This window comes from Phyllobates terribilis, unplaced genomic scaffold, assembly GCF_046119375.1.
Source record: "Phyllobates terribilis strain yellow unplaced genomic scaffold, ASM4611937v1 Scaffold_156__1_contigs__length_4398808, whole genome shotgun sequence".
In the NCBI taxonomy this organism is placed as follows: Eukaryota; Metazoa; Chordata; class Amphibia; order Anura; family Dendrobatidae; genus Phyllobates; species Phyllobates terribilis.
Window position 1 is genome coordinate 2,768,612 of NW_027362916.1, and position 144,179 is coordinate 2,912,790.

At 44.5% G+C, this 144,179-nt stretch overlaps 1 protein-coding gene and 1 pseudogene across 1 annotated transcript; one reads left to right on the forward strand and one right to left on the reverse strand.

Annotated features, from left to right (window-relative positions):
• LOC141206993 (uncharacterized) overlaps window positions 1-4,038 on the forward strand; it is a 5,852-nt pseudogene extending 1,814 nt beyond the window's left edge.
• A 41,423-nt stretch (window positions 4,039-45,461) lies between these two features.
• Window positions 45,462-115,964, reverse strand: LOC141207005 (uncharacterized). Its single transcript, XM_073664363.1, has 10 exons — window positions 115,892-115,964; window positions 94,275-94,665; window positions 94,109-94,179; window positions 93,607-93,756; window positions 93,298-93,477; window positions 93,091-93,214; window positions 92,910-93,007; window positions 92,615-92,705; window positions 83,823-85,582; window positions 45,462-47,502 (listed from the first exon to the last, which is right to left on the reverse strand). Exons 4-10 carry the CDS (start codon window positions 93,700-93,702, stop codon window positions 46,819-46,821), a joined length of 3,033 nt encoding a protein of 1,010 aa, XP_073520464.1. The 5' UTR covers window positions 93,703-93,756; window positions 94,109-94,179; window positions 94,275-94,665; window positions 115,892-115,964; the 3' UTR covers window positions 45,462-46,818.
• Window positions 115,965-144,179: the final 28,215 nt, after the last annotated feature.

Consider the following 144,179-nt stretch of genomic DNA (forward strand, 5'->3'; position numbering starts at 1 on the left):
TTATTACTGATGAAGACTGTTGAGTTTGATCATTTCAGTCGATGTTTTATTGTGTATAGTCACAGTTTTTGACTTCAGTAATCCTCTGATTTAACCTCTTCAGGCACCCAGGTTTCTGTTCCTAATCAGGGCCATTTTTCAAATCTGACGTTTGTCACTTTACGTGGTGATAACTTTGAAATTCTTCACAAAGGATAATAGGAAACAAATGGACCTTACAAATTATTTTTCAACTTCTTTTGAATGTGACAATACCCTATATATGGTTGTACACTACTGTCTGGGCACATGGCAGGTTAAGAAGGGAAGGAGCGACATTTAGCTATTAGGAATGCAGATTTTGCTGGAATAGTTCCCAGACACAATGTATTGGGGGCACTGTTTATGGTCACCTGGAAGCTCGAAAGATGGCCACCACGAACAGGCTTGCCTTATCTACCCCATTTATAGATTTCAAAAATTACTTTGCTCATCACCCTTTAACCCCTCTACATGGATCTGGACTAACACAGAGACCCCTAGGCTTGGGCCACGGTGTTACCTGCTGTTCTGTGGAGTGAGATAGGAAGAAGAATAGTCAGATAGCCGGGTCAGAACCAGGAGGACAGAGAAAATACTAAATCAGAAGACACAAGAGTAGTCAGTAAACGGGCCGAGGTCACAACAGGAAACAAATACACAAGCCGGGAGCTGAGCACAGAGGACTGAACCAGAGGAGAACAAGGCTGTATCTGGCAGCTCCCGGCAATATGCTCCGAGCTTTAGTAGGGTGCGGTGCTTTCCAAATGGCTGAAGCAGGGAGCAGATTACTTCAGCTGGACAGCACACACACCCATACTGCCAGACTGGATGGTACTACTGGTCCCAGGCTCCCTAATCTTAGTGGCAGCGCAGAGCCTGCGCCACCCAGAGCTTCTGGTTCTAACGTCTCTTCCATCACAAGTGCCGCCTGCGGAATGAATAAGGCTTCTCCTGGTGACAGAAGGAGACGTCACACAAGTCGAAGCAGGAGGAGAAGTAGATGTCCCAGAGGAGATGGTACACACCTTTTGCAGAAGCCCTAATATAACAAAATGGCAGAAAACCAGAGCAGTAGAAATCCCCATAAAGTGACTCCATTTTGGAAATTATAACCCTCAGTGAATTAATCTATAGGAGAAGTGACTATTATGACTTCACAGTCACTTTCCAAAAATTAGCACACGGTGGATGATGGAGAGTGAAAATTGCAAATATGCCATTTTATTACCCAACACATAGTGTCTAGATTGTGCTCCAGGAGACACACACCATCAATTAAGTGGGTTCTTCTCACTATAGTAATGCCAAATACATGGATGCTAAATGTGGTTTGGGCGCACTGCAAGGCTCAGAAGCGAGGGGGAGATCTGACTTTGGGAGAGCGGATATTGCTGGATTGGTTTATGGAAGCCATGTTGATTCTCAAGAGCCTTTGAGCCACTAATAATGTGGAAACCTCTGTTTTTCCATTGACAGATGATGGACTTGAGTGGGGACTTGTTTTTTGTGAGATGAGTAGAAGTTTTTATTGGTGTCATTTTTGCCTACATAACATTTTTTGATGGCCTCTTATTCCATATTTTGGAGGCAGAATGAACAAACAGTTGGACACCACGCTCTACTGGTTCATCCTATGAGGTTTTCTATTAGACTGTGAACTGTCATTCTGTCAATAACTTGCCATTCCTACAGGCATTTTAAGTACAATTATCACAAGAATCCCATAGAAAAATAAAGATTGCATACCACTTCTAAATCAATCTAAACGAACACATCCCTGGGCTACATGCTATTCCAGGAAAATGAAGATATATATGCTCAAGTTTAAAAATCAATTTTATTAGACACAAATCGAAAAAATAGAGGAATATTGAAAATATTTTAAATATTCCTCTATTTTTTAGATTTGTGTCTAATAAAATAGATTTTTAAACTTGAGCATATATCTCTTCATTTTCCTGGAATAGCATGTAGCCCAGGGATGTGTTTGTTTAGACATTTTAAGTAGAAATCTTCAAAAATATAAATTTCAGGGACATTTTATTCAAAATTAATAATTGTGTTTTTTTTCTTGGTAGATGACTGTACCAGGAGATCAGATGGACAGGAGATTTTTAAATCTGACGATCTTGAGATCCCACAAGATACAATTGAAGTGAATGCCATTACTCCAGATATACCATCATCCCTTCACAGCAAACATCAATCATCTGATCCTATGAAACAGGTCCTATCTTCTGATTCATTACCGACTACTAAGGAAAATCAAAATAAAATAAGCATTAATAAACGAACTGCTCCTAAAGCAAAGAAATCTTTTTCACGTTCAGAAAATGGAAATAGTTTTACCCTTGAAAAGTCTATTCTTAAACATCAAAAAATACACACAGCGGACAATAGATTGTTTTGTTCCAAATGTGGAAAATGTTTTAACCAGAAATCAGTTTTTGTTGATCACCAGAGAACCCACACAGGAGAGAAGCCTTTTTCATGTTCAGAATGTGGGAAATGTTTTAAACGGAAAGCGCATCTTGATAACCACCAGAGAATTCATACAGGGGAAAAGCCCTTTTCCTGTTCAGAATGTGGGAAATGTTTTAACCAGAAATCAGCTTTGGTTAACCACCAGAGAACCCACATAAGGAAGAAGCCTTTTTCATGTTCAGAATGTGAGAAATGTTTTAACCAGAAAGCGCATCTTGATAGCCACCAGAGAACCCACACAGGGGAGAAGCCCTTTTCCTGTTCAGAATGTGGGAAATGTTTTTACCAGAAATCAGCTTTAGTTAAGCACCACAGAACCCACACAGAACCCACACAGGGAAGAAGCCTTTTTCATGTTCAGAATGTGAGAAATGTTTTAACCAGAAAGCGTATCTTAAAAACCACCAGAGAACCCACATAGGGGAGAAGCCTTTTTCATGTTCAGAATGTGGGAAATGTTTTAACCGGAAAGCGCATCTTGATAGCCACCAGAGAACCCACACAGGGGAAAAGCCCTTTTCCTGTTCAGAATGTGGGAAATGTTTTAATCGTAAAATGATTCTTGATAGACACAAGAGAACTCACACAGGGGAGAGGCCTTTTTCTTGTTCAGAATGTGGGAAATGTTTTAATCATAGAATGATTCTTGAAAGTCACAAGAGAACCCACACAGGGGAGAAGCCCTTTTCCTGTTCAAAATGTGGGAAATGTTTTACAAGGAAATCAGGTTTGATTAAGCACCAGAGAACCCACACAGGGGAGAAGCCCTTTTCCTGTTCAGAATGTGGGAAATGTTTTAATCGTAAAATGATTCTTGATAGTCACAAGAGAACCCACACAGGGGAGAAGCCCTTTTCCTGTTCAGAATGTGGGAAATGTTTTAACCAAAAATCAGTTTTGGTTGCGCACCAGAGAACCCACACAGGGGAGAAGCCTTTTTTATGTTCAGAATGTGGGAAATGTTTTAATCATAAATCACATCTTAATAAACACCAGAGAACCCACACAGGGGAGAAGCCTTTTTCATGTTCAGAATGTAGAAAGTGTTTTACAGACAAATCATCTCTTGTTACACATCAGAGAACTCGCACAGGGGAGAAGCCTTTTTCATGTTCAGAATGTGGGAAATGTTTTAACCATAAATCACATCTTACTAAACACCAGAGAACCCACACAGGGGAGAAGCCTTTTTCATGTTCAGAATGTAGAAAGTATTTTACAGACAAATCATCTCTTGTTACACATCAAAGAACTCACACAGGGGAGAAGCCTTTTTCATGTTCAGAATGTGGGAAATGTTTTAACCAGAAATCAGCTTTGATTAAGCACCAGAGAACTCACACAGGGGAGAAGCCTTTTTCCTATTCTTCTTTTTTTTAATGCAAGAAATTTTTATTGAGATTTTTTCATTAGTTTTTTTTTTTTTACAAAACAAGAAATCAGTACATAGAAATAATAAAATAACATACCATAGGGATCACATACATGCATCTCTCCTATATATCCTTTCAGCTTGCCCATTACCGTCTGATAACTTTCAGTTACTATTTCTTACAATTAATATTCCACATTCTTGATATCTTTTATATAACCTTAATATTGTAATAAACATTATAATCCTATACACATATAGGTGTGCTATATTACCCATACCACATGTTAAGGAATTCCTTAACATTACAATGAAACATTAGACCTCACCAATACCCCCCTTCTCCCATAAGTCAATGTCTCTCCAACAATAACCCCCTTGATGGCATTCCAGGTGTATCCAACCATAAGCCCCATATTTTCTCTAATTTATTCATTCAGTTTTGTTTTTTACATACCCCTTTTTGTAATCTGATAATATTATTTACCTTATTTTTGCATTCACTAATTTCTGGAGGTGAGGGGTTAATCCATTTGGATGCAATATGTTTCCTAGTTTTAAATAAAATACGTGAAATCCCTATTGAAATTGGGTCAAATTCCATATCATCCTCTAATATACCTAATAGGCATTTTTTGGGTCTGGTTGAATATCTATTTTATATACCCTCTTTATAATAGACAGAACTCCTTTCCAGTATTTACCTAACTCCCGGCATTCCCATAGCGGATGTAATAGGCCCGCAGCATCCATGTTACATCTTGGACGTTCAGCAGCAGTCCGGTATCCTATGTTACATAGGAATCTAGGCGTCTTATATTTCCTGTGTATTAATATGATCTGGGAAAATCTCTGCCCCTCATGTAAAGATAATTGGGGTACCAGTTCTAATACCGCTCTCCATTGATCCTCAGAAATTGGACCTATATCTCCATCCATTTTTGTCTAGCTGGAGAAGGAAATATTTTTAAATAATTATCAAGAAGGATTCAGTAAATATCAGAAATACGACCCTTAGTATTTCCCTTCTCTAATACCAGCTTAACAAAAGTATTATTTTCTACCCAAAAGGGAGTCCATCTTGATTGTGCATTAAATGAATGCCGAAACTGTAGATATTTATACAATTGTTTATTTGTCAACCCAAACTCCCCCTTTAATTGATCAAAGGACTTAAGTATCCCTTCAGACAATGTTTTATATCATATATACAGTACAGACCAAAAGTTTGGACACACCTTCTCATTAAAACATTTTTCTGTTTTTTCATAACTATGACAATTGTACATTCACACTGAAAGCATCAAAACTATGAATTAACACGTGGAATTATATACTTAACAAAAAAGTGTGAAACAACTGAACATATGTCTTATATTCTAGGTTCTTCAAAGTAGCCACCTTTTGCTTTGATGACTGCTTTGCACACTCTTGGCATTCTCTTGATGAGCTTCAAGAGGTAGTCACCGGAAATGGTCTTCCAACAATCTTGAAGGAGTTCCCAGAGATGCTTAGCACTTGTTGGCCCTTTTGCCTTCACTCTGCGGTCCAGCTCACCCCAAACCATCTTGATTTGGTTCAGGTCTGGTGACTGTGGAGACCAGGTCATCTGGCGTAGCCCCCCATCACTCTCCTTCTTGGTCAAATAGCCCTTACACAGCCTGGAGGTGTGTTTGGGGTCATTGTCCTGTTGAAAAATTAATGATGGTCCAACTAAACGCAAAACGGATGGAATAGCATGCCGCTGTAAGATGCTGTGGTAGCCATGCTGGTTCAGTATGCCTTCAATTTTGAATAAATCCCCAACAGTGTCACCAGCAAAGCACCAACACACCTCCTCCTCCATGCTTCACGGTGTGTTCTGGGATTTTTACTCACTGTTCTTGAGATCATTTTGACCCCACGGGGTGAGATCTCGTGTGGAGCCCCAGATTGAGGGAGATTATCAGTGGTTTTGTATGTCTTCCATTTTGTAATTATTGCTCGCACAGTTGATTTTTTTCACACCAAGCTGCTTGCCTAGTGCATATTCTGTCTTCCCAGCCTGGTGCAGGGCTACAATTTTGTTTCTGGTGTCCTTCGACAGCTCTTTGGTCTTCACCATAGTGGAGTTTGGAATGTGACTGTTTGAGGTTGCGGACAGGTGTCTTTTATACTGATAGCAAGTTCAAACATGTGCCAGTACTACAGGTAATGAGTGGAGGACAGAGGAGCCTCTTACATAAGAAGTTACAGGTATGTGAGAGCCAGAAATCTTGCTTCTTTGTAAATGACCAAATACTTATTTTCCACCAAAATTTGAAAAAAAAATTCTTTCCAAATCAGACAATGTGATTTTCAGGATTTGTTTTCTCATTTTGTCTCATAGTTGAGGTCGACCTATGATGTCAATTACAGGCCTCTCTCATCTTTTTAAGTGGGAGAACTTGCACAATTGGTGGCGGACTAAATACTTTTTTCCCCACTGTATATTAGTGCATTAGGAATCGCCAAAACACCAGATTCCTTGTCACTTTGTAGATATTCACATTTTATCCTAGCCGATTTCTTTTTCATATAAGAGAACGAAACTTGCTATGAATTTTCTGAAAATGGGAATTATGGATCCAAATAGGGGCATTATGCAGAATGTATAAGAGTTGGGGCATCAATATCATTTTTAATAAGTTCCCTCTTCCTACAGCTGATAATGGTAATCTCCACCACGCATCGATTTTCTTTTTATACTTTTCCAGAAGAAGATATAGATTCAGTGCAATGTAATCCGGAGATCTTATTGTTATATTTATACTCGGTATTAGAATTTCTCAACTGTTTGTATTCGTGTATGTTCTAATATGCTGGAATTAGGGATATCATCAAATGGTAGAATAACCGACTTATCCCAATTAATGGACAGGCCTGACCATTCACCAAACTCTCCAATAATATTCAGAATAGGATCAATAGTCTTCTGGATATCACCTACTGTACATATATAACTGTTTGTGTATTATACAATCACTGTATTTTATGTAGTGTGGGTCCCCGCTTCTGCAGTGCCACCATGTAACCAATTGCTGGTGAAATAAAGGTTTTTGACCAAACTCATGATTGGTGTTTCTGCTTTGGGTTTCTGATTATTCCCAAATGGTCTGCCATTCATATCCTAGTATAGATATGTCACCATCTTATTGGTACTAGACAATTGTCTGATACGTAGATACTTTCCTTTGGTTTGATATATATTATTTGCTTCGTTCAATTTTTGTTTTTAATGTGTTAACCCCTTTACCCCCGAACGTGGTTTGCTCGTTAATGACCAGGCCAATTTTTACAATTCTGACCACTGTCACTTTATGATGTAATAACTTTGGAACGCTTCAACGGATCCCACTGATTCTGAGATTATTTTTTGTGACATATTGTACTTCATGATAGTGGTAAAATTTCGATGTGACTTGCATTACTTTGTGAAAAAATCAGAAATTTGGCGAAATTTGAATTTTCAGGCCCTTAAATCAGAGATTTATGTCACACAAAATAGTTAATAAATAACAATTCCCACATAAAACATACGTCACCCACTATAGGCAATACTAAGGGGTGTAATGGAGTCTAGACACAATGAAATTTAAAAAATTACAGTTTTTATTAAGTCATATATTAAAAGAAAAAAGTTTTTTTCCATAGAACAAAACAATGATTAAAAAGTTAAGAAGGAAAATTTTCAGCTGTCCAGGATTATGTATATGGGACTCAATCCAAAGGCTCTTGTAGGATCGAGGGTAGGGTTAAGATATTTATTCCCTCAATGAATATATAGATATCAGCAATCCAGCTTTTAATGCTTACTGGCCAGAGGGTATAAAGTACAAATGCCCTATAAAGTGTCAGTGCCAGCAGCATGGGCATGTTACCCTAATAGATATACAGATATCAACAATCCAGTTTTTTGATACATGATGACCAGAGGGTATAAAGTACAAATGCCAAATAAAGTGTCAGTGCCAGCAGCATGGGCTTATTGCCCCAATATAGCTATATCAAAGGGACATTCAGATAATAATATTGTGGTGAGACCCAACCACTATATCCCCAGTTGTCATAATGTCAATTACTTACAGCCAGAGGAGAGAGAAAGTGACCCAGTGATCCTGGTGCTGCACCCCGACGACGCTGTTTCGCCATGCTTCTTCCAGGGGGGGTTAACCACTATAGCTTAACTGGCTCCTTAAATAGTGCCCGTGCCCTATCAAATCGCACTGATATGTACATGTGATGCTCGGTGTATTGGGCGCATGAACGCCGTCTGGCATCTCGTAACTACAGAAGAGACTTGGAACGCAAGCGTGGAACGCTTCGCCCTCCTAGGTGCGCCTGACCGGAAGTCCACGAGCGCCGCCGGCTGCGCATGCGCACCCACCGAGCGTGACACAGGAGATGGAGAATGAGCGATGCGCCCAGTAGCGGAGTACAAAAGAGGCGGGGCTAGTAAGGTCAGAAAACGAAACAGTCTTCATCCTATTCCCAATGAAAGGGAAGAGATTGGTCTCTACCCTATTTTCTCTTCTGTTTTCAGTCCATATGTTTATGTATATAAATATATATATATATATATATGTATATATGTGTGTATATATGTCTTTTAGCTACAGCAATGTAACCTATGATTAAGAACCCCTGTTTGGTTGGAAACGCGTAAGGTCTGCCTTACATATGGCGCTTTTTTAATGGAACTAATAAAATGGACGTTTTAACTTCACATCTCTTGTGATGGATACGGAGAAGGTGCTGGAGTTTACTTCTAGTATGTGATACTGTGCGGGCACCATATTGCTGCAGGCAATTTTGTTTTTCCTCCAACAATATGGCACCGCCGGCCGCGCTTGCGCAATGGCATCTATCGGCAAATGAGAGACGCTATTGCGCTTGCGCGGGCGTAGGCGCCATTTTCATGCATATAAATGTCAGACTTGGATATACCCAATTGCATATGCATTATTTAAAATAGGGGGCAGGTCACTGAACGCACAGTGACCTATCAGAAAGCAGACAAATGAATACACAAGCAGATCACCAAGATAAAGCCCCTCCCCAAATGCCCGCCCCAGAGCACGAGCATATCATTATCTCAGAAATGAATATAAAGATTAACCCCTTAAGCCCCGCGGGTGGTTTGCACGTTAATGACCGGGCCAATTTTTACAATTCTGACCACTGTCACTTTATGAGGTAATTACTCTGGAACGCTTCAACGGATCCCCCTGATTCTGAGATTGTTTTTTCGTGACATATTGTACTTCATGATTGTGGAAAAATTTCTTCGATATCACTTGCGTTTATTTGTGAAAAAAACGGAAATTTGGCGAAAATTTTGAAAATTTTGCAATTTTCAAAATTTGAATTTTTAAGCCCTGAAATCAGAGCGATATGTCACACAAAAGAGTTAATAAATAACATTTCCCACATGTCTACTTTACATCAGCACAATTTTGGAACCAAAATTTTTTTTTGTTAGGGAGCTATAAGGGTTAAAAGTTGACCAGCGATTTCTCATTTTTCCAACAAAATTTATAAAACCATTTTTTTAGGGACCACATCACATTTGAAGTCACTTTGAGAGGTCTTTATGACAGAAAATACCCAAAAGTGACACCATTCTAAAAACTGCACCCCTCAAGGTGCTCAAAACCACATTCAAGAACTTTATTAACCCTTCAGGTGCTTCACAAGAATTTTTTGAATGTGGAAGAAAAAAATGAACATTTAACTTTTTTCACAAAAATGTTACTTTAGACCCAATTTTTTTTATTTTCACAGGGGTAACAAGAAAAAATGGACCCCAAAATTTGTTGTGCAATTTCCCCTGGGCACGCAGATACCCAATATTTGGGGAAGAAACACTGTTTGGGCGCACGGCAGGGCTCGGAAGGGAAGGAGCGCCATTTGACTTTTTGATTGTAAAATTTGCTTGAATAATTAGCGGACACCATGTTCTGTTTGGAGAGCCCCTGTGTGCCCAAACTTTGGAGCTCCCCCACAAGTGACCCCATTTTGGAAACTAGACCCCCAAAGGCACCTTTCTAGATGCATAGTGAGCACTTGGAACCCCCAGGTGCTTCACAAATTGATTCGTAAAAATGAAAAAGTGAAAAAAAAAACACTTTTTCATTTTTACGAATCAATTTATGAAGCACCTAGGGGTTCCAAGTGCTCACTATGCATCTAGATAGGTGCCTTGGGGGGTCTAGTTTCCAAAATGGGGTCACTTGTGCGGGAGCTCCAATGTTTGGGCACACAGGGACTCTCTAAATGCAACATGGTATCCGCTAACAAATTGAATGGAAAATCGGCTCAAATTGTTAGCGGACACCACATTGCGTTTGGAGAGCCCCTCTGTGCCCAAACTTTGGAGCTCCCCCACAAGTGACCCCATTTTGGAAACTAGACCCCCCAAGGCACCTTTCTAGATGCATAGTGAGCACTTGGAACCCCCAGGTGCTTCACAAATTGATTCGTAATAATGAAAAAGTGAAAAAAAAATCACTTTTTCATTTTTATGAATCAATTTGTGAAGCACCTGGGGTTCCAAGTGCTCACTATGCATCTAGATAGGTGCCTTGGGGGGTCTAGTTTCCAAAATGGGGTCACTTGTGGGGGAGCTCCAATGTTTGGGCACACAGGGACTCTCCAAATGCAACATGATATCCGCTAACAATTTGAGCCGACAATTTGTTAGCGGATATCATGTTGCATTTGGAGAGTCCCTGTGTGCCCAAACATTGGAGCTCCCCCACAAGTGACCCCATTTTGGAAACTAGACCCCCCAAGGCACCTTTCTAGATGCATAGTGAGCACTTGGAACCCCAGGTGCTTCACAAATTGATTCATAAAAATGAAAAAGTGTTTTTTTTTTCACTTTTTCATTTTTACGAATCAATTTGTGAAGCACCTGGGGGTTCCAAGTGCTTACTATGCATCTAGATAGGTGCCTTGGGGGGTCTAGTTTCCAAAATGGGGTCACTTGTGGGGGAGCTCCAATGTTTGGGCACACAGGGGCTCTCCAAACGCAACATGGCGTCCGCTAACAATTTGAGCCGATTTTCCATTCAATTTGTTAGCGGACACCATGTCGCGTTTGGAGAGCCCGTGATGTGCCTAAACAGTGGAGCTCCCCCACAAGTGTCCCCATTTTGGAAACTATACCCCTCAAGGATTTTATTAAGGTGTATAGTGAACATTTTGAACCCAGAGGTACGGCACAGAATTTGTTTACATTAGGTCATCATATTGAATAAGTTGTCATTATTCTTGAGCGCAAGTGCTCGCTACTTGAGTTTGCATCGGGTACTCAGGTATGCACCATGTACAGCGTGTGCTTGAGTGACATGCTCGAGTCCCTGCTCCGCATGTTTCACGGTTATTAGGCACCCAAAAAAAAACATGCGGGGATCGCTCGTGCATGGCAGGCAATCCCCGTAAAGTTTTTTGGCCGCGAAGCATATGGGGCAGAGACTCGAGCATGTCACTCAAATACCCACGATACTCAATGCATACCAGAGCACCCGATGCAAACTCAAGTAGCGAGCACTTGCTCTCAACACTAGTCACCATATCGTCATCTTTTTTTCTTACTTTTGAAAAAAATCCCAACCCCAGCCCTAGCCCTAGCACAACCCTAGCCCTAGCACAACCCTAGCCCCAGCACAACCCTAGCCCCAGCACAACCCTAGCCCCAAACCCAGCCCTAACCCTAGCCCAATCCTAACCCAAGAGTTTATTTTTGACGCCGTTCCTTGTGCGGTATAAGTGATTAGACGACTTTATTCTTCGGGTCTGTGTGATTACAGCAATGCCAGAATCATATGGGGTTTTTATGACTGACAGCTGTCACACACTAAAAGACGCATTTTTTGTAAAATCTAGTTTTTGCATCGCCATATTTTGAGAGCTATAATTTTTCCAGATTTTGGCAGACAGTCATGTGACGGCTCGTTTTTTGCGGGATGACTTGACGTTGTTATTGGTGCCATTTTCAGGCACGTGACATTTTTTGATCGCTTTCTATTCCGATTTTTGGGAGACAGAATAAACAAAAACCAACAATTCATGAATTGTTTTTTTTTTTTTTTTTTAATTCTGTTCCGCGTGTGGTAAAATTGATGAGGTAGCTTTATTCTTCGGGTCAGTACGTTTACAGCGGTACCACATTTGTATAATTTTTCTATGTTTTGGCGCTTATACACAATAAAAGCTATTTTATAGAAAAAAATATTTTTTAGCATCGCTTTATTCTGAGAGATGAAACTTTTTTATTTTTCGGCTGATGGAGCTGTATGGCGGCTTGTTTTTTGTGGGACGAGATGACGTTTTCAGCGGTATCATTTTTATTTATATGCGTCTTTTTGATCGCGTGTTATTCCACTTTTTGTTTGGCGGTATGGTGATAAAGCATTGTTTTTTGCTGCGTTTTTTTTATTTTTTTTTTTACCGTGTTCACTGAAGGGGTTAACTAGTGGGACAGTTTTATAGGTCAGGCTGTTCCGGACGCGGCGATACCAAATATGTGTACTTTTATTGTTTTTTTTTTATTTTTTTTATAATAATATTTATTGATGGGTACATTATATTTTTATTTTTGGTGTATTATTTTTTTTATTTTTTTATAATATTTTTGCACATTTTTTTTTTTTTTTCCACTTTCAGACAGTTTGTACACCTTATTACTTTGTCCCACTCTGGGACTTTCACTTTTTTTTTTCTGATCGCCTGCATGGCATAGGAATGGAGCACCATCCCTATGCCATGCAGGCTGTCAGAAGTGCACAGTGTTAAGATTGCTTGGAGATGCACTGCGCATGTCCAAGCAATCTTCCTGCTCTCTGGTGACCCGGATGTTGTCATGACGACATCGGGTCGTCATGGCAACACCCGGGAAGCCGCTGCAGTCTGCGCTGGAAGCCGGAAGAGGAGGTGAGTATCGCCGATCACCTCCCCTTGCCCCCGCAATGCCGCGATCGATTTCGATCGACTTCGATCGCAGCATAGCGGGGGTTAATGTGCTGGGAGCGGTGCAGGACCGCTCCCTGCACATAGTACCGGGTGTCAGCTGTGACAATCAGCTGACACCCGGCGGCGATCGCGCCCGCACAGCCTGTGTGCGCGCGCGATCGCCATGACGTACTAATACGGGTCTGGCTCTTAAGTCCCAGGGCACAGACGCGTATTAGTACGTCAGATGTTATTAAGGGGTTAAACAAGAACCACTGGATGGATTTCATCAACAAAGGTGTCATGTCAATCAGTGTAATGTCGCCCACCTGACAGTGTATGTACTTTAGTTTGCACAATCCTGCGCTTTAAGTGAGGCAGCCACACATAGAACTAATCATATATAAATACAGACGTATAAACCTGCTGCCAATCTATTGTGAGTATATGTGATCTCATATTAGCTATGGAGCGATGATAAACCCTTATGTACAATATGTGACTCCATATTATTGTACATTAGCTTAAATAATTTCAATTTCAGCTAAATAAAATGCCAAATTTGGTATTGATTTATTATTTTTAATGCATGCTACATCAATTTGATTGAAATACTCAGTGACTGTGTGTAGAAGCATAAGGAGGAGCACAATTACGATAATATAGTACATTTTTATATATTTTCAGTTTTTTTTGTGTTTTATAAGAATTCTTAGTGACGACATTTACTCACTATATGGCATCAAAATACACAAGACCGGTAATCTAACAATAGACCGCAATGCATACAGAACAGAGGTTTAGACAATGATTCAAAATCAGCGAGATAAGAAAAACCTATTAGAAGAACATGTGTGGAAGCCGCACGCTAACAATCGCTGGGTATCTAAGGTGGAGACAAGCTGGCGTGTCAGCCATATGCTGCGGAAGGAGAACAGATCATTCGGGGGGAGACAGACTTTTCAGTAAACTTGCATACAGCCCCCATAAAGAACTTTTCCATAGGTGAAGACCCGAGGCCGCAGTGTCTCAAGGCAGGTGGAGAGACTAATGGAGGCTCTAATCCTGGTTATCAAGAGATGGAGAAACAGCAAATGCTGATAAGAAGTGTGAGAGGAAGAGGAGGGTGCAGATGGAGATGTAATAGAAAAGCATGGTGTCCCTTCTCAGATTTACACCATGCGGTACCCCGGTGTTTCGCTGACAGACCACCATCCTCTCTGGTTCTCAGTATCTTCTCCGTATCACCACCTCTAAGGAGTTTATGTGTTTTATCAATTGCATAAATGATTAATGTGCCGAGATGACTTTGATGTTCCTGTATAAAATGTTTGGAGATTTGTGATATGTTTCTCTTTGCACCTTTGTTCTCGATATCATTAATATGTTCTCTGATTCCAGCCTGTAACCGGCGTTTTGTGCTGCCGACATATTGTAGATTGCCGGCCGTGCGTCCATCTTGTATATTACACTGCTCATGTTGCAATTAAGAAACGTTTTGATCTAATCGGTGTTTTTGTTACTTGAGTCAGTAACATTCTGACATTTGTGGGAGTATTTGCATGTTTTGCCGGATGTTGTTCCACACTTGAAAAAACCCTTTAAGTGTAGAAAACTAGAGGAAGCAGCTTGTGTAGTTGTCAAAAAACTAAGAGGCTCGATCCAAACATGGTGCTTTTCTGGATACTACTCTGCACCCACCTTTGATTATTTTAGCTATATCTGGGTCCTCCTTCAAAATGGATAAATTATTATAATTGATTCTTTTAATTGTGAAAACTGACTGCTGTACACTGTGTGCAGAATTATTAGGCAAATTAGTATTTTGATCACTTCGATACTTTTTATACATGTTGTCCTACTCGAAGCTGCATAGGCTTGAGAGCCAACTAACAATTAAGTAAATCTGGTGATGTGCATCTCTGTAATGAGGAGGGGTGTTGACTAATGACATCAACACCCTATATAAGGTGTGCTTAATTATTAGGCAACTTCTTTTCCTTTGGCAAAATGGGTCAGAAGAGAGATTTGACAGGCTCTGAAAAGTCCAAAATTGTGAGATGTCTTGCAGAGGGATGCAGCAGTCTTGAAATTTCCAAATTTTTGAAGCGTGATCACTGAACAATCAAGCGTTTCATGGCAAATATCCCACAGGGTCGCAAGAAGTGTGTTGGCCAAAAAAGGCGCAAAATAACTGCCCATGAATTGAGGAAGCTGCCAAGATGCCATTCGCCCCCAGTTTTGCCATATTTCAGAGCTGCAATGTTACTGGAGTATCAAAAAGCACAAGGTGTGCGATACTCAGGGACATGGACAAGGTAAGGAAGGCTGAAAAACTACCACCTTTGAACAAGAAACATAAGATAAAACGTCAAGAATGGGCCAAGAAATATTTTAAGACTGATTTTTCAAAGGTTTTATGGACTGATGAAATGAGAGTGACTCTTGATGGGCCAGATGTATGGGCCAGAGGCTGGATCAGTAAAGGGCAGAGAGCTCCACTCCGACTCAGACGCCAGCAAGGTGGAGGTGGGGTACTGGTATGGGCTGGTATCATCAAAGATGAACTTGTGGGACCTTTTCGGGTTGAGGATGGAGGGAAGCTCAACTCCCAGACCTACTGCCAGTTTCTGGAAGACAACTTCTTCAAGCAATGGTACAGGAAGAAGTTGGTATCGTTCAAGAAAAACATGATTTTCATGCAGGACAATGCTCCATCACATGCATCCAACTACTCCACAGTGTGGCTGGCCAGTAAAGGTCTAAAAGAAGAAAAAATAATGACATGGGCCCCCTTGTTCACCTGATCTGAACCCCATAGAGAACCTGTGGTCCATCATAAAATGTGAGATCTACAGGGAGGGAAAACAGTACACCTCTGGGAACAGTGTCTGGGAGGCTGTGGTGGCTGCTGTACGCAATGTTGATCGAAAACAGATCAAGCAACTGACAATCTATGGATGGAGGCTGCTGAGTGTCATCATAAAGAAAGGTGGCTATACTGATCACTATTTTTTTTGGTTTTTGTTTTTGCATGTCAGAAATGTTTATTTCTAAATTTTGTGCACTGATATTGGTTTACCTGGTGAAAATAAAGAAGTGAGATGGGATTATATTTGGTTTTTATTAAGTTGCCTAATAATTCTGCACAGTAATAGTTACCTGCACAAACAGATATCCTCCTAAGGTAGCCAAATCTTAAAAAAAAAACACTCCAACTTCCAAAAATATTAAGCTTTGATATTTATGAGTCTTTTGGGTTGATTGAGAACATAGTTTTTGATCAATAATAAAAATAATCCTCTAAAATACAACTTACCTAATAATTCTGCACACAGTGTATTGCAGGACAAGTGTAGCGGGGACGTCCTTTTGATCGAATTGATTAGATTTGTGTTTGAACCGGGTTTTGTCCTCAACTATTTTTTCGGCTCTATTTAGCCTCCAATTGCTATAACCTCTCGGATTGTATATTTCTGATATTTCTTCTCTTATATAGCCACTTTCCATGCTACAATTACGTTTTGCCCGGATCATCTCCCCTACAGGTATACCTCTAGTTGTATGTTTTGGTTGATGACTCTTTGCATGCAGGATTGTATTACCTGCTATACTTTTTCTGAAAGTTGAGGTGATCATAGTTTTAGAGGGAATGCCAACCAGATTTACTTTCCAATCATTTTTATTGAATTTTATCATAATACGAACACGAACGCAAACAAGGTTCGGAAAGGGGAAAGGGAATGAGGAAGGAGGGTGAACAAGTGATTTAGCACAATTTATCCAAAACAAAACAAATTAAAGGAAAGATACAACTTACAATGACACAATGGAGGAATGTAAGTCAATTTGTGTTTTCTATAACAATAACAAAGCATAAACTCTGAAAAAGACAGAAGAAACCTCTGCAGGAAGCTTTTAAGTATGAAGAAATATATGATTTCTGTGAACTTCTCTTAGTCAGGGAATTTTTTAGACCATAAGGACCGTTTTTTTGAATTCCTTGTTGAACCATTAATGCTTGATGCGTATCTTATCTCGTATGATTTGTGAAGTGAAATCCTGCCTAATATTTCAAAGAAACGGGGGAGTTCTGTTTTTTTCCAATTAAATGCAATGGAGTTTTTAATTACCAAACAAATATGAATGATGAGAAATCTGGTTTGTGAAGTCAAAGATTCCAATTCTAGAGATAGAAGGGCTTTTTGGGGTGTAGACTGTTAATTAATTTTGACGTTTGTGCCCAGATTTTCCTGATTTTTGGGCATTCCCAGAAAATATGAAGCAGATCTCCATGCTGTCCACAGTTCCTCCAGCATAGAGGAGAGTTGTTAGGGTCAATATGTGAGAGTCTTGAGGGAGTATAATACCAATGTGATAAGATTTTATTAAAATCCCTCATGCAGCGCCATGCAAATATTTGAGGCGTATGATGAGCATAGGGCATTTTCCCACATTTCTAGTGTAAAAGATACGCTGAGGTCTGCTTCCCACCTTTTCATAAATGTAGTTTTAGTTGACAGGTCATCCTTGTTGAAGCAACTATAAATGTACTTCAAACTTCAAAAAATGTTGTGGTTTATGTTGCAGAGTAGATTCGTTGAAGCTTCTGATAATGATCTTTTATTAGAGAGAAATAGCATAATCAGATCTTTTGTCATTGAGTAATAAAGGAAATCACTTGATGCCAATTTAAATTTAGATTTAAGTTCTATGAAGGGGATAAAGTTAGTACCGTCATAAATGTCTTTAATTTTGTTTATACCGATGGATGACCAATGTGGGGGGAACGGGTGTTTATATATTGCTGCGATAAGCGAAAGAGGGAAGTTCGTAGAGTTGTTAGAATTATTTTTATTTCTTTTAAGATTAGAAAGCTTTTCCCAGGCGAACAAAGCTGCTTGGAAAATAGGGTGAGATGAAACGATTGAGATTTCTTAATGCCAACCAGATTTAAATCTAAAAAATCTGTGTGTGTCCATTCTTGATGGAAAGTAAACCTTAAGTTAAATGGGTTGCAATTGAAATAATCAAATTTTGTACAGCAGATACATCAGAATTCCATATGATGATCATATCATCGATGTATCTGCCGCACCACCATATATAGTCTCTATATGGATTGTCCACGCTGTACACATACGCCTCCTCCCACCAGCTCATAACTAAGTTTGCTAAATAGGGGGAGTATTTTGCCCCCATTGAAACTCCATTGATTTACATGAAATATGTTTCATTAAACAAAAAATATTTTTTTTTATGAGCAAATGTACAACATCCAAAACAAATAATTGTAAATCTGCTGAGAAATTACTGTGTTTTTTCATGTGAAAAGTGAAAATTTAGAGCATGAAGAGCTATTTTGTGGGGGATCGATGTATACAGTGAGACCACATCTGAGACTATCCAAGAAAAATTTGTTTGTCGTGTGATTCCACTCATGGCCTGCAACATGTCATTACTATCCTGAAGGAAACCAGGTGCCCTCTGGACGAGGGGCTGGAAGAGCCGGTCAACCCACTCCCCCAGAGAGCCAATGCCAGACACGATTGGTCTCATGGGGGTGGATATATTTCTTTGTGGGTTTTGGGCAGAGCATACAATATTGGCATGACAGGATTTTCTATTTTGAGATACTCCATTTCTTTCTTTGAAAAAAGCCCTAAACTGAAACCTTGTTCCAACAAAGTAAAAAGTTTAGTTTTAACAGACTGAGTTGGATTACCTGATAAACGCCTGTACACATTATTGTCAAACAGCATATCTTCAACCCAGTTCACATAATCCTTTTATCCGTGACAACCACTGATCCTCCTCTCTGAGGTTTTGATAAGTTGTTCTTGGTTCTGAGTTGTTGTAAGGCGCACTGTAAACTGGGTTGGATATTGCTGGTATAAATTCATCCATCTTGGAATTTTTCAGAAAGCGTCTTCAGCTCTGATTCTTTTGTTTTGTAATTGATCCATAGCTGGTTTTGCGTTTTTGTACTGGATATAAATTTGGATTTGGTACATTGATGACATCTTGATGAGATCATCAGCAGTTCTGTTATGAGTATTTTCTTTTTCCAAATCCTGCAAGCAGAACAGTGAAAGTTGCTCCGTTAAGCGTAGTGACCTGAAGGCGTTTTCTGGATTCAATTCACCACAATGTGCATTAATTCGATCATTGTCAGAATGCTTTCTAAGAGGGATATTCCTGATGAATTTGTTGACATCACAATTGTGTACAAAAAAGATTGAAATTGTAAGTGGGTACAAAGTTCTCACCATATGACGAGTCTGTGTCGGTCGTCAGTTGAGGCTGTAGTAGATAAGTTACAGGGAATCTGTCACCCCTGGCACTTATCTGACCTCTAATATGGGCATACAGGTGATATAAGTGTAAATCTACACCTACCTGTATATCCCATATAGAGGTCTTGTTGCTATGAAATGTTTTTTTTTTATTCCTACAAGTTTGATGCGTTCCTGTCCCCAGGCCCGCAAGAAATCCCGCCTCCTGCGTGAATTACAATGTTTCCCCCCTCCCCTGCACGTCAGTGCCTTGTGACGTGCTGTTGCCGCGGCCAAATCCCGCGCCTGCGCACTTCTCCTTTTACCCAAGGCGCACTTCTTCCTGCAGTCTATGTTCATTGGACTGGAAGAATCTTGTGCGCAGGCGCCAGGAAGTCAGAGCGATACCAAATATGTGTCGTTTATTTTATTTTTTTTTCATAATATTAATTTATAAGTACAATATATATTTTTATTTTTTAAAAAAATATTTTTTAAACTTTTTTTTTAACTTCTTTACTTTGTCCCACTGTAGGACTTTCACTTTCTACAGTCTGATCGCAGTTACCTATAATATAACCGGGGATGCATGTCTCTGTCTGAAGCCTCGATAGACTGCGCATGCGTGACGCGCAGTCTGGCTCCAGACAGAAGCATGCATGGAGCCGTTACAGGTAAGAGTATATGGCGCCGGAGATCGCGGTATGCGTAGAAACTGAATGCGTACCGCGATCTCAGACGCTATACTTACATACTTACCTGACCGTGAGGAGCGTTGCCGTGGCGCCTCTCTTTGCCGTAGACCGGGGCAGGAGTGAGGCGTCGGATAAGCGCATGCGCATAGCGTTATCCGGCGCCATTTTACTGAAGACACATTTGCAGTGTGTCTTCATAAAAATGACGCCAGACAGTGCGGTGCTCCGGCGCCGCACTCCTCCCCCGGCCTCCAGCAGAACAGGACGCAGCAGCGCTGAAGCACAGAGAAGAAAGGTGAGTAGAACTGTTTATTTTTTTTGTATGTGTGTACAGTGTGAAAGGGATGAGGTGGCCACACATACCAGGATTGTGGGGTGAGGGGACCAAGCATACCAAGATTGGGGGGTGAGGGGACCATGCATACCAGGATTGGGGGGTGAGGGGTACCACACATACCAGGATTGGGGATGAGGGGTGCCACGCATACCAGGATTGGGGATGAGGGGTGCCACGCATACCAGGATTGGGGATGAGGGGTGCCAAGCATATCAGGATTGGGGATGAGGGGTTCCATGCATACCAGGATTGGGGATGAGGGGTGCCATGCATACCGGGATTGGGCATGAGGGGTGCCATGCATACCGGGATTGGGCATGAGGGGTGCCATGCATACTGGGATTGGGCATGAGGGGTGCCATGCATACCGGGATTGGGGATGAGGGGTGCCATGCATACCGGGATTGGGGATGAGAGGGGCCATGCATACCAGGATAGGGATGAGGAGTGCCATGCATACCAGGATTTGGATGAGGGGCCATGCATACCAGGTTTGGGATGAGGGGTGCCATGCATACCAGGATGTGGGTGAGGGGTGCCATGCATACCAGGATAGGGATGAGGGATGGGGTACCATGCATACCAGGATAGGGATGAGAAGTACCACACATACCAGGATTGGGGATGAGAGGTGCCACGCATACCAGGATTGGGGATGAAGGGTGCCACGTATACCAGGATTGGGGGTGAGGGATGCCATGCATACCAGGATTGGGGGTGAGGGATGCCATGCATACCAGGATTGGGGGTGAGAGGTGCCATGTATACCAGGATTGGGGGTGAGGGGTGCCATGCATACCAGGATTGGGGGTGAGGGGTGCCATGCATCCCAGGATTGGGGGTGAGGGGTGCCATGCAACCCAGGATGGGGATGAGGGGTGCCATTCATACCAGGATTGGGGGTGAGGGGTGCCATGCATCCCAGGATGGGATGAGGGGTGCCATGCATACCAGGATAGGATGGTGGGGACAGGATGGGGGCAGCACAAATACCAGGAGGGGAGCAGCACATACCAGCATGGGAGACCATATACCAATAAAAATGCTCGCCACCTGGGCGTAGAATGGGTTCAATAGCTAGTAAGATATAGCAGTGCAGGATCACTGTTATACCTTGTAACCTGTCAGCCCTGCAGACACAAGCTAGTTTGACCATGCACTATGCATGATCAAACTAGCTTGCAAGTATCTGATCACCTGGATGTTGTCATGACGAAATCGGGTCACCATGGCAACGATCGAGACCCCGCGATGACATCACGGTGTCTCCAATCCAAGGTAAGAAGGGCTGTTTTTCCTCTCCCTTCTCCCGAAGTGCTACGATCTACTTCAGTCACAGCATTTCGTGGTTTAATGTGCTGGGAACAGTGCGGGACAACTCTTGGCACTGAGTACCAGGTGTCAGCTGTCAGAATCAGTTGACACCCGACGGCAATGATGTCCGCACAGCCTCTGTGCGGGTGCAATCGCCTGTACAGAATAGTATGTATCTGGTCCATAAGGCCCAGGGCACAGGGACGTATTATTACTGACCACGTCATAAAGGGTTTGATGACATCACAGTGTCCTATTGAAGGTTCCTGAGATGGTATTTCTGTGCCTTTTTGTTTCGGTTGGTGTTTCCTTTCCTCCTGTGCTGTTTTTTCTTGTTTGTTTCTCTTGTAATAGGATTTTTTTGGCTCCTGAATAGACTCCAGGTCGGAGTCCTCTGTTGCTCCAGCTGAGGTATCTGGCTCAGAGGAACTAAAGGTGACCTTGTTAGTTGTACGATGCATATTGGGACTATATTTATGGTTTCTGAGGATGGATCTAGGGGATTTGCCGGTTTTGTCCCACATTCCCCACTCATAAACTTGATCTGTGGATTAATTATGGGAATCATGTTATAGTTTTCGTTGTATAATTTCCATGATTTTCTCTTCTGCTTTGCTAATTTTAGCATTGCTTTTATTAATGAAATCTTCAAAGTGGTATTTTATCCCAAAGTCTTTCTTCCAGTGATAATCCCAATAAATTCTTTCAGCAATCATGGCTTGATCTGACCGGCTGTTATAAATGTTGAGCGCACCGCTGCAAGGCTTGTGAATGCGCCCAGAAGTCTAAATCATTTATCCTCTTAGCGCCCGAGACAGTTTTCACCTTAATGACCAGGCAGAGTTTTTGAAATCTGAACAGCGTCACTTTATGTGGTAATAACTCTGGAACCTCTCAGCGGATCCCAGTGAATCTGAGTTTTTCGTGACACATTTTACTTTATGTTAATGGTAAATTTAAGTCCATATTTTTTGCATTTATTTGTGAAAATATCCGAATTTGAGACAATTTTGAAAATGTTACAACTTTCAATTTTTATATCCTTAAACCACTTAGTCCTGCTGTACTAAATAATTAATAGACAACATTTCCCATATGTCTACTTTACATCTGCATCATTTTTCAAATGTCATTTTATTTTGTTGGGATATTAGAAGGGTTAAAGGTTTAGCAGCAATTTCTAATATTTTCAAGAAATTTCCAAAACCTGTATCTTTAAGGATCTATTTAGATATAAATGGACTTTGAGGGGCTTATTTATCTGAAACTCCCCGAAAGTGACACCATTTTAAAAACCGCACCCCTCAAATGCTTCAAAATTGCTGTCAGGAAACTTTTTTAACCCTTCAGGTGCTACACAGGATTTAATGCAAAGTGGAATTAAAAACTATAAATTTAAATCTTGCTTCTAAAATGTTGCTTTAGCCCCACTTTTTCACTTTACAAGGGATAGCATGACAAAATGTACCCCAAAGTTTGTTATTCAGTTTCTTCTAAACACACTGATACCCCCATATGTGGTCAGAAACCTCTGTTTGGAAGGGAAGGAGCCCTATTTGAATTTTGGAACACAAATTTGGGTGAAATAAATTGTGGGCATCATGTCGAATTTGCAGGGCGCCCAAAGAGCAGAAACCCCCCACAAGCACAAGTTACTCCATTTTGGAGACTACACACCTCAAGGATTTTATCCAGGGGTATAGTGAGAATTTTGAACCCACAGGTACTACACAGAATTTGATAACATTAGGTCGTCATATTGAAAATTTTCATTTCTTTCACAAAAATGTTATTTTAGCCCCAAATTTATAAATTTCACAATGGATATTAGGAGAAAACGGACCCCATAATTTGTAACTCGATTTCTACTGAACACGATGATACCCTATATGGGGTAAAAAACGTCTGTTTGGGCACATGGCTGGGCTAGAACAGGAAAGCAAACTATTTGTCTGGAATAAATTGAGAATGCCATGTCGCATTTGTAGAGACCCCGACATGCGAGAACAACAGAAATCCCCCCACAAGAGACCCCTCAAAGAATTCATCTACGAGTGTACTGACCATTTTTAACCTGCAAGTGATATATGAAACTTTACAACATTTAGATGTGAGAACAAAAAACAAAAATGTTTCCACTAAAATACTGTTTTAGCACCAAATTTATAACTTACATGAGGCGTAATGGGGGAAACTGGACCCTACAATTTCTCCCGAATGTGGCAGTACCCCATATGTGGTTGTACACTTCTGTTTGAGCACACAGCAGGGATCGGATGGGAAGGAGTGCTACTTGGCTTTTAACCCCTTTCTGACATTGTCAATAGTGTTGATCAAACATGTATTGTTAACCCTTTTGGCGAGCAGGCTCGGGTACTCGCCAAGTATTTGCGGTGTGTTCTGCATCTTTGTAAGTGGCGCCGCAGCTGCATGTGTCTCGGTTGTTAAACAGCTGTGACACATGCAGAGATTTCCTGTTTGTTCGGCAATCCCTGCATGTGTCACAGCTGTTTATCAGCCGAGACACATGCAGCCACGTGTGTAATAATACGTCCGTGTGCCCTGAGCCTTATGGACCAGGTACGTATTATTACGACATGGCGATCACGCCCACACATAGGCTGTGAGGGAGCGATCGCAGCCAGGTGTCAGCTGATTCTGCCCACACTGCTCCTGGCACTTTAACCCCCTAAATGCTGTGATCGGTGCCCGTCTGCTCTTGGATCGGAGATCCCGCACCATCAGCGCAGGGTCCCGATAGTTGCCATGGTGACCCGATGTCATGATGACATCCGGGTCACCAGACACCAGCAAGTTAGTTTGATCATGCGCAGTGCATGATCAAAGTAACGTGTCTGCGGAGCTGACAGGTTATAATATATAACAGTGATCCTGCACTGCTATACATTATAGCTGCGATCAGACAGCAGAAAGTGAAAGTCCCATAGTGGGACTAAGTAAAAAAGTGAAAAAAAAGGTAAAAAAAAAAAAAAAAGAAAAAAAAAGTTGTAAAAATTATAAAAAAAAATATATTTTTATATATGTATATGTGTGATACATACACACTGTACCCATAAATAAATATTATTATGAAAAACATAAACAAAGATAAAACAATAAAAGTTCACATATTTGGTATCGCCACGTCCAGAATGACCTGACCTACAAAACTGTCTCACTAGTTAATCCTTTTAGTAAACACGGTAAAAATAAAAAACAAAGCAAAAAACGGTGCTTTATCATCATACCGCCGACCAAAAGGTGGGATAAAACGCAAAGAAAAAGACGAATGTAAATAAAAATGGTACCGCTGAAAACTTCATATTGTCCCACCAAAATCAAGCCACCATACAGCTCCATCAGCTGAAAAATAAAAAAGTTATAGCTCTCAGAATAAAGCGATGCAAAAAAATTATTTTTTTTATAAAATAGTTTTTATTGTGTAAACGAGCCAAAACATTAAAAAAACTATATAAATGTGGTACCGCTGTAAATTTACTGACCCGAAGAATAAAGCTGCCTTATCAATTTTACCACACGCGGAAAGGCATTAAGAAAAACTAAAAAAAAATTCCTGAATTGTTGGTTTTTGTTTATTCTGCCTCCAAAAAATCGGAATAGAAAGCGATAAAAAAATGTCACGTGCCCGAATATGATACCAATAAAGACGTCAACTCGTCCCGCAAAAAAAAAGTCCTTACATGACTGTCGGCCAAAATATAGAAAAATTATAGCTATCAAAATATGGCGATTCAAAAACTAATCATAGAATCATAGAATGGTAGAGTTGGAAGGGACCTCCTGGGTCATCTGGTCCTACTCCCTGCTCAAAGCAGGATTCACTAAATCATCTCAGATAGATGTCTGTCCAGCCTCTGTTTGAAGACGTCCATTGAAGGGGAACTCACCACCTCTCGTGGCAGCCTGTTCCACTCATTAATCACCCTAACTGTCAAAAAGTTTTTTCTAATATCTAATCTGTGTCTCCTCCCATTTAGTTTCATCCCATTGCTTCTAGTCTTTCCTTGTGAAAATGAGAATAAAGATGATCCTTCTACAATGTGACAGCCCTTGACATATTTGTAGACAGCTATTAAGTCTCCTCTCAGTCTTCTTTTTTGCAAGCTAAACATTCCCAAATCCTGCAACCCTCCTTCATAGGACATGGTTTGCAGACCGGTCACCATTCTGGTCGCTCTTCTCTGAACTTGTTCCAGTTTGTCTATGTCTTTTTTAAAATGTGGTGCCCAAAACTGTACGCAGTATTCCAGATGAGGTCTGACCAAAGAGGAGTAAAGACCGATAATGACTTCACGTGATCTAGACTGTATGCTTCTGTTAATACATCCCAGAATTGTATTTGCCTTTTTTGCTGCTGCATCACACTGTTGACTCATGTTCAGTCTATGATCTATTAGTATACCTAAGTCTTTTTCACATGTACTGTTGCTTAACTCTATTCCTCCCATTCTCTATATGCTTTTTTAATTTTTATTGCCCAGATGTAACCATTCTGTTGGTTGCTGCCCACTGCTCCAGTTTATTTAGGTCTTTTTGAATCCTCTCTCTCTCTTCTCTAGTATTAGCTATCCCTCCTAGCTTTGTGTCATCAGCAAATTTAATCAGTTTACCCTCAATTCCTTCATCTAAATCATTGATGAAGATGTTGAACAATACAGGTCCCAGGACGGAGCCCTGTGGTACCCCACTTGAGACATTCATCCAGCTGGATGTGAAGCCATTTACAACCACCCTTTGAGTCCGATCACTAAGCCAGTTATGAATCCACCTAACAGTTGCCTGGTCCATTGCATACTTGGTCATTTTTTCAATAAGGATGGTGTGAGATACTTTGTCAAATGCTTTGCTGAAGTCAAGATATACTATATCTACAGCATTTCCCTGATCCACCCAGTCAGTGATTCTGTCATAGAAGGAAATTAAGTTAGTCTGACATGACTTGTTAGTTACAAATCCATGCTGACTCTGGTTAATCACTTCATTCTTATCCATGTACTTACATACATGTTGTTTAATAATTTGTTCAAAGATCTTTCCTGGTATAGAAGTCAGACTCACCGGCCTATAGTTCCCTGGGTCCACCTTCTTCCCCTTTTTGAAGATAGGAACAACATTTGCTCTTCTCCAGTCTTCTGGGACTTCTCCTGTTCTCCAAGAGTTTTCAAAGATTATGGAGAGTGGTTCTAAAATTTCTTCTGCGATCTCCTTCAGTACTCTGGGGTGTAATTCATCTGGACCTGGAGACTTGAACTCATTTATGTTAGCTAAATATTCCCTCACAATCTTTCTGTTTACAGATAACTTGGATTCTTCTATTCCTTTAAAAGGACAGTGAAGATCAGTTGATGTTACATTTTCTTTCTGAGAGAAAACAGATGCAATCTTTAAGCGTATTTTAGTGAGTGACAGCTGTCAATCATAAAAACCCGATATGAATCTGGTATAGCTGAAATCGCACCGACCCGAAGAATAAAGTCGTCTAATCACTTATACCGCATGAGGAACAGCGTAAAAAAAAAAATCAATTCTTCACCTGCTGCTGATTTGTTCATTCTGCCTCCCAAAGATTGCAGTAAGGCTCGTCTCACATTTATCCTGCTCTCTGCGCTGAGCGCTTACACCAGGGTTTCTGTGTAAATCTCTGAAATACGTGATTCAGACAGAACCCCCTGCGGAAGACTCCCTGTAATGAGGCAGATGGAGGCAGCATGGACGCCTTCCGGCCTGTGATCCCACGGTGTCACTCTTTTAATTAGATGTGCATAAAAGTGGCTGTAGCCACAGTTTTGTGAACCTCTGAAAAAAAGGACACCGCTAAACAAGGTCAGAGTAACTCTGCTGCCTCATTTTAGTGAATGGATCCCTCGGAGTAGGGTTAGGGTTGTGTTAGGGTTAGGATTATGGTTAGGGTTAGGTTTGTGTTAGGTTTGGAATTTTTTCAAAAGTAAAGAAAAAAAATGACGACGATATGGTGATTAGTGTTGAGCACAAGTGCTCGCTACTTGAGTTTGGATCGGGTGCTCGGGCATGCTCTGAGTATCGCGGGTGCTCGGGTGACATGCTCAAGTCTCCGCCCTGCATGTTTCGCGGCTGCTATACAGCCAAAAATAACACGTGGGGATTGCTTGCCATACACATTCCCTTCCGAACCCTGCTGTGCGCCCAAACAGTGGTTTCCCCCCACATATGGGGTATCGGTGTGCTCAGAAGAAAGTGCACAAAGTTTGTGGTCCATTTTTTCCTGTTACCCTTGCGAAAATAAAAAAAATTGGGTCTAAAGTATTTTCTGTCATAAAGGTTCCTCAAAGTCACGTCAAATGTGATGTGGTCCCTAAGAAAAAAGGTTTTGCAAATTATGTTGGAAAAATGGGAAATCGCTGGTCAACTTTTAACTAGAGATGAGCGTTGTTCTACTCAAACTGTTCGCCAATCTCAAATTCGAGCTGTTTTGGGCGGTGTTCGAGCCGTTCGGCGAACACGAACAATTTGAGAAAAATTCGGCTGTTCGAGGTTATGTTCGATAACTGTTCGTGCACCAAAATCATAACTGGATTTTTTCTCAGTAATGATGAAAATTAATGTTAATACGCAGTTTGAGTGTACAGCGGGGTGGGGGGAGGGGCAGGGGATGGATCTCTGCAGGAACAATGAAGATCTCCATTTTTTTTTCTCTTTCCCGCATTTACAGTGGGGAGGTGCAATCTGTCAGCCTATCAGCAGCGCACACACGGAGCGAAGTGCTTTTTTTCACACAAGCAAGGGCATGTGTCATTGGCAGTGTATGTCACATGTCCTTGCCCTATAAGACCAAGCCATTTTCCCCGTCGCCACCATTTTCTCACTGCTGCAGCTGCGTGTTAGACGGCACCGCTGTTGCTGTGTGCGCTATACCTTGTTAATTTCAAGCCAATTTTCGCACAAATATACAGATAGCTTGGGAGTAGGGAATAGTTGTGATTGCAGTCCTTTTAAGGACTAGGTTACAGCATTTCCTACGACTTTTATCAGGCAGGTCTGTGCTCTTAAATAGATAGGTTGTGGGAGTAAAGACTAATTGTAATTGGAGTCCTTTTCAGGACTAGGTTACATCAGTTCCTATCAGTTTTTGCCAGGCAGGTCTGTGCCAGTGCTGTGCAAGTTTTTTTCACAGCATTTGGCTGAATCTAGCAAAGCTAATCCTTTTTGGCCTATTGCAGAGTGTGTTAGTCAGTGGAGTAGCCTATCTGTGTTGCAAGATATACCACCTGTGTATAGAATACCAATTTTTTTACTGCACCTAGTGAAGTAAAATCTTTTGGGCATAGCATCATTCTATTAGTCCATCTATACTGACCTCCATCAGGTTGCAAACTGAATCTAATTTTTTTCTGCATCTAGCTCTGAAAAAATATTGGGCTTCTAGCTGTGTGTGGGTCTTGTTCTATTAATCCATCTATACTGACCTCCATCAGGTTGCAAACTGAATATATATTTTTTCTGCATCTAGCTCTGAAAAAATATTTGGCCTTCTAGCAGTGTGTGGGACTTGTTCTATTAGTCCACCTATACTGACCTCCATCAGGTTGCAAACTGAATATATTTTTTTCTGCATCTACCTCTGAAAAAATATTGGGCTTCTAGCTGTGTGTGGGACTTGTTGTATTAGTCCATCTATACTGACCTCCATCAGGTTGCAAACTGAATATAATTTTTTTCTGCATCTAGCTCTGAAAAAATATTGGGCTTCTAGCTGTGTGTGGGTCTTGTTCTATTAATCCATCTATACTGACCTCCATCAGGTTGCAAACTGAATATAATTTTTTTCTGCATCTAGCTCTGAAAAAATATTGGGCTTCTAGCTGTGTGTGGGTCTTGTTCTATTAATCCATCTATACTGACCTCCATCAGGTTGCAAACTGAATATAATTTTTTTCTGCATCTAGCTCTGAAAAAATATTTGGCCTTCTAGCAGTGTGTGGGACTTGTTCTATTAGTCCACCTATACTGACCTCCATCAGGTTGCAAACTGAATATATTTTTTTCTGCATCTACCTCTGAAAAAATATTGGGCTTCTAGCTGTGTGTGGGACTTGTTGTATTAGTCCATCTATACTGACCTCCATCAGGTTGCAAACTGAATATAATTTTTTTCTGCATCTAGCTCTGAAAAAATATTGGGCTTCTAGCTGTGTGTGGGTCTTGTTCTATTAATCCATCTATACTGACCTCCATCAGGTTGCAAACTGAATATAATTTTTTTCTGCATCTAGCTCTGAAAAAATATTGGGCTTCTAGCTGTGTGTGGGTCTTGTTCTATTAATCCATCTATACTGACCTCCATCAGGTTGCAAACTGAATATAATTTTTTTCTGCATCTAGCTCTGAAAAAATATTTGGCCTTCTAGCAGTGTGTGGGACTTGTTCTATTAGTCCACCTATACTGACCTCCATCAGGTTGCAAACTGAATATATTTTTTTCTGCATCTACCTCTGAAAAAATATTGGGCTTCTAGCTGTGTGTGGGACTTGTTGTATTAGTCCATCTATACTGACCTCCATCAGGTTGCAAATTGAATATAATTTTTTTCTGCATCTAACCCAGCCAATAGTTTTGGCCTAATACCACAGTTTGGCCACTCAGCTCTGCTCGGTTACCATCCATTGTTTTTTTGTGCAAACAACTCCAGAGTTGTGAATTAGTTAACCACCAAAATGAGTGGAAAAAGGCCTGCTGCTGATGGAAAGGGGAATAGGCGTGTTGGGAAGGGGAAAAAAGGTTGTGTCCGTGGGGTAGGTGTTAAAGCAACAGTAACATCTGCAGAAGAAAGACCATCTTCCAGCCAAACTAAAATGTCTACTTCTTTTAGCGGACAATGTGATAAGATCCCTTTCTTACGGCCACGCCAATCGCTACAAATTCCAGATGAGGCACAAAAACAGCAGGTGCTTCAACGGATATCAAGTGCTCCTTTAAGTGGGCTCTCCTCCACATCAACTTCAACATCACAAATACTCCAGTCCTCAAAGGTGTCACCCAAATCGCACTTGCTTCCTCACAGCTCCCAAATCTCCAGCTGCCCGTCTGAGTATGAGGTAGAACAGATGGTTGAGTCTGCAGAGCTGTTTACTCATACTATAGCCTGGGAATCAGAGGTCGACTCCAGCGCTTCTGTGAATCCAGACGAGGAAATGATCTGCACTGATGCCCAGAATCTTTATGAGTCGGATCCAGGACCAGACGCAGAAGGTTCTGACCATAATGTAGACCCTCATTCCCAAACTGTAACTCCTGTTGGTGGAGACAATGAGGAAGACGATGATAAGACTCAAATACCTGATTGGAGCGACAACTTTAGTTTTTTGTCAGGGCAGGAACAGGTTGGCTCTGAGGACGACGGGTGTGATAACACACAGGGTGATGATGATGAGGTTGGAGATCCCACTTACTGTCAACCCACAGTCAGCCAAGAGATGAGGTCAGCAGAGGAGGTGGAGGAAGATGCTAGTGACGACGAGGTCAGGTTGCGCCTTCCTGGACAGAGACGTAGTACTGGAAGCACGTCAACAACTGCATCCTCAAACACAACTCTGCCTCTCACCACAAGTCGTGGTGGCTCTTCAGGTCGCATGGGTGCTAAGCCTTGCATAGCCTGGGCATTTTTTCAGATCGATAAAGATGACCCAACTCGTGTTATCTGTAACATTTGTCAGCAAAAGCTAAGTAGAGGCCAAAAAATACATAGTTTGAGTACTTCATGCATGAACCGGCACATGGACATGAAGCATAAGTTGCAGTGGGAAGCTCAGTGTGCTACAATGCGGCCTAGCCGGCCGGGCCAACCACCGTCTGCCATATCTTGTGCATCCGCGGCCTCTTCATCCTCTGTGACTGGGGGGACAGCAGTCACACCTGTTTTGGGGCGCAGACCTGCCACCTCTTTACCCGCAACAGCCAGCGTGATTGGCAGGTCATCATTTTTTTTGGAGGTGGGAACACAAGCTGGTGTTGAGCGCTGTCCGACATCGATAGCACCACCTTTGGATCAAGGCAACCTAACATGTCCGCCTGCATCTTCCTCACAGACCGGCAGTTTGCCGGGGACACCCTTATCAACCCCGTCTAAGCACAATAGCCAGCCCTCAGTCCCTCAGATGTGGACAAGTAAAAGACCATTTCCTCCTAGCCATGAGAAAGCTAAGAGGTTGAATTTCACCATCTGCAAGCTCTTGGCTACAGAAATGCTGCCTTTCCGCCTGGTGGACACAGAGGATTTTCGAGACCTTATGTCCGTCGCAGTGCCCCAGTACCAGATGCCCAGTCGGCACTATTTCTCAAAGAAAGGTGTGCCTGCGCTCCACCAGCATGTCGCACACAACATCACCGCTTCTTTGAGAAACTCTGTGTGTGACAGGGTGCATTTCACCACAGACACTTGGACGAGTAGGCATGGACAGGGGCGTTACATGTCGCTGACTGGGCACTGGGTAACTATGGAGACAGCAGGACAAGGGGCTGCTGTCCAAGTCTTGCCGTCCCCACGAGTTGTGCGTCAATCCTCTTTATGTCAAAGTTCCTCCACTGCTTCTGCCTCCTCAACCTCCTCTCGGTCTTCCACCTGCACCCAAAGCCTGTCTGGTCATGCCACAAGCTTTCTAACTGCGCAGAAGGGATCCTGCACACCTCCTTACTATGCTGGCAGTAGGGCTCAACGTCATCAGGCGGTTTTTACATTGAAATGTCTGGGAAATGTGAGTCACACAGCTGAGGAGTTGTGGTCAGCTCTGGAGAACCAATTTCATGAATGGTTGTCTCCACTGGACCTGAAACCAGGGAAGGCCGTGTGCGACAATGCTGCAAACCTGGGTGCGGCCCTTCGCCGGGGCAATGTCACACACGTGCCTTGTATGGCTCACGTGTTGAACCTGGTTGTCCAGCAATTTTTAGCCCACTATCCCAGACTAGATGGCCTTCTGCAGAGGGCACGGTCGCTGTGTGCTCACTTCCGCCGTTCGCATCCCGCAGCTCAGCGACTTACATCTCTACAGAAGTCGTTGGGCCTGCCACTTCACCGGCTAAAATGCGATGTGCCTACCCGGTGGAATTCAACTCTGCACATGTTGCAGCGACTGTGGCAGCACCGACAAGCCCTGGTGCAATACGTTCTGACGTATAGCCTGGGCCAACGAGATCCAGAGGTGGGGCAAATCACGCTGGAGGAGTGGTCTCAGATCAGGGACCTATGCACCCTTCTGCACAGTTTTGAAATGGCGACGAAGATGTTTAGTGCTGACGATGCCATTATCAGCATGACTATTCCGGTGATTTACATGCTGGAGCACATGTTAAACAGAATTCGGAGTCAGGTGGTGGCACAAGAGGAGGTGGAGGAAGTAGAGGAGGAGGAGTTGTATGCGGAAGGGCTAACATCTGCAAGGTCCAGACGGTCGGCAGCACCAAGGCGGCAGGCATGTGAGGGTGGGGGAGATGGTTTTACCAGGGCGCATGGTAGCAGCCAAACTAGTGAGGAAGGTGCAGGAGCCCAGGAAGAAGTGGAGGACGAACTGATGGAAGACTCATCAGATGAGGGAGACCTTGATCACATTTCTGTTGTGCGAGGTTGGGGGGAGAGGACAGAGGAAGGAAGCATGATTGTTACCTCGCCACCAACACAACAGGGACTTGGTGCTCCTGGATGCGCAACACACATGAGTGCCTTCTTGCTGCACTACCTGCAACATGACCCTCGAATTGTGAGAATTAGAAATAATCCTGACTACTGGGTTGCCACACTGTTAGATCCCCGGTACAAAAGTAAATTTGCAGAAATTATTCCTGCCATAGAAAGGGATGCACGCATGCAGGAGTATCAGCAGAGACTGTTGCAGAATCTTACATGTGCTTTTCCACAAAATACCAGTGGTGCACGTAGTGAATCTCACAGTTCCAACTTGCCAACCGTGGGACCGTCAAGTGTTCAGCACTCAAACCGTAACAGAACCACAGTATCTGCTGGTAACATCAATTTTGCGGAATCATTTCACCACTTTTTTAGCCCATCCTTTGCAAGGCCACAGGAGACAAGAAGTCTGACACATAGTCAACGCCTAGAGACGATGGTACAGGAGTATCTCCAAGTAAACATTGAAGCCATGACTGTGTCACTGGACCCTTGCTCTTTTTGGGCTTCCAATCTGGATAAATGCCCGGAGCTAGCCACTTACGCCTTGGAGATCTTGTCATGCCCCGCAGCCAGAGTTCTGTCTGAATGTGTGTTCAGCGCTGCTGGTGGTGTGCTGACAGATAAGCGCACGCGGCTCTCCACTGATAATGTAGACAGACTCACGTTCATAAAGATGAACAAATCATGGATCCGAAACGACTTTTCTACCCCTGTGTCATCCTGGGGAGAGTAAAAGCTTGATGATTGGTTAAAATCACCCTACCAACCGTTTTAAGCTTTCAAATTACTAATCATGTTTATCTGTATCTTGACTGGAAAATAATTTGGGCTTTGTAGCAGTGTGCAGCACTGATCCTATTAGGCCATCTATACTAAAGCTTCACCAGATTTAAAATTAAAAATAATTTTTAGCTGCATCTAGCCCAGAAAATAATTTTGGGGCTCCGAGATGCGCAAGACACATAAGTGCCTTCTTGCTGCACTACCTGCAGCATGACCCTCATATTGTCAGAATTCGAAGTAATCATGACTACTGGGTTGCCACACTCTTAGATCCCCCAAACTTTTCGATCAACCTTTTCATTTTAATAAAGACCAAAAAAATGGTCATTTTTGAAATTATAAGCATTAGCAGGTTGTTAGAAACTGAAATCAAACAGTTTTCAACTCAAAACTTTATTCTAGGTGATGTTACATTTTCACATAGGACCCCTTGTTCGAAAGGAGCTTCTGAACTCTCTCGTCCATTGAATTTGTCAGGTTTTGGATGGTTTCTGCTTCAATTGTTTTGCATGAGGACAGAATACCCTCCCAGAGCTGTTGCTTAGATGTGAACTGCCTCCCGCCATCATAGACACTCCTTTTAATGATGCTCCAAAGGTTCTGAATGGGGTAGAGGTCAGGGGAGCATGGGGGTCACACCATAAGTTTGTCCCCTTTTATGCCCATATCAGCCAGAGATGCAGATGTTTTATGTGCAGCATGAGATGGTGCATTATCATGCAGAAAAATGATCTTGCTGTGAAATACACGGTTCTTCTTCTTGAACCATGGCAGGAAGTGCTGTTTGAGAAAATCCACATACATTATGGAGTTCATCTTTAGCGCCTTCAGGGATCCTAAAGGGGCCGACAATCTCTCTCCCCATGATTCCAGCCCAAAACATTACTCCACCTCCTCCTTGTTGGCGCTGTAGCCGTGTTTGCGTGGGGTGTCCATCAACCAGCCATCCTCCACTCCATCCATCTGGACCATCAAGCGCTGCACGGCACTCATCCGTGAACAAAACTGTTTTGAAATCAGTCTTCATGTAATGTTTGGCCCACTGGAGCCGTTTCTGCTTGTGTGAAGTGGATAGAGGAGGTCGACAGGATGGCGTATGCACAGCTGCAAACCTCTGAAGGACCCTGCATCTTGTTGTTCGGGGGACGTTGGAGGCACAAGCAGCTTCAAAAACTTGTCTGCTGCTATGACAAGGCTTTTTGGCCGCTGCTCTTTCAACCTGACGTAATTGCCTGTAGGAAAGAGTCCTCAATTTGCCCTTATCAGCACGCACACGTGTGTACTGTGAATCAGCTACATACTTCTTGATTGCCAAGACACTTCATCCTGATCATCGCACAATGTTGATTGTAGTCATGCCTTGACCTAAACACTCCACAATTTGTTGCTTCTCAGCAGCCGACACATCCTTTTTCTTTCCCATTTTGGCAGAAAATGTAGGCTGCTTAATAATGTGAGAGAGCCTTCTTAAGTAGTCTTGCCTTTCATTGGACACACCTGCCAAACTAATTAGCACAGGTGTCTGCAATTGCTTACAGTGATATAAAGAGCCCTGACACACATCACCATCAATGAGTTTAACTGACAAACAAATTCTTCTCTTATCACTCCTAAACACTTTTTGCATAATAATTTGGAACGCAGTGTACATGTGCTTTTCCACAAAACACCAGCGGTTCACGTAGTGAATCTTACAGTTCTAACTTGCCAACCGTGGTCTGTATGGAGTTGTTCAATAAAGGGCCCAAAATTAAGATAACATAGATGGGAGAGGTCTCTATGAATAGGAATTCCTAAGTATTTGATACCCTGTGAGGGACAGGCAAAGGGAAAGTTGGACTGGATGGAATCCTATATGGATTTGGGGAGGGAGACATCGAGGGCCTCAGACTTCGCTGCATTGATTTTAAAATTTGACCATGTAACAAAGTGATATATTTCAGCCATAACAGCATGGATGGATATATGTGATTGAGTGATATATACTAGGACATCATCAGCAAATAGAGAGCACTTGTACTCGGTGCCTCCCACCTCAATCCACCTAATATTGGGGTTATGGCGAATTGATGAGAGCAGGTGCTCCGTCACTAGGATGTATAAGAGAGGGGACAGAGAACATCCCTGCCTTGTCCCATTGGTGATTGTGAAAGGTGATGAAAATGTTCTGACGCGCCCCCTGGGCCTTGGGACACCCGGAGCCGGACCCTTTTTGGTGGATGCTGGTGGTTGTAGTCTCCGTGGCGGCAACCCGGTTCCGTGGCTCAGGGCGGTCAAACCAGTGGCGGAACTATTTATGTGGTTTTGATGTTTAAATGTCCGACTATGCCACCCGTGGATTGCGGTCAGAGTGAACCGCCGCTCCAGGGCAGACCGCTGAGGCTGGTGTTGTGGGTGCAGCAGAGCGTAGCATAACTCCCCACGGGAGGAGTATAGCCTCAGGGCAGTGTATGCGGAGGATGGGGGTGATGGTGCAGGGCAGCAGCAGTAACGACACGGAGTCAGTGATGCAGTCCAGGGCCTTTACTCACAGTTCTTATTATCCAGACCACGTCTGCAGGTAACGGCTGCCCACGTCGTACTGTGCTCACCAGGTGAGGGGCTCAGACAACTCCCAGATAACTTTGGAGCACTTCACAGGACCCCCTTTGTGTGTCCTTTGTCTGGCCTTTCTTACCAACACTTCTGTCCGGCTGCCTCGGGCCTCCTCTTGGTAAACTTGGCGCCAGTTTCCCTGACCCTATGTGGTGCCTTCCTAGCGGGTGTAGCGAGGGGCTGCGCCACATAAAATGTCAGAGCCTCCGGTTTCTAGCTGAGGGTCGTTTCCTGCCTCCACTAGTTCGGGGACCGGTCTCCCCCTTTGGCCTGACCCCTCCACGCAGGTGGATTCGGGCGTGCGGTGGCGACTCGCCCGTCCGCACCCCTGGGATCCCTTCTTTCCTCGTTCCTGGAGCCTTCTCCGCTCCTCTTCCTTCCTTCTCCCTCTTCCAGGCCTGGGCCTCTGTTACTAGGCCCGCCTCCGGAGCAGAGCTCATGCAGAGCCCCTGCTCCCTGCCACTTCTGCTCAGACTTCTCTGCACTGAACTAAGATGGTGCCCACCTTTTATACTCCCTTCTCAATGCACCCAGGAACTGCTTCCTCCCTGCTCCTGCACTACAGGGTTCCCCTTCCTCAGTGTTCCCTCCCCCCACTCCAGCCAGGGACAGGGACTGTCGTGCCCATCTCAGGGGCATATTGGTCGCCCTGCCCCACGGCAATGTGGTGTAATGCATGCAGGTGTCGGGTCCTGATCCACACTCCATCCTTACCTGAGAGTGAGATATCACACCTCTGGGTGAGGTGCAATACGTCTGTAGCAACCGAGCCCTCAGGGTGCTACAGTTCCATTTATCTTCAGCCTAGGTGACGTATTGCGATACAGGGCCGTGATTTTGGCTATAAAAGGGTCCCCTAGACCCCTACCCCAAGCTTTTTAAGAGAATCATATATGGCGTGCTTTCTCAGCATCCAACGAGAGTATCTAATTACAAATTTTTAACTGCATCTAGCCCAGGAAATACTTTGTGCCTAGTAGCAGTGTCTGCTAGTCAGCGGATTATCCCGGCTGTTAAGCAAGCTACACCACCTGTAGTTTAGACACTTAATTTTTTCAAAGGAAATGATTCGGGACCATGGGATACTTAGTGAAGAGCATCAGGAGGCACCCCAAGGCATAGGGGCTGGGACTGGCAGTAGGATGCCTTGCGGTGGACAGCCGAGCTCGATCCTTATAAAAGCTTTTTAACTGCAGCAGCTTTAGTGGACGCTACTGGAGCTGGAATTACGCGGCTGCTGGCATGAGACTTGCCCTCCAATAGATCCTTGTAAATGGATTTAAAGTGTATTCATTCAAATTAGAGAGACAATTTAAATTAAAAAGCTTAGAGCTGCCTCCACCACAGGGGGGCTCGCTCGACCCACCAGCGGACAGGCACCAGTATTGGGAGAGGGGGGCTGGCCGTCAGGGTTCACCGCGGCTCTGGCACAAACCCGGCGACACGGAGGTGGCACGGGCAGGAGCGGACTGGCCGTGTCGGCTTCTCACTTTTTGGATTTTAGAAGGGCATGACATGCCTATATCTGTGTCTCCCCCTCCTTTTACTCCTCCACCTCTTTTATTTTCGCATGACTATATGTACTTGTCACTTTTCCATGTGTTAGTTATGTCTTCTGAGCAGTTTGTCAGCTTTTGGACACCTTTGAAGGTGTTTTCTATGTGTTTCTATGTGTTTTTGTTTGCCTGCCATTGTTTTTAACGGTGTTCGAAGGTGTTCGACGAACAGTTCGGCGAACACACGGGTGTTCGACGAACCGAACCGAACTCGAACACTACGGGGGTGGCTCAACACTACTTTTAACCCTTATAACTTTTTAAAAAAAAAAAATTTTGGTTCAAAAATTGTGCTGATGTAAAGTAGACATGTGGGAAATGTTATTTATTAACTATTTTGTGTGACATATCTCTCTGATTTAAGGGCATGAAAATTAAAATTTCTGATTTTTTCACAAAGTAATTCAAGTCATATCGAAGAAATTATAACACCATCATGAAATACAATATGTCATGAAAAAATAATCTCAGAATCAGTGGGATCCGTTGAAGCGTTCCAGAGGTATTACATAATAAAGTGACAGCGGTCAGAATTGTAAAAATTGGCCTGGTCATTAACGTGCAAACCACGTTCGGGGGTAAAGGGGTTAACATAACAAAAATTGAACGGAGCAAATAATATATATCAAACCAAAGGAAAGTATCTACGTATCTGACAATTGTCTAGTACCAATAATATGGTGACATATCTATGCTAGGATATGAATGGCAGATCATTTGGGAATAATCAGAAACACCAAAGCAGAAACACCAAACATGAGTTTGGTCAAAAACCTTTATTTCACAAGCAATTGGTTACATGGTGGCACCTCAGAAGCGGGAGACCACACTACATAAAATACAGTGATTGTATAATACACAAACAGTTATATATGTACAGTAGGTGATATCCAGAAGACTATTGTTCCTATTCTGAACATTATTGGAGAGTTTGGTGAATGGTCAGGCCTGTCCATTAATTGGGATAAGTCGGTTATTCTACCATATGATGATATCCCTAATTCCAGCATATTAGAACATACACAAATACAAACGGTTGAGAAATTCTAATACCGAGTATAAGTATAACAAAAAGATCTCCGGATTACATTGCACTGAATCTATATCTTCTTCTGGAAAAGTTTAACCCCTTTCCAAACTTCTGTTTAATAGTACGCACAAGGTAGTGACCCCCGGTTCAGCACGGGCTCCGGGCACATGTCAGCTGATTTATACAGCTGACGTGCCCACAACAGCCGCGGGTAGAATCACGTTCTATTCGCGGCTGTCAACTAGTTAAATGTCGCTGTCAGTCTCTGACACCGGCATTTAACTCGCACTTCCAGGAAGCGCGTTATTAGCGCTGCCCATCGGTGACCCCGTCTCATGATTGTGGGTCACCGATGGGTTGGCATGAAAACCCGGGGTCTTCAGGAGACCCCTGTGGTTGTCATTTCTAGATTGCTATGAGCGCCGCCCAGTGGTCGGTGCTCATAGCAAGAGAGCATTTCTGCTGCATACAGGGGATCTGCTCGTCCTCTGTATGCAGCAGAGCCGATCAGGCAAGTGCTGCTTCTAGAAAACACTTTGGCCAGCATTTTGAAAACAACGGATAGGTGGTGTGGAGGGGATACCACTCACACCCCATAACCACAAAACAGCGCCTACTCAAAAAATCTATGAAAAAACGAAGAGGGCAAATGAGCATAAATAAGCTTTATTATTAAAAATTATTTTAAACAGTATCAAAAATATAAAGACAATGTGTAGACTTGCGGATCATAAATCCCACCATATCCTTAGACCCATGGAAAAGTAAAGGACTAGGTACCTAAACAGTACATCACAGATTGAGATGAAAAAATATAGGCACAAAAGTAAATAACTATAAATAGGCATGGGTCCCCTAAGGAATGGAGTCCTAGGGGGAACCATGAAGATACGCTAACATCACAGGATGGGCTCAGGTCAGTGACTGAGGTATGACACTTCACCTAGAGATACCATCCAAAAAAATTTAGATAGAGAGTAGGTAAAAGGAAGGAGATGGGAAAAAGGAGAAGGCGGGAAAGGTGGTACAAGCAAACATTGAAAGTACTAAACAGTAAAATGGGGGTCAGGTCAATTAGGTAAGAAATGTATCTTTGAATTCATCATATAATATATCACCAACATGACCAAAATGACTCACCCACGAAGGTACAGAATGGTGCTTGTAAGGGGGACAGAGGAGGGCTGGTTGCTCCCGTCAGAACAGGCCTCGACGCGCGTTTCGCGACTGCTTTCTCAAGAGGCATATGCTGCTTCTAGTCTCCCATGGAGACTATTGAAGTAAGCAAAAAGTTTAAAAAAATGTTTTTAAAAATATTAAAAAAAATAAAAAAATATATAAAAGTTTAAATCACCCCCCTTTCGCCCCATTCAAAATAAAATAAAAAAAACCCCACATACACATATTTGGTATCGCCACGTTCAGAATCGCCTGATCTATCAATATAAAAAAAGAATTAATCCAATCGGTAAACGGCGTAACGAGAAAAAAATTCTAAACGCCAGAATTAAGTTTTTTTGGTTGCCGCAACATTGCAATAAAATGCAATTAACGGACGATCAAAACATCGGATCTACCCCAAAATAGTATCAATAAAAACATCAGCTCAGTGTGCAAAAAATCAGCCCTTACCCGGCCTCATATCCCAAAAAATGGAGACGCTAAGGTTCTTGGAAAATAGCGCCTTTTTTTTATTATTATTTATTTATTTTTAGCAAACTTTGGATTTTTTTCACCACTTAAATAAAAAAGAACCTATTCATGTTTGGTGTCTACAAACTCGTAATGACCTGGAGAATAATAATGGCAGCTCAGTTTTAGCATTCAGCGAACGTGGTAAAAAAAACAAACAAAAATAAAAACAACTGTGGAATTGCACTTTTTTTGCAATTTCACCACACTTGGAATTTTTTTTCCCGTTTACCAGTACACGATATGGTAAAACCAATGGCGTTATTCAAAAGTACAACTTGTCCCCCCAAAAAAAGCCCTCACATGGCCATATTGCCCGAAACATAAAAAAGTTATGGCTCTGGGAACAAGGAGGGCAAAAAACAAAAATGCAAAAACAGAAAATCCCATGGTCGTTAAGGTAGAAAATCGATGCGCGGTGGAGATTATCATTATTGGCTGTAGGAAGAGGGAACTTATCAAAAATTACATTGATGCCCCAACTCTTATACATTCTGCATAATGCCCCTATTTGGATCCATAATTCCCATTTTCAGAAAATTCATAGCACGTTTCATTGTCTTATCTGGAAAAAGAAATCGGCTAGGATAAAATGTGAATAACTACAAAGTGACAAGGAATCTGGTGGATTGGCGATTCCTAATGCACTAATATATTATATTGCAACATTTGGGTGGGTGGCAAAGCGCTGCAAACCCAAATAGTATTAAGGGGTTAATTACCTCAGGAACACCGTGGAATATTCCTATTCATATAGTGTAACTGAATGACCTCGCACACAAGAAATCACTATACCCTACACTTGCTCTACTCTACAAGGTCCGGGATAGGGGTAAAGATATAATGGAAATAGGAGACTGCAATGAATCTACACCTATATGGTTTAATAATAAATATGCAGAGGTCTATAAATTAGAGGGATTCCGGGGTTGGGTGGATAAAGGAATATATACGATATAAAACATATTGTCTGAAGGGATACTTAAGTCCATTGATCAATTAAAGGGGGAATTTGGGGTGACAAATAAACAATTCTATAAATATCTACAGTTTCGGCATTCATTTAATGCACAATCAAGATGGACGCCCTTTTGGGTAGAAAATAATACTTTTGTTAAGTTGGTATTAGAGAAGGGAAATACTAAGGGTCGTATTTCTGATATTTACTGAATCCTTCTTGATAATTATTTAACAAAATTTCCTTCTCCAGCTAGAAAAAAATGGATGGAGATATAGGTCCAATTTCTGAGGATCATTGGGGAGCGGTATTAGAACTGGTACCCCAATTATCTTTACATGAGGTTCAGAGATTTCCCCAGATCATATTAATACATAGGAAATATAAGACGCCTAGATTCCTATGTAACATAGGATACCGGACTGCTGCTGAATGTCCAAGATGTAAAATGGATGCTGCGGGCCTATTACATCTGCTATGGGAATGCCGGGAGTTAGGTGAATACTGGGAAGGAGTTCTGTCTATTATAAAGAGGGTATATAAAATAGATAACCAGACCCCAAAAATGCCTATTCGGTATATTAGAGGATGATATGGAATTTGACCCCATTTCAATAGGGATTTCACATATTTTATTTCAAGCTAGGAAACATATTGCATCCAAATGGATTAACCCCTTAATAACATCTGACGTACTAATACGCTTCTGTGCCCTGGGACTTAAGAGCCAGACCCGTATTAGTACGTCATGGCGATCGCGCGCGCACACAGGCTGTGCGGGCGCGATCGCCGCCGGGTGTCAGCTGATTGTCACAGCTGACACCCAGTACTATGTGCAGGTCCTGCACCGCTCCCAGCACATTAACCCCCGCGATGCTGCGATCAAAGTCGATCGCGGCATTGCGGGGGCAAGGGGAGGTGATCGGCGATACTCACCTCCTCTTCCGGCTTCCAGCACAGTCTGCAAAGGCTTCCCGGGTGTTGCCATGATGACCCGATGTCGTCATGACAACATCCGGGTCACCAGAGAGCAGGAAGATTGCTTGGGCATGCGCAGTGCATCTCCAAGCAATCTTCACACTGTGCACTTCTGACAGCCTTCATGGCATAGGGATGGTGCTTCATTCCTGTTGCCATGCAGGCGATCAGAAAAAAAAAAGTGAAAAAGTGAAAGTCCCAGAGTGGGACAAAGTAATAAAGTGTATAAACTGTGTGAAAGTGGAAAAAAAAAAATGTGCAAAAATATTATAAAAAAATAAAAAAATAATACACCAAAAATAAAAATATAATGTACCCATCAATAAATATTATTATAAAAAAACAACAACAAAAAAAAAAACAATAAAAGTACACATATTTGGTATCGCCGCGTCCGGAACAACCTGACCTATAAAACTGTCCCACTAGTTAACCCCTTCAGTGAACACGGTAAAAAAAAAAAAAACGAAGCAAAAAACAATGCTTTATCACCATACCGCCAAACAAAAAGTGGAATAACACACGATCAAAAAGACGCATATAAATAAAAATGATAAAAATGATATCGCTGAAAACGTCATCTCGTCCCGCAAAAAACAAGCCGCCATACAGCTCCATCAGCCGAAAAATAAAAAAGTTATAGCTCTCAGAATAAAGCGATGCTAAAAAATATTTTTTTCTATAAAATAGCTTTTATTGTGTATAAGCGCCAAAACATAGAAAAATAGATACAAATAGAACATAGAAAAATGATACAAATGTGGTACCGCTGTAAAAGTACTGACCCAAAGAATAAAGCTACCTCATCAATTTTACCACACGCGGAACAGAATAAAAAAAAAAAAAAAAACAATTCCTGAATTGTTGGTTTTTGTTTATTCTGCCTCCCAAAAATCGGAATAGAAAGCGATCAAAAAATGTCACGTGCCTGAAAATGGCACCAATAACAACGTCAAGTCATCCCGCAAAAAACAAGCCTTCACATGACTGTCTGCCAAAATCTGGAAAAATTATAGCTCACAAAATATGGCGATGCAAAAACTAGATTTTACAAAAAATGCGTCTTTTAGTGTGTGACAGCTGTCAGTCATAAAAACCCCATATGATTCTGGCATTGCTGTAATCACACCGACCCGAAGAATAAAGTCGTCTAATCACTTATACCGCACAAGGAACGGCGTCAAAAATAAACTCTTGGGTTAGGATTGGGCTAGGGTTAGGGCTGGGTTTAGGGCTAGGGTTGTGCTGGGGCTAGGGTTGTGCTGGGGCTAGGGTTGTGCTGGGGCTAGGGTTGTGCTGGGGCTAGGGTTGTGCTGGGGCTAGGGTTGTGCTGGGGCTAGGGTTGTGCTAGGGCTAGGGTTGTGCTAAGGCTAGGGTTGTGCTAGGGCTAGGGTTGTGCTAGGGTTAGGGCTGGGGTTGGGATTTTTTTCAAAAGTAAGAAAAAAAGATGACGATATGGCGACTAGTGTTGAGAGCAAGTGCTCGCTACTTGAGTTTGCATCGGGTGCTCTGGTATGCATTGAGTATCGTGGGTATTTGAGTGACATGCTCGAGTCTCTGCCCCATATGCTTCGCGGCCAAAAAACTTTACGGGGATTGCCTGCCATGCACGAGCGATCCCCGCATGTTTTTTTTTGGGTGTCTAATAACCGTGAAACATGCGGAGCAGGGACTCGAGCATGTCACTCGAGCACACGCTGTACATGGTGCATACCTGAGTACCCGATGCAAACTCAAGTAGCGAGCACTTGCGCTCAAGAATAATGACAACTTATTCAATATGATGACCTAATGTAAACAAATTCTGTGCCGTACCTCTGGGTCCAAAATGTTCACTATACACCTTAATAAAATCCTTGAGGGGTATAGTTTCCAAAATGGGGACACTTGTGGGGGAGCTCCACTGTTTAGGCACATCACGGGCTCTCCAAACGCGACATGGTGTCCGCTAACAAATTGAATGGAAAATCGGCTCAAATTGTTAGCAGACGCCATGTTGCGTTTGGAGAGCCCCTGTGTGCCCAAACATTGGAGCTCCCCCACAAGTGACCCCATTTTGGAAACTAGACCCCCCAAGGCACCTATCTAGATGCATAGTGAGCACTTGGAACCCCAGGTGTTTCACAAATTGATTCATAAAAATGAAAAAGTGTTTTTTTTTTTCACTTTTTCATTTTTACGAATCAATTTGTGAAGCACCTGGGGGTTCCAAGTGCTCACTATGCATCTAGAAAGGTGCCTTGGGGGGTCTAGTTTCCAAAATGGGGTCACTTGTGGGGGAGCTCCAAAGTTTGGGCACAGAGGGGCTCTCCAAACGCAATGTGGTGTCCGCTAACAATTTGAGCCGATTTTCCATTCAATTTGTTAGCGGATACCATGTTGCATTTAGAGAGTCCCTGTGTGCCCAAACATTGGAGCTCCCCCACAAGTGACCCCATTTTGGAAACTAGACCCCCCCAAGGCACCTATCTAGATGCATAGTGAGCACTTGGAACCCCCAGGTGCTTCACAAATTGATTCGTAAAAATGAAAAAGTGAAAAAAAAAAACACTTTTTCATTTTTATGAATCAATTTGTGAAGCACCTGGGGTTCCAAGTGCTCACTATGAATCTAGATAGGTGCCTTGGGGGGTCTAGTTTCCAAAATGGGGTCACTTGTGGGGGAGCTCCAAAGTTTGGGCACACAGGGGCTCTCCAAACACAACATGGCGTCCGCTAATTATTCAAGCAAATTTTACAATCAAAAAGTCAAATGGCGCTCCTTCCCTTCCGAGCCCTGCCGTGCGCCCAAACAGTGTTTTTTCCCCAAATATTGGGTATCTGCGTGCCCAAGGGAAATTACACAACAAATTTTGGGGTCCATTTTTTCTTGTTACCCCTGTGAAAATAAAAAAAATTGGGTCTAAAGTAACATTTTTGTGAAAAAAGTTAAATGTTCATTTTTTTCTTCCACATTCAAAAAATTCCTGTGAAGCACCTGAAGGGTTAATAAAGTTCTTGAATGTGGTTTTGAGCACCTAGAGGGGTGCAGTTTTTAGAATGGTGTCACTTTTGGGTATTTTCTGTCAAAAAGACGTCTCCAAGTGACTTCAAATGTGGTCCCTAAAAAAATGGTTTTGTAAATTTTGTTGGAAAAATGAGAAATCGCTGGTCAACTTTTAACCCTTATAGCTCCCTAACAAAAAAAAATTTGGGTTCCAAAATTGTGCTGATGTAAAGTAGACATGTGGGAAATGTTATTTATTAACTCTTTTGTGTGACATATCTCTCTGATTTCAGGGCTTAAAAATTCAAATTTTGAAAATTGCAAAATTTTCAAAATTTTCGCCAAATTTCCGTTTTTTTCACAAATAAACGCAAGTGATATCGAAGAAATTTTTCCACAATCATGAAGTACAATATGTCATGAAAAAATATTCTCAGAACCAGGGGGATCCGTTGAAGCGTTCCAGAGTAATTACCTCATAAAGTGACAGTGGTCAGAATTGTAAAAATTGGCCCGGTCATTAACGTGCAAACCACCTGCGGGGCTTAAGGGGTTAACCCCTCACCTCCAGAAATGAGTGAACTCAAAAATAGGATAAATAATATTATCAGATTAGAAAAGGGGGTATGTAAAAAACGAAACTCAATGAATAAATTTGAGAAAATATGGAGCTTATGGTTGGATAGACCTGGAATGCCATCAAGGGGGTTATTGTAGGAGAGACAATGACTTATGGGAGAAGGAGGCTAATGGCGAGGTCTAATGTTTCATAGTAATGTGTATTGGAATTCCTTAACATGTGGTATGGGTAATATAGCACACCTATATGTGTATAGGATTATAATGTTTATTACAATATTATGGTTATATAAGAGATTTCAAGAATGTGGAATGTTAATTGTAAGATATAGTAACTGCAAGTTATCAGACAGTAATGGGCAAGCTGAAGGGATATATAGGAGAGATGCATGTATGTCATCCCTATGGTATGTTATCTTATTATTATATGTACTGGTTTCTTGTTTTGTCAAAAAAAAACTAAGAAAGAAAATCTCAATAAAAATATATTGGATTAAAAAAAAAAAAGATTAGGAAAAAGGCTTCTCCCCTGTGTGGGTTTTCTGATGCCTAATCAAATGGGATGTCTGGTTAAAACATTTCCCACAATCTGAACATGAAAAAGGCTTCTCCCCTGTGTGAGTTCTCTGGTGCTTAACCAAAGCTGATTTATCGTTAAAACATTTCTCACATTCTGAACATGAAAAGGGCTTCTCCCCTGTGTGGGTTCTCTGGTGTGTAACCAAAGCTGATTTTTGTTTAAAACATTTCCCACATTCTGAACAGGAAAAGGGCTTCTCCCCTGTGTGGGTTCTCTTGTGACTATCAAGAATCATTTTACAATTAAAACATTTCCCACAATCTGAACATGAAAAAGGCTTCTCCCCTGTGTGAGTTCTCTGGTGCTTAACCAAAGTTGATTTATGGTTAAAACATTTCCCACATTCTGAACATGAAAAGGGCTTCTCCCCTGTGTGGGTTCTCTGGTGTGTAACCAAAGCTGATTTTTGGTTAAAACATTTCCCACATTCTGAACAGGAGAAAGGCTTCTCCCCTGTGTGGGTTCTCTTGTGACTATCAAGAATCATTTTACAATTAAAACATTTCCCACATTCTGAACAGGAAAAGGGCTTCTCCCCTGTGTGGGTTCTCTGGTGCCTATCAAGATGGTCTTTCCGGTTAAAACATTTCCCACATTCTGAACAAGAAAAAGGCTTCTCCCCTGTGTGGGTTCTCTGGTGATCAACAAAAACTGATTTCTGGTTAAAATATTTTCGACATTTGGAACAAAAAAATCTATTGTCCACTGTGTGTATTTTTTGATGTTTAAGAATAGACTTTTCGAGGGTAAAACTATTTCCATTTTCTGAATGTGAAAATGATTTCTTTGCTTTAGGAGCAGTTCGTTTTCTTATTTTATTTTGATTTTCCTTAGTAGTTGGTAATGAATCAGAAGACAGGACCTGTTTCATAGGATGAGATGATTGAGGTTTGCTGTGAAGGGATGATGGTATATCTGGAGTAATGGCATTCCCTTCAATTGTATCCTGTGGGATCTCAAGAACGTCAGATTTAAAAATCTCTTGTCCATCTGATCTTCTGGTACAGTCATCTGCCAAGAAAAAAAACAATTATTAATTTTGAATAAAATGTCCTTGAAATTTATATTTTTGAACATTTCTACTTAAAATGTCTAAACAAACACATCCCTGGGCTACATGCTAATCCAGGGAAATGAAGAGATATATGCTCAAGTTTAAATATTCCTCTATTTTTTAGATTTGTGTCTAATAAAATAGATTTTTAAACTTGAGCATATATCTCTTCATTTTCCTGGACTAGCATGTAGCCCAGGGATCTGCTTGTTTAGATTGATTTAGAAGTGGTATGCAATCTTTATTTATTTTTCTATGGGATTCTTGTGTTAATTGTACTTAAAATGTCTGTAGAAATGAGAAGTTATTGACAGAATGAAAGTTCACAGTCTAATAGAAAACCTCATAGGATGAACCAGTAGAGCGTGGTGTCCAACTGTTTTTTCATTCTGCCTCCAAAATATGGAATAAGAAGCCATCAAACAATGTTATGCAGGCAAATATGATACCAATAAAAACTTCTACTCATTTCACAAAAAACAAGTCTCCACTCAGGTCCATCATCAGTCAATGGAAAAACAGAGGTTTCCACATTATTAGTGGCTCGTAGGCTCTTAAAAAGAAACATGGCTTCCACAAACCAATCCAGCAATATCCGCTCTCCCAAAGTCAGATCGCCCCCTCGCTTCTGAGCCTTGCAGTGCGCCCAAACCACATTTAGCATCCATGTATTCAGCATTACTATAATGAGAAGAACCCACTTAATTGGTGGCGTGTGTCTCCTGGAGCACAATATGGGCGCTATGTGTTGGGCAATAAAATAGTATATTTGCAATTTTCATTCTCCAACATCCACTGCGGGCTAATTTCCGGAAAGTGATAGTGGAGTCAAAATAGTCACTACTCCTATAGATTAATTCACTAAGGGTTATAATTTCCAAAATGGAGTCACTTTATGGGGATTTCTACTGCTCTGGTTTTCTGCCATTTTGTCATATTAGGGTTTCTGCAAAAGGTGTGTCTCATCACTTCTGGGACATCTACTTCTCCTCCTGCTTCGACTTGTGTGACATCTGCTTCTGTCACCAGGAGCCGCCTTATTCATTCTGCAGGCGGCGCTGGTGATGGAGGAGACGTTAGAACCAGAAGCTCTGGGTGGCACAGGCTCTGTCCAGCCACTAAGTTTAGGTAGCCTGGGACCTGTAGTACCATCCAGTCTGGCAGTATGGGTGTGTGCGCTGTCCAGCTGGAGTAATCTGCTCCCTGCTTCAGCCAACTGGAAAGCACCGCACCCTACTAAAGCTGGAAGCATATTGCCGGAAGCTGCCAGATACAGCCTTGTTCTCCTCTGGTTCAGTCCTCTGTGCTCAGCTCCCGGCTTGTGTATTTGTTTCCTGTTGTGACCCCGGCCCGTTTACTGATTACTCTTGTGTCTTCTGATTTTGTATTTTCTCTATCCTCTTGGTTCTGACCCGGCTACCTGACTAGTCTTCTCCCCATCTCACTCCATAGAACAGCAGGTAACACCATGGCCCAAGCCTAGGGGTCTCTGTGTTAGTCCAGATCCATGTAGAGGGTTTAAATGGTGATGAGCAAAGTAATTTGTGAAATCTATAAATGGGGTAGATAAGACAAGCCTGTTCGTGGTAGCCATCTTTTGAGCTTCCAGGTAACCGTAAACAGCGCCCCCAATACATTGTGTTGGCGAACTATTCCAGCAAGATCTGTATTCAAATAGCTAAATGTCGCTCCTTCCCTTCTTAACCTGCCATGTGCCCAGACAGTAGTGTACAACCGTATATAGGGGATTGTCAGATTCAAAAGAAGTTGGAAAATAATTTGTAAGGTCCATGTGTTTTCTATTATCCTTTGTGAAGAATTTCAAAGTGTTACGGGTCCGGGTGGTGGAACCTCTGTGCTGCGGTGGAAGGAGGGACCAGAGGGGCGTAAATAGGTATCAACTCGGAGCGACTAAGGTCGTACGGCGGCTCAATTGACTCCGTGACCAGGGAGGAACCGAGCAGAGGGACCAGGTGCTACTCTGGGACCGACCTTGTATGAGAGCAGGTGACTCCCACGGGTCAGAAGTCAGGGACTGACCGGTATTGCAGATCGGCACAGCAGGCAGGCTGACGAGTGATCCGGGTAGATGGACTGGCAGACACGGCAGGTAACAAGCAGGAACCTCCAGGTAGGTACGACAGGTAACAAGCAGAAGCTTCCAGGTAGGCTGGCTGGTAGGCACGGCAGGTAACAGGCAGGAGCCTCCAGGTAGGCTAGCTGGTAGGCATGGCAGGTAACAGGCAGGTGCTTCCAGGTGAGCAGGTGGGCAGAGCCCCTAGACAGACTGGCGGACTGGACCTAGTAGTCAGGCTGGCGGGCTGGAACTGGTAGTCAAACTGGCGGGCCGAACCTGGTAGTCAGGCTGGCGCGCCGAACCTGGTAGTCAGGCTGGCGCGCCGAACCTGGTAGTCAGGCTGGCGCGCCGAACCTGGTAGTCAGGCTGGCGCGCCGAACCTGGTAGTCAGGCTGGCGCGCCGAACCTGGTAGTCAGGCTGGCGGGCCGGACCTGGTAGTCAGGCTGGCGGGCCGGACCTGGTAGTCAGGCTGGCGGGCAGGACTGATAGGCAGGCAGGCAGCGGAAACTGAGGGCTGAAGCAGACGTAAGTACACTGTGCTACAACTTTGCTCGGGCACCTCCATTTTGTAGAAGGTGCCTTATATATATGGGAGGACCTCAGGCCATTGGCCGGGGACTCCTTAGGACGGCGCGCGCAGCCACTTTAAGAGGGAGGGAGAGCGCGCGCGCCGTAAGCACAGTGCCCGGGAAGCTGCGCTCGCCGGCAGCTGCAGGAACAGGACGCCGCCGGGCGGGGAGCGCGGCGGTAAGAGGGACGGCGTTTCTGCCTGTCGGGGCAGAGACGCCGATGCTACACAAAGTTATCACCACATAAAGTGACACACGTCAGATTTGAAAAATGGGGCCTGATTAGGAACAGACAACTGGCTGCAGGAAGGGGTTAAATCAGAGGATTACTGAAGTCAAAAACTGTGACTATACACAATAAAACATCTACTGAAATGATCAAACTCAACAGTCTTCATCAGAGAAAAATGAGTAACTAGTGGTGAAACCTCTCTGGGGTAATTAGAGTAGGGGGCTCAGTGGCTGTTGGCAATCTAAACTATCGTAAGGGATAATATTTTCTATCAGATGAGTGTCAAGAAGAAATATTAGACATTTAAAGTGAACCTTTTTATAATACTACAGAGCTGAGGTGTCTTAAATTTAGATCTCGGGCATTTGGAAGAGGCAATGGAGATCTTTTTGAAAGACTACCAGGGAGTTACAGACTCACATAAGTGAGGCAGACTGATCCAACCACAATGAAACTACATACATTTATGGTGGACCATTGGAGCTACTATGAGTCCTGACCAGAGTAGGGAAAGTATTAGCGCCCCCATTTCAGGAGAGATTGTGCAGTAATCTGAATTCCTTAGGATGAAAACATAATGGAATTTATGACGTGGAGTGAATCCATGAAACCAGGGCTGGAGCCAACACATCTCCTGCAGGCGAGAATAAATGTATATTACAACCATCAGCCACGCACAGCTTAGAGATATATCATGGCACAGGTGTAATGTTTTCTGTATAGTTTATCACAATCCTGTTTGAAGCTCTTTAGTTTTAAAATAAATTGAAAAATCAGGATAAAAGGAAACTCTGCTGTTATTGTACAGAAATTCACATTTGTCCCTCACTGGACATTTAATGTTGTCGATCATAAAAGTGAAGGTCGGCCAGAAAAACTGGACCAGGTCTTGTAGGGACCATATGAGCACATTCAGCAGCACAGAAGGGAGAGAAGGTAGATTCATCCAATAAGATATCAGGGATCTAGGAAGCCAACAGCATCATTACCCTCCGCTTTCTCTTACAGGCCCATCATAATATTTTTCTTCAAGTGATTTTCTAATTTGTCAGCACATTCTACGTACACTGTCATTTGGCTTTATAGTTTACAGATCTGGACAGGTAACGGTAAGCGTCTCCTAATCACAGGGTGTAGGTGGATCTTCCAGGTTGTAAGTTCTACAGAAAAGGGTTTTCACAATTTCCCAAAGTAATTTGAACATTTTCAGACGGAGGAGAATGTTGTGGTCTAGCGGCAAAACGGTTATCACACGATTGTGATACGGCCGGACTACACCACCGATAAAGCAGCCACAGCCGGTGACTGAGAAGAATCTGTGACTTCTCAGCATTTAGTGGTTACTACTCACCTGGGTAGTCATATGTAGGAATCTCCTCTTTACACCACTCATCACCCCTCACATATGTCTCTGTAGTATTAATATATGTCAGATCTTCACCCTGAAACAAATTTTGTAAAAGATACAGACAGATGGAGAAGTCTCATCTATGATCAGCTCTAATCCTGCCATCTCCACCGTTCTCATTACACAAGTATAAAACATATAATACTGGTGGATAAAACAAGACTGAACACAAGACCTTCACAGCCGTCTACACATCATAGGGGAGATCTCATGACACCTTCTCTCCATCTACCTGATGATCCTGAGGAACATTGGGATCTTCTTGTTTACAGTCCTGTGGAAGAAGAGGACGGGGACATCTCTCTGGTGTTGTCCTCTTACTGGATAGATCTGGAGAAAACACATACAAGGACTGAATTCATTCTTTACATACAGATAATTATAGGCCGTGTGTATTTAGAACTGTCTATTACCTGGTGATGTGAGGGGCTGTGGAACCTCCATCATGACGTCCTTGTACAGATCTTTGTGTCTTTCTAAATACTCCCACTCCTCCATGGAAAAGTAGACGGCGACATCCTGACACCTTATAGGAACCTGACACATACAATGATACAGTCATCCCCCCGATCCTTTCATAGCGTTACTGTATAATGTCCCAGCATTCCCAGCAGTGTCACCTGTCCAGTCAGAAGCTCAATCATCATGTAGGTAAGTTCTAGGATCTGGTCATTGATGTCCTTATGTATCAGGGGGTGAGGTGGAGGCCCAGTGATTAATCTCTGGTTATGGAGAGACACATTAATAAATCTCACTCCAGACATTTCCAGAGTCCTCACCTCTCCAGTTCTGTCCATCTGTTATTCCCATAGATAAGAATGATGTAATGTGACGTCATCAGAATCTCTCACCTCTCCAGTCAGCCGGAAGAGGATCTCTAGGGTGAGGTGTAATATCCTCTCCGCCATCTTGTCTCTATCCATATCCATCTTTGATGGGTAATTCAGGAAAATTCTCTTATATAGAAGATCTTCTCTGAGAGGATCCGATATTGTAGAGACCTGAATGAGAAGAAGATAAGTTGATAGAACATCATAAAAATCCTGTTTAATAATACATCTATTGGAGATAATGAGGGGAAACATATAAGGAGATTTATTATTTTACAGTATTTAGCTTTTTTTCTTTACATCTAGTAATAAAACCTATATATTTTAGGACACATACAACAAGCAATTTCTTCCTCGGAGTCTGCAGCTGAATACGTTTCTCATAGACTCACCTTCCATAAAGCTAATTCTCGTCTAATTTTCTGACACTGGAATTGACATTAAGAATAACCTCGGCACTCAGTGGTTCTTATAGAAATTTTTTTTTTAATGCAGTCCCTATTAAGGCCTTTCGGCTGTAAGGACTGTAATTCATGAATCCAGTAGGCTTCTATACGTTTGAGAAGGCTCACTCAGTCGCCCCCCCCACCCCCCCACGTGGTGTCAAAACTTTTTCCAATACCTGGTATTTGACTTGAGAAATACTATGTCCTGCCGTGATAAAGTGTCGGGGAATGGGTAACATTAGGTTTTTGCACCAAATTGTGGACTTGTGCTTTGAAATCCTATCCCTTATGGGCTGTATCGTCTCCCCCACATAGATTCGGCTGCATGGACATTTAATAAGATATACCACATATGACCTGTCACATTTAAAGTACCCTTTGATGTTGTATAGCTTGCCAGTTTGTGGGTGGTGAACAATGCTACCCCTGAGGAGATTGTTGCATTGACGACATTGGAGACATGGGAATGTGCCCATTTTGGGATTCTGCAAAAAAACGTTGTTTAGGACCTTGGTGCGCTGCGCCCAAATCGGAACGTACCAGAGAGTCTCTAATATTGGTTGCTCTCTTAAAACACGGTAGGAAGGGTTGTTGCAACGCAGAGATCGTGGGATAGCCGGTTTGTAAGATGTTCCTGTGTTTCCTAATGGTTTTATGTAAGATGTAGGTGAAGGGGTGGAACGTGTGAATGAAAGGGATTCTGTCCTCAGTGTTTGGATGATCAGTTCTGGTATTCGACGCATGGGGATGCAAGAAGCTAGGTGGATTGCCTCATTCAGTGAATTCGGTCGTCATTTCTTGTAACATCTGATTGTGGATAGTTTCACTGGACACTATTTGTTTGACCCTCTGAAATTGTGATATAGGTATAGATTTCTTCATCATCATCTTGGATGATTGCTAGAAAAGTGTAATAGGCCATTGCGATCGGTGGGCTTGGAATAGAGGTCAGTTAGGTGGCCCTGTGTATCCTTGATCACCATAGTATCAAGGAAATTAACACGGCTTGAATCATATGTCATGGTGAAGCTAAAATCTGGCCATGCGGAGTTCAGTGTGGAGAAAAACCTCTAAGGATTCCAAGGGACCCCCCACCATATGCAAAAGATGTCATCTATGAAACGTTTCCAGAGAATGGAATGTTCTTGAATAAGTGGATTAGAGTAGACCACCTGACTCTCGAAGGCTGACATGTAGCAATATGGGGGGGGCCACATTGGTGCCCATCACGGTGCCCTTCGCCGAAAGGCCTTAATAGGGACTATGACCTACTGGCCTTTATATAAGTTTTTTTTTATTTTTTTATGTTTGGAGTTTGGTTCTCATTGAACAATTGGTATAGAGAAACTTGTCACCCAGGGATCTTACGTGACCTTTTGTTGAAATGTATTTTACGTTTGGAAATGTGGTCTTCAATTTGAATAGGTGAATAATATACATGTTTTGATCTCCATATCCTACTCATGTATTGTCTCCTTTATTGCAGATTATTCCTCTCTGGCACACTCTTGTCTCCTCTCCTGGATCCTTCTCCATTCCATCAAAGGCTCTGGCTCATGACCATGGGGTCTTATGCTCTATACTGGAGGAAAGCACGTTCTCTCTCCCTGGCACTCAAACTTCCGGCTCACTGGAATGCATTTACACCGGCCTGTGGAACGCACAGCTTCCTGGGAGCAGCGCATCACTTCCGGTGACGTCACATGTGCACTTCCGGAGTTCACACTACACAGCACTGCGGGATTGGCGGCGATTGGTCAGCCGCCCTCACTATTCCCGCCGCCCGCCTTTAGATACCATCCTGCCCCTGAAAATGCGCACAGCACCAGGAACTAGAGGTAGACACAATGTTCCTCTAAGCCACTACGTGCAGCACCACTTTATAACCAGGAACTAGGGGTCACAGGTATGTTACATCCAGCTCTATTCTAATAAACACTTCGGCCAGCGTAATAGAGGTCACGAGTATGGAGTGCGGAAGAGCCGCAACTCACACCCCATAGTCGCAGGAAAAACCTGGCTACTCAAAATGAGTGTAAAAACACAAGAAAAAACTGAGTGTAAGGCATATATGAAAAACTTTATTAGTAAAAGTTTAAATACATAATATTACATGTATAATAGATAAATGCAGATGGGGAGGCGATACGGATACAAAAAAGCACGTAACAAGTATCCACAGCTAACAAGTGTAGCAGGATAGTAAAAAGAGGGGGAGAAGAAAGAGCGACCCAAGGGTAACATGTGTTAATTGATGACAGAGTAGGAGAGGTATATGTAGAAGGATATCAATAATTCAAATAATGCTGGATAAATATCACATTTTTCCCACAGTGGGGCAAGAGTAGGTATAATCCATAATAGAGGATACACTCACCAGTATAATCGCCAGGGGACGCTCAAAGGGGGGGCAAGGGGACAAGGCAGGAGCAGACCAGTGTGGGACCTGCAGGCCTCGATGCGCGTTTCGCAAGTTCGCTTTGTCAAGAGGCGTGACAAAGCGAACTTGCGAAACGCGCGTCGAGGCCTGAAGGTCCCACACTGGTCTGCTCCTGCCTTGTCCCCCTGCCCCCCCTTTGAGCGTCCCCTGGCGATTATACTGGTGAGTGTATCCTCTATTATGGATTATACCTACTCTTGCCCCACTGTGGGAAAAATGTGATATTTATCCAGCATTATTTGAATTATTGATATCCTTCTACATATACCTCTCCTACTCTGTCATCAATTAACACATGTTACCCTTGGGTCGCTCTTTCTTCTCCACCTCTTTTTACTATCCTGCTACACTTGTTAGCTGTGGATACTTGTTACGTGCTTTTTTGTATCCGTATCGCCTCCCCATCTGCATTTATCTATTATACATGTAATATTATGTATTTATATTTTTACTAATAAAGTTTTTCATATATGCCGTACACTCAGTTTTTTCTTGTGTTTTTACATCCAGCTCTATTCTGTCTATCTCTGCCTCCACAGTCCCTCTCAGCTGTTAACTCCTGAGTCTGCCACTCTCTGCTCCTTTCTGCGGACCCAAGCACCAGTGTCCCCATATCTCCACACTTTTGAATTCCTACCTTTGAATACCATCCAGCAGTCTAATAGATCTCATCGCTCTTCAATTTGTATATATACTTGCTCTATACTATGATGTATCCGCATTAATGGGGTTTGATGAAATATTATTTACTGTTTGACAGCATGTTTATTGTTTAGGTTAAACAAGAGATATTATCATGTCATTTCGCTATGATCCATTTGTATATGCTTTTTTATTTTATTATTTATTATTATTCTTTTATTTATTGTTTTGTTCTTTGTGCTATTTCCAACAGTTACTGATGAAGGTCAGATCGACTGAAACGTTTATTTTGTTTTTGGACTGCATTAACCCCTTCGCAACCCTGGGATTTTCTGTTTTTGCATTTTCGCTTTTTGCTCCCCTTGTTCCCAGAGCCATAGAGTTTTTATTTTTTGGTCAATATGGCCGTGTGAGGGCTTATTTTTTGCGGGACGAGTTGTACTTTTCAACGCCATTACTAGTTTTACCATATCCTGTACGAGAAAACGGGAAAAAAATTCCAAGTGCGGTAAAATTGCAAAAAAAAGTGCAATACCACAGATGTTTTTTTTTTTTTTTTTTTTTTTACTACGTTCACTGAATGCTAAAACTGACCTGCCATTATTATTCTCCAGGTCATTATGAGTTCTTAGACACCAAACATGTGTAGGTTCTTTTTTATTTAAGGGGTGAAAAAAAATTCCAAAGTTTGGTAAAAAAGAAAAAAAAAATGGCGCCATTTTCCAACACCTGTAGCGTCTCCATTTTTTGGGATCTGGGGCTGGTGAGGGCTTATTTTTTGCACATCGAGCTGAAGTTTTTATTGATACCATTTTGGGGTAGATCCGATGTTTTGATCGCCCGTTATTGCATTTTATTGCAATTTTGCAGCGACCAAAAAACGTAATTCTGGCACTTCGAATTTTTTTCTTGTTACGCTGTTTACCAATCGGATTAATTCTTTTTTTATATTGATAGGTCGGGCAATTCTGAACGTGGTGATACCAAATATGTGTATGTGGTTTTTTTTGTTTTTTTTATTTTGAATGGGGCGAAAGGGGGGTGATTTAAACTTTTATATTTTTTAAAAAACATTTTTTTTTACACTTTTTGCTTGCTTCTATAGTCTCCATAGGAGACTAGAAGCAGCACTTGTCTGATCGCCAGTAGATCCCCTGCATGCAGCAGAAATGCTCCTATGCTATGAGCGCCGACCACTAGGTGGCGCTTATAGCGACCAGCTCATGACAACCACTGGTGTCTGCTGCAGACCCAGGGTTGTCATGACCACCCATCGGCGACATGCGATCATGTGACGGGATCGCCAATGGGCGGGGTAAGTGACGCGCTTATGGCGAGTCGCTGTTAAATGCCGCTGTCGGTGATTGACAGCGGCATTTAACATGTTAACAGCCGCAGGTGGATCACAATTCCACTCGCGGCTGTTGCGGGCACATGTCTGCTGTAATAATCAGCTGACATGTGCTTGGTTCAGTGCGGGCTCAGCGCCGGAGCCCTCACTGAACTGGGGGATTACAGCCTGTGCATACTATTACGGCACAGGCTGTAAAGGGGTTTAAAAAAAAATTCTATAAGAACCATTGAGTGTTGAGGTTATTCTCAGTTACAGTACAGGTTTGAACCCACCTGGAGCACCTCTGTCCGGTAGTGCAGCAGTTATTATCTTATACTGGAATTGACATTAGGAATTCTGCAGGAGATATTTATGTCACGTGACATGAGAAATAACTTCATGATGAGGCAACATCTTCTACTACGGCTTTAAAATTATATTTGGCCACAGTCGGTCACTTACTACATCACCACCGGTCGTCTATATGAATGTTTCCCGTCTTCCCCAGACTGTAATCTTCTATCACGTTAGATCTCATGTCTGATTCACACACAGAAGTTTGAGGATTTTATAAAAGCTATTTTGTTTGCACAAACACCTCAGACAGAAATTATTTGATACTAAAGTCTACATGTATAGTGTATAATGGGGTTTATTTCTGGCCTTAGGCTTTCCTATATTACAAGAAAAAAAAAACAGAAAAAAAGCAGATATTAAAATGTTTCAAAAGAAAATTGTCACCAACAATTCTTGTAAAAAGAAAAAAAAATGCAAAAATCAGAAGACACATTTTATTATTTTTTAACAAGTTAAACATTTGTTTTTGGTTTTATATGAACTCTTTTGGGCACCAGAACACAGATGTACACCGCAGGGATGGCACAGGTGCAGCAGCAATAAAATCCCTGGCAGTTTAACCAATTGCTGCTGCAAAAAGCAAACATGGCATCTAAGAAGGTGTGACAGAGTTCGGCTGAATGCCCCTCCTCCTCCAAGTACTCGATAGTAGGGGGCTGCCTAGTTACTACAATAATTAAATGCCTAACAATGGTGACTGGGCCAGCAATATACAAAAGTCTATTAGGCCGGGCCAGAGGCAGCGTCCAATAAGTTACCTTTTAAAGCCCCGATAAACATTAGACTACAGTTGCATGGAAGCACTGATTTTTGGGGTTTTGGTTGACTATATAATGTATTTGGGGGCCTCCATACAGTTGCAGTCAGTCATACAAACCACAGGAAAGCTGTAATATTTGTGTGTGTATGGGGGAGTCTGGAGAGATAGCCGTCTGCCAAATGACCGCTAAGCCAACAATTATCTCATATTTATGGGGCAGTTAGTATTACACTGACAGGCAGGGATAATACACGGCACTACAGTAGTACAGTGCATCACCGGAGCGATCAGAGGCTTCTGTGTTGTATGATAGCACTAATGAGTGTTTAAAAAAGTTTAAAAAAAGTTTTAAAGTGAAAATATCACAGTTTTAGCAAAAATAAATATTCATCACTATAGGGAAAACATGCATATAATGGGAAAATGGAGAGGGAGGTCAGCTCACTGTTTATTCAATGCACCTTGTCTGAAGATCACCGCATGGAGCCGCCCTGGTCAGGGACATTTCAAGGTTCAAGTAGAGAAAGGAGGAGAGATGGATTCTCCAGCATTGTCTATATTGTTAAAACCTCACATTTATTGTGAATTCATAAAAACTGTTGTGATGGCATACCACCAAGTGCCCACATACCAAACCAATGCTTATTCCTGATTTACAACATGTGAGTCTCTGTGATACTTTTATATCCTTCCATTTGGAACGCCTGGGTGTCCATTGATTACTGAGCACGACAATTTAACCCTGTATTGTATGGAAGTAAAAGATAATACACAAATACAACTCATGCATGAGACATTCAATAAAATCACTGGAAATCAAAGACAAATACAATTAATTGCACTGTAATATTAATCCGGTCTGATGTTTATTCCCTGTGGGGCTCTAGTTTGTAATATAAATATCCAATATGACTTTCTATTTAAGATTTTTCTTTTCATATCTCCACCTCTTAATGGTTTATAAGACTTTTCTATTCCTAATATCTGAAGGATCGGATATCCCCTTCATGTTTTTGTGAAAAGTGTCTTGAAACCACAGACAGGTTTAATGTTGTGGGATTGATTGCATCAGATAAATGTCTTCTAATATATGTTTATAGCAGATCTGACGTCCATCCCACATATTGCAGGTAGCTCTATACACTCTATTAAATAGATGACCCCTATAGTGTTACAATTGATGAAATTGTGTATTGCAAATTGTTGTCCCGTTAGGTTTTCTTCAAATGTGTCGGTTTTATTAACATAGTTGCATGCTTTACAGGGTGCATGTCCACATGTAAAAAACCCTTATAGGATAACCAAGTCGCCAAATACTGGCCCATAAAGACACACTTTGTCACTCTCGTATTCCCTACTGATTGAACCCCTGGACCAGTCTAAAACATGCTTCCAATCTCAATGGGAGAGACATCTGGGTTGCACCTTAACCCCATTACCCCTGAGGGTGGTTTGCACGTTAATGACCAGGCCAATTTTTACAATTCTGACCACTGTCACTTTATGAGGTAATTACTCTGGAACGCTTCAACGGATCCCCCTGATTCTCAGATTGTTTTTTCATGACATATTGTACTTCATGATAGTTGTAAAATTTCTTCGATATCACTTGCGTTTATTTGTGAAAAAAAAGGAAATTTGGCGAAAATTTTGAAAATGTTGCAATTTTCAAAATTTTTAATTTTTATGCCCTTAAATCAGAGAGATATGTCACACAAAATAGTTAATAAATAACATTTCCCACATGTCTACTTTACATCAGCACAATTTTGGAACCAAAAATTTTTTTCAGTAGGGAGCTATAAGGGTTAAAAGTTGACCAGCGATTTCTCATTTTTCCAACAAAATTTACAAAACCATTTTTTTAGAGACCACATCACATTTGATGTGACTTTGATAGGCCTTTATGACAGAAAATACCAAAAAGTGATGCCATTCTAAAAACTGCACCCCTCAAGGTCCTCAAAACCACATTCAAGAAATTTATTAACCTTTCAGGTGCTTCACAGAAATTTTTGGAATGTGGAAAAAAAAAATCAACATTTAACTTTTTTCACAAAAATGTTAAGTAAGACTCAAATTTTTTTATTTTCGCAGGAGTAACAGAAAAAAATGGGCCCCAAAATTTGTTGTGCAATTTCTCCTGAGCACACAGATACCCCATATGTGAGGAAAAACCACTGTTTGGGTGCACGGCAGGGCTCGGAAGGGAAGGAGCGCCATTTGACTTTTTGAATGTAAAATTTGCTTGAATAATTAGCGGACACCATGTTGCGTTTGGGGAGCCCCTGATGTGCCTAAACAGTGGAAACCCCCCACAAGTGACCCCCATTTGGGAAACTAGACCCCTTAGGAAACTTATCTAGATGTGTGGTGAGAACCCTGAACCCCCAGGTGCTTTACAGAAGTTTATAACATTGAGCAGTAAAAATAAAATTTTCACATTTTTCCAACAAAAATGTTTTTCAGCCCCCAATTTTGCATTTTCATAAGGGTAACAGAAGAAATTGCACCATGCAATTTGTTGTGCAATTTCTCCTGAGTAAGCCGATACCCCATATGTGGGGGAAAACCACTGTTTGGGTGCACGGCAGGGCTCGGAAGGGAAGGAGCGCCATTTGACTTTTTGATTTGTAAAATTTGCTTGAATAATTAGGGGACACCATGTTGCGTTTGGGGAGTCCCTGATGTGCCTAAATAGTGGAAACCACCTCCTCCCTTTCCCCAGTGATCCATTTTGGAAACTACACCCCTCCAGGATTTTATAAAGGGGTATAGTGAACATTTTGAACCCAGAGGTACGACACAGAATTTGATAACATTAGGTCATCATATTGAATAAGTTGTCATTAGTCTTGAGTGCAAGTGCTTGCTACTTGAGTTTGCATCAGGTACTCGGGTATGCACCAAGTATCGCGGGTGCTCAAGTGACATGCTAGAGTCCCTGCCCCTCATGTTTCACGGTTATTAGACACCCAAAAGAAAACATGCGAGGATAGCTCGTGCATAGCAGGCAATCCCCGCAAGGTTTTTTTGGCTGTATAACAGCTGCAAAACATTTGGGCCAGAGACTCGAGCATGTCACTCGAGCACCCGCCATACTCAGTGCATACCCAAGCACCTGATGCAAACTCAAGTAGCGAGCACTTGCGCTCACTAGTCGTCATATCGTCATCATGTTTTTTTCTTTATTTCTGAAAAAATCCCAACCCGAACCCTAGCCCAACCCTTGCCCAACTCTAACCCTAGCCCAACCCTAACCCTAGCACAACCCTAACCCTAAAGTTTATTTTTTACACCGTTCCTCGTGTGGTGTAAGCGATTAGACGGCTTTATTCTTCGGGTCGGTGCGATTACAGCGATGCCAGATTCATATCGGGTTTTTATGATTGACAGCTGTCACACACTAAAAGATGCATTTTTTTGCAAAGACTAGTTTTTGCATCGCCATATTTTGAGAGCTATAATTTTTCCATATTTCAGCCGACAGAGTCATGTGACGGCTTGCTTTTTTGCGGGACAAGTTGACGTTTTTATTGGTACCATTTTCGGGCACGTGACATTTTTTGATCGCTTTCTGATTTTTAGAAGGCAGAATAAACAAAAAACAACAATTCAGGAATTGTTTTTTGGCATTCTTTTTTATGTCGTTCTGCGTCTGGTAAAATTGATAAAGTATATTTATTCTTCGGGTCAGTACGTTTACAGCGGTACCGCATTTATATATTTTTTTTTATATTTTGGCGCTTTTACACAATAAAAGCTATTTTATAGAAAAAAATAATTGTTTTTGCATCGCTTTATTCTGAGAGTATAACTTTTTTTATTTTTCGACTGATGGAGCAGTATGGCGGCTTGTTTTTTGTGGAACAAGATGACATTTTCAGCGGTATCATTTTTATTTACATTCGTCTATTTGATCGGCGGTATGATGATAAAACATCGCTTTATGTTTCGTTTTTTTTTTTTACTGTGTTCACCAAAGGGGTTAACAAGCAGGACAGTTTTATAGGTCAGGTCGTTCCGGACGCAGCGATACCAAATATGTGTACTTTATTGTTTTTTTTCATAAGATTATTTATTTATGGGTACAATATATTTTTATTTTATTATTTTTTTAAAAAATATTTTTACAATTTTTTTTTTCACTTTCTGACATTTTTATTATTTGTTCACATTGTCCCACTATGGGACTTTCACTTTTTGCAGCCTGATTGCCTGCATGGCATAGAGAGAAGCAGCTCCCTATGCCATGCAGCCTGTCAACGCTGCACAGGGAGAAGTTACTTTGGTCGTGCACTGCACATGACCAAAGTAACTTCCTGCTTCCTGGTGACCCGGATGTTGTCATGATGACGTCGGGTCACCATGACAACAGCCGGGACCGGACTCAGACGCCGGCAGAGAAGGTAAGTATTGCGCTTACCTCCTCTTGCCCCCGGAATGCTGCGATCGATTTCAATCGCAGCATTTCGGGGGTTGGCTCATGGCACATAGCACTGGGTGTCAGCTGTAACAATCAGCTGACACCCGGCGGCGATCTCGCCTGCACCGCTTGTGTGCGGGCGAAATCGCCAGGGCGTATTAATAAGTATCAGGCCCATAAGGCCCAGATACGTACTAATACGCCCTGGGCCAGAAATGGGTTAAAGAGGGATCAGTGGAAGCGAATCTTCACCTTGACACACAAATGATCAATCAGCTCACGATTTCAGGAGGCCAGCTATAAACTGCTTTCTCGGTGGTACTTTATAGGGTCCCAACTCGCCTACACTCTATATTCCCAGATGCTAGTCCCATGTGTTGGAGATGTGGGGAGGAGGAGAGTGACCTACAACATATTTTCTGGACCTGTAAACTTTTTTCCTTTCTGGAGGAAAGTTCTACTAGTGATTAGTAAATTCACTGATCTTATTTCAGACCTTGACCCAGCTTTCGTCCTTCTCCATCACAGCAACATCCCTTTAAAAACATATAAGAAACTCGACACTGAGACTCTTGATCACGTCTGCTAGAGCATGTATTCCCTTGCTATGGAAAAGTAACACTATCAAGACAATCTCATTATGGTTCACCAAAATAAATGAGATTATGCTAACGGACGAACTCCCCTCCATGATCAATAACTCCCATGATAAATTTTATAAAACATGGTTCTACTGGAGTTTAAATCTTCCGCTGATTACCTTGACCTCATAGGGGAAAGCTAAGTCTATACTTCAGGAGCCTATCTGACAGTACCCTAACCCTCTTACCCATACATCCCTTCCCCCACTTCCCTTTGTCTTTGTGTGTATTTGTGTTTTTAGTTTTAACTACTCGTTTTTTTCTTTTATAGCCCTTATTTGTTAATCCACATGAATATGTAATGACTTAATGTTTAAGTCTGAGTCACCACGCTGGTATATCCTAAAACACATTGAACCAATGTTCTACCAGCGACTCTACTTTGGATTGTGTTTACTTATTTCATTTTCAAATGTTTTGGAAATACTGGTTATTGTTATGGTTATGGGGTCATATTTGACCTACTACTTGTTGCACAACTAGTACCCGGTGTTTGTATTTGTATTTCCTTTTCAAAACTTAATAAAGATAAATTTATAAAGGATAATCAAGTCACATTGCGTTTGATATTTGTTTCTTGAAAATAACTAGGTGAAAGTTTTCCGCCCAGTGTAGAAGCCTTTTTGGATACAAAACTCAAACAAAATATGCAGAAGAATTTACAAAGTCTGGAGGATGGATCTCAGACATCAAAAAACTAAGTTTGAAAGAGATATCAAAGACTACGAGTCAAATTCAATTTACACATGGAAATGGAACAAACCAAGAGCTACTGTTCTGAAATACAGGTCACACAATAAATTCAAAGGAAATAGAGAGCGGAGGTCAGCTTCACAAATCCTAATGTGTCCATGGGTTCCTCTAATTATAATTCTATGAGGACTAATCTGATGCATCAGTGGGATCAACTAAAGACAGAACAAAAATAAATTCTCAAGTATTCCCCACAATTCAGCACAAAACAACAGGCCGGAAGGAAGCTCAAACGTGCCGGACATGTGCGTTCCATGATGGAGTGCATCACGGTCTCCTATCTGCGAATGTGCATGTCAGGAAGCATGGGTTCCACACCGGAGCGCATATGGTATTGGATTGCATACCACCAACATAGAAAAATCCTATCTGTGAGATCAGCATCATGGGAGACTAAAAACAAGTATTGCACATCCTTGCATCATGCAATAGGCATCTAGATCTATTTTATCACTACAGAAAATATGGGATGATGGCCCACAGTATACTCCTAAATGGTCAAATTTGACCCCTATTGCATAGAGATACACAAGGAACACCACACTTCTTAATTATGAAATAGTAGATGTAGGATATAACTGATAAATAATTCTGATATAGAAGCTCAGATATCTCGATGAAGTACAATATGTGAACCCCATTCACTGGGAACTGAGTAGCAATAGGTAGAGTATAAAATCCAAAAATGTAATCCCGAATGGGGCTGCATTAACACGAAACAGGCATAAGAAATTTTCTCATTCAGTCCCTTAGGGGCTCGTGAATCCAGTCTAAAAATCCACTCACTTTCTTTTTTGAGGACACATCTATTGTGATCACCTCCTCTCACATTGGGTTTAACCACCTCAATGATACAAAAGGAGATGTCTCCGGTTTCACCTCGATGTACACTGTTCATGTGTCTCGCTAATGGGGTGTCCCGACCATGGCATATATCACCCAAATGCTCCCCCACCCTCCTCCTAGACTCCCTCTTGGTCTTGCCTACATAATCTAGGGGGCAGATGCATGTGGCCATATATACAAGTTCTGAGGTTTTACAGTTGGAATAATCCCTCTGAAAAAAGTTTTTACTCGTGGAGGAACTCAAGAAAGATTTACATGGTCTCATCCAACAAAATGTACAACATTTTCCACATCTAAAGAAACCGCAGATTCTTTTATCTAGCCAAGTCCCCTTGGGTGCAGTTTTTTTTGTAGAAACTATGCAATAAATGATCCCTAATTGACTGACCCTTTCTGAAAGTTATTGTGGGTGTAGATCCCACAGGACCTCCAGGTCAGGGTCAGCCACAAGTATATCCCAGTGTTTTCTGAGGATATGAAAGATACAGTCACTCTGATTGTTGTAAGTTTTTCTTACTCGTGTCGTCCAATCTTTTTCTTGGTCACTTGGGTAGGCATGGAGGAGTGTCTGTCTCTCCAATTTTTCTGCAAACGATGCGGAATCCAAAATGTACCAGGAGTACCCTTTTTCCCTGAATCTGATGTTCAAGTCTATTGCCTGTATATTAAAATCCGTGACATTATGGCAGTACCTTCTCAACTATAAAAATTGGCCCTTGGGTATTCCTCTTTTTATGGAGATGGGGTGGTGGCTATTCCACTTCAATAGTTTATTAGTGCTTGAAGGTTTATGGTAGATGAGTGTCCCTAGGGTCCCATTCCAATCTTTCTTAATTAGAACATCCAGGAAAGGCAACTGGTAATAATTAAATTCAGATGTAAATCTCAGGCCCACTCTATGGATGTTGAGTTCCCTGACAAATTCAAAAGATTGTTCACTCGTCCCTGACCAGATGATAAAAATGTAGTCAATATATTTGTACCATACCCCAATATATGAATGCCACCACTTATGATCATCCCTGAATATTGTGGTTTTCTCCACCAGTCCAGGGATAAGTTAGCATACGAGGGGGCACAGAGGCTCCCCATCGCAGTACCCCTGAGCTGGTGGAAGTACTTCCTGTCAAAAAGAAAGAAGTTATGAGTAAGAGTGAATTTTAGAAGATCCTCCATGAAGTCATTATGTCTGCTACACTCTACTGACCTCGATTTCAAGAAATGTCTTACTCCTCTGATATCATCCTCATGCGGTATATTACTGTACAAAGCCTCGATATCTAGTAAGGCCTGCACCCCTACATGCCTGTATACAAGCTCGAGGGTATACATGTAGGGGAGCAGGCAAAGGGAAAAACATTTTACAGAGGGCTTATTCCAACTGCAAGACCTCAGGCGGTACTGTGAGAACATTATACTGTGTGGGGGCATCATACATACTGCATAAGGGGCATAATGGGGGCATTGCACTGTGTGGGGGCATCATACATCCTGCATAAGGGGCATAATGGGGGCATTACACTGTGTGGGGGCATCATACATCCTGCATAAGGGGCATAATGGGGGCATTGCACTGTGTGGGGGCATCATACATCCTGCATAAGGGGCATAATGGGGGCATTACACTGTGGGGGCATCATACATACTGCATAATGGGCATAATGGGGGCATTACACTGTGGGGGGGCATCATACATACTGCATAAGGGGCATAATGGGGGCATTACACTGTGTGGGGGCATCATACATCCAGCATAAGGGGCATAATGGGGGCATTACACTGTGGGGGCATCATACATCCAGCATAAGGGGCATAATGGGGGCATTACACTGTGTGGGGGGCATCACACATACTGTATAAGGGGTATCATGGGGGCATCATACATACTACATAAGGGGCATAATGGGGCATTACACTGTGGGGGGCATCATACATCCTGTATAAGGGGCATAATGGGGGCATTACACTGTGGGGGGCAGTAAAGGGGTCCTGTACTATGAGAACAATACGTTTCCTCCCTTCCTGTCTCCATAGTTGGGTCGTATGTATCTATTACAGGAAACAGAACAAAAACCTTATGATTCTTATAAAGGGGCAACACAAGACCCCAAAAGAGTCTCCGTGCTGAAGGGGTTAATGCCCCCTGCGCCCAATAATGGGGGTCTCCACATACCTCCACCTGCAGAGCCGCCACCACATATATGGCTGCTCTGTGCGCACAGGAGCTGTGATGAGGTCACAGGAGGGGAGGAGTCAGGGGTCACATGATCAGGGGCCTCAGTGGATGCAGGACTCTGCTGTGCTGGTTGTCATGGTGCTGGATGAGCTGAAGTTTATGTGTGGGGTCAGGAGGGGTTTACAGTGTGGATGTAGCTGAGCCGCGTGTGTACGAGGTGTACGGAGCAGAGCCGCGTGTGTACGAGGTGTACGGAGCAGAGCCGTGTGTGTACGAGGTGTACGGAGCGGAGCCGCGCGTGTACGAGGTGTACGGAGCGGAGCCGCGCGTGTACGAGGTGTACGGAGCGGAGCCGCGCGGGTACGAGGTGTACGGAGCGGAGCCGCGTGGGTACGAGGTGTACGGAGCGGAGCCGGGTGTGTACGAGGTGTACGGAGCGGAGCCGCGTGTGTACGAGGTGTACGGAGCGGAGCCGCGTGTGTACGAGGTGTACGGAGCGGAGCCGCGTGTGTACGAGGTGTACGGAGCGGAGCCGCGTGTGTACGAGGTGTACGGAGCGGAGCCGCGTGTGTACGGAGCGGAGCCGCGTGTGTACGAGGTGTACGGAGCGGAGCCGCGTGTGTACGAGGTGTACGGAGCGGAGCCGCGCGTGTACGAGGTGTACGGAGCGGAGCCGCGCGTGTACGAGGTGTACGGAGCGGAGCCGCGCGTGTACGAGGTGTACGGAGCGGAGCCGCGCGTGTACGAGGTGTACGGAGCGGAGCCGCGCGTGTACGAGGTGTACGGAGCGGAGCCGCGCGTGTACGAGGTGTACGGAGCGGAGCCGCGCGTGTACGAGGTGTACGGAGCGGAGCCGCGCGTGTACGAGGTGTACGGAGCGGAGCCGCGCGTGTACGAGGTGTACGGAGCGGAGCCGCGCGTGTACGAGGTGTACGGAGCGGAGCCGCGCGTGTACGAGGTGTACGGAGCGGAGCCGCGCGTGTACGAGGTGTACGGAGCGGAGCCGGGCGTGTACGAGGTGTACGGAGCGGAGCCGGGCGTGTACGAGGTGTACGGAGCGGAGCCGGGCGTGTACGGGGTGTACGGAGCGGAGCCGCGCGTGTACGAGGTGTACGGAGCGGAGCCGCGCGTGTACGAGGTGTACGGAGCGGAGCCGCGCGTGTACGAGGTGTACGGAGCGGAGCCGCGCGTGTACGAGGTGAGCGGAGCGGCGCGTGTACGAGGTGTACGGAGCGGAGCCGTGTGTGTACGAGGTGTACGGAGCGGAGCGGCGCGTGTACGAGGTGTACGGAGCGGAGCGGCGCGTGTTCGAGGTGTACGGAGCGGAGCCGTGTGTGTACGAGGTGTACGGAGCGGAGCCGTGTGTGTACGAGGTGAGCGGAGCCGCGCATGTACGAGGCGTACGGAGCGGAGCCGCGCGTGTATGAGGTGTACGGAGCAGAGCCGCGTGTGTACGAGGTGTACGGAGCGGAGCCGCGTGTGTACGAGGTGTACGGAGCGGAGCCGCGTGTGTACGAGGTGTACGGAGCGGAGCCACGCGTGTACGAGGTGTACGGAGCGGAGCCGCGCGTGTACGAGGTGTACGGAGCGGAGCCGCGTGTGTACGAGGTGTACGGAGCGGAGCCGCGTGTGTACGAGGTGTACGGAGCGGAGCCACGCGTGTACGAGGTGTACGGAGCGGAGCCGCGCGTGTACGAGGTGTACGGAGCGGAGCCGCGCGTGTACGAGGTGTACGGAGCGGAGCCGCGCGTGTACGAGGTGTACGGAGCAGAGCCGCGCGTGTACGAGGTGTACGGAGCAGAGCCGCGCGTGTACGAGGTGTACGGAGCAGAGCCGCGCGTGGACGAGGTGTACGGAGCAGAGCCGCGCGTGTACGAGGTGTACGGAGCAGAGCGCGCGTGTACGAGGTGTACGGAGCAGAGCCGCGCGTGTACGGAGCAGAGCCGCGCGTGTACGAGGTGTACGGAGCAGAGCCGCGTGTGTACGAGGTGTACGGAGCAGAGTCGTGTGTACGAGGTGTACGGAGCAAAGTCGTGTGTACGAGGTGTACGGAGCGGAGCAACGCGGAGGTGTACGGGGCGGAGCCGCGCGTGTACGAGGTGTACGAAGCGGAGCCGCGCGTGTACAAAGTGTACGGAGCGGAGCCGCGCGTGTACGAGGTGTACGGAGCGGAACCGCGCATGTACGAGGTGTACGGAGCGAAGCCGTGTGTACGAGGTGTACGGAGCGGAGCCGCATGTGTACGAGGTGTACGGAGCGGAGCCGCGTGTGTACGAGGTGTACGGAGCGGAGCCGCGTGTTGACGAGGTGTACGGAGCGGAGCCGCGTGTTTACGAGGTGTACGGAGCGAAGCCGAGCGTGTACGAGGCGTACGGAGCGGAGCCACGTGTGTACGAGGCGTACGGAGCGGAGCCGCGCGTGTACGAGACGTACGGAGCGGAGCCGCGCGTGGACGAGGTGTATGGAGCGAAGCCGTATGTGTACGAGGTCTATGGAGCGGAGCCTCCTGGCGGGCAGAGATGCCGTTTCCCTCACCGCCACAGTCCCGGTCCGGCATCCTCCAGCTCCCCTGCACCTGCTGCTGCTGTTCCACGCACCACGTACAGCTTCCCGGGCACTGTGCTTAGGCCGCGAGCGCCGTCCTAAAGAGTCCCCGGCCATTTGCCGAAGGACCATTCCTATATAAAGCACCTCCTCCAAAATGGAGGTGCCTGTGCAAGGTTGTTGTTTGTGTGCTAACACTGTCCTCAGCCCTCAGGTCCCGCTGCCTGTCAGTCCTGCACGCCAGCCTGTCTGTCAACCGTGCCCGCCAGCCTGTCTGTCAGCCGTGCCCGCCAGCCTGTCTACCCGGATCACCTGTCAGGCCACCTGCCGTGCCCGCCTGCTTGCCAACCCGGATCACCTGTCAGGTTACCTGCCGTGCTCTCCCGCTGTACCTGTCAGCTTCAGCCATCTGACCCGTGGGAGTCGCCTGCTCTCACACAAGGTCGGTCCCAGTGTGGCACCTGGTCCACCTACCCGGTCCCTCCTTGGTTCACGGAGTCGACTAGGCCGCCGTGCGACCAGTAGGCACTTAGTTACGCCCCTTTGGTCCCTCCTTGCATCCCAGCATAGAGGTTTCACCACCCGGATCCGTAACAGTTTGCACAGGCCATGAAACCCGGTGGCTCCCAGGCTCCTTTGCTCTCTGACCTGTACCAACAGGATACTATCCTGTCCTATCTGCGGACAGTCAACTCCCATCTGGACGCGCTGTCCACCCCTACTGTGTCCACCTCTATCCAAGCGGCACCCGCTCCAGCGGCACCTCAACCCTGGGCGCTGTGGACCCTGGCTCTCTGCGCCTCCACGTTTTGGTGGTGATCCCGTACTATGTCAGGGCTTCATAAATCAGTGCACGCTGCACTTTGAACTCCTGACACACCAGTTCACCTCCGACAGGGCCAAGGTGGCGTTCATCATGTCTCACCTCACTGGAGAGGCGTTGGTGTGGCTTAACCCTTTGTGGGAGAGAGGGGATCCTCTGGTGTCCGATCTTCAGGCTTTCCTCGCGGCCTTCTGGAAGGTGTTCGATGAGCCTGGACGAAAATCTCCTACTGCCTCCTCACTTCTCCGACTCTGCCAAGGGAGTCTCACTGTGGGCCAGTATGCCGTACATTTCCGAACCCTCGCATCTGAACTTGCCTGGAGTAATGAGGCCCTGGTGTCCACCTTTTGGGAGGGCCTTTCCGGACGGATCAAGGATGAGCTAGCCGGTCGTGACATATCTCCCTCCCTGGACGACCCGGTGTTATTAGCTACCCAGATTGACATTCTTTTCCTGGAACGCGCTAAGGAGATGAACCGTGAGAGGAAACCTCCGCGCCTCGCTCCCGTCATCCAAAGTCCAGTCTCGCAACCTGCACTCCCCCGGGTGTCTTCTCCAGAGCCGATGCAAATTGACCAAGTCAAGATGGTCAAGTCTCACCAGGAGACCCGTCGTGCTGAGGGGAGTTGCTTCTATTGTGGCAATAATGAGCATCTTATCCGCTCTTGCCCAGTGAGACCGGGAAACTCCAGTGTCTAGAACTGCTCGGAGAGGTCGTCTTAGGCAAGAATTTTTCCTCTCTGCCCTTGACTCTGTCCGTTTCCGTTACCAGTGGTGAGACCCACTTTTTTGAGACTACCCATCTTGATTCCGGAGCTGCTGGGAATCTCATCCAACAGGCCGTTGCGGAGCATTTTCAGATTCCTACCATACGTCTGGCGGACACTTTAGCAGTCTCCTCTGTGGATGGAAACCTTCTCCCTGAAACCATCTTGCTGGTCACTGAGCCGGTAACTCTTCAGGTGGGAATGCTGCACTCTGAGAAGAGCTCCTTTTACGTACTGTCCGGTCTCTCTCATCCCATCTTGCTTGGCCTGCCTTGGTTACAAAGACATGAGCCCGTCCTGAACTGGAGCTCGGGAGAGGTGCTCCGTTGGGGTCAGGAACGCCATAAGACCTGTCTGGTTCCAGTTCGTCCTGCTCAACCCCTGTCTACTCCGGCTAACCTACCTGGCCTGCCAGCACCCTACTGGTCCTATGCGGATGTTTTTAATAAAAAGGAGGCAGAGACACTACAACCTCATAGGCCGTATGATTGCCCCATCGATCTAATACCTGGTGCTTCACCTCCTCGCGGGCGAATCTACCCCTTGTCACTGGCCGAGACCCGTGCCATGTCTGAATATATCGAAGAAAATCTTGCTAGGGGATTTATCCAGAAATCCACCTCTCCGGCTGGAGCAGGATTATTCTTCGTCAAGAAGAAGAACGGCTCTCTTCGTCCTTGTATCGACTATAGGGGCCTCAACCAGATTACCTTCAAGAATAAGTACCCCCTGCCACTCATCTTGGAGCTGTTTGACCGCCTAAAGGGCGCAAACTCGACCTGCGTGGGGCGTACAATCTGGTCCGGATACGCCAGGGAGACAAGTGGAAGACTGCATTCAACACCCGGGATCGTCACTACGAGTACCGCGTGATGCCCTTCGGTCTCTGTAATGCTCCAGCCATCTTCCAGGAGTTAGTAAACTATATCTTTCGAGATCTCCTGTATTCCTGCGTGGTGGTGTACCTGGACGATATCTTGGTGTTCTCCCCTAATCTGCCCTCTCACCGGAGGGATGTTCGTCAGGTACTGCTGAGGCTCGGGAAGAATCGACTGTATGCTAAGTATGAGAAATGCCTCTTTGAGCAGACCTCCCAGCCATTTCTGGGGTATATCAACTCGGAGACCAGACTGTGGATGGATCCCGAGAACATGTCTGCTGTCTTAAAGTGGCCCCGACCAGAGGGGTTGAAGGTTATTCAGCAGTTTCTGGGATTCACTAATTATTACCCCCTCTCCATTCCTCATTTCTCCTCCCAGACAGCTCCGATCTCTGCTCTTACCCGTAAGGGAGCAAATCCCAGGGAGTGGTCTCCTGAGTCAGAGAATGCCTTTATCTCTCTTAAGCAAGCCTTCTCCTCAGCTCCTGTGCTACACCGTCCTGATGGCCATAAACAGTTCTTCCTGGAGGTTGATGCCTCTTCCTCCCGATCCGGAGCAGTGCTCACCCAGAAATCCTCGTCCGGGCGAATGGTGACCTGCGGCTTCTCCAAACTCTTCTCTCCGGCCGAGCGTAATTACTCCATAGGAGATCGAGAACTGCTGGCCATCAAATTAGCTGTGGAGGAGTGGCGCTACTTGCTTGAGGGGGCTCTGCACCCGGTGGTCATCTACACTAACCATAAAAACCTCACGTATTTGCAGACCGCCCAGAGACTTAACCTTCGTCAGGCCAGATGGTTTTTGTTCTTTGCTCGATTCTGCTTCAATCTCCATTACCGCCCGGCAGACAAGAACATTAAAGCCGATGCTCTATCCCGCTCTTTTTTGTCTTCCGAACTGGAGGAGGAGCCTCTACACATCATTGATCCCTCCATCTACCTACTGGTAAGACCTTTGTAGCGGCTCAAGATCGGAAGAGGGTCTTACTCTGGGGCCATTCATCCAAACTGGCTGGCCATGCCGGCCAGAGGAAGACACTTCTGCTCATTGCCCATCACTATTGGTGGCCCACCCTGCGCAAGGATGTTGCGGATTTTGTCACGACTTGTTCCTCTTGTGCCCGTAACAAGATACCTAGGCACCTTACAGCCGGTCACCTCCTTCCTCTTCCCGTGCCTTCCGCTCCGTGGCAACATATTGCAATGGATTTCATCACGGATCTCCCTGTATCGGCCAGTTGTACAGTCATTTGGGTGGTCGCCAACCGCTTCTCCAAGATGGCTCACTTCATCCCTCTGCCTGGTCTTCCGTCTGCACCTGTGCTGGCTAAGGACTTCATCCGTCAAATCTTCCGTCTCCATGGCTTACCCCTCCACATTGTCTCGGACCGAGGAGTTCAGTTCACTTCTCGCTTTTGGAGAGCCACGTGCAAGCTGCTGGATGTCTCTTTGGATTTCTCTTCTGCCTATCATCCTCAGTCAAGTGGAAAGTATCAATCAGATCCTTACCAGCTTTCTTCGGCACTTTGTCAACGCTCACAATAGCGATTGGGTTGAGCTCCTGCCCTGGTCCGAGTTTTCCTATAACAACCATGTGAGTGAGTCCTCTGCTAAGTCTCCATTTTTTGTGGTCTACAGTCAACACCCCCGGATTCCGTTTCCCATCTCCACTGCAGTGGACAATCCTGCCACGGAGTCTCTCGTCAGTGAATTTTCTGTTATTTGGGAAGACACTAGATCTGCGCTTCTTCAGTCCTCCGAGCGGATGAAGAAGCATGCTGATAAGAGACGTCTGGATCCGCCTCAATTCCGTCTGGGAGACAAGGTCTGGCTTTTCTCCAAATATGTCCGTCTCAAGATACCATTATATAAGTTGGGTCCACGGTTCATCGGTCCGGTCGAGATTCAGAACCAAATAAATCCAGTGGCTTACAAGCTGAAACTCCCGGCCTCCTTACGGATTCCCAACTCATTTCATGTGTCTATCCTCAAACCTGTTGTCCTTAATTCTTTCTCTGATGATCCAGGTACCGCTCCAGCTCCAGTCTCCGCTGAGGACGTCTTTGAGGTAGAGAACATTTTGGCCATCAAGAGGGTAAGAGGAAAGACTTTCTTTCTTGTGGATTGGAAGGGGTTTGGAGGTGCCTGTGCAAGTTTGTTGTTTGTGTGCTAACACTCTCCTCAGCCCTCAGGTTCCAGTGCCCGCCAACCTGTCTGTTAGCCGTGCATGCCAGCCTGTCTGTCAACCGTGTCCCGCCAGCCTGTCAGCCGTGCCCGCCAGCCTGTCTGTCAGCCGTGTCCCGCCAACCTGTCTACCCGGATCACCCGTCTGGCTACCTGCCGTGCCCGCCTTTTTGCCAACCCGGATCACCCGTCAGGCTACCTGCCGTGCTCTCCCGCTGTACCTGTCAGCTTCAGCCATCTGACCCGTGGGAGTCGCCTGTTCTCACACAAGGTCGGTCCCAGTGTGGTACCTGGTCCACCTGCCTGGTCCCTCCTTGGTTCACGGAGTCAACTAAGCCGCCGTGCGACCAGGGTCGGTCAGAGTAGGCACTTAGTTACGCCCCTCTGGTCCCTTCTTGCATCCCAGCACAGAGGTTCCACCACCCGGATCCGTAACAATGTCATGTGTTTGGAAGCTTCTCAGACACACCTGTGGATGTATTTTAATGCACACCTGAAACACACTGCTTCTTTGTGCAGCATCATGGGAAAGTCTAAAGAAATCAGCCAAGATACCAGAAAGAGAATTGTGGACTTGCACTTGTCTGGCTCATCCTTGGGTACAATTTCAAGATACCTGAAGGTGCCTCGTTCATCTGTACAAACAATTATACGCAAGTATAAACAAGATGGGAATGTCCAGCCATCATACCGCTCAGAAAGGAGATGGGTTCTGTGTCCCAGAGATGAACGTGCTTTAGTCCGACATGTACATATCAACCCAAGGACCAAAGCAAAAGACCTTGTGAAGATGATGGCGGAAGCTGGTAAGATTGTGTCAATATCCACAGTGAAACGAGTACTATATCAACATGGGCTGAAAGGCCACTCTGCCAGGAAGAAGCCATTACTCCAAATGAAACATAAAAAGCCAGATTAATGTTTGCAAATGCACACAGGAACAAAGACCTTAATTTTTGGAGACGTCCTGTGGTCTGATGAAACTAAAATTCGACTTTTTTGGCATAATGACTATTGTTACGTTGGGAGGAAAAAGGGAGAAGCTTGGAAGCTTAAGAACGCCATGCCAACTGTGAAACATAGGGGGGCTGCATCATGTTGTGGGGTTGTTTTGCTGCGGGAGGGACTAGTGCACTTCACAAAATAGATGGCATCATTAACAAAGAAGATTATGTGGCAATACTGAAGCAACATCTCAAAACATCAGCCAGGAAGTTAAAACTTGGGCGGAAATGGGTCTTCCAAATGGACAATGACACGAAGCATACTGCCAAAATGGTAACAAAGTGGCTTAAGGATAACAAATTCAATGTTTTGGAGTGGCCATCACAAAGTCCTGATCTCAATCCTATTAAAAATTTATGGGCAAAGCTGAAAAGGCAGGTGCAAGTAAGGTAACCTACAAACCTGGATCAGTTACACCAGTTTTGTTAGGAGAAATGGGCCAAATTCTGACCAACTATTGTGAGAAGCTTGTGGAAGGATATCCCAAACGTTTGACCCAAGTCATTCAGTTTAAGGGCAATGGCAACAAATACTAATGAAATGTATGGAAACTTTTGACTTTGCATTAAGTAATAAAAATGCCTTAAAAACATTCTCTCTCTCTCATTATTCTGGCATTTGGCAAATATAAAAAATTATGATAATCCTAATTGACCTAAAATGGGAAAGGTTTATTTTTATTTCATGCCAGATATTGAGAAAAACATGCATATGTGTCTTTTTATATAGTGTATATAAACTTCTGATTTCAACTGTATATATTGTATCATGTGCCCCCCAAAAATCTGCACTTTATTCCTCGTTTTTGAGTTAGTTACTCAAATCTATACTGCTGATGTCAATACAATGCAGTTTTTTATTTTAAGGCCCCGGTAAGGCCCCGGTCCCACTATCAGTATTCAGTCAGTATTTTTTCTCAGCAATGGGGGATAAATGCAGGAATTGGTGACTTGTTTCTATTATACCTTTTCTCTGATTGTTCCTCACCTCATTTTGTCTCACTCCTGAGAAAAAATACTGACAGAATACTGATAGTGGGACCATGGCCTAAGATCACTAGTGTTTCTAGTTAGGTAAGGATGAGGTTGCTTTATTATTTAACTTTCATTGCAGGGGACATTGGCTTCATCTGGAATGGGCATTATGGTAAGTAGGGTTTACTTTAGAACAATAAAAGGTCTCTGTGTTTATTTCAAATAAAATATTTTATTCATGGTGTTGTTGTACACTGCTCAAAAAAATAAAGGGAACACTTAAACAACACAATTTAACTCCAAGTCAATAACACTTCTGTGAAATCTACCTGTCCATTTATGAAGCAACACTGAATCAATTTCTCCTGCTGTTGTGCAAATTGAACAGACAACTGGTAGAAATGATAGGCAATTAGCAAGATACCCCCTATAAAGGGGTGGTTCTGTAGGTGGTGACCACAGACCATTTCTCTGTTCTCATCCTTTTGGGCTGTTGTTTTGGTCACTTTTTCATTTTGCCATTGCTCTCACCCCTACAGGTACAGTAGCATGAGGCGGTGTCTACAGTACAACCCACAGAAGTTGCTCAGGTAGTGCAGTTCACCCAGGATGGCACATCAGTGCGAGCTGTGGCAAGAAGGGTAGCTGTGTCTGTCAGCACAGTGTCCAGAGCATGGAGCAGATACCAGGAGATGTGGAGGAAGCTATAGGAGTGCAACAACCCAGCAGTAGGACCGTTTCCTCCTCCTTTGTGCCAGGAGGAACAGAAGGAGCACTGCCAGAGTCCTGCAAAATGACCTCCAGCAGGCCACAAATGTTAGAAACCGACTCCATGAGGGTGGTATAAGGCCCGATGTCCACAGATGGGGGTTGTGCTCACAGCCCAACACCGTGCAGGACGCTTGGCATTTGCCACAGAACACCAGGATTGGCAAAGTCGCCACTCGCGCCCTGTGCTCTTCACAGATGAAAGCAGGTTCACACTGAGCACATGTGACAGAGTCTGGAGACGCCGTGGAGAGCGATCTGCTGCCTGCAACATCCTTCAGCATGACCGGTTTGTCAGTGGGTCAGTAATGGTGTGGTGTGGCATTTCTTTGGAGGGCCACACAGCCCTCTATGTGCTCGCCAGAGGTAGCCTGACTGTCATTAGGTACCGAGATGAGATCCTCGGACCCCTTGTGAGACCATATGCTGGTGCAGTTGTCCCTGGGTTCCTCCTAATGCAGGACAATGCCAGACCTCATGTGGCTGAAGTGTGTCAACAGTTCATGCAAGATAAAGGCATTGAAGCTATGGACTGCCCCGCCCATTCCCCAGACCTGAATCCGATTGAGCACATCTGGGACATCATGTCTCGCTCCATCCACCAACGTGCACGTTGCACTACAGACTGTCCAGGAGTTGGCGGATGCTTTAGTCCAGGTCTGGGAGGAGATCCAACAGGAGACCATCCACAACCTCATCAGGAGCATGCCCAGGCGTTGTAGGGAGGTCATACAGGCACGTGGAGGCCACACACAATACTGAGCCTCATTTTGACTTGTTTTAAGGACATTACATCAAAGCTGGCTCAGCCTGTAGTGTGTTTTTCCACTTTAAATTTGGGGGTGACTCCAAATCCAGGCCTCCATTGGTTAATAAATTTGATTTCCATTGATGATTTTTGTGTGATTTTGTTGTCAGCACATTCAACTTTGTACAGAACAAAGTATTCAATGAGACTATTTCATTCATTCAGATCTAGGATGTGTTATTGGAGTGTTCCCTTTATTTTTTTGAGCAGTGTAGTTATTTCACATATCACTTTCACTATGGTGTTAGTAATGGGGGCGTCTTATAGACGCCTCTCCATTACTAAGCTGGGCTTGATGTCAGCTGGCCTTATAAGCTGACATCAACCCCAGCCCTATAACCCCACTGCCACCGCTACAGGGCAGTGGGCAGAGCGGAGGCTAAGTGGCAGAATTGGTGCATCCTATGGATGCGCCACTTCTGGGATGGCTGAGGGCTGCTGTTTTTAGCCTCGGAGGGGACCAATATTCATGATCCCTTCCTAGGCTATTAATATCAGTCCCCAACTGTCTGCATAGCCTGTGCTAGCTGGTAAAATAGGGGGACCCCACACAAAGGCTTCAAGACCCCACAAAAAGCCCTTCCCAGGTTTCAAAAATCTGCTCCAGCTGTCTGCTTAACCTCTGCTAGACTATAAAATTACGGGGGGCCCCACACCAATTTTTTTTAATAAATCCTTTAATTTAACAATAAATGACAAGTACAGTAACCAACAGTCACTGTACTAATTATATACATGACTGACACCTTTCTATCTATTCTATGTGTATAGCTATTCTTTCTATTCTAAATTGTTGGGCACCGATGTATTGTTAACTGTATGCGGCTGATGAATTGCCGGCTTTTAAAGAGACGGGTGAGTGAGAATCGGACGGCACTCGCATGGTCTGAGTGCTGTGCGATTTTTTTCACACACCCATTGACTTGCATTGGCGAGTCTCGTCCGAGATATGTGGCAAATCGCAGCATGCTCTGAATTTTTTCTCAGCCCGATTTCAGCTGATTAAAAAAAATTGCAGATGAGATGTCATTCATTCATTAACATTGGTCCGAGTGCAATTCAATTTTTTATTGCTCTTTCCTAACTAAAGCAGAGAGGGAAAGCGCGAGGTGGATGCTGAGCTGTGATGTGCGATGAAACCACGACCGCAGCCCATCACTCAAGGGGGAGTGCGTCACTTGCTCACGCCTGACTGCAGCCGGAACTTGACGTGACATCAGTGGATGTCGGAGCCGGCTGCAGCCGGGGTCACATGATACCTGGTGAGCGGCCAGCAATAGCGCCGCTCACAGGCAATAAAGAACAAGCAAGGTATTTACAAAAAGACTTGTTGGCACAATTTAAATCCATGGGGGCATTGTTAATAGTAGTGGACAACCTCTTTAAGATCTGGAGGGAGGTCGAAATGTATCTTTTGGTAGATAGTGACTGGACCAAAAGAGTTGCTAACCGCAGACATAGGAAGGCTCCTGTCTTTAGGGTGGGGGATTTTGTGTGGTTGTCCTCAAAAAATCTGCGCTTAAAGATAATATCTAGAAAGTTTGCACCTAAATTTGTAGGTCCTTATAAAATTATTAAAATTTTAAATCCTGTGACAGTTAAGTTGCAACTTCCTATTGCCTGGAAAATCAATAATCATTTCCATTCTTCTCTTTTAAAAAAAATTGAGGGGACCTCAAGACATAATTGAGGTGGATTTGGAAGGGTATCGGGAGGATGAGGTAAGGCGAATTCTTGGTTCCAGGTGGGTCAGGTACCGTCTGCATTATCTCTTCAAGTGGAAAGATTATGGTCCTTAAGATAATTCCTAAGTTAATTTGGGGTGTTATGGATAAATAAATGTATGATTATGGAAGTTATATGAAAATAGTATGTATTAAGAATTGCAGACAATCCAAAATTCCCTCCTCCTGCCCGTACCACATTGTACCAATAACCTCATATTGATCAAAGATCCACATACTACGTGGAACATGAAATTATGGAAAATCCCTAATAATTATTGACTAACATATTAATCTGATAATAAGAGCTTGCTAATGATCTCTATTACTTTTAGGGAAATTACAGAATAATAAAAGATAAGTGACTATACTGATTGACCTTTGAACCTTACATGCAAGACGGACTTAACTGATTTAATTGAGAGTCAGCTTGACTTAATTGTTTACACATTAAAATAATGACCCATTAGCGACAGATGTCAGCCATAATTATGAGATAAGGCAATGAGGTAATGTGTGGAAAGGGACCTGATTTTTCCTATAAAAAGCCTATTTGAGACACTACTCAGTGTTCATTTGTGATTTCTCCGACCGTATAGATCCTATATACAATTTGGCGGCAGACAACTCAGACGAGAACACACGCATTATGTGTGCACCTAACAGGGGGATCTTCATAAGATCAGATAGACAGATTATTGGGTGGGACTGGGGAAAACCCAGTAGTCATGGTACACGTTGGTACCAATTACAAAGTTAGAGGGAGGTGAAAGGTCTTTAAAAATGATTACAGGGAATTAGGAGAGAAGCTGAAGTACAGGTGGTGTCTTCAGAAATACTGCTGATTCCACTACGTCACTAGAAAGTCAGCGGGAACTTAAGGAGATAATTGTCAGGAAGAAAGGGTTTGGGTTCATGGAGAACTGGGATGACTTCTCTGTCGGCTACAGGCTGCACCTCAATGGGGAGAATGCAGATGTGCTGGGGAAAAAAATGGTCAGATGGATGGAGGAGCTTTCAAACTAGAATCTGGGGGAGAGAGGTTAGCCGTGCAAATAAGGAGGTAGAATAGACAGAGAGTGAGACATTCAAGGAAAGTAAGGAGGAGAGTAACAGTAATAAATGTGCTAATAGTATTAAATGTCTGCAGGCAAATGAAAGAAGTCTTGAAAACAAAATGAATGAATCAGAGACTCTTAGGTCAGCCACAGATTACAGAAACCTGGTTGGATGAAAGCCATGACTTGGAGTCAAACATAGAGGGTTACACTACATTCAAACGGATAGGAAAGAAAAATAGGTAGACGGGTGTGTATTTTCGTTACAACCAACTTAAGACCTCAAGCTCAATGACGACATGGGGGGCAGCTTCGACAATGTACAGCACACATGCCCAACTCTTGGTGATTATATTTGACCCACGACACCAGAACCACCACACCTATGTGGGGCTATTATTGTGAATGGAGGACTTTGTGGGGCCCATTATTCTGTATGGAGGACTATGTGGGGCCCATTATACTGTATACTGGTTGGTCCACAACTTTATCCAAGTTTTTCATTTTGGCCCTCTGCATGTTTTGACCTTTACATCCCTGATGTAAAATCAGTATGGGTAATGTACATGGAATGGCAATAATGGAAAGCTGCTAATTGGACTTTGCTAGAAGCCTCCTAATATAGCTGAACACGTAGAGGATGATATGCTGCAACAAATTAAAAAAGCAACAAAAACAAGTCATGGTCAAAAGTGTTGGCTCTCTTGAAATTGTTCCAGAAAATGAAGTAATTCCCCCAGAAAATTATTGCAATTACATGTTTTATTATACACGTTTATTTCCTTAGCGTGTATTGAAACAGCACAAGAAAACAGAGAAAAAAAAGGCAAATTGAACATAATTTCACACAAAACCACATAAAATAGGTCGGACAAAATTATTGACACCTTGCCAAAATTGTGGGTAAACAACTTTGTTTCAAGCATGTGAAGCTTGTTCAAACGCAATTGTGGCAAGTAACAGGTGTGGGCAATATGAAAATAACAACTAAAACCAGATAAAAAAGGGAGAAGTTGATTCAATCTTTGCATTGTGTGCATATGTGTGGCACACTAAGCATGGAGAAAACAGAAAAAGAAGAAGAGAAGTGTCTGAGGACTTGAGAACCAAAATTGTTGAAAAATATCAATAATTTCAAGGTTATAAGCCCATCTTTTGAGATCCGGATGTTCCTCTGTCCAATGTGCAACATAATCAATAAATTTACAACACATACAGTCAAATATGGTGGAGCTTCAAAGAGGTTTTGGGGTTGTTTTGCTGCCTCTGGTCAGGTACCTTGACTGTGTGCAAGGAATCATGAAATCTGAAGATTAGCAAAGGATTTTGGGGAACAATGTAGTGCCTAGTGTCAGAAAGTTGGGTTTGCGTGCTAGGTCATGGGTCTTCCAGCATGACAATGACCCCAAACATACTTCAAGAAGCACCCAGAAAATGGATGGAAACAAAGTGCTGGACAGTTCTGATTAGCAATGAATCCGGATCTAAATCCCATTGAACACCTGTGGAGAGATCTTAAAATTGCTGTTTGGAGAAAAACATTAAAATTTGAGAGTCCTCAGTGGTTGATACAATCTTTTCAGTTAGCCATTAGTCAGTAAGCTTTCGAGACTACTCAGATCTCTTCAGCAGACATAGTATAACACAAAATCTGAAGAGTCACATATTTATACACAAGAGGGCACAGCAATAATGCAATAAATAAGACAAGTGACGTGAAGCAGAACTATCAGTTTCGGAAAGGGATAAGCAGTTGTGGCCGTAAATATGTGTGGACACAAGTAGATCTATTCTTTTTTTTCTTTTTTTGGGTGGCGATGAGAATTCATCCTTGTTTTAATTTTTTGCCCTGTCTTCCCTACATACAGACCCCCAGTTGGACATTTGCTACATATAATTAAGTACATTACATTAGTTGTGATGCAGCTGAAAGTAGCTGGGATCTTGTGGTCATGATGTGAGTTGGGAATCTTTATCTTGTCCGTGGTCATTATAAATGGACGGGTTTTACATATACAGTTGGTGAGAACAAATTTTGTAAGCTTCACCACAAAGGTGAAACTATCCTCCCGGTCAGTTTGCTTTCCCTCCCAGTACCTTTTCATTCTAACAGTGATAGGTTTCTGGGAGATTATACTTGTTCCTTTTATTTTTGGTTCTCCTTAGCCTGCCTTCTTTGCCCTATATGAATGTATTTTTGTTTCTCATTCAGAGATTTCGTATTTTACTTCATACTTTCCTTTTCCCTCGTTGAGAGTGTGTTGCAGCCTCCTCTCTAGTTCCTCAGGAGGTATGAGAAACTCCTCAACGGCTTATTAGTTAGTTAGGTGTGTGGTGGCATTTTTAGCTGTGCTGCTACGTTTTTTTTTTCTAGTTTCTACAGAGACTAGTTGGGTGTAGTTGCGGCATTCTCCCCTGTGTGGGATCTCTGGTGGCTATCAAGATGCGCTTTCTGGTTAAAACATTTCCCACATTTTGAACATGAAAAAGGCTTCTCCCCTGTGTGAGTTCTCTGGTGCTTATCAATATCCGATTTCTGGTTAAAACATTTCCCACATTCTGAACATGAAAAAGGCTTCTCCCCTGTGTGAGTTCTCTGATGTTTGAGAAGACTTGATTTCTCTGTAAAACATTTCTCACATTCTGAACATGAAAAAGGCTTCTCCCCGGTGTGAGTTTTGTGATGTTTGGTAAGAGTTGATTTCTCTGTAAAACATTTCCCACATTCTGAACAGGAAAATGGCTTTTCTCCTGTGTGAGTTCTCTGATGGTTGATAAGAGTTGATTTCTCTGTAAAATATTTCCCACATTCTGAACAGGAAAATGGCTTCTCCCCTGTGTGAGTTCTCTGATGTTTATTAAGATATGATTTGTGTCCAAAACATTTTCCACAATCTGAACATGAAAATGGCTTCTCCTCTGTGTGGGTTCTCTGGTGCTTAAGAAAACTACATTTATGGTTAAAACATTTTCCACATTCTGAACATGGAAAAGGCTTCTCTCCTGTGTGAGTTCTCTGATGTTTGATAAGATTTGATTTCTTTGCAAAAGATTTCCCACATTCTGAACATGAAAATGGCTTCTCCTCTGTGTGAGTTCTCTGATGTACAATAAGATTTGATTTCTCTGAAAAACATTTCTCACATTCTGAACAGGAAAATGGCTTCTCTCCTGTGTGAGTTCTCTGATGGTTGATAAGAGTTGATTTCTCTGTAAAATATTTCCCACATTCTGAACAGGAAAATGGCTTCTCCCCTGTGTGAGTTCTCAGATGTATATTAAGATATGATTTCTGTACAAAACATTTCCCACAATCTGAACATGAAAAAGGCTTCTCCATTGTGTGGGTTCTTTGGTGCTTAAGAAAACTAGATTTCTGGTTAAAACATTTTCCACATTCTGAACATGGAAAAGGCTTCTCCCCCGTGTGAGTTCTCTGATGTATATTAAGATATGATTTCTGGTTAAAACATTTTCCACATTCTGAACATGGGAAAGGCTTCTCCCCTGTGTGAGTTCTCTGATGTATATTAAGATATGATTTCTGGTTAAAACATTTTCCACATTCTGAACAGGAAAATGGCTTCTCCCCTGTGTGAGTTCTCTGATGTGCGATAAGATTTGATTTCTCTGTAAAACATTTACCACATTCTGAACAGGAAAATGGCTTCTCTCCTGTGTGAGTTCTCTCATGTGCGATAAGATTTGATTTATCTGTAAAACATTTACCACATTCTGAACAGGAAAATGGCTTCTCTCCTGTGTGAGTTCTCTGGTGCCTAACAAGACTTGTTTTCTGATTAAAACATCTCCCACACTTGGAGCAAGAAAATCTATTCTTCGCTGTGTGAATTTTTTGAGGTTTAAGAAAAGACTTTTTGAGAGGAAAACTATTTCTATATTCTGAATGTGAAAATGGCTTCTTTGCATTAGGAGCAGTTTGTTTTTTAATGCTTATTTTGTGACTTTGATTTTCCTTAGTAGTTGGTAATGGATCAGAAGACAGGACCTGTTTCAAAGGATCAGATGACAGATCTTGGCTGTGAAGGGATGATTGTAAATCTGGAGAAATGTCATTCATTTGAATTGTATCCTGTTGGATCTGAAAATTATCTGATTTAAAAATTGAAGATGTCAGCTGTCCCTCTGATCTCCTGGTACAGACATCTGCCAAGAATAAAACCAATTATTATTTTTAATAAAAAATCCTTGAATTTTATATTTTTGAGCATTTCTACATAAACTGTCCGTAAAAAAGGCAAGTTATATAAAAAAATTCACTTATTCACCAGGACAATGACTGTCTAATAAAAAACCTCATAGGATGGACCAGTAGAGCGTAGTGTTCAACTGTTTGTTCATTCTGCCTCCAAAATATGGAATAAAAAGCCACCAAACAATGTTATGTAGGCGAAAATAATACCAATAAAAACTTCTACTTATTTGACAAAAAACAAGTCCCCACTCAGATCCATCATCTGTCAATGGAAAAGCCTTAGTTACTTACCGGTAACGGGATTTTTCGGAGCCCATGACAGCACCACAAGAGAGAGGATCCGCCCATCAAGGACAGGAAACCTACAGGTTAAAAAGGGCAGCACCTCTCTCTCGCCTCAGTTTAGTTAACAGAGCATGAGAGGACCGCCAAGGTTAGTTACAATAAACACATCATTACATTAAGTACATTACTTTCACCAACTTCTCCCAAAGGTGCACAAAACAAAGGAAAGCCAACTCTACGGGAGTGCAAAACACCAGTGAAGGGAGGGAATATACGGGTGCTGTCATGGGCTCCGAAAAATCCCGTTACCGGTAAGTAACTAAGGCTTTATTCGTTCTCCCATGACAGCACCACGAGAGAATTACAGAGACGAAAGGAAATTAGGGAGGGACCACTGCTTGAAGCACCCTTCTCCCAAAGGTGAGATCGGCAGAGACACCCAGGTCCAATCTATAATGCTTATAAAAGGTAGAAGGAGAAGACCAAGTGGCAGCCTTACATATCTCTTCGATGGAAAGCCCTGTTTTCTCCACCCAGGAGGTTGCTATCGCTCTAGTGGAATGAGCTCTCAACCCCTCCGGAACCTCCTTATTCCATGAGGAGTAGGCGAGGGATATGGCCTCTAATCCATCTTGCAATCGTAGACTTTGAGGCCTTACAACCCTTTCTAGCCCCCTGATGGCATATAAATAGGGAATTATCCTTCCTAAAACTGCGTGAAATCTGTAGGTATTTGAGTACGCACCTCCTCACGTCGAAAGTGTGTAGCCTCTCCTCTTTTTGATTTTTTGGGGGAAAGCAAAAGGTTGGGAGAACTACCTCCTGAGTTCTATGGAACCGAGTGACTACTTTTGGAAGAAAGGCTGGGTCAGGTTTTAATACAATCCTATCATCCTGAGTAAATGGCGGACATATGGAAAGAGCCTGTATGTCACTCACTCTTCTGGCGGAAGTCAGGGCCACTAACAGGGCTGTTTTAAGGAAAATAATTTTTGGGGAGGCTAAATCTAGGGGCTCGAAGGGAGGATTAGTTAAGGCATCTAGGACCAAATTCAAATCCCAGGGAGAGGATTTTGCTTTGATAATGGGTCTACACCTAAAGGAAGCTTTCATAAATCGTGCTATCCAATAATTAGCTGCAATATCGGAAGAAAACAAAGCTCCCAAAGCCGACACCTGTACTTTTAAGGTACTAGTGGTAAGCCCCAATTCTAAGCCCCGCTGCAGAAACTCTAGTATTTTCCCAATAGGGGGCCCCTCCTCTGGTTTAAATTCCGTAAATGATAAAAACTTCCTCCAGGTCGGTTGTATTTTGTCGCAAAGAAGTCCACTGTCGGAAGACCCCACATTGCCACAATTCTGGAGAAGATTTGAGGATTCAACGACCATTCTCCCTCTTTTATGGAAGTACGGCTTAGGAAATCAGCTGTGACGTTTTCTTTCCCTTTTAGATGAATAACTGAAAGGGAGAGACAATGATCTTCTGCCTTCTGAAGAAGTCTGTCCGCTACCCTCATTAAGTCTCTTGAGCGGGTTCCCCCTTGGTGATTTATATAAGCTACCGAGACTTGATTGTCCGAGAGTATATGGACATGCTGGCCCTGTAAATATATAAGGAACTTGTTGAATGCATAATCCACCGCCAAAAGCTCCTTAACATTTGATGACAACTGTATCTCACTCCTTGACCAGGTCCCCTGAACTAAGTTTCCTTTGAAGTGAGCTCCCCAACCTGCAGCACTCGCATCCGTAGTTAAGACTGCCATCGGCTTACACTCCCAGGGGACCCCCCTAGAAAGATTATCGTGTCGTAACCACCAATGAAGGGAATGTATGGCCCGAGGACACAGGGTAAACTCACGGTCTAAATGTCCCTCTAGGACTGAGTTGTTATACAATACATCCCACTGAAGAGCCCTTGAATGAAATTGTGACCAACGAACTGCGGAAAAACTCGAGGTTAAGGTCCCTAATAGCGACATGGCTTTACGGAGTGACATAGAGGGTTTATCCATACACTGTCTTACCAAACCCTGGATTCTTGTAATTTTTTCTTCAGATAAATAACATAACTGTTCTTTTAGAATCTAAAATGGCCCCCACATACTGCGGAGCTTTGAGTGGAGTTAATCTAGATTTTTCTAAATTTAGAAACCACCCCAAGCCCTCCAAGACAGACATGGTCACCCGAAGGTGGGCCTCGCATTGAACAAAAGAGAAAAGAGTTTCCCACTATCAGGAGATCATCTAGGTAAGGGATTATTAGAATGTCTCTTTCTCTTATATGGGCCATAACCTCTGCCATTAATTTGGTGAAAATTCACGGGGCTATTGCTAACCCAAAGGGAAGTGAAGTACTGAAAGTGTTTAACCACCCCCTCAATTTCAATGGCCAGCCTCAGGTATTTCTGATAGTAACTATGAATGGGAATATGGTAATACGCATCCTTGAGATCGAGAACTACCATATAACAGTGGGGAAAAAGCAACTTTATTACTGTTTTCAAGGATTCCATTTTGAAAGTGTCTACTTTAAGGAAGCTATTTAAAGATTTTAGATTTATAATTGTCCTGAAACTCCCATGCGTTTTTGGGACCAAGAAGAGCGAGGAGTAGAATCCGAGACCCTTTTCTGAATCTGGAACCTCAATCAGGACGTTTTTCCTTATTAAGACTTGAATTTCCGATACGAGGGCAGTCTGGCGTTCTGGGGAGGAACTAGAGGGAACAATCATGAATCTCTTGTGAGGAAAAGCTTGAAATTGAAATTTTAGACCATACTTAATCAGGCTCAAAATCCAATTACTATGAGAAATCTGTTCCCAAGCTGGGAAAAATAATGACAATCTCCCTCCCACCTGGGCTGATTGTGCATTCCCTGGCTTCTGCTCATTTTTTGGAGATGAACCAAAGAGAAGGCCTCTACCTTTTCGACCTCTTTCTTCGGACTTGTCCGGTTCCCTGAAGAATCTTCTTCGGATGAATTTTCTTTTCCGAAACGATCTCTTAAAGGAGGGTAGAGGTACCGATGGAAAACCCTTCTTAGGATCTCCGGCCTTCTCCAATAATTCGTCCATAGTCTGGCCAAAGAGATATTCCCCTTCACAAGGGATTGTACACAGCCTGGACTTTGTCTGTACATCCCCAGGCCAGCATTTAATCCATAACGCTCGTCGAGCCGCATTTGACAGAGCTGATGACTTTGCTGCCAATCTGACTAAGTCCGCAGACGCATCAGCAAGAAAGGCCGCTGCACCCTAAACCAGTGGAAGGGAAGAAATAATCTCCTTCCTAGAGACACCATCCCTTAGCTGACTGGAACAGTTAAACAGTCAAACCATCAGGGCTCTAAATGTGCAGGTGGCTGCTACTGCTGGTCTCAGTGCTCCTGCAGCTGTCTCCCATGCACCTTTTAAGAAGGTATCAGCTCGTCTGTCCAGGGGGTCTTTTAATGCTCCCATGTCATCAAACGGGAGGGAAGTCTTTTTTGCCGCTTTAGCGACAGCAACGTCCAGCTTTGGTGCTTTTGACCAAGAGGAACATATGGCATCCTCAAATGGGTACCTCCTCTTGAAATATGGAGGAACACTGCCCTTCCTGTCGGGTTTTTTCCACGCTCTATCAATGAGGTCTTTAACTCTTGTATTCACGGGAAAACGTTTTCTCTTTTTCTGACCTAATCCACCAAACATTACGTCCTCCACAAATTTTTCTGCCCTCATGTCTACAATGCCCATGGTAGGCTGGACAGCTTTTACCAAGGCATCAACTTCCTGCAGAGGAAAACACTGTCTATCCGATTCACTATCACAAGAAGAGAGAGCAGAGGAGGAAATGTCAGATATGTCAGAGTCTGAACCCGGCTGAGGTTCCTGAGAAATATGAGTAGATTCTGAGCCTTGCAAAGCCTTGCCTATTTCCTCTCTAATTAAAGTTTTTAGGCCCAGGGAAAACCCCGGGGTTTCCTCCGCCATTACTTTGTTAATACACAGCTGGCACAATTTCTTATTATATGCATCTGGGAGCAGATTGCTGCATAAGGCACATTCTTTATGTTTCGATTTAGCTGAACATTTCTTGCTCTGAAAGAGGAGTTTATAGAAAGAAAAAAGGAGGAGGAAACTATTAGTAGAACTTCCACGAAGATTCCACTTACCCCACAGAATATCTGGTACCGCAGAAGAATCCATCATAACCGGCGGGGAATCACGCTGAACCGGACCATTTTTTCTGCTCTTAGTGGTGAACTTCCTAGCTGAACGACTAGACCCAGACCGGGAATGACGTTGCACCACCAGTTGTGAGGGCTCCCCAGAGGGCTGCTCCTGCAGCAGTTGTTCTTGCTGAGGTGAAAGCTGCTCCTGTGAATCTCCCATGTCTACCAAGGTAACAATGGGCTGGGAAGCACCTCTGTATGTTGCCAGGACTCTTTTATACTGGCTATACCAGGTACCATGTGTGGGCTGATTTATTTATTTATTTTTATTTTTTTTACGAACCCAGGAGGGAGTTAATTGTTCCCACGTGGTTCCCCTCCCCCAGGTTGGCTCACCGCCGCCTGCCCAGCTGACGTTGTCTTCCTCATGGCTTCGGCGTCCTCATGCTCGCGCGCACTTCCCGGTTGCGCGCGCGAGCTCCGCCCACTTCCGGTGACGTCCCCGACGCACCGGAAATACGCCCGGTTCTCCTGCCTCGCACAGCGGGGGGGGACGTCCGCTAGCGGCTCCACACATGGCAGATATCTACCTCCCGTGAGGGGATGTCACGCCTGCCGCAACGCACACGGAGGTGCCCCAATGAGCCCTGCCGTGGCGTCTCCAGAGGCCCAGAACTGACAGCTCCATCCAGCGCCCTGTGGCTCCCTCTGGGGCAAGAGACCATCTCCTGCAGGTAAGCCTGCGAGGTCTCCCATCATGGACAGGAAACCTAAACTGAGGCGAGAGAGAGGTGCCGCCCTTTTTAACCTGTAGGTTTCCTGTCCTTGATGGGCGGATCCTCTCTCTCGTGGTGCTGTCATGGGAGAACGAATAGAACAGAGGTTTCCATATTATTAGTGGCTCAAAGGCTCTTGAAAAGCAACATGGCTTCCATAAACCAATACAGCAATATCCACTCTCCCAATGTCAGATCTCCCCCTCGCTTCTGAGCCTTGCAGTAGTTTATGTGCCTAAGTAAGTTACATTTAGCATCCATGTATTTGGTATTACTATAATGAGAACAACCCACTTAATTTACGGTGTGTGTCTCCTGGAGCACAATCTGGACACTATGTGTTGGGTAATAAAACAGCATATTTGCAATTTTCACTCTCCAACATCCACTGTGTGCTAATTTCTGGAGAGTGACTGTGGAGTCAAAATAGTCACTTCTCCTATAAATTAATTCACTGAAGGTTATAATTTCCAAAATGGAGTCACTTTATGGGGATTTCTACTGCTCCGGTTTTCTGCCATTTTGTCATATTAAGGCTTCTGCAAAAGGTGTGTCCCATCTCGTCTGGGACGTCGGCTTCTCCTCCTGCTTCAACTTGTGTGACGTTTGCTTTTGTCACCAGGCGCCGCCTTATTCATCCTGCAGGCAGCGCTGGTGATGGAGGAGACGTCAGAACCAGAAGCTCTGGGTGGCTCATGCTCTGTCCAGCCACTAAGATTAGGGAGCCTGGGACCAGTAGTACCATCCAGTCTGGCAGTATGGGTGTGTCTGCTGTCCAGCTGGAATAATCTGCTCCCGGCTTCAGCCATTTGGAGAGCACCACACCCTACTAAAGCTGGAAGCATATTGCCGGAAGCTGCCAGATACAGCCTTGTTCTCCTCTGGTTCAGTCCTCTGTGCTCAGCTCCCGGCTTGTGTATTTGTTTCCTGTTGTGACCCCGGCCCGTTTACTGACTACTCTTGTGTCTTCTGATTTTGTATTTTCTCTGCCCTCCTGTTCTGACCCGGCTACCAGACTATTCTTCTTCCCATCTCACACCACAGAACAGCAGGTAATACCGTGGCCCAAGCCTAGGGGTCTGTGTGTAAGTCCAGATCCATGTAGAGGGGTTAAAGGGTGATGAGCAAGGCAAACCCTGGGATCTGGAAAATGGAGTAGATAGTGCCAAGCCTGTTTGTGGTAGCCATATGTTGAGCTGCCAGGTGACAGTGAACAGTGTCCCCAATACATTGTGTCTGCAAACTATTCCAGCAAAATCTGCATTCCTAATAGCTAAATTGCGCTTCTTCCCTTCTTAACCTGCCATGTACCCAGACAGTAGTGTACAACCATATATAGGGGATTGTCAAATTCAAAAGAAGTTGGAAAATAATTTGTAAGGTCCATTTGTTTCTTAATATCCTTTGTGAAAAATTTCAAAGTTATCACCACATAAAGTGACATCTGTCAGATTTGAAAAATGGGGCCTGATCATCTGCACATTCTACGTACGCTGTCATTTGGCTTTGTAGTTTACAGACCTGGGCAGGTAACGGTCAGCGTCTCCTAATCCCAGGGGTAGGTGGATCCTCCAGGTTGTAAGTTCTATAGAAAAGGGCTTTCACAATTTCCCAAAGTAATTTGAACGGAGGAGAATGTTGTGGTCTAGAGGCAAAATGGTGATCACACGATTGTGATACAGCTGGACTACACCACCGATAAAGCAGCCACAGCCGGTGACTGAGAAGAATCTGTGACTTCTCTGTATTTAGTGATTACTACTCACCTGGGTAGTCATATGTAGGAATCTCCTCTTTAACCCGCTCATCACCCCTCACATATGTCTCTGTAGTATTAATATGGGTCTGATCTTCACCCTGAAACAAATATGATAAAAGTCAAAGACAGATGGAGAAGTCACATCTATGATCGGCTCTAATCCTGCCATCTCCACCGTTCTCATTACACAAGTATAAAACATAATAATGGTGGATAAAACAAGACTGAATCCAAAAATACAAAACCTTTTCAGCCGTCTACACATCATAGGTGAGATCTCATGACTCCTTCTCTCCATCTACCTGATGATCCTGAGGAACATTGGGACCTTCTTGTTTACAGTCCTGTGGAAGAAGAGGACGGGGACATCTATCTGGTGTTGTCCTCTTACTGGATAGATCTGAAGGAAACACATACAGGGACTGAATTCATTCTTTACATACAGATAATTATAGGCCGTGTGTATTTAGTCCTGTCTAATACCTGGTGATGTGAGGGGCTGGGGAACCTCCATCATGACGTCCTTGTACAGATCTTTGCGTCCTTCTAAATACTCCCACTCCTCCATGGAGAAATAGACAGCGACATCCTGACATCTTATAGGAACCTGACACATACAATGATATCGTCATCTCCCCGATCCCTTCATAGCGTTACTGTATAATGTTCCAGCATTCCCAGCAGTGTCACCTCTCCAGTCAGCAGCTCAATCATCTTGTAGGCGAGTTCTAGAATCTTCTGGTCATTGATGTCCTCATGTATCAGGGGGTGAGGTGGAGGCCCTGTGATTGGGCTCAGGGGTCTTTCCCATCCCTCAGACACAGGGTCCTGACAGCGCTTATTAGAGGTCTTCTTCACTACTGTGTAATCCTGGTTATGGAGAGACACATTAATAAATCTCACTCCAGACATTTCCAGAGTCCTCACCTCTCCAGTTCTGTCCATCTGTTATTCCCATAGATAAGAATGATGTAATGTGACGTCATCAGAATCTCTCACCTCTCCAGTAAGCCGGAAGAGGATCTCTATGGTGAGATGTAATATCCTCTCCGCCATCTTGTCTCTGTCCATATCCATCTTTGATGGGTAAATCATAAAAATTTTCTCATATAGAAGATCTTCACTGAGAGGATCCGATATTGTAGAGACCTGGAGGAGAAAAAGATAAGTTGATGGAACATCATAAAAATCCTGTGTAATAACACAACTATTGGAGATAATGAGGGGAAACATATGAGGAGATTTATTATTTTACAGTATTTCGTTTTTTTCTTTACATCTAGTAATAAAACCTATATATTTTAGGACACATACAACAAGCAGTTTCTTCCTTGGAGTCTGCAGCTGAATACGTTTCTCATAGACGCACTGTCAGGGAAATATTGAGAAAATATTAACAATTTCTTAAAACAGTGTATAATATTTTGTTAAACCCCATTAATGCGGATACATCATAGTATAGAGCAAGTATATATACAAATTGAAGAGAGGTGACACCTACTAGACTCCTGGATGGTGTTCAAAGGTAGAAATTCAAAAGTGTGGAGATATGTTGACTCTGGTTACTTGGGTCTGCAGAAAAGAGCAGAGAGTGGCAGACACAGAGTTATCAGCTGAGAGGGACTGTGGAGTCAGAGATACACAGAATAGAGCTGGACGTAGCATACCTGTGACCCCTAGTTCCGGGTTATAAGGTGGTACTGCACGTAGTGGCTTAGAGGAACACTGTGTCCACCGCTAGTTCCTGGTGCTGTGAGCGTTGTCAGGGGCAGGATGGTATCAGCTGACCAATCGCCACCAATCCCGCAGTGCTGTGTAGTGTGAACTCCGGAAGTGCACGTGTGACGTCACCGGAAGTGATGCAATGCTCCCAGGAAGCTGTGCGTTCCGCAGGCTGGTGTAAATGCGTTCCAGTGAGCCGGAAGTTTGAGTGCCAGGGAGAGAGAATGTGCGTTCCACTAGTATAGAGCATAAGACCCAATGGGCATGAGCCAGAGCCTTTGTTGGAGTGGAGAAGGATCCAGGAGAGGGGACAAGAGTGTACCATAGAGGAATAATCTGCAATAAAGGAGACAATATATGAGTAGGATATGGAGATCAAAACATGTATATTATTGACCTATTCAAATTGAAGACCACATTTCCAAATGTCAAATACATTTCAACATAGGGTCACATAAGATCCCTGGGTGACAAGTTTCTCTATACCAATTGTTCAATGAGAACCAAACTCCAAACATAAAAAAAACTTATATAAAAAGCCAGCAGGTCATAGTCCCTATTAAGGCCTTTCGGCTCTAAGGACTGTAATTCATGAATCCAGTAGGCTTCTCTACGTTTGAGAAGACTCACTCAGTCGCTCCCCCGACGTGGTGTCAAAACTTGTTCCAATACCTGGTACTTGAATTGAGAAATACTATGTCCTGCCGTGATAAACTGTTGGCGAATGGGTAACATTAGGTTTTTGCACCAAATTGTGGACTTGTGCTTTGAAATCCTATCCTTTATGGGCTGTGCCGTCTCCCCTACATAGATTCGGCCGAATGGACATTTAATAAGATATACCACATATGAACTGTCACATGTAAAGTACCCTTTGATGTTGCATATTTTGCCAGTTTGTGGGTGATGAACAATGCTACCCCTGAGGACATTGTTGCATTGACGACATTGGAGACATGGGAATGTGCCCATTTTGGGATTCTGCAAAAACCATTGTTTAGGATCTTGGTGCGCTGTGCCCAAATCGGCACGTACCAGAGAGTCTCTAATATTGGTTGCTCTCTTAAAACAAGGTAGGAAAGGTTGTTGGAATGCAGGGATCGTGGGATAGCCGGTTTGTAAGATGTTCCTGTGTTTCCTAATGGTTTTATGTAAGATGTAGATGAAGGGGTGTAACATGTGAACGAAGGGGATTCAGTCCTTAGTGTTTGGACGAACAGCTCTGGAATTCGACGCCTGGGGATGCAAGAAGCTAGGTGGATAGCCTCGTTCAGTGAATTTGGTCGACATTTCTTGTAACCTCTGATTGTGGATAGTTTCACTGGACACAGTCCGTTTGACCCTCTGAAATCGTGATGTAGGTATAGATTTCTTCATCGACCTTGGATAAATGCTAGAAAAGTGTAAGGCTGTGTGCCCACGATGCGTTTTTAATGTGTTTCTGCAGCGTTTTTTGCAACTGCGGAAACGCATTAAAAACGCATGGTAGAAGGGCAGCAATGCTCCCCAATGATAATCCGCATGTGCTGTGCACATGCTGCGGAAATTTCCGCTGCGGATTATCATTGCGGAAAAAAACGCAGCACTACCAATTATTTTAGGGAAGTGTTGCGTCTTCGCCGCCATTGACTTGCATTAGACCGCATGGATTACGCATCACTGTATATGTAGATGCGTAATCCATGCGTTCTAATGTGCGGATGGTACCCGGGTGTAGATGAGAGGAGAGTCTCATCCACACCCAGGTACCATTAAAAAATCTGTAAAAAAAGAATAAAATAAAAAATAAATATATATTTACCTTCTGGCGGCCCACGCTGCGCTCCTGCTTGCTTCCCGGCACTTTTAAGTGGATTGAAGGCCCTGCGCTGGCGTCAGAGTCATGTGATGGGTCACGCGACGCCGACGTCAGCAGGTCTTTCAATCCACTGCTGCCAGCAGCCGGGACTGATCGAAACAAGACAGTGCAGGCCATCGGAGGGCAAGTATATATATATTTTTTTATTTTTACCACTCTCTCGGTTCACACTATATAAATCCATGCTGTTTGCATGGATTTATATAGTGTGACCTAGTTGTCACAAGCACTTTCCAAGTGATGCTAATCGCTTGGAAAGCGCTTGTCAATCCACATGCGGAAATGTCAGTGAATAACGCTCCATTTCTGCAAGTCCCTGGCAGGAAAAAGCATGTACAATCCGCATGCACAATCCGCATGTACAATCCGCATGTACAATCCGCATGCATTTTTTTCTGCCAGGGAGATGCAGAAACACTCAGGAAAAAATCCGGAGCATTTCTGCATCGTGGGCGCATAGCCTAATAGGCCATTGCGATCGGTGAGCTTGGAATAGAGGTCAGTTGTTAGGTGGCCCTGTGTATCCTTGATCACCACGGTATCAAGGAAACTAACACGGCTTGAATCATATGTCATGGTGAAGCGTCTTGAAACCACAAACGTTTAATGTTGTGGGATTGATTGTGTCAGATAAATGTCTTCTAATACATTTTTTTAGCGACTCTGACGTGCATCCCACATATTGTAGTTTACTCTCTATACATTCTATTAAATGCACTGCTCAAAAAATACAGGGAACACTCAAATAACACATCCTAGATCTGAATGAATGAAATATTCTCATTGAATACTTTGTTCTGTACAAAGTTGAATGTGCTGACTACAAAATCACACAAAAATTATCAATGGAAATTAAATTTATTAACCAATGGAGGCCTGGATTTGGAGTCACCCCCAAAATTAAAGTGGAAAAACACACTACAGGCTGATCAAACTTTGATGTAATGTCCTTAAAACAAGTCAAAATCAGGATGAGTATTGTGTGTGGCCTCTAAGTGCCTGTATGACCTCCCTACAACGCCTGGGCATGCTCCTAATAAGGTTCCGTAAACTCCTGGACAGTCTGTGTTGTAACGTGACGTTGGTGGATAGAGCAAGACATGACCCAGCTTTCGTCCTTCTCCATCACAGCAACATCCCTTTAAAAACATATAAAAACTCGATACTGAGACTCTTGATCACGTCTGCTAGAGCATGTATTCCCTCGCTATGGAAAAGTAACACTATCCTGACAATCTCACTATGGTTCTCCAAAATAAATGAGATTATGTTAGCTCACCTACACGATCAATAACTTCCATGATAAATTTTATAAAACATGGTTCTACTGGAGTTTAAATCTTCCGTTGATTACCTTGACCTCATAGGGGAAAGCTAAGTCTATACTTAAGGAGCCTCTCCGAAGTTACCCTAACCCTCTTACCCATACATTACTTCCCTTTGTCTTTGTGTGCACTTGTGTTTTTGGTTTTAACTACTCGTTTTTTCTTTTATAGCCCTTATTTGTTAATCAACATGAATATGTAATGACTTAATGTTTAAGTCTGAGTCACCACGCTGGTATATCCTAAAACACATTGAACCAATGTTCTACCAGCGACTCTACTTTGTATTGTGTTTAATTATTTCATTTTCAAATGTTTTGGAAATACTGGTTATTGTTGTGGTTATGGGGTCATGTTTGACCTACTACTTGTTGCACAACTAGTACCCGGTGTTTGTATTTGTATTTCCTTTTCAAAACTTAATAAAGATAAATTTATAAAGGATAATCAAGTCACATTGCGTTTGATATTTGTTTCTTGAAAAAAACTCGGTGAAAGTTTTCCGCCCAGTGTAGAAGCCTTTATGGATACAAAACTCAAACAAAATATGCAGAAGAATTTACAAAGTCTGGAGGATGGATCTCAGACATCAAAAAAACTAAGTTTGAAAGAGATATCAAAGACAACGAGTCAAATTCAATTTACGCATGGAAATGAAACAAACCAAGAGCTACTGTTCTGAAATACAGGTCACACAATAAATTCAAAGGAAACAGAGGAGAGCGGAGGTCAGCTTCACAAAACCTTATGTGTCCATGGGTTCCTCTAATTATAATTCTCTGAGGACTTATCTGATGCATCAGTGGGACCAACTAAAGACAGATGGAACAAAAATAAATTCTCAAGTATTCCCCAAAATTCAGCACAAAACAACGGGCGGGCAGAAAGCAAAAACGTGCCCGGACATGTGCGTTCCATGCCGGAGTGCATCACGGTCTCCTATCTGCGAATGCGCATGTTCGGAAGCATGCGTTCCACACATATGGTATTGGATTGCATCCCACCAATATAGAAAAATCCTATCTCTGAGATCAGCGTCATGGGAGACTAAAAACAAGTATTGCACATCATCCCATAATGCAATAGGCATGTAGATCTACTTTATCACTACATAAAATATGGGATGTTGGCCCACAGTAAATTCCTAAATGGTCATATTTGACCCCTATTGCATAATTAGAGATACAGAAGGATCACCACACTTGTTAGTTACTAAATAGTATATATGGGATATAACTGATAAGAAATAATTCTGATATAGAAGCTCAGATATCTCGATGAAGTACAACAATATGTGATCCCCATTCACAGGGAACTGAGTAGCAATGGGTAGAGTATAAAATCCAAAAATGTAATCCGGAATGGGTCTGTATTCATACAAAACAGGCATAGGAAATTTGCTCATTCAGTCCCTTAGGGGCTCGTGAATCCAGTCTAAAAATCCACTTACTTTCTTTTTTGAGGATACATCTATTGTGATCACCTCCTCTCACATTGGGTTTAACCACCTCAATGATACAAAAGGAGATGTCTCCGGTTTCACTTCAATGTGCACTGTTAATGTGTCTCGCTAATGGGGTGTACTGACCATGGCATATATCACCCAACTGCCCCCCACCCTCCTCCTAGACTCTGTTTTGGTCTTGCCTACATAATCTAGGGGGCAGGTACATGTGGCCATATACACAAGTACTGAGGTTTTACAGTTGGAATAATCTCTCTGAAAATTTTTTTTAGTCGTGGAGGAACTCGAGAAAGATTTACATGGTCTCATCCAATTACATGTACAACATTCTCCAGATCTAAATAAACCGCAGAGATTCTTCTATCTAGCCAAGTCCCCTTGGGTGCAGTTTTTTTGTAGAAACTATGCACTAAATGGTCTCTAATTGACTGATCCTTTCTGAAAGTTATTGTGGGAGTAGATCCCACAGCACCCTCAGGTCTGGGTCAGTCACAAGTATATCCCAGTGTTTTCTGAGGATATTAAAGATGCAGTCACTCTGACTGTCGCAAGTTTTTCTTACTTTTGTTATCTCATCTTTTTCTTGGTCTCTTGGATAGGTATGTAGGAGTGTCTGTCTCTCCCATTTTTCTGCAAACAATAATGCGGAATCCAAAATGTACCAGGAGTACCCTTTTTCCCTGAATCTGTTGTTCAGGTCTATTGCCTGTATATTAAAATCTGTGACATTATGGCTGTACCTTTTCAACCATAAAAATTAGCTCTTGGGTATTCCTCTTTTTATGGGGATGGGGTGGTGGCTATCCCACTTCAATAGTTTATTAGTGCTTGACGGTTTATGGTAGATGAATGTCCCTAGGGTCCCATCCGTTTCTTTCTTGATTAGTACATCCAGGAAAGGCAACTGGTAATCATTAAACTCAGATGTAAATCTCAGGCCGACTCTGTTGAAGTTGAGTTCCCTGACACATTCAAAAGATTATTCACTCGTCCCTGACCAGATGATTAAAATGTAGCCAATATATCTATACCATACCCCAATAAATGGATGCCACCACTTATGATCATCCCTGAATATTGTGGTTTCCTCCCACCAGCCCAGGAATAGGTTAGCATACGAGAGAGCCCAGGGGCTCCCCATCACAGTACCCCTGAGATGGTGGAAGTACTTCCTATCAAAAAGAAAGAAGTTATGAGTAAGAGTGAATTTTAGAAGATCCTCTATGAAGTCATTATGTCTGCTACACTCTATTGATCTCGATTTCAAGAAATGTCTTACTCCTCTGATACCATCCTCATGCGGTATATTACTGTACAAAGCCTCGATATCTAGTAAGGACTGCTCCCCTACATGCATGTATACATGCTCGAGGGTATACATGTAGGGGAGCAGGCAAAGGCAAAACCATTTTACAGAGGGATTATTCCAACTGCAAGACCTCAGGCGGTACTGGGGGAACATTACACTGTGTGGGGGCATCATACATCCTGCATAAGGGGCATTACACGGTGGGGGGGCATCATACATGCTGCATAAGGGGCATAATGGGGGCATTACACTGTGTGGGGGCATCATACATCCCACATAAGGGGCATAATGGGGGCATTATACATCCTGCATAAGGGGCATAATGGGGGCATTACACTGTGGGGGATCATACATCCTGCATAAGGGGCATTACGCTGTGTGGGGGCATTATACATCCTACATAAGGGGCATAATAGGGGTATTACACTGTGTGGGGGCATCATACATACTGCATAAGGGGCATAATGGGGGCATTACACTGTGTGGGGGCATCATACATCCTACATAAGGGGCATAATAGGGGTATTACACTGTGTGGGGGCATCATACATACTGCATAAGGGGCATAATGGGGGCATTACACTGTGTGGGGGCATCATACATCCTGCATAAGGGGCATAATGGGAGCATTACATTGTGTGGGGGCATCATACATCCTGTATAAGGGGCATAATGGGGGTATTACACTGTGTGGGGGCATCATACATACTGCATAAGGGGCATAATGGGGGCATTACACTGTGTGGGGGTATCATACATCCTGCATAAGGGACATAATGGGGGCATTACACTGTGGGGGGCATCACACATCCTGCATAAGGAGCATAATGGGGGCATTACACTGTGTGGGGGCATCATACATCCTGCATAAGGGGCATAATGGGGGCATTACACTGTGGGGGGCATCATACATCCTGCATAAGGAGCATAATGGGGGCATTACACTGTGTGGGGGCATCATACATCCTGCATAAGGGGCATAATGGGGGCATTACACTGTGTGGGGGCATCATACATCCTGTATAAGGGGTATAATGGGGGCATTACACTGTGGGGGCAGTAAAGGGGTCCTGTCCTATGAGAACAATACGTTTCCTCCCTTCCTGTTTCCATAGTTGGGTCGTATGTATGTATTACAGGAAACAGAACAAAAACCTTATGATTCCTATAAAGGGGCAACACAAGACCCCAAAAGAGTCTCCGTGCTGAAGGGGTTAATGCCCCCTGCGCCCAGTAATGGGGGTCTCCACATACCTCCACCCGCAGAGCCGCCACCACATATATGGCTGCTCTGTGCGCACAGGTGCTGTGATGAGGTCACAGGAGGGGAGGAGTCAGGGGTCACATGATCAGGGGCCTCAGTGGATGCAGGACTCTGCTGTGCTGGTTGTCATGGTGCTGGATGAGCTGAAGTTTATGTGTGGGGTCAGGAGGGGTTTACAGTGTGGATGTAGCAGAGCCGCGTGTGTACGAGGTGTACGGAGCGGAGCCGGGCGTGTACGAGGTGTACAGAGCAGAGCCGTGTGTGTACGAGGTGTACGGAGCGAAACTGCGTGTGTACGAGGTGTACGGAGCAGAGCCGCGTGTGTACGAGGTGTACGGAGCAGAGCCGCGTGTGTACGAGGTGTACGGAGCAGAGCCGCGTGTGTACGAGGTGTACGGAGCAGAGCCGCGTGTGTACGAGGTGTACGGAGCAGAGCCGCGTGTGTACGAGGTGTACGGAGCAGAGCCGCGTGTGTACGAGGTGTACGGAGCAGAGCCGCGTGTGTACGAGGTGTACGGAGCAGAGCCGCGTGTGTACGAGGTGTACGGAGCAGAGCCGCGTGTGTACGAGGTGTACGGAGCAGAGCCGCGTGTGTACGAGGTGTACGGAGCAGAGCCGCGTGTGTACGAGGTGTACGGAGCTGAGCCGTGTGTGTATGAGGTGTACGGAGCGGAGCCACGTGTGTCCCCGCTTTCCCCCACATCTCCCAGAATAATGCAAAGTCACATCCAATTATTATGGGATGCAATAGGTCCTTAACGACCGCCACTTCATGAGATGTGGTGCCACAGTCCGTGTTTACATCCACCGGGGCCACTGGATAGTTCTTAGCGTCCCCATGGATACACCGGACACGCACCACCTTCCCAGGAATCAGTCCATGAGGGAGTGTGGCCCTTATCAGGGTCTCCAAACTTCCTGAGTCCAATAGTCCAGAGACTCGTGCCCCGTTTACTGACACTGAGCATGCCTGAGGACCCTCGCCATGTTGAGAAACTGCGCTGCAGGCGGGGTAGGCAAAATAAGAGCAACGTCGGCCCATGTTGCAGTCCATTGGCTCAGAGTTTACGGAACACCGGGCGGCAGTATGGCCAGGGGTATGACATCTTCAACACACTATATTATGGGGTGGAACCTTGGGCACCAACTCAGACCCCTCCTGAACTCTATGACGCCCCCCAGGTGTGGCGCTAGCTCCATCCTTTTGGTTGTCCGCTGCCTTTTGAGAACCCCAGTATTGAGAGGCTACGACCCATTGTTTTCCCAACGGACTCTCAACCGCCTGGTATCTTTCCACCAACCCCACCAAGTCATCGGCATTATGGGGATCTCCCTGGGCAACCAAGGATTTCACCAACTTCGGAAGAGAATGTATAAACCTGTCTATAATGACCTTCTCCACCATCTGTGCTGGGGAAGAAGATTCTGGTTGCAACCACTTTTGGACCAGGTGTAGGAGGTCGAACATCTGGGACTGGGGAGGTTTGTCACTGCAATAGGCCCAGTGGTGCACCCGTTGCGCCCTGACAGTCAGAGTCACTCCTAAGTGTGCCAAAATCTCAGTTTTCAACATAGCGTACTCTTTCGCATCCTGCAAGGCCAAGTCATAATAGGCTTTCTGCGGCTCGCCTGTCAAATATGGCGCCAGCACCTCCGCCTACTGCTCCGGAGACAATTTTTCCCGCTCTGCCACCCTCTCAAAGACAGTCAGGAACGCCTCAACGTCATCACCCAGGGTCTTCTTTTGTAATGCTCTTCTTACCGTCTTCCTGACGTATGAGTCATCACCTGGATCTGAGGATGTGGCGGTCGTCCTGCCACGGTTCTGCTCTGCCAAGATTTCATTTGTCTTTGCTGCTGTTGGATCTGCTGCATCAGAAGTTTGTTTCCTGCTGCAGCATGCTCTGCTGGTACTGCTGCTGGTGTTGCGCTTGTTGCTCCTGCTGTGCTTGCAACAAATGTTTAAGCAGGTACTCCATTTTGTCCGGCGACACTTGCTGGCTTATGGTGGACTTCACCCAGGACATATATGTCTTCTTGCAGTAGTCACACTGCAGCTTGGGATCTGTGCCCGTGCTTCTAGCACCAATTGTAGGGATTTGTACTCACTGAGCCGCGTTGGAGGTAGGCACAGATTCACACAGTGATGCAATCCGCGAGTTCAAACAAACTGGTGGTTTATTTAGTGTCCATACACCAGTGAGGAAACAAAAGTAACAGCCTTTTCCTGGCACAAAAAGGAATAACAGAACAAAGCTCAAAATAATAAGTCCATGCGACCAAAAGTTTGGACACACCTTCTCATTTAACGATTTTTCTGTATTTTCATGACTTTGAAAATTGTACATTCACACTGAAGGCATCGAAACTATGAATTAACACATGTGGAATTATATACTTAACAAAAAAGTGTGAAACAACTGAAAATATGTCTTATATTCTTGGTTCTTCAAAGTAGCCGCCTTTTGCTTTGATGACCGCTTTGCACACTCTTGGCATTCTCTTGATGAGCTTCAAGGGGTAGTCACCGGAAATGTTTTTCACTTCACAGGTGTGCCCTGTCAGGTTTAATAAGTGGGATTTTTTGGGCTTATAAATGGGGTTGGGACCATCAGTTGTGTTGTGCAGAAGTCAGGTGGATACACAGCTGATAGTCCTACTGAATAGACTGTTACAATTTGTATTATTGCAAGAAAAAAGCAGCTAAGTAAAGAAAAACGAGTGGCCATCATTACTTTAAGAAATGAAGGTCAGTCAGTCCGAAAAATTGGGCAAACTTTGAAAGTGTCCCAAGTGCAGTTGCAAAAACCATCAAGCGCTACAAAGAAACTGGCTCACATGAGGACCGCCCCAGGAAAGGAAGACCAAGAGTCACCTCTGTTTCTAAGGATAAGTGTATCCGAGTCACCAGCCTCAGAAATCGCAGGTTAACAGCAGCTCAGATTAGAGACCAGGTCAATGCCACACAGAGTTCAAGCAGCAGACACATCTCTACAACAACTGTTAAGAGGAGACTTTGTGCAGCAGGCCTTGATGGTAAAATAGCTGCTAGGAAACCACTGCTAAGGACAGGCAACAAGCAGAAGAGACTTGTTTGGGCTAAAGAACACAAGGAATGGACATTAGACCAGTGGAAATCTGTGCTTTGGTCTGATGAGTCCAAATTTGAGATCTTTGGTTCCAACCACCGTGTCTTTGTGCGACGCAGAAAAGGTGAACGGATGGACTCTACATGCCTGGTTCCCACTGTGAAGCATGGAGGAGGAGGTGTGATGGTGTGGGGGTGCTTTGCTGGTGAAACTGTTGGGGATTTATTCAAAATTGAAGGCATACTGAACCTGCATGGCTACCACAGCATCTTGCAGCAGCATGCTATTCCATCCGGTTTGCGTTTAGTTGGACCTTCATTTATTTTTCAGCAGAGTGATGGGGTGCTACGCCAGATGACCTGGCCTCCACAGTCACCAGACCTGAACCCAATCGAGATGGTTTGGGGTGAGCTGGACCGCAGAGTGAAGGCAAAAAGGCCAACAAGTGCTATGCATCTCTGGGAACTCCTTCAAGATTGTTGGAAGACCATTTCCGGTGACTACCTCTTGAAGCTCAGCAAGAGAATGCCAAGAGTGTGCAAAGCAGTCATCAAAACAAAAAGTGGCTACTTTGAAGAACCTAAAATATAAGACATATTTTCAGTTGTTTCACACTTTTTTGTTAAGTATATAATTCCACATGTGTTAATTCATAGTTTTGATACCTTCAGTGTGAATGTACAATTTTCATAGTCATGAAAATACAGAAAAATCTTTAAATGAGAAGGTGTGTCCAAACTTTTGGTCTGTACTGTATATAATCTGTACTGTATGTACATAGGGTCAGTATGTATATATTCTGTACTGTATGTATGTATATATTCTGTACTGTACGTGTATAGGGTCAGTATGTATATATACTGTACTGTATGTATATAGGGTCAGTATGTATATATTCTGCACTGTATGTACAGTACAGACCAAAAGTTCGGACACACCTTCTCATTTAAAGATTTTTCTGTATTTTCATAACTATGAAAATTGTACATTCACACTGAAGGCATCAAAACTATGAATTAACACATGTGGAATTATATACTTAACAAAAAAGTGTGAAACAACTGAAAATATGTCTTATATTCTAGGTTCTTCAGAGTAGCCACCTTTTGCTTTGATGACTGCTTTGCATACTCTTGGCATTCTCGTGATGAGCTTCAAGATGTAGTCACCGGAAATGGTTTTCACTTCACAGGTGTGCCCTGTCAGGTTTAATAAGTGGGATTTCTTGCCTTATAAATGGGGTTGGGAGCATCAGTTGTGTTGTGCAGAAGTCTGGTGGATACACAGCTGATAGTCCTACTGAATAGACTGTTAGAATTTGTATTATGGCAAGAAAAAAGCAGCTAAGTAAAGAAAAACGAGTGGCCATCATTACTTTAAGAAATGAAGGTCAGTCAGTGTGAAAAATTGGGAGAACTTTGAAAGTGTCCCCAAGTGCAGTTGCAAAAACAATCAAGCGCTACAAAGAAAATGGCACGCATGAGGACCGCCCCAGGAAAGGAAGACCAAGAGTCACCTCTGCTTCTGAGGATAAGTTTATCCGAGTCACCAGCCTCAGAAATCTCAGGTTAACAGCAGCTCAGATTAGAGACCAGGTCAATGCCACACACAGCTCTAGCAGCAGACACATCTCTTCAACAACTGTTAAGAGGAGACTTTGTGCAGCAGGCCTTCATGGTAAAATAGCTGCTAGGAAACCACTGCTAAGGACAGGAAACAAGCAGAAGAGACTTGTTTGGGCTAAAGAACACAAGGTATGGACATTAGACCAGTGGAAATCTGTGCTTTGGTCTGATGAGTCCAAATTTGAGATCTTTGGTTCCAACCACCGTGTCTTTCTGCAATGCAGAAAAGGTGAACAGATTGACTCTACATGCCTGGTTCCCACCGTGAAGCATGGAGGAGGAGGTGTGATGGTGTGCTGGTGCTTTGCTGGTGACACTGTTGGGGATTTATTCAAAATTGAAGGCATACTGAACCAGCATGGCTACCACAGCATCTTGCAGCGGCATGCTATTCCATCCGGTTTGCGTTTAGTTGGACCATCATTTATTTTTCAACAGGACAATGATCCCAAGCACACCGCCAGGCTGTGTAAGGGCTATTTGACCAAGAAGGAGAGTGATGGGGTGCTACGCCAGATGACCTGGCCTCCACAGTCACCAGACCTGAACCCAATCGAGATGGTTTGGGGTGAGCAGGGACCGCAGAGTGAAGGCAAAAGGGCCAACAAGTGCTAAGCATCTCTGGGAACTCCTTCAAGATTGTTGGAAGACCATTTCCGGTGACTACCTCTTGAAGCTCAGCAAGAGAATGCCAAGAGTGTGCAAAGCAGTCATCAAAACAAAAAGTGGCTACTTTGAAGAACCTAAAATATAAGACATATTTTCAGTTGTTTCACACTTTTTTGTTAGGTATATAATTCCACATGTGTTAATTCATAGTTTTGATGCCTTCAGTGTGACTGTACAATTTTCATAGTCATGAAAATACAGAAAAATCTTTAAATGAGAAGGTGTGTCCAAACTTTTGGTCTGTACTGTATATATTCTGTACTGTATGTATAAAGGGTCAGTATGTATATATTCTGTACTGTATGTATATATGGTCAGTATGTATATATTCTGTACTGTATGTGTATAGGGTCAGTATGCATATATTCTGTTCTGTATGTATATAGGGTCAGTATGTATATATTCTGTACTGTATGTGTATAGGGTCAGTATGTATATATTCTGTTCTGTATGTGGCTACTTTGAAGAACCTAGAATATAAGACATATTTTCAGTTGTTTCCCACTTTTTTGTTAAGTATATAATTCCACATGTGTTAATTCATAGTTTTGATGCCTTCAGTGTGAATGTACAATTTTCATAGTCAAGAAAATACAGAAAAATCTTTAAATGAAAAGGTGTGTCCAAACTTTTGGTCGGTACTGTATATAGGGTCAGTATGTATATATTCTGTACTGTATGTGTATAGGGTCAGTATGTATATATTCTGTACTGTATGTATATATTCTGTACTGTATGTGTATAGGGTCAGTATGTATATATTCTGTACTGTATGTGTATAGGGTCAGTATGTATATATTCTGTACTGTATGTATATATTCTGTACTGTATGTGTACATTTATAAAGATAAGTGATCTAGTGATCGTACACACACACGGCTCCACTCCGTACACCTCGTACACGTGCGGCTCCGCTCGGTACGCCTCGTACACACGCGGCTCCGCCCCGTACACACGCGGCTCCTCCCCGTACACACGCGGCTCCGTACGCCTCGTACACACACGCGGCTCCGCTCCGTACGCCTCGTACACACACGCGGCTCCGCTCCGTACGCCTCGTACACACGCGCGGCTCCGCCCCGTACGCTTCGTACACGCGCGGCTCCGCCCCGTACGCCTCGTACACGCGCGGCTCCTCCCCCGTACGCCTCGTACACACGCGGCTCTGCCCCCGTACACCTCGTACACACGCGGCTCCGCCCCCGTACACCTCGTCCACACGCGGCTCCGCCCCGTACACCTCGTCCACACGCGGCTCCGCCCCGTACACCTCGTCCACACGCGGCTCCGCCCCGTACACCTCGTCCACACGCGGCTCCGCCCCGTCCAAATGCGGCTCCGCTCCGTACACCTCGTACACGCGCGGCTCCGCTCCGTACACCTCGTACACGCGCAGCTCCGCTCCGTACACCTCGTACACGCGCGGCTCCGCTCCGTACACCTCGTACATGCGCGGCTCCGCTCCGTACACCTCGTACACGCGCGGCTCCGCTCCGTACACCTCGTACACGCGCGGCTCCGCTCCGTACACCTCGTACACACGCGGCTCCGCCCCGTCCACATGCGGCTCCGCTCCGTACACCTCGTACACGCGCGGCTCCGCTCCGTACACCTCGTACACGCGCGGCTCCGCTCCGTACACCTCGTACACGCGCGGCTCCGCTCCGTACACCTCGTACACGCGCGGCTCTGCTCCGTACACCTCGTACACACACAGCTCTGCTACATCCACACTGTAAACCCCTCCTGACCCCACACATAAACTTCAGCTCATCCAGCACCATGACAACCAGCACAGCAGAGTCCTGCATCCACTGAGGCCCCTGATCATGTGACCCCTGACTCCTCCCCTCCTGTGACCTCATCACAGCTCCTGTGCGCACAGAGCAGCCATATATGTGGTGGCAGCTCTGCAGGTGGAAGTATGTGGAGACCCCATTACTGGGCGCAGGGGGCAGTAACCCCTTCAGCACGGAGACTCTTTTGGGGTCTTGTGTTGCCCCTTTATAAGAATCATAAGGTTTTTGTTCTGTTTCCTGTAATAGATACATACGACCCAACTATGTAGACAGGAAGGGAGGAAACGTATTGTTCTCATAGTACAGGACCCCTTTACTGGCCCCACAGTGTAATGCCCCCATTATGCCCCTTATGCAGGATGTATGATGCCCCCACACAGTGTAATGCCCCCATTATGCCCCTTATGCAGGATGTATGATGCCCCCACACAGTGTAATGCCCCCATTATGCCCCTTACACAGTATGTATGATGCCCCCCACAGTGTAATGCCCCTTATGCAGGATTTATGATGCCCCCACACAGTGTAATGCTCCCATTATGCCCCTTATGCAGGATGTATGATGCCCCCACACAGTGTAATGCCCCCATTATGCCCCTTATGCAGGATGTATGATGCCCCCACACAGTGTAATGCCCCCATTATGCCCCTTATACAGGATGTATGATGCCCCCACACAGTGTAATGCCCCCATTATGCCCCTTATGCAGGATGTATGATGCCCCCACACAGTGTAATGCCCCCATTATGCCCCTTATACAGGATGTATGATGCCCCCACACAGTGTAATGCCCCTTATACAGGATGTATGATGCCCCCATTATGCCCCTTATACAGGATGTATGATGCCCCCACACAGTGTAATGCCCCCATTATGCCCCTTATACAGGATGTATGATGCCCCCACACAGTGTAATGCCCCCATTATTCCCCTTATGCAGTATGTATGATGCCCCCCACACAGTGTAATGCCCCCATTATGCCCCTTATAAAGTATAAACCTGAAGGTGTGAACTGGAACATAAATTGATGTGCATGCAAAATGTAAATGCATGTTCACACAAGGCCATTAGACAAAGAGAAACCAAAGACAAGAAAAATACCCAAATGATTAAAAGTAAATATAAATCGCACAGTGCAAAAATAATAATAAATAATAAAGGGTATTTAGTTAACATAATTTTGATCAAAATAATGTAAAAGCTGTCCCGCCACGTCACGGCATCCCTTGTGGGACAGTCCTAACTCTAATATTAAAAACCTTACCATTTGTCAAGTGACATACATATGGACAAGGACAGAGAGACTGGATCCCTGGTGCAAGCATAAAACCGAGGCAGGATCAGCGTCCCAGCCCAGACAAAGGGTGGCCACACCCTTTTATATGCACTCAAGCATACTAACTGCAAAGAAAAAACCTGAAGGTGTGAACTGGAACATAAATTGATGTGCATGCAAAATGTAAATGCATGTTCACACAAGGTTTCCCTTATAAAGTATGTATGATCCCCCCCACACAGTGTAATGCCCCCCTTATGCAGTATATATGATGCCCCCACACAGTGTAATGCCCCCATTATGCCCCTTATGCAGTATGTATGATGCCCCACACTGTGTAATGTTCCCCCAGTATCGCCTGAGGTCCTGCTGTTGGAATAATCCCTCTGGAAAATGGTTTTCCCTCTGCCTGCTCCCCTCCATGTATACCCTCGAGCATGTATACATGCATGTAGGGGAGCAGGCCTTACTAGATATCGAGGCTTTGTACAGTAATATACCGCATGAGGATGATATCAGAGGAGTAAGACATTTCTTGAAATCGAGGTCAATAGAGTGTAGCAGACATAATGACTTCATGGAGGATCTTCTAAAATTCATTCTTACTCATAACTTCTTTCTTTTTGACAGGAAGTACTTCCACCAGCTCAGGGGTACTGCGATGGGGAGCCTCTGTGCCCCCTCATATGCTAACTTATCCCTGGACTAGTGGGAGGAATCCACAATATTCAGGGATGATCATAAGTGATGGCATCCATATATTGGGGTATGGTACAAATATATTGACTACATTTTTATCACCTGGTCAGGGACGAGTGAACAATCTTTTTAATTTGTCGGGGAACTCAACATCAATAGAGTGGGCCTTAGATTTACATCTGAATTTATTATAATAATAATTTTTATTTTTAAAGCGACAACATATTCTGCAGCACTTTACAATTTAGGGGGGGACTTATACAGACTTTACAGAATAAGCCTAACTCAGATATTAGAAGGAGTGAGGGCCCTGCTCGCAAGCTTACAGTCTATAAGGAAATAGGGGAGACACAAAAGGTAAAATGTACATATATTGTATAATACAGCCTTAATATACTAAATAGGGTAAGTACATAACACTACATGAACTGGTCGCCAGCCAGTATGTGTACAGTACAGGCAGAGGCTATTCAGTGCATGGATGGTATGAGCATGATTTTGAAGAAAATTTAAATATGGGCCAAACTGGGACAGTTAGATAAGTGTGTTGAGGTGATAGGCCAATCTAAAGAAATGGGTTTTTACAGCACGCTTAAAACTGTGAGTATTGGGAATTAATCAAATTGTCCTGGGTAGTGCATTCCAAAGAATTGGTGCAGCATGCGAGAAATCTTGGAGACGGGAGTGAGAGGTTCGGAGGAGGATTTTAGTTTTAAGTCATTAGCAGAACGGAGTGCACGGGTAGAGTGGTAGACTTAGACGAGGGAGGAGATGTAGAGTGGTGCTGAATCGTGGATAGCTTTGTGGGTAAGAGCGATAAGTTTATATTGAACTCTGTATTGGATGGGCAATCAGTGCAATGACTGGCACAGGGAAGAGGCATTGTTGTATCGGTTGGTGAGGAATATGACCCTGACTGCTGCGTTCAGGACGGATTGGAGAGGGGAAAGTTTAGAAAGAGGGAGACCGATAAGTAAAGAGTTGCAATAGTCCAGACGAGAATGAGTAAGAGTTTTTACAGAGTCAAAAGTAAGAAAATTTCTGATTCTAGAGATGTTTTGGAGGTGTAGATGACACGAGCGAGCGAGTGATTTGATGTGAGGAGTGAAGGAAAGATCTGAATCAAGTATGACCCCAAGACAGCGGGCATTTTGCTGGGGAGTAATGATGGAGCCACAAACAGAAATGGCAATATCAGGCATAGATAGGTTAGTGGAGGGAGGAAATATGAGTAGTTCAGTTTTTGACAGATTCAATTTTAGATAGAGGGAGGAAATAGTGTTAGAGACAGCTGAAAGACAATCACTGGTATTTTGTAATAATGCAGGGGTGATGTCCGGAGAAGAGGTGTATAATTGGGTGTCATCAGCATAGAGATGGTACTAAAAACCGAATCTACCGATTGTTTGTCCAATAGGAGCGGTGTATAAGTAGAAAAGAAGGGGGCCTAGTACTGATCATTGAGGAACCCTGACAATAAGGGGAAGGGGAGAGGAAGAGGAGCCAGCAAAAGACAGTGAAGGAGCAGGCAGAGAGGTAGATCCACAGTGTTGAATGCTGCAGAGACATTCAGGAGAATCACCAGTGACTAGTGACCATTAGATTTGGCTGTTAGATCATTAGACATTTTAGTGAGTGCAGTTTCAGTAGAATGTAAAGAGCGGAAACCAGATTGTAAAGGGTCAAGAAGGGAGTTATCTGAGAGATTGTGTATTAGACAGGAGTGGACCAGTCATTCCAGGAGTTTAGAGATAAAGGGAAGATTGGAAACAGGTCTGTAGTTAGCAGCACAGTTCTGGTCGAGGGATGTTTTTTTAAGTAATGGATGTATGCTGGCGTGTTTAACCCCTTTATGACCCAGGGCGTATTAGTACGTATCTGTACCCTGGGCCTTATGGGCCTGATACGTATTAATACACCCTGGCGATTTCGCCCGCACACAAGCGGTGCGGGCGAGATCGCCGCCGAGTGTCAGCTGATTGTTACAGCTGTCACCCAGTGCTATGTGCAGGGAGCAGTCCCGCACCGCTCCCGGCACATTAACCACTGAAATGCGATCGAAATCAATCGCAGCATTCCGGTGGCAAGAGGAGGTAAGCGCGATACTTACCTTCTCTGCCGGCGTCCAGCGGCATCTGAGTCCGGTCCCGGATGTTGCCATGGTGACCTGACGTCATCATGACAACATCCGGGACACCAGGAGGCAGGAAGTTGCTTTGGTCATGCACAGTGCACGAGCAAAGTAACTTTTCCCTGTGCAGCGCTGACAGGCTGCATGGCATGGGGAGCTGCTGCTCTCTATGTCATGCAGCCGATCAGGCTGCAAAAAGTGAAAGTCCCATAGTGGGACAATGTGTAAAAGTAATAAAAATGGCAGAAAAAAAAATGAAAAAAAAAAAATAAAAATATATTGTACCCATAAATAAATAATCTTATGGAAAAAAAAAAATAAACCAATAAAAGTACACATATTTGGTATCGCCGCGTCCGGAATGACCTGACCTATAAAACTGTCCTGCTAGTTAACCCCTTTAGTGAACACGATAAAAAAAAAAACGATGCTTTATCATCATACCGCCAAACAAAAAATGGAATAAAACGCGATCAAAAAGACGAATGTAAATAACAATGGTGCCGCTGAAAACGTCATCTTATCCCTCAAAAAACAAGCCACCATGCAACTCCAACGGCCGAAAAATAAAAAAGTTATAGCTCTCAGAATAAAGCGATGCAAAAACTATTTTTTTTTTAATAAAATAGTTTTTCTTGTGTAAAAGCGCCAAAATATAAAAAAATATATAAATGTAGTACTGCTGTAAACGTACTGACCCAAAGAATAAAGCTACCTTATCAATTTTACCACATGCAGAACGGCATTAAAAAAAACTCTAAAAACCAATTCCTGAATTGTTGGTTTTTGTTCATTCTGCCTTCTAAAAATCAGAATAGAAAGCAATCAAAAAATGTCACGTGTCCGAAAATGGTACCAATAAAAATGTCAACTTGTCCCGCAAAAAACAAGCCATCACATGACTGTCGGCCAAAATATGGAAAAATTATAGCTCTCAAAATATGGCGATGTAAAAACTAGTCTGCAAAAAAATGTGTCTTTTAGTGTGTGACAGCTGTCAGTCATAAAAACCCGATATGAATCTGGCATCACTGTAATTGCACCGACCTGAAGAATAAAGTCGTCTAATCACTTATACCGCACGAGGAACGGCGTAAAAAATAAACTTTATGGTTAGGGTTGTGCTAGGGTTAGGGTTGGGGTTGGGCTAGGGTTAGGCTAGAGTTAGGGTTGGGCTATCGTTAGGGTTGGGGTTGGGATTTTTTCAGAAGTAGAGAAAAAAAAATGACGATATGGTGACTAATGTTGAACGCAAGTGCTCGCTACTTGAGTTTGCATCGGGTGCTCGGGTATGCACTGAGTATAGCGGTTGCTCGAGTGACATGCTCGAGTCTCCGCCCCAAATGTTTTGCAGCTGTTATACAGCCAAAAAAACCTTGCGGTGATTGCCTGCCATGCACCAGCGATCCCCGCATGGTTTTTTTTTGGGTGTCTAATAACCGTGAAGCATGCGGGTCGGGGACACGAGCATGTCACTCGAGCACCCGCGATACATGGTGCATATCTGAGCACCCGATGCAAACTCAAATAGCGAGCACTTGCACTCAAGACTAATGACAACTTATTGAATATGATGACCTAATGTTATCAAATTCTGTGTCGTTCCTCTGGGTTCAAAATGTTCACTATACCCCTTGATAAAATCTTTGAGGTGTGTAGTTTCCAAAATGGGGTCACTTGTGGGGGGTTTCCACTACGTAGGCACATCAGGGGCTCTCCAAACGCGACATGGCATCCGCTCTCGATTCCAGCCAATTTTGCGTTCAAAAAGTCACACAGTGCTCCTTCTCTTCTGAACTCTGCCTTGTGCCCAAACACTGTATTTTCTCCACATATGGGGTATTGGCGTACTCAGGAAAAATTGCACAACAGTTTTTGGGGTCCATTTTCCCTCTTACCCTTGTGAAAATAAAAAATTGGGGCTAAAACATAATTTTTGTGGTAAAAGTTTGATTTTTTTATTTTCACAGCTCCATGTTATAAACTTCTGTAAAACACTTGGGGGTTCAGGGTGCTCACCACACATCTAGATAAGTTCCCTGAGGGGTCTAGTTTCCAAAATGGTGTCACTTGTGGGGGGTTTCCACTGTTTAGGCACATCAGGGGCTCTCCAAACACAACATGGCGTCCGCTAATTATTCAAGCAAATTTTACATTCAAAAAGTCAAATAGCGCTCCTCTCCTTCTGAATCCTGCCGCATGCCCAAACAGTGGTTTTCCCGCATATATGGGGTATCTGCTTACTCAGGAGAAATTGCACAACAAATTGCATAGTGCAATTTCTCCTGTTACACTTATGAAAATGCAAAATTGGGAGCTGAAAAACATTTTTGCTGAAAAAATGTGAACATTTTATTTTTACGGTTCAATGTTATAAACTTCTGTGAAGCACCTGGGTGTTCAAGTTGATCACCATACATCTAGATAGGTTCCCTAAGGGGTCTAGTTTCCAAAATGATTCTCATTAACATATTGCCTGTTGGCAAATAGAACCCCCAACTAAAGCTCTATAAAACTTAACTTTTAATAATTAAATCCATATTATAGTAGTAATTTATATTAAAATTCCAATATAGGCGCAGGTAGTGAGGACTATCAGGATTATTCAATTGGCATAACTGTGTATCCAATAGCCATCCTATCTATTTCCATTATCATATGCCTGTGGCCGCGGACCACTTATTGCACTATTCCCTACCTGTCCTATTGTAATCTAAAATTATAGCCTCCCCGACATGTTTCGCCTAACCGGCGTCTTCAGGGGATAGAGGCTAAATGACACCCAAAATGGCCGCCAGGTAGCTTTTATCACCTCTGTTTGGGCTCTAAGCCAATGTGTATTGTTGTAGCCATGTGCCAATAGAATAGACTCTCCTATTTCCAATCATGAAGATCATATCATTATAATGTTACCTACCATTTAAATGATTGGAGGATAAAGCTGTCATTCAGGCCAGAAGGAACCACATTGGTGGAGATTAAAGCGATATATCAGCATTCTCATAATAGCCTGAATGCCTCAGTTTCAGGAACCAATCTGCATTAACTTACCTACATCCAATCCACAAGTGGAAGGAAGTGTTAAACGATTGCTGCACTTGCGTGATCAGCTGACTCAAAATAGGAGGGATTCATGTCATGGCCGTCACATGCTCCAATCGAAACACGCCACATAAGCAAGGTCCTTTTCTTGATACGTATCATTTACTACGTCTGCACAATTTGTCCAAATCAATAGAGGAGATGCATAACAGGACCTTTGCTTACTCCAATCTGATTAGGCCACATAGGCAAGGTCCTTTTCTTTATGCACATCAGTTATGAAGCCTGCACCATTGGTCCAAATCAATAGAAGGCATATATAGCAGCACCTTTGCTTACTCCAATCAGATTATGCCACATAGGCAAAGTTATTTCCCTTAGCATATTCATTTCTGCGGTTACTAAGGTAACAAAAAAAAACAAAAACATACATATATATATATATATATAAAGGTCCTGACACATATGGTTTCTATATCTTTTTTTTTTTTTTTTTCCCCTTTCTCCTTTTCCCTTCCCTTTTTCTTTTTCTCCTTTTCCTTTCTTTTTTTCTTTTGTACATTTTGTTTAAAGGAGCAGACCAACACCAATTATTACCAGTTGCCTTTCCTGTATGTACTGATCAAGAAGGATTGTAATGGGACCATAGGGACACTCATCTACCATAAACCTTCAAGCACTAATAAACTATTGAAGTGGGATAACCACCACCCCTATCCCCATAAAAAGAGGAAAACCCAAGGGCCAAATATTACGGTTGAGAAGGTACTGCTCGAATGTCACAGATTTTAATATACAGGCAATAGACCTGAACACCAGATTAAGGGATGAAGGGTACTCGTGGTACATTTTGGATTCCGCATCATCGTTTACAGAAAAATGGTCTTATCCATCAGCTTATCTTTTTCTCATTCAGATCTCTAAAATACCGGATCCTCTCAGTGAAAGTCGTCTACATAAGAACATTTTCCTGATTTATCCAGGAAAATGATGGACAAGATGGTGGAGAGGATATTACACCTCACCCTAGAGATCCTCTTCCGGCTTACTGGAGAGGTGAGAGATTCTGATGGCATCACATTACATCATTCTTATCTATGGGAATAACGGATGGACAGAACTGAAGAGGTGAGGACTCTGGAAATGTCTGTAGTGAGATTTATTAATGTGTCTCTCCATAACCAGAGATTAATCACGGGGCCTCCACCTCACCCCCTGATACATGAGGACATCAATGACCAGAAGATCCTAGAACTCGCCTACAAGATGATTGAGCTGCTGACTGGAGAGGTGACACTGCTGGGAATGCTGGGACATTATACAGTAACGCTATGAAGGGATCTGGGGGATGACTGTATCATTATATGTGTCAGGTCCCTATAAGATGTCAGGATGTCGCTGTCTATTTCTCCATGGAGGAGTGGGAGTATTTAGAAGGACACAAAGATCTGTACAAGGATGTCATGATGGAGGTTCCCCAGCCCCTCACATCACCAGGTAATAGACAGGACTAAATACACACGGCCTATAATTATCTGTATGTAAAGAATGAATTCAGTCCCTGTATGTGTTTCCTCCAGATCTATCCAGTAAGAGGACACCAGAGAGATGTCCCTGTCCTCTTCTTCCACAGGACTGTAAACAAGAAGATCCCAATGTTCCTCAGGATCATCAGGTAGATGGAGAGAAGGAGTCATGAGATCTCTCCTATGATGTGTACACGGCTGTAAAGGTTTTGTATTTTTGGATTCAGTCTTGTTTTATCCACCATTATTATGTTTTATACTTGTGTAATGAGAACGGTGGAGATGGCAGGATTAGAGCTGATCATAGATGTGACTTCTCCATCTGTCTGTGACTTTTACAATATTTGTTTCAGGGTGAAGATCTGACCCATATTAACCCCTTAAGAACCAGAGCATTTTCCGTTTTTTCCTTTTTTGCTCCCCTTGTTCCCAGAGCCATAGCTTTTTTATTTTTTGGTCAATATGGCCATGTGAGGGCTTATTTTTTGCGGGACGAGTTGTACTTTTCAACGCCATTACTAGTTTTACCATATCGTGTACGGACAAAAGGGAAAAAAAATCCAAGTGCGGTAAAATTGCAAAATAAGTGCAATACCACAGTTGTTTTTTATTTTTATTTTTTACCACGTTCACTGAATGCTAAAACTGACCTGTCGTTCTTATTCTCCAGGTCATTACGAGTTCGTAGACACCAAACATGTATAGGTTATTTTATATTTAAGTGGTGAAAAAAAAATCCAAAATTTGGTAAAAAATAAATAAATAAATAAAAAAAAATAGCGCCGTTTTCTAAGACCTGTAGCGTCTCCATTTTTCGGGATCTGGGGCTGGGTGAGGGCTTATTTTTTGTGCGCCGGGCTGACGTTTTTATTGATAACATTTTGGGGTAGATCCGATGTTTTGATCGCCCGTTATTGCATTTTATTGCAATTTTGCGGCGACCAAAAAACTTAATTCTGGCATTTAGAATTTTTTTCTCGTTACGCCATTTACCGATCGAATTAATTCTTTTTTTAGATTGATAGATCGGGCGATTCTGAACGCGGCGATACCAAATATGTCTATGTAGGGTTTTTTTTTTAATATTTTATTTTGAATGGGGCGAAAGGGGGGTGATTTAAACTTTTATATTTTTTTAATTTTTTTTATATTTTTAAAAACTTTTTTTTTTCACTTTTTGCTTGCTTCAATAGTCTCCATAGGAGACTAGAAGCAGCAACTATCCGATCGCCTCTGCTACATACAGGGATCAGGAGATCCCCTGCATATAGCAGAATTGGTCCTGTGCTATGAGCGCCGGCCACTAGGTGGCGCTCATAGCGACCAGCTCATGACAACCACAGGCGTCTGCTGCAGACCCTGGGTTGTCATGCGCACCCATCGGTGACCCGCAGTCACGTGACGGGGTCGCCGATGGGCGGGGCTTAGGACGCGCTTCCCGGAAGCGCGCGTTAAATGCCGCTGTCGGAGATTGACAGCGGCAGTTAACATGTTAACAGCCGCGGGTGGATCGCGATTCCACCCGCGGCTGTTGTGGGCACATGTCAGCTGTAAGAATCAGCTGACATGTGCTCGGTTCAGTGCGGGCTCAGTGCAGCAGCCCTCACTGAACGGGGGGATGCAATTTGTGCATACTAATACAGCATGGGTTGCAAAGGGGTTAATACTACAGAGACATATGTGAGGGGTGATGAGCGGTGTAAAGAGGAGATTCCTACATATGACTAATCCTCTTCACCCTCGTCCATAGTTTATGGACTAGGCCACAGGTCGGGTATGACCTGCCTTTCTTCCCAAAAAATCCCGACTCTAGGCCCACCACCAATGGACTTTTTTTAAGATGAGCGTCCAAAACCGCCTGAATAGTCCCTTTCACTGCCCTCAGCGCCCACCCTCTAATATGTTGGGACTGTGCTGCCAAAAAGTATATCCACGGGGTTGGTAAGGCGAGACCCCCCTCTTCTTTCGGCCTCTGGAGAGTCTCCAGCTTAATCCTGGGTTTTCCTCCACTCCAAAGCAGATCCCTAAATATTGAATTAATACGCTGGAACACCGACCAAGGAATCCACACAGGGGAGTTATGTAAAACATATAGCAATTTTGGCATCATCACCATTTTAAGAAGATGGTGCGTCTCACCACCGAGAGGCGCATTTTGCTCCACGTAGATGCTTTATCTTTTAATTTCCCAATTATTGGGTATGCATTCAACTGAAAGTACTCCTTTACTGGTAGTGTTATTGTAATTCCAAGATATGTAAACTCTCGTACTAATCTAAGTTGTGTACGTTCTACGTGTTCAACATCTAAGCCATCCAAAGTATCTATTTCCATAATATGAGATTTATCCCAATTAATTTGTAACCCAGATAACAGACCAAATCTAGTGATGATAGCTATTGCACCATGTAATGATGCCTGAGGGTCCTGTAAGAATAATAAAATATCATCTGCGTACAGCGCTATCTTCTCCTCAACTATTCTATACCAAAATCCCTTTACCACGTCTGACTGTCTTATTACAGAAGCAAGCATGGCTCGGGGGGGCTGTTCCTGGAGGCTGGGGTCTCAGTGGGACTCTATGAGCTCGCTCTACAACAAAGACCTTCGACAGTTTATCAGCTCAAAATTTTTCCAACAGCAAATTCTCAAAAAATTCTGTACGGTTTGATCCTTCTGCTTTTTCCGGGACCCCCACTATCCTGACATTATTATGTCTCGACCTGTTTTCCAAGTCGTCATTTTTAGCAATAACATCAGTTAACAGCTTGTCCTGCTTTTTTTGAGCAGCTTGTACACATATTATAGTGTCCTCAGCCGTGCTCACTCTTTCCTCCACCTCTCCTGTGTGGACATCGGCTTTCTGCATGACAGCTTAAGGCTGTGTGCCCACGAAGCATTTTTCAAGCGTATATGCTGCGGAATTTCCGCAGCGTAAACGCTTGAAAAACGCATGTATATCCGCACCCCATGGTCCCCAATGGGATTCCGCAAGTTCTATGCACATGCTGCGGATTTTTCCGCAGCATTTATGCCGCGTTCAAAAATCCGCAGCATGTCATTTAATTTTGCGTTTCCGCAAGCGGAATTGCCTTTGTCCAATGCATAAAAAACGCAAGGCAATTCCGCATGTGGAAAACGCGTGATAAACGCGCGAAAAATGCGCGATAAACGCGTGCGGAATTCCGCATGTGTTTTTCCGGGAGAGGACTTGCATTTATGCAGCAGAAATTTTCTGCTTCATAAATGCAACGTGGGCACATAGCCTTAATATTAGTAATTTCTGCTTGCACACCAGTAACCTGCTTTGACAGCTTAGTAAGCGTTTGTTTGCAATACGACACCACAGTAAACACATCTTTCAGGCTATGTGCCCACGATGCAGAAAATTTCTGCAGCATTTCTGCATCTCCCTGGCAGAAAAAACGCATGCAGATTGTGCATGCGTTTTTCCTGCAGAATACATGCGGATTCACTTGCGTACCCACATGCGTTAACACATGTGTTTCCGCATGCGGACTGACAAGCACTTTCCAGGCGATAGCATCACTTGGAAAGTGCTTGACAACTAGGTCACACTGTATAAATCCATGCAAAAGGCATGGATTTATACAGTGTGACCGTAAAAATAAAAAAATAAAGCTATACTTACCCCCGATCCCACGCCGCGTGTGCTGTCGCGCTCGTCCTGGCTTCTTCCGGGTTGCCGGCATCTCGCGAGACAGCCTGCGGTCACATGACCGCGACGTCATCTCAGGTCCTGGAAGGAGAAGCGCTGCAGGGGCCGGCGGACAAGTGAATATAAACTTTATTTATTATTTTATTCTTTTTTTTACAGGTACAATGGTACCCAGGTCTGGATGAGAGTCTTCTCTCCTCCAGAACTGGGTACCATCCGCACATAGAGACGCATATAATCCGCTTGTACAAATGTACAGACGCGCATTATATGCGTCTCAATGCAAGTCAATGGCGGTGCTTCCGCTGCGCTTCCGCAAAATTAATGAACATGCTGCGGATTTATTTGCGCTGCAGAATCGCTGCGGAAAAATCTGCAGCATGTGCATTGACATTGCGGAATGCCATTGGGGACCATGGGGTGCGGATTACCATGCGTTTTTGATGCGTTTCCGCTGCGGAAATTCCGCAGCGGAAATGCATGAAAAACGCATCGTGGGCACGCAGCCTCAAAGTGGGTTCTCCCACATCAGGATCAACATCAGACTCCACATTTTTGTCCTGCCCATCATCTCCAGAGCCATCAGCCTCACAGTTCACTGTACCTATTGTACTCTGCTAATCCTCCATGTCATTATCTGCCCCAGCCTCCCACTCTGAGAGTCCAGCTTTATTGTCACTTGCTTCCTCCCTCGCAAACTTCTCCAGGCGTGCAGCAGCCGACATCCTCCTGGAGCATGCTGTGTTCGCTCTGGACGCCTCCTCCTGAGCTACGGCACCATCTTGGCCCCTACCTCCTCTTCCAGGGTCGGGATCCCGCTGCCTGGTGCGGGTCATTGCGGCAGTCTTGCTTTCCAGGAACGCTCCCCGGGACGTCAGGAGACTTTCCCCCAGGATCCGGCGGTATTTGAAAGGTTTTGCGGTGCCCTGGCTCAGCGCATACAGCTACGGTCGGCGGGAGAGTTCCAGACCTTTAGATGTGGAGAAAGTTGTACATGTAATTGGATGAGACCATGTAAATCTTTCTCGAGTTCCTCTACAGGTAAAAAATTTTTCCAGAGGGATTATTCCAACTGTAAAACCTCAGGACTTTTATATATGGCCACATGCACCTGTCCCCTAGATTATGTATGCATGACCAAGAGGGAGTATAGGAGGAGGATGGAGTGCATTTGGGCGAAATACTCCATGTTCGGGATACCCCATTAATGAGACACATGAACAGTGTACATTGAGGTGAAACCGGAGACATCTCCTTTTGTATCATTGAGATAGTTAAACCCAATGTGAGAGGAGGTGATCTCAATAGATGTATCCTCAAAAAGGAAAGTACCGTATTTTTCGGACTATAAGACGCACCGGACCATAAGGCTGAGTTCACACGATGCGTATTTCATGCATTTCCGCGGCGTTTTTGCAGTTGCGTAAACGCCGCGGAAACGCATGAAAAACGCATGGTAGAAGGGAAGCAATGTTCTCCAATTGAAATCCGCATGTGCTGTGCCCATGATGCGGATTTTTCCGCAGCGTAAACGCTGCGCTCAAAAATCCGCAGCATGTCATTTAATTTTGCGGAAACGTGGCGTTTTCGCCGCCATTGACTTGCATTAGAACGCGCCAATTCCGCAAGACTGCATCTGTACTTGCGTAATTGGTGCGTTCTAATGTGCGGATGGTACCCGGGTGTGGAGGAGAGGAGAGTCTCATCCACATCCAGGTACCATTAAAAAAGCTGTAAAACAAGAATAAAATAAAAAATATATATATACTTACCATCTGTCGGCCCGCGCACCGCTCCTGCTTGCTTCCCGGCACTTGAAGTGAGTTGTAGGACCTGCGGTGACGTCAGTCATGTGACGGGTCACGTGACGCTGACGTCGGCAGGTCTTTCAATTCAAAGTTGCCGGCAGCCGGGAGAACGGAGTGAGCAGGACAGCGCGGGCCATCGGAGGTAAGTATATACACTCTCTCGGGTCACACTATATAAATCCATGCTGTTTGCATGGATTTATATAGTGTGACCAAGTTGTCAAGCACTTTCCAGGTGATGCTAAAATCGCCTGGAAAGCGCTTGTCAATCTGCATGCGGAAACGCATGTGAATCTGGATGTGGATCCGCATGTATTCTGCAGGAAAAACGCATGCACAATCTGCATGCGTTTTTTCTGCCAGGGAGATGCAGAAATGATGCAGAAATTTTCTGCTTCATTTCTGCATCGTGTGCACATAGCCTTAGAAACACCTAGGTTTTAGAGGAGGAAAATTTTAAAAAAATTAAGCAAAAAATGTGGTCATGATGCACTTTTAAGGGGGAGGGGGTCTTCTGCTGACACTGGTATAGGAGTATTGTCCCCCAATTCTGACAATATCCCCCATCCTGGTATATATGCCCCCCCCCTTCCTTTTATACGTGGTCCCCATCCCCATCCTGGTATTCCTGGCATCCCTCCATTCTGGTATGCATGGAACCCCTCCATCCTGGTATGCATGGCATCCCTCATCCCTATCCTGGTATGCATGGCACCCCTCATCCCTGTCCTGGTATGCATGGCACCGCTCATCCCTATCCTGGTATGCATGGCACCGCTCATCTCTGTCCTGGTATGCATGGCACCCCTCATCCCTATCCTGTTATGCATGGCACCCCTCATCCCTATCCTGTTATGCATGGCACCCCTCATCCCTATCCTGTTATGCATGGCACCCCTAATCCCTATCCTGGTATACATGGCACCCCTAATCCCTATCCTGGTATACATGGCACCCCTAATTCCTATCCTGGTATGCATGGCACCCCTAATCCCTATCCTGGTATGCATGGCACCCCTAATCCCTATCCTGGTATGCATGGCACCCCTAATCCCTATCCTAGTATGCATGGCACCCTTCATTCTTTATCCTAGCATGCATGGTCCCCCTAATCCCCATCATGCTGGACATAAAAAAATAAATAAACACTCCTACTCACCTCTCTTCTCTCCTCCAGCGCTGCGTCCTGTCTGCCCACACTGATCTCTGCATGTGAGCCGCGCATGACGTCACTGCCATGCGCGGCTCACAAGGAGAGATGAGCTGCTGGAAGTCATTGCTCCCCACGCTGGGACTGTGTGCGCGGGGAGCAGTGACTTCACTCTCCTTCATAGCCGGCACACAGCGGAGCCGCCCTACGGCTCCTGCTGCTGCCGGCTATCTCGTGTGCCCGCTCATTAAAGGGCATGAATATTCACCCCTCCCCACACCCATGGGCTTGGAGAGAGGTTGAATATTCATGCCCTTTAACAGCGGCACAGGCGATTCCGGCAGTAGCAGGAGCCGCAGCGCGGCTACACTGTGTGCTGCTATTAAGGAGCATGAATACTCAGTGCTCCCCAAGCCCCATGGGCGTGGGGAGCAGTGAATATTCATTTTTTTTAGCAGCGGGGACAATGTAGGCTGCAGCAGGCGGCTGCTGCCTCCTGTGCCCCGCTCCTCCACCGCTACCACTGCCCCCACACCCCATGTGTATGTGTGTGTGTGTATATATATATATATATATATATATACACACACCCCCAACATAAGCCGCAAAATTTTGGAGGAAAAAAGTGCGTCTTATAGTCCGAAAAATACGGTAAGTGGATTTCCAGACTTGATTCATAAACACCTAAGGGACTCAATGAGCAAATTTCCTATGCCTGTTTTGTGTGAATACAGGTCCATTCTGGATTACATTTTTGGATTTTATACTCTAACCATTGCTACTCAGTTCCCTGAGAATGAGGTTCACATATTGTTTTACCTCATTGAGAGCTCTGAGCTTCTATATCAGAATTATTTCCACTTATACTATTAAGTAACTAACAAGTGTGGTGTTCCTTGTGTATCTCTAATTATGCAATAGGGGTCAAATATGACCATTTAGGAATTTACTGTGGGCCACCATCCCATATATTTTGTAGTGATAAAGTAGATCTACATGCCTATTGCATGATGGGAGGATGTGCAATACTTGTTTTTAGTCTCCCATGACGCTGATCTCAGAGATAGGATTTTTCATTTGGTGGAATGCAATCCAATACCTTATGTGCTCTGGTGTGGAGCGCAGACATCTGGGCATGCGCAATCGCGGACAATATGCGCTCCGGTGTGGAATTATAACTACGGGCATGCGCAGTCACAGGTACGAGTGGCGTGGCGGCAATCAGTTTATCTGGCGTTTCAGTGTAAAGCACGTCACTTCCGGACATGCACACCAGGGAATGGACATTATCGAACCTCTAGCTCATGAGAAGTTGTGCAGGTGCTGTACATTATTGTAGACAGACTCCATTCTGTATATCCTGTGACAATTCACCTCTAGGAATGGGAATGGGCCTCCTAGTCTGGGAGGGGTTTTGGATGAAGTGGGCTATTTAAACATGGACACCTGGCTATTAGGCACACTATGCTGAACATCATCAATTATTATCCCTCTATCAAGCCTCCTAATGAACCTGTTGGGGAATTGCGTTGAGGTGGATTATTGAAACATTCTCTGAGTACCATACCCTTTCCTTTATACATATTGTAGGGGTTTTACTCACTTGGATGCGATGGGAGGAAAACATGAGGCATGTTCCTTTAAAAGTTCATGTGGGTTTATTACTTCATAAACCCAGAAGCCAAACATAAAAGCAAATAGCCTTTAGATCAGGCAAATAAAGTAAATGTCCTTAGCAGGTCTCTGCTCAGCCAGGCCTGTGTGGCACACAAGCTGGGGTAGCGTCCAGTGTCCTGGCTTGGTCTGAAGACAAACATACACAGAAGACCTGCTCCCTCCAAACACACAGACCATGTGCCAAACAACAGCCTTCATTTTATAGGCCGTTAACCACACCCAGAGGTGAGGTATGTGGGTAGCTGGACTTACCCATTCTTTTCTAGTTACCCGTAACCCGGCTCCCAGGTGCACCAACCGATCCTCTTAGTGCTTATGTGCCCTAGAGAAACACTCCGGGTTACATCACAGAGACCAGCCATCTCTGTGACACATACCTCCCATCGACTACGCGACCATTAGCCACCTTACAATACCCAGATACGTATCTGGTTTTATGACTACCCCACGGCTGATTAAAGGGAATCTGTCACCCCCTGGGACTTATCTGACTTCTACTATGGGCATACAGGTCATAGCAATGTGAATCTATACATCTATGCCTCATATTAGAGTTTCTTTTGCTGTGAAATGGCTTTTTATTATTCAGTGAAGATTCCAATGCTTGCTGGCCGGGGGACGGGAAGAAATCCTCGCCTACTGTGTTAATTAAAATATTTCCCACCTCCCCTGCACGTCACAGTGCCCTGTGACGTGCAGTCACCATGTCCAGATCCCGCAGCTGAGTGATTTTTACGGTAGTGACGAACTTGTACTGTGTACTAAGCAGTTATAGTACTGAAGGGATCTTGTGCCCAGGCGCCGGGATGTCACCGTCACTCACCGGCACCTGCACACAAGATCCCTGCAGCACTATGATTGCCTACTACACAGTACAACTGCGCCTTCCATAAAAAGTGAAGTGCGCGGGACCTGGACATGGTGACTGCACGTCACCGGGCACTTCTTCCTGTCCACCGGCCCACAAGCATCGGAATCTTCACTGAATAAAAAGCCTTTTCACAGCAAACAGACCTCTAATATGAGGTATACAGGTAACTATAGATTCACATTTCTATCACCTGTATGTCCATATTAGAAGTCAGATAAGTCCCAGCGGGTGACAGATTCCCTTTAATCAGCCGTGGGGTAGAAGGTGGAGTGGATTCCCTTTAATAAATATCCACTTAGCCCCATTCTTGGTGCAGGTACTAATGAATCCAAATGATAGTTGGATAGTTAGGGGTGTATCATCCATAGCATCGGCCCACACGGCCACTATGGTGCCTGTGAAAAAACACAGATTTTGAGTTTGGTTTAAATTGGTATCCATGCGGCACATAGACGCATGTTTACTATGGCCATAAATCAGAAAAAAAATATAAAGAAAAATGATCATAAACCCTGCTGTAAATAAATAAATAAAAAGTAAAAGTGCATTTAAATAAAATAGGGTTCTTAGTAACACTGTTTTTGATCAAAAATAGCATGAAAGCTATCCCACCATGGCATGGTGAACCCATTCGAGATAGTCCTACTCTGTATAATATTAAAAACCTTACCATGTGTGAAAGCCTCAAACTTCTGCGCGTTAATCAGACATGAGATCTAACGTGATAGAAGATTACAGTCCGGGGAAGACGGGAAACATTCATATAGACGACCGGTGGAGATGTAGTCAGTGAAGCACTCTGGCCAAATATGTTTCTAGAGCCGTAGTAGAAGATGAAGATGTCGTCCTATTCATGAAGTAATTATTTCTCATGTCACGTGTAATGAATATCTCCTGCAGTATTGCTAATGCCGATTGCAGTGTCGGTAAATGAGACGAGAATTAGCATTATGGAAGGTGAGTCTTTGAGAAACGAGTTCAGCTACAGACTCCGAGGAAGAAACTGCTTGTTTTATTAGTAGATGTAAAGAAGAAAACTAAATACTGTAAAATAATAAATCTCCTCATATGTTTTCCCTTATTATCTCCAGTAATTGTATTATTACACAGGATTTTTATGATGTTACATCGGCTCATCATCTTCTCATTCAGGTCCCTACAATATCGGATCCTCTCAATGAAGATCTTCTATTTAAGAGAATTTTCCTTATGGAACCATTAAAGATGGATATGGACAGAGACAAGATGGCGGAGAGGATATTACGCCTCACCCTAGAGATCGTCTTCCGGCTTACTGGAGGTGAGAGATTCTGATGACGTCACATTACATCATTGTTATCTATGGGAATAACAGATGGACAGAACTGGAGAGGTGAGGACCCTGGAAATGTCTGTAGTGAGATTTAATAATTTGTCTCTCCATAACCAGGATTACACAGTAGTGAAGAAGACCTCTAGTGAGTGCTGTCAGGCCCCTGTGTCTGAGGGATGGGGAAGACCACAGAGCTCAATCACCGGGGCTCCATCTCACCCCCTGATACATGAGGACATCAATGACCAGAAGATCCTAGAACTCACCTACAAGATGATTGAGCTGCTGACTGGAGAGGTGACACTGCTGGGAATGCTGGAACATTATACAGTAATGCTATGAAGGGATCGGGGGGATGACTGTATCATTGTATGTGTCAGGTTCCTATAAGATGTCAGGATGTCGTCGTCTATTTCTCCATGGAGGAGTGGGAGTATTTAGAAGGACACAAAGATCTGTACAAGGACGTCATGATGGAGGTTCCCCAGCCCCTCACATCACCAGGTAATAGACAGGACTAAATACACACGGCCTATAATTATCTGTATGTAAAGAATGAATACAGTCCCTGTATATGTTTCCTCCAGATCTATCCAGTAAGAGGACAACACCAGAGAGATGTCCCCGTCCTCTTCTTCAACATGACTGTAAGCAAGAAAACCCCAATGTTCCTCAGGATCATCAGGTAGATGGAGAGAAGGTGTCATGAGATCTCCCCTATGATGTGTAGACGGCTGTGATTGTCTTGTGCTCAGTCTTGTTTTATCCACCAGTAGTATGTGTTTTATACTTGTGTAATGAGAACGGTGGAGATGACAGGATTAGAGCTGATCATAGATGGGACTTCTCATCTGTGACTTTTACAATATTTGTTTCAGGGTCAAGATCTGACCCATATTAATACTACAGAGACATATGTGAGGGGTGATGAGTGGTGTAAAGAGGAGATTCCTACATATGACTACCCAGGTGAGTAGTAACCACTAGTAATGAGCGAGTGTATTTGTTAATATTCGCTTTTCACACGGATAGAACTGTATTCGGGTTACTCGTTATTCTGCGAGTATTTGTGTACTCTCTTCGCTATGTTCGGATGTCCCGCCCTGTAGTTTTGGCGCCTTCTTTGCTGCCACTAAGCATGCTGGGCTTCTTAACCAATCACAGTAATGCCGCAGACATCTTGGTTGTGGCATTACTGTGATTGGCTGGCTGCCCAGCGTCATTTGGTCTATTTAAGCCCTGCCGCCACCATTTTGTGCACATTGGATCTGGAACCTGCATTGTAATAGCCTATGGTAAGATCGCTGAGCTGCTAGGTAGAGTGTTTAGGCCTCTTGATAAAACAAAAGCCCTTGTAAGGGCTACCTGGAGTGTATACTAGTTCTGCGTTTAAAGGAGCCGCTCACTAGCTCCATAATACCATTAAAAATAGCTCTTTTCAGAGCTGAAGGCACAAAAACTTAATCAGAGAACAGGGAGGGAGAGATTGTGTATTAGGTAGTGTTCTTTCAGTGTCCATCTTAAAACAGCTCTTGTCAGAGGCAAAGCAATATTTTTCCAGCACACACAGAAGTAGCATTTTGTGCTGCTTTTTTTTTTTTTAGCACCGGTCTATTTTCCCTGCTGTTTCAGGGGTCAGAGCCTGGCTTCTGCAGTCCACATTAGTCCACTTAAAAAGGTGTTTGGTGCCCTACGCAAAGCAGTAGTCCAAACATTTCCTACTGCCTGCTACAAAAGAAGCATGCACCAGCCCATTTTAACCGCTATTTTGGGGTGTCAGCCTGCCTTCTGTCCCTATTAGTCCACTTTCAAAATCATTGAGTGCCCTGCACAAAGCAGTAGTCCATACATTTCCTACTGCCTCCTACAATGCACGCACCAGCCCATCTTAACCACTATTTTGGGGTGTCAGCCTGCCTTCTGTCCCTATTAGTCCACTTTCAAAATCATTGAGTGCCCTGCACAAAGCAGTAGTCCATACATTTCCTACTGCCTCCTACAATGCACGCACCAGGCCATTTTAACCACTATTTTGGAAGCACCATCCCAAGGGCCACCAATCACAAATAGTAGTTAGGCTGGAGTAGGAATACTGTCCTGGTTTGTCCACTGCTAGTGTTGAGCGATACCTTCCGATATCAGGAAATATCGTATCGGATTGGATCGGGCCGATACCCAAAAAGTATCGGATATCGCCGATTCCGATACCGGAAACCAATGCAAGTCAATGGGACACAAATATCGGAATGAAAATAAACCCTTTCTTTCCTTGTAGGTTAATTCTACATGAAGTAAAACAACTAAGAATAATGTAGAATGACATGAAAAGCCGGCAATTCATCAGCGGCATACACCGGTACCCGACAATTTACAACAGAAAGAATAGAGCTTCACACATAGATTAGATAGATAGAAACATGTCAGTCACATATATATGAAGTACAGTGACTGTGTTGCTTACTGTACTTGTCATTTAGTGTAAAGGATTTATTAAAAAAAATATTAGTGTTTTCGTGCACCGTCTCTTTAAAAAAGCCGGCCGGCAATTCAGCATCTGTACCCGACAATTTATAACAGACAGAATAGAGAATCACACATAGATTAGATAGATAGAAACATGTCAGTCACATATATATGAAGTACAGTGACAGTGTTGCTTACTGTACTTGTCATTTAGTGTAAAGGATTTATTAAAAAAAAATATTAGTGTTTTCGTGCACCGTCTCTTTAAAAAAGCCGGCCGGCAATTCAGCAGCGGTACCCGACAATTTATAACAGAAAGAATAGAGCTTCACACATAGATTAGATAGATAGAAACATGTCAGTCACATATATATGAAGTACAGTGACAGTGTTGCTTACTGTACTTGTCATTTAGTGTAAAGGATTTATTTAAAAAAATAATAGTGTTTTCATGCACCGTCTCTTTAAGAAAGCCGGCCGGCAATTCAGCATCTGTACCCGACAATTTAGAATAGAAGGAATAGAGAATCACACATAGATTAGATAGATCGAAACATGTCAGTCACATATATATGAAGTACAGTGACAGTGTTGATTACTGTACTTGTCATGTAGTGTTAAAATAAAGGATTTATTTAAAAAAAAATTGGCGTGGGGTTCCCCTTAATTTTAGGCTCTAGCGGAGGTTAAGCAGACAGCTGGGGCAAATGTTTGAAGCCTGGGAAGGGGGTAATACCCACGGAGCTTCCCAGGCTACTAATATCAGCCCCCAGCTGAATACCTAGCCTTTACTAGCTATTAAAATGGGGGAACCCCCCCAAAAAAATAACGTGGGGTCCCCCCTAATTTAATAGCTAGCACAGGCTAGGCAGACAGCTGGGGGCTGATATTAATAGCCCAGGAAGGGTGCCATGAATATTGGCCCCCTCCCAGGCTAGAAACACCAGCCGTCAGCCGCCCCAGAAATGGCGCATCCATAGGATGCGCCAATTCTGGCACTTAGCCTCGCTCTTCCACGCTGCCCTGGTGCGGTGGCAGGGGGTAATAGGGTTGGGGTTGATGTCAGCTTATAATGCCAGCTGACATCAAGCCCAGGTTAGTAATGGAGAGGCGTCTATAAGACACCCCCATTACTAACCCCATAGTCAAAGTTAAAAGAAAACACAAACACCCAGAGTAAAGTCCTTTAATTGAAATAAAGACACAATTCTTTATTGTTCTAAATTAAACCATACTTACCATCACGCCCATTCCAGCTGAAGCCAACGATCTCCTGCAATAAAAGAAAAATAATAAAGCAACCTCATCCTTACCTTTCGATGGTTCCCAGGACAGCTCCAGCTCTGCTACATCGAGATGACAGGCTGGACCGCAGCAGAAAGCTGCCATCCAGCCTGTCATCCCGCAGACACTGAGAAGCGCAGGCATGCTTGCGCTCCTCAGTGTCTCTCTGTGACGTCATCCAGATGAGCCGAGTTCATGTCCAATGAACTCAGCTCACCTCATGCACGTCACTGACAGCGTGGGAAAATTCTCCTGCACTCAGCGCTTCAGCGTGAGAATTCTCCCACGCTGTCAGTGACATACATGAGGTGAGGTCATGTCCAATGAACTCAGCTCACCTCATGCACGTCACTGACAGCGTGGGAAAATTCTCACGCTGAAGCGCTGAGTGCAGGAGAATTTTCCCACGCTGTCAGTGACGTACATGAGGTGAGCTGAGTTCATTGGACATGACCTCGGCTCATCTGGATGCCGTCACAGCCAGACACTGAGGAGTGGAAGTATGCCTGCGCTTCTCAGTGTCTGCGGGATGACAGGATGGATGGCAGCGTTCTGCTGCGGTCCAGCCTGTCATCTCGATGTAGCAGAGCTGAAGCTGTCGTGGGAGCCATGGAAAGGTAAGGATGATGTTGCTTTATTATTTTACTTTTATTGCAGGAGATCGTTGGCTTCAGCTGGAATGGGCGTGGTGGTAAGTATGGTTTAATTTAGAACAATAAAGAATTGTGTGTTTATTTCAATTAAAGGACTTTTTTCTGGGTGTTGTGTTTTTTTAAATACTTTACTAGAAATTCATGGTGGTCATGTCTAATATTGGCGTGACCCCATGAATTTTGGGCTTAGGGCCAGCTGATAATGCCAAGCTGGCCTTAACCCCTTTATTACCCAGTGAGCCACCGCACCAGGGCCCTGGATGAGTTGGGTACAGCGCCAGAAGATGGCGCTTCTATGAACGCGCCATTTTCTGGGGCGGCTGCGGACTGCAATTTGCAGCGGGGGTGGCCCAGAAAGCTTGGGTCTCCCTGCGCTGCGGATTCCAGCTCCCAGCTGCCTAGTTGTACCTGGCTGGGCACAAAAATAGGGCGAAGCCCCACGCATTTTTTTTTTTTAATTATTTCATGCAATTCATGGAATAATTAAGAAAAAAAGGGCTTCCCTATATTGTTGTGTCCAACCAGGTACAAATAGGCAGCTGGTGGTTGGGGGCAGCCCATTCCTGCCTGCTGTACCTGGCTGGACACAAATATAGGGCGAAGCCCCACGTCAATTTTTTTTAAAATAAATCCTTTATTTTAACACTAAATGACATTTGAGGAGTTAATAAAGATGCAGTCCCTAAATTATTATTTATTTTTTAATTAATTTTTCCCAAAACTTTTGACGTGGGCTTCGCCATATTTTTGTATGCCAGCCAGGTACAGCATCCAGCCATTTTCCGGGGTGGCTGCGGACTGCAATTTTCAGCGGGGGGCAGAAAGCTTGGGCCTCCCTGCGCTGCAGATTCCATCCCCCAGCTGCCTAGTTGTACCTGGCTGGACACAAAAATAGGGAGAAGCTTCACGTATTTTTTTTTTTTTTAATTATTTCATGAAATTCATGAAATAATTAAGAAAAAAAGGGCTTCCCTATATTGTTGTGTCCAACCAGGTACAAATGGGCAGCTGGTGGTTGGGGGCAGCCCGTTCCTGCCTGCTGTACCTGGCTGGACACAAATATAGTGCGAAGCCCCACGTCAATTTTTTTTAAATCATTTCAGGAAATTCATGAAATAATTTAAAAAAATTGATGTGGGGCTTCGCCCTATATTTGTGTCCAGTCAGGTACAGCAGGCAGGAACGGGCTGCCCCCAACCACCAGCTGCCTATTTGTACCTGGCCGGACACAACAATATAGGGAAGCCCTTTTTTTCTTAATTATTCCATGAATTTCATGAATTTAAAAAAAAAAAACGTGGAGCTTCGCCCTATTTTTGTGTCCAGCCAGGTACAACTAGGCAGCTGGGGGATGGAATCTGCAGCGCAGGGAGGCCCAAGCTTTCTGGACCCCACCCGCTGCAAATTGCAGTCCGCAGCCGCCCCGGAAAATGGCGCATTCATAGAAGCGCCATCTTCTGGCGCTGTACCCAACTCATCCAGGGCCCTGGTGCGGTGGCTCACTGGGTAATAAAGGGGTTAAGGCCAGCTTGGCATTATCAGCTGGCCCTAAGCCCGAAATTCATGGGGTCACGCCAATATTAGACATGACCACCATGAATTTCTAGTAAAGTATTTAAAAAAAACACAAACACCCAGAAAAAAGTCCTTTAATTGAAATAAACACACAATTCTTTATTGTTCTAAATTAAACCATACTTACAGTCACGCCCATTCCAGCTGAAGCCAACGATCTCCTGCAATAAAAGAAAAATAATAAAGCAACCTCATCCTTACCTTTCCATGGCTCCCACGACGGCTCCAGCTCTGCTACATCGAGATGACAGGCTGGACCGCAGCAGAACGCTGCCATCCAGCCTGTCATCCCGCAGACACTGAGAAGCGCAGGCATACTTCCACTCCTCAGTGTCTGGCTGTGACGGCATCCAGATGAGCCGACAATGAACTCGGCTCACCTCATGTACGTCACTGACAGCGTGGGAGAATTCTCCTGCACTCAGCGCTTCAGCGTGAGAATTTTCCCACGCTGTCAGTGACGTGCATGAGGTGAGGTCATGTCCCATGAACTCGGCGCACCTCATGCACGTCACTGACAGCGTGGGAGAATTCTCACGCTGAAGCGCTGAGTGCAGGAGAATTTTCCCACGCTGTCAGTGACGTGCATGAGGTGAGCTGAGTTCATTGGACATGACCTCGGCTCATCTGGATGACGTCACAGAAAGACACTGAGGAGCGCAAGCATGCCTGCGCTTCTCAGTGTCCGCGGGATGACAGGCTGGATGGCAGCTTTCTGCTGCGGTCCAGCTTGTCATCTCAATGTAGCAGAGCTGAAGCTGTCCTGGGAACCATGGAAAGGTAAGGATGAGGTTGCTTTATTATTTTACTTTTATTGCAGGAGATCGTTGGCTTCAGCTGGAATGGGTGTGGCGGTAAGTATGGTTTAATTTAGAACAATAAAGAATTGTGTCTTTATTTCAATTAAAGGACTTTTTTCTGGGTGTTTGTGTTTTTTTTAAATACTTTACTAGAAATTCATGGCGGTCATGTCTAATATTGGCGTGACCCCATGAATTTCGGGCTTAGGGCCAGCTGATAATGCCAAGCTGGCCTTAACCCCTTTATTACCCAGTGAGCCACCGCACCAGGGCCCTGGATGAGTTGGGTACAGCGCCAGAAGATGGCGCTTCTATGAACGCGCCATTTTCCGGGGCGGCTGCGGACTGCAATTTGCAGCGGGTGGGACCCAGAAAGCTTGGGCCTCCCTGCGCTGCGGATTCCAGCCCCCAGCTGCCTTGTTGTACCTGGCTGGACACAAAAATAGGGCGAAGCGCCACACATTTTTTTTTTTAATTATTTCATGAAATTCATGGAATAATTAAGAAAAAAAGGGCTTCCCTATATTGTTGTGTCCGGCTAGGTACAAATAGGCAGCTGGTGGTTGGGGGCAGCCCGTTCCTGCCTGCTGTACCTGGCTGGACACAATTATAGGGCGAAGCCCCACATAATTTTTTTTTAATTATTTCATGAATTTCCTGAAATAATTAAAAAAAAATTGACGTGGGGCTTCACACTATATTTGTGTCCAGCCAGGTACAGCAGGCAGGAACGGGCTGCCCCCAACCACCAGCTGCCTATTTGTACCTAGCCGGACACAACAATATAGGGAAGCCCTTTTTTTCTTAATTATTCCATGAATTTCATGAAATAATTAAAAAAAAAAAAACGTGGAGCTTCTCCCTATTTTTGTGTCCAGCCAGGTACAACTAGGCAGCTGGGGGATGGAATCTGCAGCGCAGGGAGGCCCAAGCTTTTTGCCCTCCCCCCCCCCGCTGAAAATTGCAGTCCGCGGCCGCCCCGGAAAATGGCGCGTTCATAGAAGCTGGATGCTGTACCTGGCTGGCATACAAAAATATGGCGAAGCCCACGTCAAAAGTTTTGGGAAAAATTTATTAAAAAATAAATAATAATTTAGGGACTGCATCTTTATTAAGTCCTCAAATGTCATTTAGTGTTAAAATAAAGGATTTATTTTAAAAAAAAATGACGTGGGATCCCCCATAATTTTAGTCTCTAGCGGAGGTTAAGCAGACGGCTGGGGCAGATGTTTGAAGCCTGGGAAGGGGGTAAAACCCACGGAGCTTCCCAGGCTACTAATATCAGCCCCCAGCTGAATACCTAGCCTTTACTAGCTATTAAAATGGGGGACCCCCCAAAAAAAAATGACGTGGGGTCCCCTCTATTTTAATAGCTAGCAAAGGCTAGGCAGACAGCTGGGGGCTGATATTAATAGCTCAGGAAGGGTGCCATGAATATTGGCCCCCTCCCAGGCTAGAAACACCAGCCGTCAGCCGCCCCAGAAATGGCGCATCCATAGGATGCGCCAATTCTGGCACTTAGCCTCGCTCTTCCACGCTGCCCTGGTGCGGTGGCAGGGGGTAATAGTGGTGGGGTTCATGTCAGCGCCAGCTGCCATGAAGCCCAGGTTAGTAATGATGGCCGTCTATATGACACCCCCATTACTAACCTACAAAGTGTTAAAAAGAAAAAACACACTACACCCAGAAAAAAATAATTTATTTGAAATAAAACACCATTTTATTTAATTCTTAGTTTACTAAAAAAAAAATAGTTACCTGTCCACATTCCTGCGCTGATCTCCCATGCACAGCTGTCACATCTGGAGATGGTGACAGCTGTGCATGGCTGCTGTAAGCTCACGCTGCCGGGAACACGTCCGCTCCCGGCAGCGGGAGCCACTGACTGAGGTCACCGGAGTGCATTCAGGCAGCGCAGCTCCGGAGACCTCCTTTACGGCAGTGCTGTACCGTGGGAATTTCTCACGATACAGCAGTGCCGTAAAGGAGCTAACCGGAGCAGCGCTGCCTGAACTCCGGTGAACCCTTACGGCCCCGTCATTCTAGCGGCGGCAGCGGTTCAGAGCGGTCACATTCTATGTGGCTCCTCTGAACTGGAGATCTTCGTGGGACACTCGTGGACTACTACGGAGGGGTAAGGATAAGGTTGTGGTTTATTATTTTATATTTTATTACAGGAGATCGATGGCTTCGGGGAATTAGGTGTCTTGGTGAGTATAGGTGTAGTTTTTTATTTTTTACTTTATTTTAGGTGGCGATCGGCGGGGACAGGTAATGTATGAACTAATTTCTTTTAGGTAACCACTGGCCACCAATGACATGTATCTAACATTTATTGGGGACACAGTAGGGCAATTTAAATAGCAGGATCAGGCTGATGGGAACTACTGCTCCCATCGAGCTGATCCTGCTGGCAGGAGTGGACGGGGGACAGACATAGGCCGATGGGAGTAGTAGTGTCACATCGGCCTATGTCTGCCCGCACACACACCCGCACACACACCCGCACACACACACCCCGCACACACACCCGCACACACACCCCGCACACACACACACCCCGCACACACTAATCATGACGGGTCTGGGAGGTGAGGCTGACCTGTGCGGCCGTGGGAAAGTTGATGTGAGTTCATGCAGTCAAGCATGAACTCACATGAACCCTCTGAGGGCACCGCGGCGACTTCAAATGAACAGCTGATCGGCATCAGCTGATACCTCAGCTGTTCATTTGAAATAACCGGCGGGAAAGCGCAGCACAGAACGGGAAAGCCGGCGGTGAAGTCTTTTCACTGCCGGCTTCCCCGCCCGGGTCCTTCGCTCCTTGGTGCTGCGCTCCCCGCCCGGTCCTAATTTACGATCGGGATGGGAGGTGGCGAGGGGAGCGGAGGATCGGGGTGGGAGGCTGCGGGGAAGCAGTATGGGGCTGCGTGATTGTTTAAAAGCCGGCGGCTTTTTACCGCGCGCCGGCTTTTAAACAATCAGGAGAATTCTCCCACGCTGGGATGGCATTCTGATGACAAGCTGGATCGCAGCTGAGCGCTGCCATCCAGCTTGTCATCCTTCAGAGACACTGCAGAGCGCAGGCATTATGGGAACTTCCGATTCCGGTATTCGATATTATAAAAGTATCGGAATTAAGTATCGGAATTCCGATACAGTGAATATCGGCCGATACCCGATATTTCAGTATCGGAATGCTCAACACTACTGATGACGCTGTGCGGCCAGCCAACCACTGTAATGCCCACAACCAACATGGCTATGGCATTACAGTGCATGGCAGGCAATCCCTGCATGTTCATTGGCTCTGTAAAGAGCGCCAAACATGCAGGGAGGGGACCCGACTTCCCGCCCGACCAACCCGGAAATACTCGGTGAGCGCAGAGCATCTCGAGCAGTGAGATACTCGGGCAAGCACCGAGCAGTAGTGAGCATGCTCGCTCATCACTAGTTGTCATTAAGATTTAAAAAGAGAAAACACAGAAATGTGACAGTAAATGGCTTCACCCAACCAATAACCATGAGTGGAGAAAAAGTGTTTTTGTTATCATTCATTTTCTCTGAAACAAGGCCAAGAAAGGAAAAATTCTGCCGGGGTATGTAAACTTTTGAGCAGAACTGTATATGCGCCAGCCCCAGTGTCTCCTATTCTATATACTCCAGCCCCAGTGTCTCCTATTCTATATACTCCAGCTTCTTATGTGATGTATATGCTCTAGCCCCAATGTATCCTGTGATGAATATACGCCAGCCTCAGTGTCTCCTATTCTATATACTCCAGCTCCAGTGTCTCCTATTCTATATACTCCAGCTTCTTCTGTGATGTATATGCTCTAGCCCCAATGTATCCTGTGATGAATATACGCCAGCCCCAGTGTCTCCTATTCTATATACTCCAGCTCCAGTGTCTTCTGTGACGTAGCTAATATAGCCCTAATGTCTCTTATGCAGAGGCGTCGCATGATAAAGCAGTGAGACACAAGCTCCCTGCCCTATCACTATCTCTTTCATATGCCACAGATCGCCATAGGCCTGCGGTTAACGAGATGTCAGCATACTCACGCACGTGGCTCGGTGACATCATTGCATCGCTCTGCTCTGCTGTCCCGCCATGGAAGAGGAGACAGAGTCCGTGATGTAGGGAATCAGGATTAAGTGAGAATAAACTTTATTTTTTTAAATGATCGGGCAGTGGAGCCATCCTACTATATATCTGGAGTAGTGGGTCCATCATACTACATATGGAGTAGTGGGGCCATTATACTATATGTATGTGGGGCAGTGGGACCATCATAGTATATACAGGTGCATCTCACTAAATTAGAATATCTTCAAAAAGTTAATTTATTCCAGTTCTTCAATACTGTTTCAGTATGCTCCACAATCATGAGGAAGACTGCTGACTTGACAGATGTCCAGAAGGCAGTCACTGACACACTCCACAAGGTCCTAGAGTTCCAATTTTCATTTGGAAATCAAGGTCCCAGAGTCTGGAGGAAGAGTGGAGAGTCCACAATCCAAGCTGCTTGAGGTCTAGTGTGAAGGCTCCACAATCAGTGATGGTTTGGGGGGCCATGTCATCTGCTGGTGTAGGTCCACTGTGTTTTATCAAGACCAAAGTCAGCACAGCCGGCTACCAGGACATTTTACAGCACTTCATGCTTCCCTCTGCCCACAAGCTTTTTGGAGATGGAAATGTCATTCTCCAGCAGGACTTGGCCCCTGTCCACACGGCCAAAAGTACCAATACCTGGTTTACACACAACAGTATCACTGTGCTTGATTGGCAGCAAACTCGCCTGACCTTAACCCCATAGAGAATCTATTATAGAGAATTTATGGGGTATTGTCAAGAGGAAGATGAGAGACACCAGACCCAACAATGCAAATGAGCTGAAAGACAGCTTTTTGTATTGAAGAACTGAAATAAATTTACTTTTTGATGATATTCTAATTTAGTGAGATGCACCTGTATATGGAGCAGTGGGACCATCATGCTATATATATGGAGGAGTGGGGGCATCATACTAAATATAGAGCAGTGTGTGTGTGTCACCCCAGGCCTGGATGCCACAAACAATAATCTGTTTCTGAAAGCAGGAGGGAGGTCCCCTGGTTAGGGACAATTAGCATACAGCACCTCCTGTCCCAGGCCAGCAGGGGGAGCTGGCTGCCCCTATAAAAGCTGGAACTGGGGGCAGGGTTAGAGAGAATTGGACGACCTAGCTCAGGAGTGAGACTAGTTCCAGAGAAGGAGGGACAGTTCAGCTGTAGCTGAGGAGTCCGTGAGGCATAGGAGAAACTGCAAGCCAGAGACAGAGGCGACGAGAGCCGGTCCTGGCAGAGAACCAATCTACCGGACATTGGGGTCCGAGGCTGTCAGGGTTACAAGCCCAGCAGCAGAGAACCAACCTGCGAGGGATTTCAGGTCCCTTGGCCTAAGAAGCCTGGAGGCTCCGCCACACAGAGGGACCAGTACATCGAGGAGCAAGCAACAGGTACCCAAGGCCTGAGTCGCAAGCCATACAGGAGAGAAGTACACGGCCAGCTCAGGGACGTGGGCTATTACACCACGAAAAGGGGGATAGTCAGAAAGAGCATAGAGAGAACGGTAGGCCTACACACTCACCCTGACCAGTGGGGCTCGCCCGAATGCTCTCAGACACCCAGGCCCATTCCTAACCGGTACTGTTGGGTCATTAATAATATCTACAATAAAGACTCTGAACTGTTTGAAGCGGACTCTGAACTCTTACTATTGCGGCCTGCACTATCACCCCCAACATCCACCTACACTGCCCTGAGGCTACACTCTTCCCGTGGGGAGTTATCCTACCCCTGTGCTGCACACCAACACCAGCCTCAGCGGTCTGCCTTGCAGCGGTGGTTATCTCCAACCGCAATCCACGGGTGGCGTAGTCGGACATTGAAAATACTGATAAATAGACTGCCACCATTTGGTCTGACCACCCTGAGCCACGGGATCGGGTTGCCACTACTACCCCCATCAGCACCGTACACTAGAAGGCCTGGTTCCGTGTACCCCACGGCCCAGGGGCCAAGTCAGCTTTGGCGTAGTAGGCAGAATTGTGACCAACCCGCCACAAATGGGTATTGCGTGCCTGGAAAAGACTCTATACATATCTGAGTGAAGTTTCCCGCCATTCGGGGCCATTTCCTGCCATCGGGCGCCATCTTCGGGACGCCGCGCGGGAAGAAGAGGGGCGTGGACGTCCAAAAACGCGCCAGACTTGATGCCCCGCCCTACGCTGAGATGCTGCGCAAGGTCCTGGAAGGAGATCCAGCGGATGCCGACGTCATCACCGAGCAACGCAAGGTCCTCACCCAGAGCATCGCGAGCGGAGCCGCGGCCTACAGAAGAGGATCGCCAGAAGGTAGGCCACGGTTAACTAGGGGGGAGGAAGATGTCGGACGCGGAGGGACCCTCTACCACCAGCGTGGCCGCTGCAGCTGTGATGCCGTTTTCCATGCCCTATATCCATAGGCGGATTATAATGAGGGCAATCCGGGCGACCGCCCAGGGCCCCGAGCCTGCAGGGGACCCGCGGCTCCAGGCGGGGTGTCTAATGCCGGATTGCCCTCATTATATGTGCGGGCCGCCGCGGCACATAGCGGTAGCAGTGGCGGGAGGGGGGGGCCCCCGGACCGCTCCCCCAGCAGCGGCCGCCGCTACTTCTTCATCGGCTGGGCCAGCACTGCAGCAGTTAACTTCCCTGTGCTGGCCCGGCCGCGTCACTGCTAGGAGACATGGCCCTGTGCGCGGCTGTGTCTCCTAGCTGTGACGTCACGCAGTGCGCCCCGGCCTGCAGTGCTGCACCGGAAAAGAGAGAGAGCAGGCAGGAGGAATTGAGCCGGGGGATGGTGAGTGTGTGTGTGTGTGGGCAGATGTGTGTGTGGGCAGGTGTGTGTGTGTTTGTGGGCAGGTGTCTGTGGGGGCAGGTGTCTGTGTGGGCAGGTGTGTGTGTGTGTGTATATGTGTGTGTGTATATGTGTGTGTGTGTGTGGGCAGGTGTGTGTGTGTTTGTGGGCAGGTGTCTGTGGGGGCAGGTGTCTGTGTGGGCAGGTGTGTGTGTGTGTGTATATGTGTGTGTGTGTATATGTGTGTGTGTGTGTGTGTGTGGGCAGGTGTCTGTGTGGGCAGGTGTCTGTGTGGGCAGGTGTGTGTGTGTGGGCAGGTGTGTGTGTGTGTGGGCAGGTGTGTGTGTGTGGGCAGGTGTGTGTGTGGGCAGGTGTGTGTATATGGGTGTGTGTGTGTTTGTGGGCAGGTGTCTGTGTGGGCAGGTGTGTGTGTGAGCAGGTGTGTGTGTGGGCAGGTGTGTGTGTGTGTGTGTGTGGGCAGGTGTGTGTGTGTGTGGGAAGGTGTGTGTGTGTGTGGGCTGGTGTTTGTGTGTGTGTGTGTGTGGGCAGGTGTGTGTGTGTGTGTGTGGGCAGGTGTGTGTATGTGTGTGTGTGTGTGTGTGGGCAGGTGTGTGTGTGTGGGCAGGTGTGTGTGTGTGTGGGCAGGTGTGTATGTGTGTGGGCAGGTGTGTGTGTCTATATGTGTGTGTCTGTGTGGGCAGGTGTGTGTGTGTATATGTGTGTGTGTGTGTGGGCAGGTTAGAAAGTCTTGGCCTGTTGAACACTACACCTGACTTGAGGCCACCACCTCTTGGTTGTCCAATGTTCTTGCTTCTCTAGGGCTCTTCTCAGATATTCATTATACCAGCTCCCCAGAATACCAAAGTTAGGGTGGATGACCGCGAGCCCTGGTGGTGGTCATAACTGCGGCCACCCAGGGGCAATACTCCATAACAACAATCCCCTGAGGTGGTGTAGGATGTAAGGACCTATTCACACTACATTCAGCGCTGCATTCAGGTCTTTACACAAGGCTTACAACTGAATCCCTGAAATTCAGGATTGTGCTGTCTGAAATGAGACATCTGAAAGCAGAGAAAATGGAGCCTAAAGATTCAGACTTTAGCCTCGGTTTGCCTTTGTTCAAATCAATGGCTATGTCAAGGCACATCTGAATGCCATTTTTCAGGGATTTAGATAGAAGCCTGGAAAGAGGAGATGAATGCATTGCAAAATTCAGTGTGAATAGGCCCTTATATCTGGAATCTTGATATTGATGCCACAAGCATTTTACTTGTTTTTAACTTAAAAAAAAATACACACACACAAATTATACACACACACACACACACACTATACATACACACACATTATACACACACACACACTATACATACAGACACACACACTATACATACACACACACTATACATACACACACATTATACACACACACACTATACATACACACACACAAATGTGTGTGTGGGCAGGTGTGTGTGTGTGTGGGCAGGTGTGTGTGTGTGTGGGCAGGTGTGTGTGTGATGTCTGTCTGTTTGTGTGTGTATCTGTGTGGGCAGATGTCATTGTGTGATGTCTGTTTGTATGTATTTTTGTGTTTCAAATGTGTTTATGCGTGTCTGTATATGTTTGTGTGTGTGTATGACTGCATGTGGCCTCCTGCTGAGTATAGTTGGCGCCGTGCGGCCTCCTGATGTCTCTGGGGGGGCTCCGTGCGGCCTCCTGCTGTGTATAGATAGCTACGTGCGGCTCCCCGCTGTGTATAGATGGCTACGTGCGGCCCCCCGCTGTTTATAGACGGCGCCGTGCGGCCCCCCGCTGTGTATAGATGGCTACGTGCGCCCCCCGCTGTGTATAGATAGCTATGTGCGGCCCCCCGCTGAGTATAGATGTCGCCGTGCGGCCTCCTGCTGTGTATAGATGGCTACGTGCGGTCTCCCGCTGAGTATAGATGGCGCTGTGCGGCCTCCTGCTGTCTCTGGGGGGAGCGCCGTGCGGCATCTATACTCAGCAGGAGGCCGCACATAGCCATCTATACACGTATACTCAGCAGGAGGCCGCATGTAGCCATCTATACGGTGCTTCTATGCACAGCGGGAGGCCGCACGGCGCCATCTATACACAGCGGGAGGCCTCACGGCGCCATCTATACACAGCGGGAGGCCGCACGGCGCCATCTATACACAGCGGGAGTCTCAGTGCTTTGCAAGAGCAGTCAATAAATTCTGCTTGACTAATTCTGAGCACCATAAAGTCTGGTTCGCTTCTAACCTGCTGTCTTCATTTTCAGCTTGCTGAATTCTAACTCATTTACTGTCATTCGAGACGATGCCTTTGCCGGTCTCTTTCACCTTGAATACCTGTAAGTGCTCCACTTAATGTCATATTTTTGATTCTGTTCTTCTTCATCTTTTGGCATGTGCAATTGTATGAGCAAGTATTCATATGAATTTATGACCTACTTAAACCTTTGAGGACCTTAAATTTTATTCAATCAAATTTTTTTCCAGTTTAAAACTATGGGACATATATGTGCCTTGGTCCTCAAAGGGTTTTTAAAGGGGCTGCAAACATAAATACGAAAAAAATAATTCAATTAGTGCGTTTTGTGTTCATT

Coding starts and splice junctions, on each gene's coding strand:
- LOC141207005 (XM_073664363.1), bottom strand. CDS start 93,702: ATGATTTACCCATCAAAGATGGATATGGACAGAGACAAGATGGCGGAG. Junction 93,008..93,090: donor CCAGCCCCTCACATCACCAG/GTATTAGACAGG, acceptor TGTTTCCTTCAG/ATCTATCCAGTAAGAGGACA. Junction 85,583..92,614: donor TCCTACATATGACTACCCAG/GTGAGTAGTAAT, acceptor TATTCTTGGCAG/ATGTCTGTACCAGGAGATCA.